Source organism: Oncorhynchus clarkii, chromosome 31 (genome assembly GCF_045791955.1).
Source record: "Oncorhynchus clarkii lewisi isolate Uvic-CL-2024 chromosome 31, UVic_Ocla_1.0, whole genome shotgun sequence".
Classification (NCBI taxonomy): domain Eukaryota; kingdom Metazoa; phylum Chordata; class Actinopteri; order Salmoniformes; family Salmonidae; genus Oncorhynchus; species Oncorhynchus clarkii.
This window is the reverse complement of record NC_092177.1, coordinates 39,556,868-39,701,046: the sequence shown is the minus strand read 5'-3', so window position 1 is coordinate 39,701,046 and position 144,179 is coordinate 39,556,868. Positions and strand designations below refer to the sequence as shown.

General features: G+C 41.2%; 2 protein-coding genes and 8 non-coding genes across 15 annotated transcripts in view; 1 reads left to right on the top strand and 9 right to left on the bottom strand.

Moving 5' to 3' along the window:
* Window positions 1–29,737: 29,737 nt before the first annotated feature.
* On the bottom strand, window positions 29,738–91,657 carry LOC139390781 (BTB/POZ domain-containing protein KCTD8-like). 2 transcript variants are annotated; one of them, XM_071138150.1, is made up of 3 exons: window positions 90,835–91,657; window positions 30,134–30,301; window positions 29,738–30,094 (listed from the first exon to the last, which is right to left on the bottom strand). In XM_071138150.1, the coding sequence occupies exons 1-3, from the start codon at window positions 91,655–91,657 to the stop codon at window positions 29,802–29,804; spliced, it is 1,284 nt and encodes a 427-aa protein (XP_070994251.1). In that variant the 3' UTR covers window positions 29,738–29,801. The 2 variants fall into 2 exon arrangements, with proteins under 2 accessions (XP_070994251.1, XP_070994250.1); XM_071138149.1 differs by having other exon boundaries at window positions 29,738–30,301.
* Window positions 91,658–120,296: 28,639 nt separating this feature from the next.
* trnac-gca (transfer RNA cysteine (anticodon GCA)) lies at window positions 120,297–120,368 on the bottom strand. Its single transcript has one exon. It is a non-coding gene; the product is annotated as a tRNA-Cys (tRNA).
* Window positions 120,369–121,706: 1,338 nt separating this feature from the next.
* On the bottom strand, window positions 121,707–121,778 carry trnac-gca (transfer RNA cysteine (anticodon GCA)). Its single transcript has one exon. It is a non-coding gene; the product is annotated as a tRNA-Cys (tRNA).
* A 1,975-nt stretch (window positions 121,779–123,753) lies between these two features.
* On the bottom strand, window positions 123,754–123,825 carry trnac-gca (transfer RNA cysteine (anticodon GCA)). The gene has a single exon. It is a non-coding gene; the product is annotated as a tRNA-Cys (tRNA).
* A 784-nt stretch (window positions 123,826–124,609) lies between these two features.
* trnac-gca (transfer RNA cysteine (anticodon GCA)) lies at window positions 124,610–124,681 on the bottom strand. The gene has a single exon. It is a non-coding gene; the product is annotated as a tRNA-Cys (tRNA).
* A 1,796-nt stretch (window positions 124,682–126,477) lies between these two features.
* On the bottom strand, window positions 126,478–126,549 carry trnac-gca (transfer RNA cysteine (anticodon GCA)). The gene has a single exon. It is a non-coding gene; the product is annotated as a tRNA-Cys (tRNA).
* A 302-nt stretch (window positions 126,550–126,851) lies between these two features.
* trnac-gca (transfer RNA cysteine (anticodon GCA)) lies at window positions 126,852–126,923 on the bottom strand. The gene has a single exon. It is a non-coding gene; the product is annotated as a tRNA-Cys (tRNA).
* A 1,066-nt stretch (window positions 126,924–127,989) lies between these two features.
* Window positions 127,990–128,061, bottom strand: trnac-gca (transfer RNA cysteine (anticodon GCA)). Its single transcript has one exon. It is a non-coding gene; the product is annotated as a tRNA-Cys (tRNA).
* Window positions 128,062–134,765: 6,704 nt separating this feature from the next.
* On the bottom strand, window positions 134,766–134,837 carry trnac-gca (transfer RNA cysteine (anticodon GCA)). Its single transcript has one exon. It is a non-coding gene; the product is annotated as a tRNA-Cys (tRNA).
* Window positions 134,838–142,183: 7,346 nt separating this feature from the next.
* Window positions 142,184–144,179, top strand: part of LOC139390520 (LIM and calponin homology domains-containing protein 1-like) — a 153,139-nt gene continuing 151,143 nt past the window's right edge. For 3 of the 5 annotated variants that reach the window (XM_071137681.1, XM_071137680.1, XM_071137679.1), the window contains exon 1: window positions 142,203–142,453. In XM_071137681.1, coding sequence (XP_070993782.1) covers window positions 142,352–142,453 — 102 coding nt within the window. In that variant the 5' untranslated portion in view covers window positions 142,203–142,351. Of the gene's footprint in view, window positions 142,454–144,179 lie in introns of all 5 variants that reach the window. The other 2 variants (XM_071137684.1, XM_071137685.1) reach the window with 1 other exon arrangement.

Genomic DNA, 144,179 nt, shown 5'->3' with positions numbered 1-144,179 from the left:
CTAACTACGGCACCCCGAAGGCTCTAATTTCTTCGATAGGAAATAAGACAATAATCGGAAATGTACAGTAAAAGCGTACACAATCTAAGTAAAATAACACTACCATATTAAGTAGCAGCTTAAGTATTAACATTTGCTTTCATGGCAACCAATGTTATACACTTAACCTTTTAGACAATATAAACACCCGAAGCGTAAAAAAGACTGATGAAAAAACGAACACAGATTGAATTCTTCCATTAGACCTTCTCCCACACATCCCTCACTGTATCTCCTCAGAAGATGAATTCAATTTCCAAACCTGCGTTATCGCCATTGACTCCCATCAGAGACATAATCAATGACTGACGGGTCCTTAAATCAGTCGTTACACGATGACAGATGCAACCTGCCAAAAGAAATGACCACATTTCCACACCAACGTCTCCCCAGTGAGTTATGGCCATCAAGCCGTCATTCTTCATCATCATCGCATTGATACGCTCAGATAAACACAGCCTTCCTGTTTTCGGTTTCCCTCTAGTTTCCTTCTTCTTAATGATCCTAGGAGGATATTGAGGTTGAGGAGAGATGGGGAGAAATTCTCAGGGACAGATTATGTCAAACCCACCATAGCAATGTGTTTAGAAGTAAGTGTGTTAACAGAAAGTGGAGGGAAAATAAAAAAAAATAAAAAAATGTACAGAGGGAGCATCAAATTTGTGGGGTGTTTTGGTACAGCAGTTCATAGTGTGCTGGGTTATAAGACTGGGTGGCAGGTAGCCTAGCGGTTAAGAGCGTTGGGCCAGTAACTGAGAAGTTTCTGGTTTGAATCCTTCAGGTGAAAAATCTGCCAATGTGCCCTGGAGCAAGGCACTTTACCCTAGTTGTTCTGGATAAGAGTGTCTGCTACTGTAAATGACTGAAATGTAAACATCTGCTTAGGTAGCAACAGTAACAGCATGCTACTTTGTAAAGACTGCAGTGTAGGTTGGAGTCAATTACATTGCGCTCTCATATGGTACTTTGACCAGTGCACTGTCACTTAAGGGGGAAATAAATAGCTAACCCAATGGAAGTGAATATCCTGTAATCTGCAACACTGTTTTTATGGTCGAATGGGCCACTCTTGTTGGCAGATTATCAGGCAGATTTGTCGACAGCGCACCTCGGGAACACCGCTGAGTCATTTGGGCCACGGCCTGATGGATGCACCCGTGTACTGAAGTCCAACTTCCTCTACTTCTCACCACTGATCTCTTCTGCCTGTCATGCAGATTGATACTTGTTTGTTGGTCTTTGCTCTTAAATGATTCCTGGAGTTTGAGAATTTAAACAACATAATATGTGACTAGGCAATACTGAGCAATTGTATTTTAAGGTAGACTTTTTCTTGCATACCACTCAAAAAATAATCAAGAGACAGTGTTTCAGAAAGAGCTTTCAATGTGTCAAATTGATTCATCATATCCAACAAATTCTTACTCAAAACAAAGGTCTGCCAATGTAAATCGGCAGGACGTGAATACCAAACAGGGAATGGGGTTGGATTGTCAAAACGTTGGGTCGCTGAATGCTCACAACTCGCCATACTGCTCGGATGCCTTGCTGCTATGACGAGTGGTTTGTGGTGAAGACAACAAAACCGCAACGATTTTAAAAAAGACGTTAAAGATTACGACATTATCACACATTCTTTACATGTCCCGGATGTTCTAATGTCATCTCCCTTTGTTCTAACTGTCTTGTACACTTTGCTAGTTCTTCAATTAAAAAAAAGTTTTTTTTGTTTTCCCAAAATGGAACCCATTGTAATACTACTGTATTTACAGTATGTTGTCTTTTGGTGAGCAGACATATGTAAGAGCTGTCTGTAACTGAAGTGTATGTAACGGGTTAAATATGTATGTGATAACACAAGGCGCTCTGGATTTCATGAGTAGGCTTGGCAATCAGGGTGACAGCAGCCCTCACTCGACATTGCTTTAATTCCTCCTAGTCTTCTGGGGGAAGCTGCTTCCTGGAATTATTTGCAGTGAGGATTTAGCATTGGCACAACAGACAGACTTTTATGGAAGCTTTGGTGGATAGAATTGAGATCTAATACGGTCTCTTTTGTAGAGTTCATTGTAGACCATTGTAGAGACCATTTGTCATAAACGTCATAAGCAATCAAATGGTAATCTGTGGTAAACATTTTACATAACATTAATTCCTAACAAAAATAGATGGATCAATCAGCTCCCGATGGCGATATGAGAAAAAATAGATTGCTTTGATCATATCAAATACGTACATCCAGCTGATTCCCTGCTCTTGACACATCTTGTCGTGCTAAGGGTAATCATTCCACAGTAATTACATGTGATTCTGCCATTGTAATGCTAAAACAACAATACCTATTACCGATAACCTTGTTATATGATCTAAATTAGCATATAGTATTGCAAGACAACAACAAATAAATGACATAACCCCAGGTTGTGAGAACACGTGTCTCAGACTGAGGGAAGAAGTTCCCTGTGACCTTTTCTGATAGGATTTGAATCATTATGGGTTAGACGATTTTGGTATTTTTATGAGAATTACCTTATTTCTATATTCTATATTTCATATTCCATTCACCCAGCTCAATGTAAGACCAATATGTTTAGGCTACTACATAATACTCAAATGTTCCCTATACCCATCATGAGGTTGCTACAACCTAGCCTTTAAATGAAAGTTTACAACGTAAGTGCACAGGTCAAGATACAAATTTAAGGTGACAGTAATCAAGGTGACAGTCAGTGACACATTCAATACCGCCTTGCATACACTTGCATGCATCTAGCTGATCTAGGGTGTAATCATTAGTTCAACATTTGCAAACTAGTTTATATTTGACAAATTCAGGTACCTTTATCCCCATTTTGTTCGTTCCATTTACTACAGTTTAAGAAATGTTTTTCAACAGAATCTGCGAAATAAACCCCTGATCACCCGCATACACAGTTCACTTTCATAGCAGCCACATACAAACAGCATGATCACTCTGCTAGTTTTATAATTCCTTCTCCTTCCCTTCAATTGTGGACTTCAGTGCACAAGACAACAGCTGTCTATGGACAGGCAAAAAAAGCTTTCCAGCCTCCTGAGTGGTGCAGCGGTCTAAGGTGAGACGTCACTACAGACCCGGGTTCGATCCCGGGCTGTGTCACAACCAACCGGGAGACCCATGAGACGGCGCATAATTACCCCAGCGTCGTCCAGGTTAGTGGAGGGTTTGGTCGGCCAGCATGTCCTTGTCCCATCGCGCTCTAGTGACTTCTGTGGCGGGCTGGGCTGGGCGCATGCATGCTGACACGGTCGCCAGTTGTACGGTGTTGCCTCCAACACATTGGTGTGGCTGGCTTCCGGGTTAAGTGAGCAGTGTGTCAAGAAGCAGTGCAGTTTGACAGTTCGTACGGGAGTTGCAGCGATGGGACAAGACTGGAACTACCAATTGGATATCATGAAATTAGGGAGAAAAAATTGCAAAAGAAGAAATAGTAAAGAAAAAATACATCTAACTTTCAAAGCCAAACCTTTATGTAATAACCGCTACACATAGCCTACATCATTGTCACCATATTAGCTAACGTCTTAGTCAACATAGCTACTAGAACTAACACGTAAGTAAACAGGCTACTATCATGCAGTACAGTGTACAGTAGGTAGTTTAGCAGTTACAACGGCGGGCCCTGGTGGCAATAAATGAATTAAAGCTTACCTTTACTTGGAAGAGTTCCAGTGTTAGATAGCCATAGCCATCTAGCTCACATTACATCCCTCTCTGTTTGAGCTAGCTAAGTAAATGAATGTGAAAGTAAGAAAAAAATACAACCAAATATATCTATGTCTCTCTCGCTTATCCTTAATTTTTTAAGAAATGAATTTGTTCAACTATTGTCTTTCTTTGAGTCAACTACTCACTACATTTTGTGCACTGCAGTGCTAGCTAGCTGTAGCTTATGCTTTCAGTACTAGATTAATTATCTGATCCTTTGATTGGGTGGACATGTCAGTTGTCCACCCAATCAAAGGATCAGATAATTAATCTACACTGAACCAAATATAAAAGCAACATGCAACAATTTCAAAGATTTGACTGAGTTACAGCTCATATAAGGAAATCAGTTAATTGAAAAAAATGCATTAGGCCCTAGTCTATGGATTTCACATTACTGTAAATACAGATACAGTGGGGCAAAAAAGTATTTAGTCAGCCACCAATTGTGCAAGTTCTCCCACTTAAAAAGATGAGAAAGGCCTGTAATTTTCATCATAGGTACATTTCAACTATGACAGACAAAATGAGAAAAAAAATCCAGAAAATTACATTGTAGGATTTTTTATGAATTTATTTGCAAATGATGGTGAAGATGAAACTATTTGTGAAATTATGTAATGTGATTTTAAACTGTTTAATGAAGGAAACTCCAATTCCCTTTGTCATTTGCCCGCCCCATAAGCACAGACATTGATCTGGCGTCATGGGACAGCCCCTTTCTACTTTTGTAACGGTTTTCTTTAGGTGAAGGAGAGTCGGACCAAAACGCAGCGTGGTGGTTATTCATGTTCTTTAATTAATAAAGACACTATACATGAAATAAACTACAAAAACAAGAAAAGTGCAAACCTAAAACAGTCCTATCTGGTGCAAACACAGAGACAGGAACAATCACCCACCAACACACAGTGAAACCCAGGCTACCTAAATATGGTTCCCAATCAGAGACAATGACTAACACCTGCCTCTGATTGAGAACCATATCAGGCCAAACATAGAAATAGACAAACCAGACACACAACATAGAATGCCCACCCAGCTCACATCCTGACCAACACTAAAACAAAGGAAAACACACACAAACGATGGTCAGAACGTGACAACTTTGTCACGAATATAACCCCCACCGGGAGGAATTCCCTGCAGACCAGTACCTCATCACAGAGGGAGTTAAGGTTTGAGTAGATCTTTTAACCATACCACGTGGTTAAACTCTTAGACTATTGATCCGACAGAATAAGAGCTACTCTTCGATACTAATTACTAGTCTGCAGCTAGAATTTATGTACCCGTGAATGCGAGGACCGACAACCGATGAAACATCTATTCTATAACAACATTGCTGAATGTTACCCTGAACTATTCATTCTAACCATGGCAGAGAGGGAGAGGGTGGACAAACTCTCCAACAGAAACAACCTTTCCAACAGAGATCACGACGACACACTGAGCGTAAATATATATATTGATTGCAATTATTCCCGAATGAGTGAGCGTTCATGTGCAAAGGATTAGCATTTCAATTGTTAGAATTATCAAGTGTGTAGTGATTCATTTGCATAATTCCCGCCTTTCTCAGTCTACACCCACTTCCCTTTTTGTCTACCAAGCCGCCATTCCGGTTTAGCCCACTAGGGCACATCCCCTATCATTTCCTTGTAACCATATCTACTTTGTGTGTGCATTTCTGTGATTATTTAGTTAGTTAGTAAATAAATGATTGAGACACTTGATGTATGGATGATTCATAGTGAAGACGGGGTTCGTGCAGACAACCAGCAATTTACGACGTTTGGAATGAGACTAATTAATTAGAAGACTAATTCATCAGATATTAAAATATCTGAAAAGTTGTATAAGGAAAATTATAACTTTGTAATCTGAATATTTTCCTTGGTGCCCCGACTTCCTAGTTAATTACATTTACATGATTAGAATAATCACATAATAATTACAGTGAATTGATTTGATAAACTAACAGTCTTCAGTTTAATGAGGCCATAGACATGACACTGTTCACAACGTTGACATCAGCAAAATGCTCGCCCACACGATGCCATACATGCTTTCTGCAATCTGCCTGGTACAGTTGAAACTGCGATTAATCAGTGAAGGGCACACTTCACCAGAGTGCATGTGGCCATCGAAGATGAGCATTTTCCCACCGGAGTCGCTTACGACGCCGAACTGCAGTCAAGACAAGACCCTGGTGAGGACGACGAGCATGCAGATGAGCTTCCCTGAGACTGTTTCTGAGAGTTTGTGCAGAAATTCTTCGGCTGTGCAAACCCACAGATTCATCAGTGGTCTCGATCTTGCAGGGGAAGAAGCCGGATGTGGAGGTCCTGGGCTGTCATGGTTACAGGTGGTGAGGCTGTTTGGACGTACTGCCAGATTCTCTAAAATTACATTGGAGGTGACTTATGGTAGAGAAATGAACATTAAATTCTCTGGCAACAGCTCTGGTGCATATTCCTGCAGTCAGCATGCCAATTGCACGCTCCCTCAAAACTTGAGACATCTGTGGCATTGTGTTTTATGTGACAAAACTGCAGATTTTAGAGTGACCTTTTATTTTCCCCAGGACAAGGTGCACCTGTGTAATGAGCATGCTGTTTAATCAGCATCTTGATATGCCTCACCTTTCAGGTGGATGGATTATCTTGGCAAAAAGAAAAGCTCACTAACAGGGATGTAAACACATTTGTGCACAACATTTGAACTAAATAATATTTTTGTTGTATGGAACATTTCTGGGATCATTTTTTCTGCTCACGAAAATGGGACCAACACTTTACATGTTGCGTTTTAGATATCCGTTCAAAGTATTACTGAAAGGATAAGCTACACTGCAAAGCATAACATGTGTGAGTAGTTGACTCAATGAGAGAGAAAGACAGCTGAACAGTTCTTCCAAAATGAAGAAGCGAGAGAGAGAGATTGAGAGCGAGCTATATTTTGTAGTATATACAGTACCAGTCAAAAGTTTGGACACACCTACTCATTCAAGGGTTTTTCTTTATTTTTATTATCTCTGCAGAATGCTGTGGTAGCCATGCTGGTTAAGTGTGCCTTGAATTCTAAATAGATCACTGACAGTGTCACCAGCAAAGCAGCCCCACACCTCCTCCATGCTTCACTGTGGAAACAACACGTGCGGAGATCATCCGCTCATCTACTCTGCGTCTCACCAAGACATGGCGGTTGGAACCACAAATCTCGCATTTGGACTCATCAGACCAAAGGACAGAATTCCACCGGTGGAATGTCCATTGCTCGTGTTTCTTGGCCCAAGCAAGTCTCTTCTTCTTATTGGTGTCCTTTTAGTAGTGGTTTCTTTGCAGCAGTCCTGATTCACGCAGTCTCCTCTGAAAAATGTATCTTGATGTGTCTGTTACTTGAACTCTGTGAATAATTTATTTGGCCTGCAATCTGAGGTGCAGTTAACTCTAATGAACTTATCCTCTGCAGCAGAGGTAACTCTGGGTCTTCCTTTCCTGTTGCGGTCCTCGTGAGAGCCAGTTTCATCATAGCGCTTGATGTTTTTTGCGACTGCAATTGAAGAAACTTTCAAAGTTCTTGAAATGTTCCGGATTTTAACTGGCCTTCATGTATTTCCCTTTGGTTATTTGAGCTGTTTTTGTCATAATATGGACTTGGTCTTTTTTCCAAATAGGGATATCTTCTGAATACCACCCCTACTTTGTCACAACACAACTGACTGGCTCAAATGCATTTAAAAGGAAATAAATTCCACAATTAAACTTTTGACAAGGCACACCTGTTAATTGAAATGCAGAGAATGCCAAAAGTGTGCAAAGCTGTCATCAAGGCAAAGGGTGGCTACTTTGAAGAATCTCACATAATATATTTTGATTTGTTTAACACTTTTTTGGTTATTTCATTGTTTTGATGTCTTCACTGTTATTCTATAATATAGTAAAAATGAAGAAAAACCTTGGAATGAGTAGGTGTGTCCAAACTTTGACCACTACTGTATATTTTTCACTTTCACTCACTTAGCTAGTGTCAAATGCAGCTAGCCAGTTAAGCCTACTCAAACAACCAGCTCAAGACAAAGGGCTGCTCTGTTAGCAAACGGGCTATGGCTGTCCAACATGGGAACTCTTCCAAGTCAATGTAAGCTTTTGGTATTATACATTTATTGTCACCGGGGCCCGCTGGTATAACTGCTAAACTGATTGTTGCTACACTGTACTGCATGATTGCAACGGTGTTAGTTCTAGTAGCATTATTGACTATGACTGGTATTGATATGAAGGTTTGGCTTGGAACGTTTTTCTTTTGCCTGGTCACAGACAGCTGATGTGTTGTGTACTGATGTCCATAAGCTAAGGGAAAAAGTGAGAAGAGGACAGCGTGTGTACATAGATGCGAGAAGGAATGATATTTACAACGAGCCGTTTGTATGTGTCTGGTAAGCAAGTGAACTGTGTTTGCGTGTGATCAGGGGTGTGTTCATTCTGCCAATTTATGTTTTAAAACCTTTCTTAAACGGAAGCAAACAGAATGAAACGGGGATAAATGCACCTGAGTTATCCAATATAAACTCACATTTGCAACTGTTGGACTAATGATCACACCCTCGATCAGCTAAATGCAGGCAGGAGTTTGCAAATGCAGTATTGAATGTGTCAATGTCTGTCACCTTGATTACAAAAAATGATCTCCGCCTGTGCACAAACGTTGTAAACTTTCATTCAAAGGCTAGGTTGTAGCAACCTCATGATGGGTACAGGGAAAAATGGAGTATCATGTAGAAGCACAAACCGATCGATGTTACATTGGGCTGGTTGAGTGGAATATGAATGACAGTCATCCAATATGCTGTAATAGAAAAAAGGCCATGCTCATATATTTTTTTTTATCGTGCTCCCTTATCATAAATGGCACAGACAGCCGCTGTTATGCATGTGGATGTGCATTGGTGTAGCACCTTAGCATGTAGGCCGAAATATGGGGATGTGCCTAGGTGCACAATTACTTACTTTATATGAAAATACAATACAAAATTCACAGGGAATTCTGTTACGTTCCTGTGTTGCTGTGGGTTTTGTGAAGTATTTTGTAGCCGGTCCTGCGGAGGTATGTTTTTGTCACAAGGACTGTGTTTTGATTATTCAAATTGTTCACGTTACGTTAGTATTATTCTGTTTTTGTTCCCAGGGGGGAAGGGGAAGACACCTTTTGGAGTGCTTATGCAAGAGGCCTGCGGGCATACATAACCCGTAGTATTCACTGTCTATGCACACTAGGTAAGACCTGGGCGGACCACCCCCTGTATTTTGGTTAGTGCACCAGGTGGTGCTAGGTAAGTTGTGAGTAGGTAGGTACGGTAGGAGAGGGGCTCTTTAACTTTAACTTTCTTTTCTTTGGTTCCGTCCAGCCCCTTTTCCCCAAATTACCGTGTGAAGGTATACATTCCCTGTTAATGGTAATATTCTCTGCCTCTGTCATCCTTACCCGCACCTGCAGTCCCATACCTCTTTCACTCCACGGGGAGTTGGGTGTAGCAGGGTGTTGCGTTCCCTCCTCCAAGAGGCGTGCGTAACAAGCTCAGACAATGGAAACACTAAGGGAAGTCCCGCAGGCCAAACAGAACCACACTGAGGAATTAGTTGTGACCATGTAGCATCTGCAGAGATGTAGTGTCTGTGGAGACTTTTTCGCACAGTTTGTCGTCATCTAGTGCAATCCAGATGGCTTCTCTAAAAATACCAAAAGCTATATCATAGGGAAGTGAAAACAAACCCCTAGAATGGATGTCTTGAGGCCACCTCGCGAGCCAAATCATAGCTCTCAGACGGTTGGTTTATACCAAGTGATTGGGAGTGTCTCTTTCGTCCGGTGTCTAGATAGTAGTGAGTCAGTTTGGAGCAATGGTGATTTGCGGGAACAGCTCTATTACTCTGGCTTCCCCTCTCCCACTGTGCTAATCAAGCGGAGAGTGTGCTTGGCTGCATGGTGCTCAATTAGGCCTAGAGGCGCACACAAGAACAGGGTGCTGTGTCCCCGCTAATGGTACTCCTCTTGTGGTGACGGTTCAAGGGCATAGGCTGCATATTTTACCCCCAAGTCAAGCCCCAAGACCCCAACTGTATCTTTCATCACATTGACACAACATAACAACACTGCAATGCTAAATGGTCAGGTTTGAGGTTTCAGGAATGCTATTATTATTATGCTGTAAACAAACTTTCCTGATGTGGAAAACGAGCTCTAATCAGTTTCTTCCTAAAACTTTTGTAATGCCAAATGTCAAGCAATTCTCAACAAAATGTAAAATTATATATAAATCTGAGCAGGTTATATGATGTACCGGCAGGATAGAACAGCGGCAACCAGAGGAAAAATAACTCTGGAATACCTATACTCCACACACAGAGATGCATACAAATCTAACCATAATTATATCCTGATTCCTGCTTACAAGCAAAAATTAAGGCAGGAAGCACCAGTGACTAGATCAATAAAAAAGTGGTCAGATGAAATAGATTCTAAGCTACAGGACTGTTTTGCTAGCACAGACTGGAATATGTTCTGGGATTCCTCCAATGGTATAGAGGAGTACACCACATCTGTCATTGGCTTCATCAATAAGTGCATCGATGACGTCGTCCCCACAGTGACCGTACATACCCCAACCAGAAACCATGGATTACAGGCAGCACCCGTAAAGGCTAGAGCTGCCACTTTCAAGGAGCGTGACTCTAAACCAGAAGCTTATAAGAAATCCCGCTATGCCGTCCGACGAACCATCAAACAGGCAAAGCATCAATACAGGACTGAGATTGAGTCGTACTACACCGGCTCTGAAACTCGTCGGATGTGGCAGGGCCTGCAAACCATTACAGACTACAAAGGGAAGCACAGCCAAGAGCTGCCCAGTGACACGAGCCTACCGCATGAGCTAAACTACTTATATGCTTGCTTCGAGGCAAATAACGCTGAAACATGCATGAGAGCACTAGCTGTACCGGAAGACAGAGTGATCACGCTCTCCAGAGCCGATGTGAGTAAGACCTTTAGACAGGTCAACATTCACAAGGCCGCAGAGCCAGACGGATTACCAGGACGTGTTCTGCGAGCATGTGCTGACCAACTAGCAAGTGTCTTCACTGACATTTTCAACCTCTCCCTGTCCGAGTCTGTAATACCAACATGTTTTAATAAGCAGACCACCATAATGCCTGTGCCCAAGAACACTAAGGTAACCTGCCTAAATGACTACCGATCAGTAGCACTCACGTCTGTAGCCATTGAAGTGCTTTGAACGGCTGGTCAGGGCTCACATCAACACCATCATCCCAGAAACCCTAGACCCACTCCAATTTGCATACTGCCCCAAAAGATCCACAGATGATGCAGTCTCTATTGCACTCCACACTGCCCTTTCCCACCTGGACAAAAGGAACACCTATGTGAGAATGTTATTCATTGACTACAGCTCAGCGTTCAACACCATAGTGACCTCAAAGCTCATCAATAAGCTAAGGACCCTGGGACTAAACACCTCCCTCTGCAACTGGATCCTGGACTTCCTAACGGGACGCCCCCAGGTGGTAAGGGTAGGTAACAACACATCCGCCACGCTGATCCTCAACACAGGGGCGCCTCAGGGGTGCGTGCTCAGCCCCCACCTCCCTGTATTCCCTGTTCACTCATGACTGCACGGCCAGGCACGACTCCCAACACCACCATTAAATTTGCCTATGACACAACAGTGGTAGGACTGATCACTAACAACACTGAGACAGCCTCAAGGTAGGAGGTCAGAGACCTGGCCATGTGGTGCCAGGGCAACAACCTCTCCCGCAATGTGATTAAGACAAAGGAGATGATTGTGGACTACAGGAAAAAGAGGACCGAGCCCGCCCCCATTCTCATCGACTGGGCTGTAGTGGAGCAGGTTGAGCGCTTCAAGTTTCTTGGTGTCCACATCACCAACAAACTAACATGGTCCAAGCACACCATGACAGTTGTGAAGCGGGCACGACAAAACCTATTCCCCCTCAGGAGACTGAAAAGATTTATCAATGGTCCTCAGATCCTCAAAAGATTTTACAGCTGCACCATCGAGAGCATCCTGATTGGTTGCATCATTGTCTGGTATGGCAACTGCTCAGCCTCCGAACGCAAGTTGGCACTACAGAGGGTAGTGCGAACGGCCCAGTACATCACTTGGGCCAAGCTTCCTGCCATTCAGGACCTCTGTACCGGGCGGTGTCAGAGGAAGGCCCTGGAAATTGTCAAAGACTCCAGTCACCCTAGTCATATTCTGTTCTCTCTGCTACCACACAGCAAGTGGTACCGGAGTGCCAAGTCTAGGTCCAAGAGGCTTCTAAACGGCTTATACCCCCAAGCCATAAGACTCCTGAACATCTAGTCAAATGGCTACCTAGACTATTCACATTCCCCCCCCCACACCACTTCTACTCTCTGTCGTCATCTATGCCTAGTCACATTAATTTACTCTACCAACATGTACATACTACCTCAATTAACCGGTGCCCCCGCACATTGACTCTGTACTGGCACCCCCCTGTATATATTATTTAATTTTTTACTGCTGCTCTTTAATTACTTGTTACTTTTATCTCTTATTCTTATCCATATTTTTTTTAACTGCACTGTTGGTTAGGGGCTCATAAGTAATCATTTCACTGTAAGGTCTACTACACCTGTTGTATTCGGCGCATGTGACTAATATAATTTGACTTGAAATCCACTCAAACATGCAAAGGATCAGCTTAAACCTTTAACATTTGTTTCAGGGCTACAACATGCTCTGTTTTTCCTTTGGCTTTACCTTTATGTGGACAACACATCTCACATTTTGGACATGTATGCCAACTCTTTGCTCAATTTGCTGTCATATCATAAACGAATCTGCAAAAACAACTCAATGCAGAAAAGGGCTGTTCACGATCTTGAATAATGATGTGCAGCCCATAAAATACGATGCGGATTAAGATTTTGAGGGAAGAGGGAACGTCCTTTCAATAAACTGCAGTGAGAAGGATAACATTCTCTGACAAGCCTTAATCAAATCTGTAATGCACAAGACATGTCTTTTATTGCAAGCTGTAAAACCTGCCCTAGTGTAATTTGATTTTCAAACTCGAGACGAAAAACAAAATACTTTCATTTTGCGATTTGCATCTTCAACATTTTTTTTATTGTGGATGCTTCAGCTAATTGATTGCACCTGCTGTGTCTAAAGAGAGACCGTATTAGAAGTCATTTGAAGGAATCATCTTCAACACATTATATTCAAACCAAGAGTAAATTATCCTGAAAAGTAAAAATGTTGCATATATTTTATGCTGGTTTCAGATTTTGAAAGGCCATTTTGCTTGTGTATGGACTCCAAATTCATCCGAAAACCACGTATACACCTGTAATACATTTTACTGTTTAAAAAAACCTCTAAATGTTACTCTACTCTGGTGTCCGTTTCTGTCCAAGTTGATTCAGCACTAGTGCTGTCCAATGAATGTCAACTGAGTTCATACATGTATGAAAATGGAATTATGCTATACAGTTTTGTCTCTCTATTGGATATGAAAAATACTATATCGTGTTGATCTATTCTAGATTATTAATCTATGTTAAAAATAAGTAGTGGCCTTCCAAAGTGTTGTACCACTAAAGGTAACACTAAAGGTTGGGTCTGCTGCTCAGTACTTGGAAGGGAGAAGGGAGACTGCTGGGGGAAGGACAGGTGGTGTTTGGGCCAAAGTTGGGCACTCATCCCATGGGTCTATGAAGACCACATTACCTTGGGGTAGTAGCTATAGGAACAACTCACTCTAAATTCTCGATGTGATATTATTTAATCAAGGCTATGACTTTCTATGGTCTAATAAATAAATCCCCTGGCATTTATCGCAAGAGTAGTCGTGACCGGGAGACCCATGAGGCGATGCACAATTGGTCCAGCGTCGTCCGAGTTTGGCGGAGGGTTTGGCCGGCTGGGATGTCCTTATCCTTATTCCCCCAGCAGTCTCCCGTGCTGTAGCGACTCCTGTGGCGGGCTAGGCGCATGCACACCGACACGGTCACCAGGTTTATGGTATTTCCTCCGAGACTAAATGTTTGTTTGTGGCTGGGTATAATTTGTATGTATAAAATGTATAATAGTAATATTTGCCAATTCTCGGCAGTCATTCATTTTGATTCCGGGTTGAGTCCGACACCCGATTCCGGGCCGATTCAATTAGTTCCGGCCCCCCGGAAGAGGGCCTCTTCCTCATTCCAATTAAGTATGATCAAGTATACTCACAGCTTGCTCGTGCATTCTGAACTGCTGTAAACCCAGAGGTCTGACCAGCACGCTTCGGCTCCGACCATAACGACTTTGTGCTGGGCAATCACTTTGTATGAATGGAAACTAATGTTGGTGTAGCCTATAGTTATTATTTAACCAATCCAAAGGATGCTGCCTACCTGTCTCCAAAGCACCTACCTTAGTAGGTAACAATTTTCCAGTATGTTACTGACATTTTGGATGATTTCGAAGGCAGCATCCCTTGATAACGCATTGACATTGCACCAAGCGCAATATGTTTGTAGCCACATTGTAGCCACTGTAGCAGCGTGAGCAGCAAGCGCTAGCAATTTAGTGGACAACTATCCTAAAATGGACATATCTGACATGATTAACAAGTAACATTTTCCTCAGTACCTGTAATTAATGAAGTGGACACCGACCAGAATAATTATCCTACAGTATAATAGGGTCCTCCTCTCGCATATTGCTCGGTCTGCTGATCCATCGTTGTGGACAGGACAGGTAAGATTGCATGCACGATATCGAACAGGCTACAATTTTTTTGAGATGGCTAAATAAGCTATTTTACTCACTGTTTACGAATGATTAATAGCCAGAATAGTGGTGTTTCACTCTGAAGCTAATATTGCATTAGAGCTGCTTTTTTCTTCTAATGCGTGGGCTTTCATTCGGATTAATTCATACAACCATCGCACCTGTGGTGACACTGATGTTCAAGATAACATGGTTTTATATTAGTTGATAACTCATATTGAAAGGTGAAATGATGCAATCTAACTAGATTAGAAGGCCGAGGCGACTTCATCCTAATGTAAACTAAATGCATTGGATACAAAACAAATACTGGCATGTGATAAAGGATAACATGTCCAATTTAATTATGTAAGTGCAATTATATAAACTTTGTTTGCTCTGTTGCTGACTATTCAGACAAGTGTAAAGTGCTGAGAAACATCAATCATTTACCATTATATTTGGAAAGATTTATCAATTAATCAAATGTATTTATAAAGCTCTTTTTACATCAGTAGATGTCACAAAGTGCTTATACATAAACCCAGCCTAAAACCCCCAAACAGCAAGCAATACAGTGTCACGCCCTGGTCTAAGTATTTTGTGTTTTTCTTCATGTATTGGGTCAGGCCAGGGTGTGGCATCGGGTTTTTGTATTGTGGTGTGTTTTGTCTTGGGGTTTTGGTGTGTATGTATTGGGATTGTAGCTAGTGGGGTTATCTAGCAAAGTCTATGGCTGTCTGGAGTGGTTCTCAATCAGAGGCAGGTGTTTATCGTTGTCTCTGATTGGGAACCATATTTAGGCAGCCATATTCTTTGAGTTTGTCGTGGGTGATTGTCCTGAGTATCTTGATGTCCTTGTTTGATGTTAGTTGACACAAGTATAGGCTGTTTTCGGTTTTCGTTTAGTTAATTTTTTTTTGTAGTGTTTGTGTTTAGTCGTGTTTACGTTTGTTTAAATAAACATGGATCGCAATCGACACGCTGCAGTTTGGTCCGACTCTCCTTCACTATATGAAAACCGTTACATACAGATGTAGAAGCACGGTGGCGATGAAAAACTCCCTAGAAAGGCAGGAACCTAGGAAGAAACCCAGAGAGGAACCAGGCTCTGAGGGGTGGCCAGTCCTCTTCGGGCTGTGCCTGGTGGAGATTATATTAGTACAAGGCCATTGAGGCCAGATCATTCGTCAAGATCTTCAAACATTCACAGATTATGATTATTTGACATGCAGGACAAATAATAATCACAGCGGTTGTAGAGAGTGCAACAGGTCAGCACCTCGGGAGTTCATGTCAGTTGGCTTTTCATAGCCGAGCATTCAGAGGTTGAGACAGCAGGTGCTGTAGAGAGGGAGAGGGAGAGAGAGAGTCAAAAACAGCAGGTCTGGGACAAGGTAGCACGTCCGGTGAACAAGTCAGGGTTCCATAGCCACAGGCAAAATAGCTGAAACTAGATCAGCAGCACGACCAGGTGGACTGGGGATGGGGACAGCCAGGAGTCATCAGGCCAGGTAGTCCTGAGATATGGTCATAGGGCTCAGGTCCTCGGAGAGAGTAAAGAGAGAGAGAGATGGGAGAGTTAGAGGGAGCATACAAAGCATTAAGTACACAAAGGACACCAGATGAGACCAGATGAGACAGGAGAATTTCACCAGATAGGACAGACTGACACTAGCTCCCCGGCACATAGAACATTGCAGCATAAATGTTGGAGGCTGGTACAGGGAGGGTCAAGGGACACTGTGGCCACATCCAACGATACCTCCAGACAAGGCAAACCAGGCAGGATATAACCCCACCCACAGCCTGTCGAGTGTAGAGGCAGAGAATCCCAGTGCAGACAACAAGGGCGGTTCGTCACTCCAGTGCCTTGCCGTTCACCTTCGCATCCCTGGGCCAGACTACACTCAATCATAGGACCTAATGGAGCGGCAGGTAGCCTAGTGGTTAGAGCGTTGGCCCAGTAACTGAAAGGTTGCTAGATCGAACCCCCGAGCTGACATGGTAAAAATCAGTTGTTCTGCCCCTGAACAAGGCAGTTGCAAATAAAAATGTCTTCTTATTAACTGACTTGCCTAGTTAAATAAAGGTTAAATAAAAAAAATACAGATGAGTCTTCAGTATAGACTTAAAGGTCAAAACTGAGTGTGCGTCTCTTGTGTGGATAGGCAGACAATTGCGTAACAATGGAGCTCTATAGGAGAAAGCCCTGCCTCCAGGTGTTTCCTTAGAAATGAAACGGACAATAAGGAGGCCTGCATCTTGTGACCGTAGTGAACTTGTAGGTATGTATGGCATGACCAAATTGGAGAGAGAGGTTGGAGCAAGTCCATGGAATGCTATCAGGGGTTATCAGTAAAACCTTTAAATCAGCCATAGCCTTAACAGGAAGTCAGAGGCTATCACTGGAGTAATATGATATGCATTTTTGGTTCTAGTCAAGATTCTAGCAGCCGTATTTAGCAGTACCTGAAGTTTATTTTGTGCTCTCCGGGTAAAGAATTGCAGTAGTCTAATCTAGAAGTGACAAAAGCATGGATTAGCTTTCCTGAATAATTTTCTGACAATGTTTCAGATTTTTTTGTAATATTATGAAGATTAAAATAAAGCTGTACTTGAAACATTGATGTTTCTCAAAAGAGAGATCAGGGTCCAGCGTAACGGTCCCTCAGTTTTATTTGAGACGACTGTACAACCGTCATGATGAATTGTCAGATCAAACAGCAGATCCCTTTTGTTTCTTGGGACCTTGAACTAGCATATCTGTTTTGTCTGAGTTTAAAAGTAAAACATTTGTCGCCATCCACTTCCTTATGTCTGCAGTAAAAGTTGACATTGTGTTTCCGAATGACATCAGCAAGAGGAAGAATATATAGTGAACCTTGAGGGACACTGAAACTTGATTTGTCAGAGGGCAAACAATCCACAGAGACAAACTGATTTCTGTCTGACAAGATCTAAACCAGGCAAGAACTTGTCCATGAAGGCCAATTAGAGTTTCCAATCTCTCAAAAAAAATGTGGTGATCGATGGTGTCAAAAGCGGCACTAAGGTCTTGGAGCACGAGGACAGATGCAGAGTCTGGTCTGATGTCATTAAAAGGAAATTTACCAATTTCACGAGTGCAGTCTCAGTACTATGATGGGTCTAAAACCAGACTGGAGCGTTATACATTATTTGTCTTCAGGAAGGGAGGGAGTTGCTGTTCAACAGTTTTTTTATTTAGAGGAATGGGAGATTAAATTATAGGCCGATAAATCAAGTTTTGGATTTTTCAGGAGATGTTTTATTACTGCCACTTTTAGTGCGTTTGGTACACATCTGAAGGATAGGGATACTTTTATTATGTTCAACATAGGAGGGCCAAGCACAGGAAGTAGCTTTTTCAGTAGTTGAGTTGGAATAGGGTCTAGTAGGCAGCTGGAAGTTTCAGAGGCCATGACTATTTTCGTGAATGTGTTGAGAGATACAGGATTTAAAAACTTTAGTGTCTCCATTGACCCTAGGTCCTGGCAGATTTGTGCAGACTCAGGACAACTGAGCTTTAGAGAAATATGCATATTCATAGTGGAGTCCATAATTTGCTTTGTAATGTTCATGATCTTTTCGTCGAAGAAGTTCAAAATTTAATGACAGCTGAAGTGAAGGCCATCCTCACCTGGAGAATGCTGCTTTTTAGTTAGCTTTGCGACAATCCAACATTTATTTTTTAGACTATTTTTATTATCCTCAGTCAGGTTGGAAAAGTAGTCTGATCAACTAGCAGTGAGGGCTTTTTCACTGCAGCATTTCCATTCCAATTTTCTGCAAGCTTGCTTCAGGGCTCAGGTATTTGCTGTATACCAGGGAGCTCATTTCTTGTGACAAATGTTTTTTATTTTTTAGAGATGTGACTGTGTCCGAGGTATTACGCAAGGTTAAGTTTAGGTCCTCGGTTAGGTGGTTAATTAACAGATTTTTGTACTCTGACATCCTTGGGTAGGTGGAGGAAGTCTGAAAGGGCATCTGGGAATCTTTGTGTTGTCCGAGAATTTATAGTGCGATTTTTAATAATCCTTGATTGGGGTCTGATCAGATTATTTGTTGCAATTGCAAATTTAATTAAATGGTGGTCCAATAGTCCAGGATTATGAGGAAAAACATTTAGATCCACAATATTTATTACACTGTACACAATGTGTAGGTCCAGAGACATGCTGGACAAAACCCACTGAGTTGATGATGGCTCTGAAAGCCTTTTGTAGTGGGACTGTCACCAGAAATGTGAATATTATCAGCCATGACTACGAGGTCCGAGGAATTCAGAGAACGCAGTGAGGAATGCTGTATATGGCCCAGGAGGCCTGTAAACAGTATCTATAAAATAGTGATTGAGTAGGATGCAAAGATTTCATGACTACAAGCTCAAAAGACAAATACGCAGTCATTTTTTACAAAATCAAATTACATTTGCTGTCGTAAATGTTAGCAACGCCTCTGCGGGGGGAAATGGTCACTAATGTAACCAGGAGGAGAGGCCTCATTTAACTAACACAGTAAACTCATAAGGCTTGAGCCATGTTTCAGTCAGGCCAATCACATCAAGGTTATGATCAGTGATTACTTAATTGACTATGACTGCCTTGGAAGTGAGGGATTTGCTAAGGCAAACACCGCCATGTTTAGTTTTGCCCAACCTAGATTGAGGCACAGACACTGCTTCAATGGGGATAGCTGAGCTAACTACACTGACTGTGCTAGTGGCAGATGGCAGGCTGGTAACAGCCTAATGCCTTGCCTGCACCCTATCTCATTGTGGAGCTAGATGAGTTAGAGCCCTGTCTATGTTGATAGATAAGATGAGAGCACCTCTCCAGCTTGGATGGAGTCCGTCACGCCTCAGCAGGAGAGGCTTGTTCCTGTTTGTAGGGGAGTCCCAGAAAGAGGGGCAGTTATCTACAAATTCTATCTTTTTGGGAGGGGCAGAAAACTGTTTTCAACCAGTGATTGAGTTGTACGAGTCTGCTGTAAAGTTTCATCACTCTCCCTAACTGGACAATTATTAAGAGACAATTATTCAATGCCAGCACATCTTTCTTGCTAAGTTACAAGCTGAAGTTATGTTGCACTTGGTGACCTCTGACTGTTTCGCTTTTAACATCGTTGGTGCCGACGTGGGTAACAATATACCATATATCCCATACCATCTATACTCCGCAGTTTTAGCTTCAGCCAGAACCATCTTCAGATTAACCTTTATGTCGGTTGCCCTGCCCACTGGTAAACAATGTATGATCGCTGGATAATTATTTTTAAGTCTAATATTGCGGATAATGGAATCGCCAATGACAAGGGTTTTTCAATTTGTCAGATCTAATGGTGTGAGGCTCAGGCTGTGACCACAACTCGTTGCTTTGTGGGGAAACCATCACAACATTTATATGATTTCACAATGTTAAATGCAGGGTTCTTTGTTTTGTCACCCTACCATTGCAGGCCAAACATATATACAAAAACATTATTTTAACCATAATAATAATTAGCACAGCCAGACAGAACACTACACGGGCAAAACGCCTAGAGAAATTCTGAGATTTATGTGTGCTGGTTGTTCAAAATTCGCTATAAATGCTGGACGTTGTGCTTCACTATGAGCAGACGAAAAACACAGGAAGTCAACATTTCTATATTTTACCAGTGAAATGAAAATGCGCTCGTTCTAGCATGTGGTTTGGATAATGTTGACGTTTATGACAAAAACGTGACTATATGCCATGGCAGAGCCAGGGTGAAATTCCCCTTTAATCATATGTCCTTGATGATCTTTATGGCCTTCCTTGACATCGGAGCAGTTCCTCCCACCCTTGTGGGGCCCCAGTGTTGAGGATCAGCGGAGTGGAGATGTTGTTGCCTACCCTCACCACCTGGGGGAGAGCCTTACGGTTGTGGGTGGAGCAGTTGCTCCCACCCTTGTGGGGCCCCAGTGTTGAGGATCAGCGGAGTGGAGATGTTGTTGCCTACCCTCACCACCTGGGCCCGTCAGGAAGTCCAGTACTCAGTTGCACAGGGCGGGGTCGAGACCCAGGGTCTCGAGCTTGATGACGAGCTTGGCGGTAAGCAAATTGGGGCGGCAGGGTAGCCTAGTGGTTAGAGCGTTGGACTAGTAACCGGAAGGTTGCAAGTTCAAACCCCTGAGCTGACATGGTACAAATCTGTCGTTCTGCCCCTGAACAGGCAGTTAACCCACTGTTCCTAGGCCGTCATTGAAAATAAGAATTTGTTCTTAACTGACTTGCCTAGTTAAATAAAGGTAAAATAAATAAATAAAAATTGGAGTGGGTCTAGGCTGTCAGGTAGGGTCGAGGTGATATGGTCCTTGACTAGTCTCTCAAAGCACTTCATGATGGCGGAAGTGAGTGCTACGGGGCGGTAGTCGTTTAGCTCAGCTTTCTTAGCTTTCTTGGGAACAGGAACAATGGTGGCCCTCTTGAAGCATGTGGGAACAACAGACTGGGATAGGGATTGATTGAATATGTCCGTAAACACACCAGCCAGCTGGTCTGCGCATGCTCTGAGGGCGCGGCTGGGGATGCCGTCTGGGCCTGCAGCCTTGCGAGGGTTAACACGTTTAAATGTTTTCCTCAAGTCGGCTGCAGTGAGGGAGAGTCCGCATTTGTACCACTAGACAGGTTTCCATTGACCCAGGTTTATTTGACAAAAGCAATGTCCTAAATAAAGTAATAATTGCGATGTGTAAAGGAAACAGCAGATATAGGAGATATTTTCTGTAGATTGGTAGCATTTGTTTCCATTCGACGGGTGGATTTTTCTCTTGTCTAACAACTGATTATGGAAATAAATTACACAATTACACAACTGCAGCCCACAATTCGGGGCATCCCTGCATGTGGGCATTTGTAGGAAGCCCCCCCAGCCCCGAGCATCCTATTGGTTCCTGCATGAACGCCCCCCCTCGGGAACCCCCTTGGTTCCTGCATCTTCATGCTTGTGTGACACTTTCGAATGTGGGTCAAAAGGGAAATACATTTTTTACTGGAGTTTAGACAGTGTCCTTCACTCCCGCATGCCCTCACCATCATTAACAGAACTGCGGGAAAACATGCCCGACAGATGGGGGGGTGAACGACACTCTAATGCTCTCCCCTGCCTCACACTAGCACAGCAGGCTGGGGCAACACCCCTCCCAAAAGAACCTGTTGTGCACCAGAGAAAACTGTGGCTGACAGGCGGGGGCAAAGTACACTGTCTGCCGGTCGTACCCTGTACTAACTAGCTTGATAGTTAGCGTCACCGCCTGTTAGCTAGCTTATTAGTTAACACAAGGTTTCGCCCCTGTCTGCTGTGTACCGGAGTACTCCTTGGACTAGCTGGCTAGCACACTGTGTCCTTCAACCAATAGAAGTATAAAGAAGGGTTCCTGCAAATGCATTAATGCCCACATGCTGGAACGGTTCCATTGGCACCCTTCTCAAATGATGATGACCTTATAATTTCGAAGGTACATGCGATCTCATCATGGAAATATAAAGCTCCACTCCACATTTCATACAAAATGCCTACTGCTTGCAAAATAATGTTCTTCATCTATAAAAATAATCTTTCATTGCAGGACAAGGATCGCCCTGACTTTCAAGGATGCCTGAATTGCTATGCCTTTCTGGTTGGCTGGCAAGTTTCACCATCCAATTAGTAGTGCAATGGTGCAAGTTTCACCATCCAATTAGTAGTGCAATAGTGCAAGTTTCACCATGGCACGGACCGTGGAGATACGTTGGCACATGAGAATTATTAGTATACAGTGTATGGCAAACAGTCAGTTATTACATTCTATCCATGCTGGCTTTCGCGGACTACCTGAGACATGAAACAGATGGTGGGAGGGCATATAGACTGTCGCCGATTTAATAACGCAATTGGCAATTGTCACATCTATTTTCTATGCAAACTTTCTACATTTTTACAAAACAAATCACAGGAAAAGTTCACGGAAACATAGCTTCTGTATCATTGTACCCCTCGGGAGACTGAAAAGATTTGTCATGGGTTCCTAGATCCTCAAAAAGTTCCACAGCTGCACCTTGGTATGGCAACTGCTCAGCATCTGACCACAAGGCGCTACAGAGGGTAGTGCGTATGGCCTAGCACAACACTGGGGCCTAGCTTCCTGCCATCCAGGACCTAAACAGCAGAGGGAGCACCACCCTATCCACATCGACGAGACAGTAGTGGAGAGGGTAGAAAGTTTTAAGATCCTCTGCGTACATATCACGGACAAACTGAAATGGACAGACAGCGTGGTGAAGAAGGTGCAGCAATGCCTCTTCAACCTCAGGAGGCTGAAGAAATTCAGCTTGTCACCAAAAACACTCTCAAACTTTTACAGATGCACAATCGAGAGCATCCTGTCGGGCTGTATCACCGCCTGATACGGCAACTGCTCCGCCCATAATCGTAAGGCTCTCCAGAGGGTAGTGAGGTCTGCACAATGCATCACCAGGGGCAAACTACCTGCCCTCCAGGACACCTACACCACCCGATGTCACAGGAAGGCCAAAAAGATCATCAAGGACAACAACCATCCAAGCCACTGCCTGTTCACCACGTTATCATCCAGAAGGTGAGGTCAGTACAGGTGCATCAAAGCAGGGACCGAGAGACTGAAAAACAGCTTCTATCTCAAGGCCATCAGACTGTTAAACAGCCACCACTAACATCGAGTGGCTGCTGCCAACATACTGACTCAACTCCAGCCACTGGAAAAATTGATGTAATAAATGTATCACTAGCCACTTTAAACAATGCCACTTTTATATGCTTACATACCCCACATTACTCATCTCATATGTATATACTGTACTCTATACCATCCACTGCATCTTGCCTATGCCGTTCTATACCATCACTCATTCATATATGTTTTTATGTACATATTCTTATTCATTCCTTTACACTTGTGTGTTTTTAAGGTAATTGTTGTGAAATTGTTAAGTTAGATTACTCGTTGGATATTACTGCACAAGCATTTCTCTACACTCGCATTAACATCTGCTAACCATGTGTATGTGACAAATAACATTTGATTTGATTTATATACTAGGCGGTGTCAGAGGAACGCCCCCAAAAAACCATAAGACTGCTGAACAATTAATCAAATGGCCACCCGGACTATTTGCATTAACACCCCACCCGACCCTTTCATTTTACACTGCTGCTACTCGCTTTTTATTATCTATGCAAAGTCACTTTACCCCTACATACATGTACAAATGACCTCCGCTGACCTGTACCCCCGAGCATTGACTCGGTACCGGGAACCCCTATATGTAGCCTCTGTATTGTTACTTTGAGTTGATTTAAAATAAAAAAAAGTTTAGTTAGTAAATATTTTCTTAACTCTATTTCTTGAACTGCATTGTTGGTTAAGGGCTTGCAAGTAAGCATTTAACTGTAAGGTCTACAACTGTTTTTTGACATGTGACCAAAAAAATGCTCTTAGGATGGGATATGGCCTTGGTTGATGAAGTCATGTATTTCAAGTGGCGACTGAGGTAAAACCTTCAGGTTTCTGAAGATCAGCTCATTTTCCTGTGCTTTTTTAAATATGCATCAAAAATCGATCCATTTTAATGTACTGCAGTCTCATTTGGCAGGTGCACGAACCCTCTTTGATGTCCACACTCAGAGGCCAAGTCAAACGAGATATGAACATTTTAATTTCCTTGTAGTTCCAATGTTGTTCCAAATCTTTTTGATCTTTTTTTTCAGTAGGTTGGCTGAGCTAATGGTACAGAAGAATCACTCCAAACTAAATGAGGAAAGATCTATCGGTTTGGGTTAGGGTTTTACATTATGGTTTGTTGTCACCATCATGTCCATACAGTATTGATGACATTATGCCCCAAGGCAGACTTCCGATCGTCCAACAGATTTTTTTGTGACTGATCCATGTGAAAAGTCCAACATCAGCTTGTGAAGGAGGGAGCTGCACGAGTCATTTTCAATGACACCCGATATGGCATGTCTGGTCCAGTGCATTCAAAAATGGGATTTTCCTGTGTTTTATAAATATTTCCACATTGAGGTTGGAATAATAATGTGCAATGGTGAAAATTATGAAAATGCCCTTATAGTGTAAAAGATGTTTGAAAAGACCACCTGAAATTTCAGCCTGTTTTGGTGGGAGGGAGTTATGGCCTTCGATGGTGACATCACCATGTGGTAAATTAGTTAATGGCCAATAAGAAAGAGTTGCAAAACCCCTCGCAACTCAAACCACTGACAGTTCTAGCAAAATTATTGCGTGAGAAATTGGTTTTTGCTAAGAAGCTATTTGTTTCTTATTTTTGACCATTTTCATTGACAACAATCACAGTAAGGTACTTAATTTTTACCCAGAAATGATTTGATGATGAGATAAAAACGGCTGCATTGGTACTTTACTTAAACAATTCCATCCTCAAAATATGGAAAGATGTTTCTGCCCTCAGGCTAAGATTTAATAAGGAAAACGGTGTTTATGAAAGTGTTTACATAATGTAGTTGAATTAAGAGAAACTCAACTGCATATTATTAATAAAAAAGGACTTATTAATGTAAAAGTTCAGAGTGCTGGAAGAGAGACTGCTGGTGCATGTAGACAACATTACAAAAAACATGTAAGGTCCAAATCCTCATTAAGCCCTTCGGGGTGTGGAGTTTTTAATGAGGAATTGGAGGGCTTAATAAGGAATTGGACATTGTTGCATGTTTCTTGTAATGTTGTCTACAGGCACCAGCAGTCCCTTCACAGCCCTGATGAGCCCGAAACATGTGCTCCATTTTTGTTTTATAGCACCTTGCACTTTCTGTATTTTTTTTGAGCATGGATTGAATTAATGTCACGTCCTGACCATAGAAAGCCTGTCTTTTCTATGGTAGAGTCGGTCAGGTTTTTTTTTGTCTAGTTTATTATTTCTACGTGGGGTTCTGGGTTTAATTTTCTATGTTGGTGTTTGTGTATGATTCCCAATTAGAGGCAGCTGGTAATCGTTGTCTCTAATTGGGGATCATACTTAAGTTGTATTTTTTCCACCTGTGGGTTATGGAATGTTGTTTATGTTTAGTTGCCTGTTAGCACTGCATTGTCGCCATGGTTCGTTTATTGTTTTTGTTTTTTTCTAAGTTTCACTCTCTAATAAATAATGTGGAACTCTACGTACGCTGCGACTTGGTCCGTCTATACTAACGATCGTGATAATTAACTACATTATTTTTGCATCTTGGCTTCCTTGGGGTATTCCTTTTCATGGTTTTGAGTGTGAGTACCTTTTGAACTCCACATACATATATTTTCTCCTACGCACCAGCCACCTTCCATTCTAGCCTGACCCATATTCTGGCTTTTATTGTAGTTAATTACCACGTTTCTGTCCTGATCTAGGTTGAATATTTGAAGAATGAAAACTACAACTTCCAATCAGTCCAGCGTCCCACATAGTTCTTGACTAAGTTTTTCTCCTGCATGATTTGATTTCTCTCTAGAGAAACGGCACATTGAGCTCCCCCCAAAAACGAGTCAATTAGTTTAATAACTCCCTAATAACCCCCCCCCCCTCTCCCCCAAAACCATAGAGGGCACATGTGGGAAATTTTTCCAAAAGCACCGGTCAGACATTTCAGAGGGCTTCTCGGTCTTGTCAAATGGTCAATCCTCTATTTACAGATCTAATTCCTTAAATAAATTCCCAGTGAGAACTAGATTTTCAAAAAGCAGAATGATACATTTCACTGGGACTTGCGCATGGCCTTGGCAGTCCCACACAGCAATTTTCTCTCTGTGGTTAAATAATAACTGTTGTGTTAGTTTACATGGACTTCAGAATGTAAAATTCTTGCCTATGCATACATCAACCAGCACTATCTGCCCCAGAGTGGGTGGCTGTCATTATGTTTGGAGAGTCCATCCACTTTCCTGCATTACCATGGAAACAATGCTAACAATGCCAGCAAATCTTCATCTTTTATTTTCCGTTCGAATATATTCAACTGGGGCCTCTTACCGACCTCTTGTAGATGAGCCCTGATTGCAAGAGATGGATCAAGGCTGTTTTTATTGGAAATCATGCCACATTACTGGTTTTTGAGCGAATCAGACAGTTTCAGTTTTGCTTCAACTATCAGTGAAATAATCAATTATCTAAAAACATTGTTCACATTTCCATTTTCTGACATGTTTTGTCCCTGGCAGAGAAGAGAACTTCACCTGCTAAATGTTGTTGTGATACACAGCAATTTCATTTGAGACTAACTGCATGATCATTTCAGCACCATGGATCGAGACAATTTAGACAAGCAGGGTTAAACTCAGTGAAGCATGTTTTAAGAGTCTCTGATGCTCATTTTCTTCTCATTCAAAGAGCAAACGCAAAGCAGTCAAAGTGTTCATGTAATTTGCCACCACATTTTCCATCTGTCAAAGCAATTTGGTGAGTTGCGTTTTCTTCAATTTACTAAACTTGGGTTTGTTTTTGCTATGTGCTCATGGTAAGGGATTCGTAATTGGGTTGTACACTATGTCTGAAAAATGTGTTGAAGGTGTGTTGAAATCTTGTAGTTCCTCTAGTTAATAACATATTTTATTGAATGCATTAAATGTCTTTAAAACAAAACATCTCACCTTGAAAATGTGCTGTACACTACCAAAAAAACTGGCGTATACTGGCCACCTGATATAATACACAGATCTTAATGTACCTCTGCAGAGCAAAAATAGATAGCCTTGACAATGTGCATTGCCTCAAAACAGAGCATCAAGGCATGTTAACCTCCGTTATAATTGAAAAACTCCTGATCTCCAATTCAGATCTTTGGGGGAAGTAGGAAACTCATGAAAATGGCCAGCAGCTTTTTCCTCGTTAAGCGGCAACAAACAGAGACTTACAAAAACAGTCTTCCATTGCTGAATAATCACATTTTTTCAGTGATTTTCATAAAAGTTATTGGGTGAGCAACAGAAAAACGGCTTGGGGTTAACACTGCAGCAACGGCTCTGTCTTTAGCACACCACATTTACTGTGGTTCTCTACCAACACTTCCAAAAACCTGTGCTGCTCCAACCATTGTTTTTGATTGGATGACTTTCCCCAAGGTTCAAATCCTGATGTAAAATATGACTAAACCAGCCTCTATCTAGTCATTGTAAGACAATTGTCTTCCCCTTTTCTTAGCCCAGCACCGAGAGATTTATACATAAAAAGCTGGTTTCCCAGACACTGATTAAGCCTGGTCCTGGACTAAAAAGTGTCATAACATGATATATTTTATTGTAGAATAGAAAAGTAGCAATAAATGTCATTACGCACATATTGACCATGGACAACAACAGTAAACACAAAGGACGTCCATGGTAGATACTGAATGGACATCTTCCCCTCTTTCCACTATGTGGATTTACAAACTTCTTAAACAATTCACATGTTGAACACTTAATTATCTACAGAGAGAATAATGTACTTTCAGTCTTTAGCGGTATACAGTTTATCTATGTTTTCTTATTTGTTAACAGTCATCTGCATTCACAACAATTTCAATCCACTGACACTGAATGTGTCATATAATGGAAATATCCACTCAGTTACCAGTTTATTAGGTACACCCGTCTAGTACGGGTATAAAAAAAAAAAGCCAGACTACGGTTTGCAGCTGCACATAGGGTGGCAGGGTAGCCTAGTGGTTAGAGTGTTGGATTAGTAACCGAAAGGTTGCAAGTTCAAATCCCCGAGCTGACAAGGTACACATCTATCCTTCTGCCCCTGAACAGGCAGTTAACCCACTCTTCCTAGCCTGTCGTTGAAAATAAGAATTTGTTCCTAACTGACTTGCCTAGTTTAAATTAAGGTTAAAAAAATAGGGATCATGCTTTTTGGAGAAATGTCCTCTGGTCTGATGAAACAAAAATACAACTGTTTGGCCATAATGACCATCATTATGTTAGGAGGTAAAAGGGAGAGGCTTGAAAGCCGAAGAACACCATCCCAACCGTGAAGCACGGGGGTGGCAGCATCATATTGTGGGGGTGCTTTGCTGCAGGAGGGACTGGTGCACTTCACAAAATAGATGGCATTGTGAGGATGAAAAATTGTGTGGTTATGTTGAAGCAAAATATCAAGACATCAGTCAGGAAGTTAAAGCTTGGTCAAAAATGGGTCTTCCAAATGGACAATGACCCCAAGCATACTTCCAAAGTTGTGGCAAAATGGCTTAAGGACAACAAAGTCAAGGTATTGGAGTGGCTATCACAAAGCCCTGACCTCAATCCTATAGAAAATTTGTGGGCAGAACTGAAAAAGCGTGTGCGGGGAAGGAGTTCTACAAACCTGACTCAGTTACACCAGCTCTGTCAGGAGGAATGGGCCAAAATTCACCCAATTTACTGTGGGAAGCTTGTGGAAGGCTACCCGAAACGTTTGACCCAAGTTAACCAATTGAAAGGCAATGCTACCAAATACTAATTGAGTGTATGTAAACTTCTGACCCACTGGGAATGTGATGAAAGAAATAAAAGCTGAAATTAATCATTCACTCTACTATTATTCTGACATTTCACATTCTTAAAATAAAGTGGTGATCCTAACTGACCTAAGACAGAGAATTCTTACTTGGAGTACATGTCAGGAATTGTGAAAAACTGAGTTTAAATGTATTTGGCTAAGGTGTATGTAAACTTCTGACTTCAACTGTATTTTGCCCATTCTAACAGTCAGTCGAACAGTAACTGAATGCCTCTTTGCATGTCTGCATGCTTTATATAGCATGCCACAGCCACCTGACTCGCTGTCTGTAGGAGCGAACCATTTTTGTGAACGGGGTGGTGTACCTAATAAACTGGACAAATGTACAGTAGTCATATACTGTTCACATAGGCATATTGTTTCAAACGTAATCTCCAATGCAATCTAGAACTGAAGAGACAACATACCGGTAAAGGGGAGTTCTGCTGTGCTTCTTTTAACATGTGCCCCAGAAATGCATGTGCTTACTAACCTTGTGCCTCCCCTCACAAAAACAGTTTGTTGATCATCCTTTTAACTTCATTTGAACTGGAAGACATTTTAGAATGAATCATAGCACTTAAAACCAGCCAAATGGAGGGAATCCAAATTAAATGACTACTGCTTGTGGCATGGTGATAGAAAAGGGTCCCTATAGACCGTACTTTTGGAGTAGTTCGGACTGCCACTGCCGCTTGCGCTCGGGGAAAGCCTGTGGGATTTTGATGTTGTTAAAGTCCTGTATGCACTGCTTCATCTCTTCCTCTGCGCTGGGTCTCTCCGTGTTCTTCTTCCTGCTCAGGCCGCCCTCACGCCCCATCAGCGACTGGAAGAGCTCGCTGTTGCGTCGCTTATCTGGCAGCTGCATCCACTGCACTGACGAGCCCTTCTTGGAGGGCCGCCCAAGGGTGAGGGTGCTGGGCTGCCGAGAGACAGACTGGAGGGCTCCGCAGGGGGCCATGGATCCCCCGCCGCCTCCCCCACCCAAGTTGGGGCCGTCCTGGGGCGAGGTGGCCTCAGAGTGGGTCTCGGAGCTGGAGGTGGAGAGTTCGTTGAGGGAGGTGCCGCTCTCGCTGCCCTTGTCGGTGCCCAGTTTGTCCTTCTGGCGCTCCTCACAGTCCTGCTTGGGGGAGATGATCTTCGATGCCGGCCCTGCCAAACACACAGCAGAGAGACAAGGTCAGTCACATGTTGAGACAACTGGAGTAAAGAGCACCTGTGTATGTCATGCTGCCATTTCCCCCAAATTTCTCCTTCAGTGCCGTAGCCGTTCCACTTATGTTCTGTTAGAGTACAAGCACACCTAATTCATCTTGGTGATTAGTTGAGCAGTTGAGTCAGTTGTGCTAGGTACTCGCTCGCGCTCTCACTCTCTCTCTCTCTCTCTCTGGTTACAGTAAGAAGGCTAACGCATCTCAACACCCAGCATAAAATCCTTGTCAGTGGCTAGGTTTCCATTCAATTGGCTACAGATTTTCGTGTAGATATTCTGAAATTTGCATAAAAACAATATTCACATGTTTACAAATAACTCATTTTGATTCAAGTGAAATGGGGCCTTTTTGCAGCATTAGTATTTTGTGATATTCCACAGCTCAGGGTTTTTGTAGAATGAGTTTGGCTGAATCTGACCCCTGGTTTTATAGCATCAGAACTAGAGGCATCATTTCTATTATGTCGATTCTACAATATGCCCATAACATTTAATTGAAATATGAATCAAAAAATGCTTCTACACCCCCCTACCCACTGCAGAATAAACAAAAACGCATAAATAATCTACATTCACAATAGCTGATATGGCTTGTGTTCAAATGTCAGCCAGCCCTGGGTTTCTGGTGGGCCGCTGCAAGCCCGTATTAGCAAACACATGCAGGCTGTAAATCAGTGATGCACCTCAAAGGCATTGTACTTCAAGGCTTCCACTTTGGTTCACTATCTCACTAATAGCAACAGTAGCCAAGACCCCAAGGACGCCAAACATCATTCACAATGACTGCCTCCACCACGGAAACCAATTACATATGTAGATCCTAGATTACTCTTCCCACAATGCAGTTCCTTTGTGTGGACAGAGATGTTTCTACCTCTGGGATTTACAGTAGTGATAGAGACAGATCTCGTTATATCTGACACACACGCTCGTGCGCACACATGCTGTATCTCTATCCCCCCCCAGCAATTTTTTTTATGTTGAATCGAATCAGTGCCAGGTTCCATTTTTCCGTCTTTCTCTACACTCAGTGGCACGAATGGAAGAAAAAAATTATGCAATAGACTGCAGAGGGTCAGTAGAAATCAAACCAATTTAGAACGTTCCCTGGGCCTTTAAAATTGAGAATGTTCTGTCCGACTGTCTCCCATTTGATTTGAAAATAGAGCATGAATAACTTGCTACTCTCAATGCTTAGACAACTAAAGTCAAGCTAATAGAGGGACTTTAGAGTTAGGGAGCCAGTACATCAGAGGAGAAAATGTGACTCCATTAGATAAATAGCATATCATACAAGGAGTAAGGCCCTACCATTGAGTTCTTTCTTTTTTTTCATCTTGTTTGACAAAGGCACGTCATATGTGGCTCCCTATTCTCTGTATACAGTAGTGCACTACCTTTGACTAGGGTCCGTAGGGAAAGTGTGCCATCCAAGGATTACTAACTCACCGAGACAGTTGGCATTCAACAATGTGTCACGCCCTGACCTTAGATTCTCTGTTATTCTATATATTTTGGTTAGGTCAGGGTGTGACTAGGGTGGGTACTCTAGTTGTTGTATGTCTAGGGTTTCTGTCATCTAGGGGTTTTGTATGTCTATGATAGCCTGGTATGGTTCCCAATCATAGACAGCTGTTTGTCGTTGTCTCTGATTGGGGATCATGTTTAGGTAGCCATTTTCCCCATTGTTAGTTGTGAGATCTTGTCTATGTTTGGTTGCCTGTCAGCACTAGTTTGTATAGCTTCACGTTTCATTTGGTTGTTTGTTGTTTTTGTTCATTCATTAAAAAGAGAATGTACTCATACCACGCTGTGCCTTGGTCTGATCCTTATGACAAACGTGACACAATGTGCTTTTGTGTGGGATGGTTCTTGGCACCCTATCTCAATAAGTCTTAGGGACGCGACTCAATCGAAACCACATTGCAGTATTAAAAGAATAGTGTCAACATAGCTTTATCAGCAGAGTCAAATGAAATTACAGAATGGTTTGGGTGACTATAATTAATAGCAGGTAGACTACACAGGTAGATTCTTTCCAGTTTTCAGAATAAGAACGTGTGCATGGGCAGTAGTGTTAGTGGATAGTGGCTATTTTGAAAGTGTTCACTTGTGTATTTTTTTTAATATGTGATTGTTTTACATACTGGCTACTGTCATGACTTTACTTTCATTCATCTTTTTTACCTTCATTTAACTAGGCAAGTCAGTTAAGAACAAATTCTTATTTTCAATGACAGCCTAGGAGCAGTGGGTTAACTGCCTGTTTGGGGCAGAACAACAGATTTGTACCATGTCAGCACAGGGATTTGAACTTGCAACCTTCTGGTTCCTACTCCAACACTTTAACCACTAGTCTACCCTGCCGCCCTTATCTAATGACTGTTATTTATTTAGTCAACTAACTATGTTTAATTGTTACCTGATTAAATTAATCATGTAACAATTAACTCATTAGGATTGGGGGGCAGCACGAGAGCCGTTATTTAAAGAGTTACCATCTCCTGAATTAAAGACTAAAGGTCTTTACCTATCACATCCATAAAACAGTCAACATATTAATTATAACCTCGTATCATATCATTTTGAACAGTCGTAACCTCCTGCATCTGCAAAAAACCCAGCCTTCCTTGATGCAGTACTACACAAATTGGTGTAATTATTTATTTACTAAATAACTACAGTAAATGGTAACACAGGTAATGCATAAAAAACAGGCCCTAGCGGACTGACAATATGGTGGCTTATTACAAAGGAGATGAAGAGAGAGAGATGGAGAGAGGGGCAGAGACATAATACTATGGTACATTTAGAAACTACTCTCACAGTAATCATATACTTTGCACACAAACTGCCGCCCATTTGGAGTAAGAAATCATGAATGTAATTACAGTGGCTTTCGAAAGAATTTACCGCCTTGGGATTTTTCCTATTTTGTTGCCTTTACAACCTGGATTTTAAAATACACTGCTCAAAAAAATAAATGGAACACTAAAATAACACATCCTAGATCTGAATGAATGAAATATTCTTATTAAATATTTTTTTCTTTACATAGGTGAATGTGCTGACAATGAAATCACACACAAATTATCCATGGAAATTCAATTTATCAACCCATGGAGGTCTGGATTTGGAGTGACACACAAAATTAAAGTGGAAAACCACACTACAGGCTGATCCAACTTTGATGTAATGTCCTTCAAACAAGTCAAAATGAGGCTCAGTAGTGTGTGTGGCCTCCACGTGCCTGTATGACCTCCCTACAACGCCTGGGCATGCTCCTGATGAGGTGGCGGATGGTCTCCTAAAGGATCTCCTCCCAGACCTGGACTAAAGCATCCGCCAACTCCTGGACAGTCTGTGGTGCAACGTGGCGTTGGTGGATGGAGCGAGACATAATGTCCCAGATGTGCTCAATTGGATTCAGGTCTGGGGAACGGGCAGGCCAGTCCATAGCATCAATGCCTTCCTCTTGCAGGAACTGCTGACACACTCCAGCCACATGAGGTCTAGCACTGTCTTGCATTAGGAGGAACCCAGGGCCAACCACACCAGCATATGGTCTCACAAGGGGTCTGAGGATCTCATCTCGGTACCTAATGGCAGTCAGGCTATCTCTGGTGAGCACATGGAGGGCTCTGCGGCCGCCCAAAGAAATGCCACCCCACACCATGACTGACCCACCGCCAAACCGGTCATGCTGGAGGATGTTGCAGGCAGCAGAACGTTCTCCACAGCGTCTCCAGACTCTGTCACGTCCTCAGTGTGAACCTGCTTTCATCTGTGAAGAGCACAGGGCGCCAGCAAATTTGCCAATCTTAGTGTTCTCTGGCAAATGCCAAACGTCCTGCACTGTGTTGGGCTGTAAGCACAACCCCCACCTGTGGACGTCGGGCCCTCATACCACCCTCATGAAGTCTGTTTCTGACCGTTTGAGCAGACACATGCACATTTGTGGCCTGCTGGAGGTCATTTTGCAGGGCTCTGGCAGTGCTCCTCCTGCTCCTCCTTGCACAAAGGCGGAGGTAGCGGTCCTGCTGCTGGGTTGTTGCCCTCCTACGACCCCCTCCACGTCTCCTGATGTACTGGCCTGTCTCCTGGTAGCGTCTCCATGCTTTGGACACTATGCTGACAGACACAGCAAACCTTCTTGCCACAGCTCGCATTGATATGCCATCCTGGATTAGCTGCACTACCTGAGCCACTTGTGTGGGTTGTAGACTCCGTCTTATGCTACCACCAGAGTGAAAGCACCGCCAGCATACAAAAGTGACCAAAACATCAGCCAGGAAGCATAGGAACTGAGAAGTGGTCTGTGGTCACCACCTGCAGAACCACTCCTTTATTGGGGTTGTCTTGCTAATTGCCTATAATTTCCACCTGTTGTCTATTCCATTTGCACAACAGCATGTGAAATTTATTGTCAATCAGTGTTGCTTCCTAAGTGGACAGTTTGATTTCACAGAAGTGTGATTGACTTGGAGTTACATTGTGTTGTTTAAGTGTTCCCTTTATTTTTTTGAGCAGTGTAGATATTTTGTATCATTTGATTACCACAACATGCCTACCACTTTGAAGATGCTAAATATTTTTTATTGTGAGACAAACAAGAAATATGACAAAAAACTGAACTTGAGCGTGCATAACTATTCACCCCCAAAGTCAATACTTTGTAGAGCCACCTTCTGCAGCAATTACAGCTGCAAGTCTCTTGAGGTATGTCTCTATAAGCTTGGCACATCAAGCCACTAGGATTTTAGCCCATTCTTCAAGGCAGAACTGCTCCAGCTCCAAGTTGGATGGGTTCCGTTGGTGTACAGCAATCTTTAAGGCATACCACAGATTCTCAATTGGATTGAGGTCTGAGCATTGACTAGGCCATTCCAAGACATTTAAATGTTTCCCCTTAAACCCCTCGAGTGTTGCTTTAACAGTATGCTTAGGGTCATTGTCCTGCTGGAAGGTGAACATCCGTCCCAGTCTCAAATCTCGAAGACTGAAATAGGATTCCCTCAAGAATTTCCCTGTATTTAATGCCATCCGTCATTCCTTCAACTCTGACCAGTTTCCCAGTCCCTACCGAAGAAAAACATCCCCACAGAATGATGCTACCACCACCATGCTTCACTGTGGGGATGGTGTTCTCAGGGTAATGAGAGGCGTTGGGTTTGTGCCAGACATAGCGTTGTCTTGATGGCCAAAAAGCACATTTTAGTCTCATCTGACCAGAGTACCTTCTTCCATATGTTTGGGGAGTCTCCCACATGCCTTTTGGCGAACACCAAACGTGTTTGATTATTTTCTTTAAGGAATGGCATTTTTCTGGCCACTTTTCCATAAAGCCCAGCTCTGTGGAGGGTACGGCTTAAAGTGGTCCTATGGACAGACACTCCAATTTCCACTGTGGAGCTTTGCAGCTCCTTCGGGGTTATCTTTATTCTCTTTTATCCTCTCTGATTAATGCCCTCCTTGCCTGGTCCGTGAGATTGGGTGGGCGGCCCTCTCTTGGCAGCTTTGTTGTTGTGCCTCATTCTTTCCATTTTATAATAATGGATTTAATGGTGCTCCTTGGGATATTCCAAGTTTCAGATATTTTTTATAACCCAACCCTGACCTGTACTTCTCCACAACTTAGCCCCTGGCCAGTTTGGAGAGCACCCTGGTCTTCATAGTGCCGCTTGCTTGGTGGTGCCCCTCGCTTAGTGGGGTTGCAGACACTTGGGCCTTTCAGAACAGGTGTACATATACTGAGATAATGACAGATCATGTGAAACTTTGATTGCACACAGGTGGACTTTATTTAACTAATTATGTGACTTCTGAAGGTAATTGGTTACACCAGATCTTATTTAGGAGCTTCATAGCAAAGGAGGTGAATACATATGCATGCACCACTTTTCAGTTTTAAATTATTTTACAATTTTTTGAAGCAAGTTATTTTTTTCATTTCACTTCACCAATTTGGACTATTTTGTGTATGTCCATTGCATAAAATCCAAATAAAAATCAATTTATGTTACAAGTTGTAATGCAACAAAATAGTAAAAATGCCAAAGGGGATGAAGACTTTTGCAAGGCACTGTATGTGTAAATGCCTTGGGTATCTCTGTCAGAACCAAGCCTTCTTGGAAAGGGGTTTGGTTGGCCCTTTCCGCGGCACACTTGTAATACTCTGATTGTCCAAAAGGGGTCCCCACCCATCTCTTCTACTGTTGCTCTCAACTGCCTTCGCCTGGCAACCGGCAATCCGTCGTGTAGTCCTGAAAAGAACTACAGAAGACACTCCGCTTCCACTCGCTCTGGAAGATGATTCTTTGAAAATAGGCTAGCCAGTTGTATCGATAGCTCTCAGTGGGGCGATGAGAGTAGTAGAATACGATGGTTTGAAGATTAGTTGAATGGTTCCATAAACTGATCCCACTCATAGGGGTGTCCATTGAAAGTTGACTAGCAACAACAACTGGGACCTAAAACACCCCCACCATGAGCACCCAATAAATTTGCCCAAGAAGAGTCAAACAAAAGAAAAACCCACACCAAACATAAAAAACAGGAAGAAATACAAAAAGTGAAGAATAACAACAAAAAAAGAGAGATGATCAGATAAAGGATTGTTTGTCTAGAACTCAAATAGGGAGCGCTAACTAAAGGTGTTAACGCTCCACATCTCTCAAGACAACTGCAGCACTGGGCCAGCCACTCTTAAATATCACCTGGGCCAGCACAGGTGAAACACCTTCCAACTAACGAGATGACGCCAATTGACAAACGAGGTGATACCTAACGTCCAACCTCAAAATATAAATGGAAAAATCTAAGCCTGTAACATCTTCCCCCTTAAGACACCAAATATATGTGCCGTTAAAATAAATTGTGAGCCATCCTCAGTAACTCGTCGAAGCGTAACTGGATCATCAATTTGAGATACACTGGCCCAATTGCCTTGCCCAGAAGTGGCACGAGAATGCAATTTCCTCATTAGAACACCATCTCTGTCTAAGTATACCCCACAAACTTCATCAAACTCTTCCTCCGGACGTATCTCAGCAGAAAGGGGAGATGAAAACATCTTTACTCTGTTCAGAAATCAGCTGCTTCCTAGACATCGAAGTGTCAACTGTAGGAACTCACTTCCTTCAGTGGTCCTACAAACTCACTCACCTTTGGGGTTTTCAAAGGAAAAGTCAATTCAGGAGATTTACTAACATCAGGATCACCCATAAACGTCTCAGACAGATCGACCATTGTGGGATCGCTGACATGTTCCTCAACACTAGACTTTCTCCCGGCAACTTTCTTGGACATAGCATGTAACGGCACACATTGGGAACACTCTAGGGTACTTTTCTGATAACCCATCAAGTTCCTCTACTCAGGGTTCCTTACAAACTACAGGATTTGGCACGACCTTCCCCCCAGCCAAATCATTTTCCAAAATAAATGGGCCCCTTCATTGGTAGGCTAGGATTCACTCCAACGACAAAGGAACCAGAAACAAGATCAGACTTGAGTTCCACATTATAAAAAGGAACTTCCATGCAACCCATCTCCACGCCTTGTACTAACACACTGTAACCAGTTGCTGAAGTGTCTCAGACAAAGTTGATACAAAATCTTGTGTAGGCTCCCACAAGAAGAAAATGATTTTTTTCGGTCTCATTTTTCTGTTTCAACTTAGGACACAGAGACAATGTATCCTTTCTCAAGGTAATAATAACAAACTGGCATATACAAAAAACTGTTCTGTCGATCTTTCTTTGGGGACTGTAGAAAAGGAACGAAACCTTTTGGAGGTGACGTCTCTGAATTGCTTTTATGCGTAGGGATAACTACTGTGTGCATTGTTTGTGAAGGTAGTTTTATGTGCCAACACACACTCATCTGCCAGAGCTGCTGCTTTTTCAAGAGTGAGATCCTTGTGCTCATAAATGTAGGTAGAAACCCTTTCGTGAAGGCAATTTTTTAACTTCTCGAGAATTACGAGTGTCTTTTAAATCCTCAACGTCGTTGACCTTTTGAGAACCACACCACCGATCAGAAAGACACGCTTGTTCCCTTGCAATCTCAGCACGGCTTTTGGATTCTATCTTTTGTAATTTACGGAACTGTTGTCCGTACGCCTCTGGGACCAACTCGTAAGCCCGAAGGATAGCAGCTTTCCAAGTGTCATAATCTGAACTCTGGCCAAGAGAAAGCAGCGGTCACTTTGTTTTCCCCACAATAACATTTTGGAGGAGCAGTCACACGGCAATTTTAGGGATGTGGCAGTCCACTCAAACAGAGTAAAATATACACTATACAGTGCCTTGCGAAAGTATTCGGCCCCCTTGAACTTTGCGACCTTTTGCCACATTTCAGGCTTCAAACATAAAGATATAAAACTGTATTTTTTTGTGAAGAATCAACAACAAGTGGGACACAATCATGAAGTGGGACGACATTTATTGGATATTTCTAACTTTTTTAACAATCAAAAACTGAAAAATTGGGCGTGCAAAATTATTCAGCCCCTTTACTTTCAGTGCAGCAAACTCTCTCCAGAAGTTCAGTGAGGATCTCTGAATGATCCAATGTTGACCTAAATGACTAATGATGATAAATACAATCCACCTGTGTGTAATCAAGTCTCCGTATAAATGCACCTGCACTGTGATAGTCTCAGAGGTCCGTTAAAAGCGCAGAGAGCATCATGAAGAACAAGGAACACACCAGGCAGGTCCGAGATACTGTTGTGAAGAAGTTTAAAGCCGGATTTGGATACAAAAAGATTTCCCAAGCTTTAAACATCCCAAGGAGCACTGTGCAAGCGATAATATTGAAATGGAAGGAGTATCAGACCACTGCAAATCTACCAAGACCTGGCCGTCCCTCTAAACTTTCAGCTCATACAAGGAGAAGACTGATCAGAGATGCAGCCAAGAGGCCCATGATCACTCTGGATGAACTGCAGAGATCTACAGCTGAGGTGGGAGACTCTGTCCATAGGACAACAATCAGTCGTATATTGCACAAATCTGGCCTTTATGGAAGAGTGGCAAGAAGAAAGCCATTTCTTAAAGATATCCATAAAAAGTGTTGTTTAAAGTTTGCCACAAGCCAGACACACCAAACATGTGGAAGAAGGTGCTCTGGTCAGATGAAACCAAAATTGAACTTTTTGGCAACAATGCAAAACGTTATGTTTGGCATAAAAAAACACAGCTGAACACACCATCCCCACTGTCAAACATGGTGGTGGCAGCATCATGGTTTGGGCCTGATTTTCTTCAGCAGGGACAGGGAAGATGGTTAAAATTGATGAGAAGATGGATGGAGCCAAATACAGGACCATTCTGGAAGAAAACCTGATGGAGTCTGCAAAAGACCTGAGACTGGGACGGAGATTTGTCTTCCAACAAGACAATGATCCAAAACATAAAGCAAAATCTACAATGGAATGGTTCAAAAATAGACATATCCAGGTGTTAGAATGGCCAAGTCAAAGTCCAGACCTGAATCCAATCGAGAATCTGTGGAAAGAACTGAAAGCTGCTGTTCACAAATGCTCTCCATCCAACCTCACTGAGCTTGAGCTGTTTTGCAAGGAGGAATGGGAAAAAATGTCAGTCTCTCGATGTGCAAAACTGATAGAGACATACCCCAAGCGACTTACAGCTGTAATCGCAGCAAAAGGTGGCGCTACAAAGTATTAACTTAAGGGGGCTGAATAATTTTGCACGCCCAATTTTTCCGTTTTTGATTTGTTAAAAAAGTTAGAAATATCCAATAAATGTCGTTCCACTTCATGATTGTGTCCCACTTGTTGTTGATTCTTCACAAAAAAATACAGTTTTATATCTTTATGTTTGAAGCCTGAAATGTGGCAAAAGGTCGCAAAGTTCAAGGGGGCCGAATACTTTCGCAAGGCACTGTATATGTGACCCGATTTTGTGAAGCTAGGCATATGCCGCAAGTCACGACTTCACAGGGTCGTTTGAATGTTAAAAAAAAATGTTTTAATCAAAATGCGTTTTTGGGGCGAAATGCCTTCTCAAACAAATTTCATGTGCCTTAACAACAAACTTGTATGCCATCTGTAAATTTGAATAAAATTGTTAAATTACAAGCCATTTTGCTTAAGCCACAGAAAAAGTTGGCAACCTTCCCCCTAGCCATGATTGACTGAGATAATGAGTGGGCTGGACATGAGGAGAGAGGATTGGTCTGTCATATTGAAGGCTGCTGTTTATTTGAGCTGGTAAGTCTGTGTTGGTAATCCTGTCGAACGCGGCTTTAAAAAAATTGTATTGTGTAGTGGAGCTGCATAAGTGTTGTTCTCCACTTTCTGGAGGACCGAGTTTTGAAATCAGTGGAATTAGAGTATGATAGCTAAAGAGATGGAGAAAACACATGTCTCCGCATTACATCTGTTAGCAAGCTAGCTAATGTTAGCTGGCTGGCTCCCTAGCTGACGTTATTATTTGTTTCCCAGAGCCATTTGCAATTCTAGTTAGAGTATGTTAGACATTGTTGGCACTTTGTTCATTGTTGGCACTTTGTTCATTGTTGTTTAACTAGCTAACTTTAGCTGGCTGGCTCGTTAGCTAACATTACGTGAAGTGTGTACACCACCTGTTGAATATTGCCGGTGTCAGTAAGCAACAGTAAACACAAGAGCGAAACGAGATGGGTGATGCTTAAGAGGGTGTGAACGATGCTCGAATGGGTGTAGACAAAGAAGAGCTCTTCACTAGATACCAAAACATTCAAAGGCAATTTTATCAAAAGTGAGTTTACAAGTTGATCAACTTTCATAGCAGAATTACTTTCCCATTGTTCCTCAAATGCAGTGTATGATATACCATATTGTAGTGCTGAGTCTCTACTTTTATCCAACGTAAAAAACACAATTTCACATTTTGCTACATAAGACCGAATCCAGGTGGTGAGTCGCATACACAAAAGTATGTGGACACTCCTTCAAATGAGTTGATTTGGCTATTTCAGCCAAAACCGTTTTAAAACAGGTGTATAAAATCAAGCACACAGACATGCAATCTCCATAGACAAACATTAGCAGTAGCCTTACTGAAGAGCTCAGTGACTTTCAACCTAGCACCGTCATAGGATGCCACCTTTCCAACAAGTCAGTTCGTCAAATTTCTGCCATGATAGAGCTGCCTCGGTCAACTGTAAGTGCTCTTAGTGGTAGACCACACAAGCTCACATCGCCTGTCCTCGATTGCAACACTCCCTACAGAGTTTCAAACTGCATCAGCATAAGAACTGTTCTTCGAGAGTTTTACGAAATAGGTTTCCATGGCCTAGCAGCCGCACACAAGCCAAAGGTCACCATGCGCAATGCCAAGCATTGGCTGGAGAGGTGTACATTTTGCCGCCATTGGACTCTGGAGCAGTGGAAACGCGTTCTCTGGAGTGATGAATCACGCTTCAAATCAAATTTTATTGGTCACATACACATGATTAGCAGATGTTAATGCGAGTGTAGCGGAATGCTTGTGCTTCTAGTTCCGACCATGCAGTAATATCTAACAAGTAATCTAACAATTTCACAACAACTACCTTTTACACACAAGTGTAAAGGAATGAATAAGAATATGCACATATACATATATGGATGAGCGATGGCCGAACGGCATAGGCAAGATGCAGTAGATTGTATAGAGTACAGTATATACATATGAGATGAGTAATGTAGGGTATGTAAACATTATATAAAGTGGCATTGTTTAAAGTGACTAGTGATACATTTACAGTGCCTTGCGAAAGTATTCGGCCCCCTTGAACTTTGCGACCTTTTGCCACATTTCAGGCTTCAAACATAAAGATATAAAAATGTATTTTTTTGTGAAGAATCAACAACAAATGGGACACAATCATGAAGTGGAATGACATTTATTGGAAACTGAAAAATTGGGTGTGCAAAATTATTGCCGTACCAGGCGGTAATACAGCCCGACAGGATGCTCTCGATTGTGCATCTGAAAAAGTTTGAGTGTTTTTGGTGACAAGCCAGATTTCTTCAGCCTCCTGATGGTTGAGGAGGCGCTGTTTGTCTGTGATGTGTACCCCGAGGAACTTAAACTTTCCACCTTCTCCACTACTGTCCCGTCGATGTGGATAGGGGGGTGTTCCCTCTGCTTTTTCCTGAAGTCCACGGTCATCTCCTTTGTTTTGTTGATGTTGAGTGTGAGGTTATTTTCCTGACACCACACTCCAAGGGCCCTCACCTCCTCCCGGTAGGCCGTCTCGTCGTTGTTGGTAACCAAGCCTACCACTGTAGTGTCGTCTGCAAACTTGATGTTTGAGTTTGAGGCGTGCGTGGTCACGCAGTCATGGGTGAACGGGGAGTACAGGAGAGGTCTGAGAACTCACCCTTGTGGGGCCCCAGTGTTGAGGATCAGCGGGGTGGAATGTTATTTCCTACCCTCACCACCTGGGGGCATCCCGTCAAAGTCCAGGACCCATGTGCACAGGGCGGGGTCGAGACCCAGAGTCTCGAGCTTAATGATGAGTTTGGAGGGTACTATGGTGTTAAATGTGGAGCTGTAGTCGATGAACAGCATTCTTACATAGGTATTTCTCTTGTCCAGATGGGTTAGGGCAGTGAGCAGTGTGATTGCGATTGTGTCGTCTGTGGGGGGGGGCGGTAAGCCATCTGACATTCCGAAGAACTAATCTGGGTTTGGCGGATGCCAGGAGAACGCTACCTGCCCGAATGGATTGTGCCATCTATATTGGTCTGGGGCTGTTTATCCTGGTTCGGGCTAGGCCCCTTAGTTCCAATGAAGGGAAATCTTAACGATACAGCATAGAACATTCTAGATTATTTCGTGCTTCCAACTTTGTGGCAACAGTTTGCGGAAGGCCCTTTCCTGTTTTAGCATGGGTAAAAAAAAGCAGACATTGAATATCCCTTTGAGCATGGTGAAGTTATTAATTACACTGTGGATGGTCTATTAATTCATCCAGTCACTACAAAGATACAGGTGTCCTTCCTAAGTCAGTTGCCCGAGAGGAAGTAAACCGCTCAGGGATTTCACCATGAGAACAATGGTGACTTTAAAACAGGTACAGAGTAGTGAGTAGTGGCAGTGAGAAAACTGAGGATGGATCAACAACATTGTAGTTACTCAATACTAACCTAAATGACAGAGTGTAAGGAAGAAAGCTTGTACAAAATAAAATAATTTCAAAGCATGCATCCTGTTTTAATAAGGCACTAAAGTAAAACTGCAATAAAAGATGTGGCAAACAAATTAACTTTGTCCTAAATACAAAGTGTTATGTTCTGGGAAAATCCAACCCAACACATCACAGAGTACAACGCACCATATTTTCAAGTATGGTGGTGACTGCATCATGTTATGGGTATGCTTGTCATCGGCAAAGATTAGGGAGGTTTTTTTTTTAATAAAAAGAAACGGAATAGAGCTAAGCTTAGGCCAAATCCTAAAGGAATATCTTGTTCGGTTTGCTTTCCAACAGACACAGGGAGACATTCAGGAGTTGCTTACCAAGACATTGATTGTTCCTGACTGGCCTAGTTACAGTTTTGACTTAAATTGTCTTCAAAATCTATGGCAAGACTCTAAAATGGCTGTCTAGCATGGATCAACAACCAACTTGACAGAGCTTGAAGAATTTTAAAAAGAATAATGTACAAGTGTTATACAATCCAGTTGTGCAAAGCTCCTAGACTTACCCAGAAAGATTCAAAGAGAGACTCACTAATGTTAGACATTTTTCTTCCACTTTGACATAAGAGTATGTTGTGTAGATCATTGAGAGAAAAAATAACAATTAAATCAATTTTAATCCCAACTTGTAACACAACAAAATGTGGGAAATGGCAACGGGTGTGAATACTTTCTGAAGGCACTGCACATGATAATTACAAGTATATCCTATGTAACTACATTGTTCTTATATGACAATTGATTCGGTCTAGCCATTGAGCCACCTCAAAACATAGAAATAAACAAATAGAAAATCAAACCAAATGTTAATTGTCACATTCACTGAATACAGCAAGTGTAGACCTTACCATGAAATGCTTACTTACAAGCCCTTAACCAACAATGCAGTTCAAGAAATAGAGTTAAGAAAAGATTTACTAAATAAACTCAAGTAAAAAATGTAATTACATATTAACAAGGCTATATACAGGAGGGTGCTGGTACCAATGTGTGGGGGTACAGGTTGGTCGAGGTAATTTGTACATGTAGGTAGGGGTAAAGTGACTATGCATAGATAATAAACAGTGAGTAGGTGGACCCCATTTGATGAACTGTTCAGCATTCTTATAGCTTGGGGGTAGAAGCTGTTAAGAAGCCTTTTGGAACTGCTGTGCGGTAGCAGAGAGAACAGTCTGATTTGGGTGACTTGAGTCTTTGATAATTTTTTGGGCCTTCCTCTTACACCGCCTAGTATATAGGTCCTGAATGGCAGGAAGCTTGGCCCCAGTGATGTACTGGGCCGTACGCACTACCCTCTGTAGCGCCTGTCGTGGAAATTGTAGTTACATGTCAGATTTTGGTTTGAGTTATTAACATGGTAATTCACATGTGTCTAAAATGTGCGATTACAAAACAGTTATATAGTGGAAAAAGAAAATGTGTCATAACATCAGTAATTACACATGTGGAATAACCTTCAGCAAGTGGATGTGTAATTACACATTCCTTGTTCCAATTGTGTAATAACTTATAGGGCTTAAACCTTATTACCAAGTAGTTACATACTAACACATGTAACTACTATGTTGTTACTACAGTTATTGTGTAGTTACATAGTAATAGTGGCAACTTAATGTAAAGCGTTATCGAATCACATATTTGAACTTAAATTGTTCACATCCAAGGACAAGCTGGTGATCTACTATTGAACTGAGTCAAATCTCAACCCTCCCTATAAAGGATCTAGTTCCCTAAAACCACTCTCCCATATAATTCCCTGCTGAGTCTTCATGTTTCAGATCGATTCTCTGGGAGAGTCTTTCTCAGGGCTGCACGATCATCACTGTCCCTAGGGACAGTAGGGAAAGGCTACTCAGGTGGGGTCGGTTAGTGCTGAATTAGGACCACTGATGCCACCGCCCTTCTCCGGTGACATTGGGACTATAATCAGGTTTCCATCCAAACTTTGTATGCGAGTAAAGTGCAGCTGAATTCGGAAGTTTACATAAACTAGTTTTAATGACTCCAATCTAAGTGTTTCAACCACTCCACAAATGTCTTGTTAACAAACTATAGTTTTGGCAAGTCGGTTAGGACATCTACTTTGTGCATGACACAAATAATTTTTCCAACAATTGTTTACAGACAGATTATTTCACTTATCATTCACTGTATCACAAATCCAGTGGGTCAGACGTTTACATACACTAAGTTGACTGTGCCTTAAAACAGCTTGGAAAATTCCAGAAAATTATGTCATGGCTTTAGAAGCTTCTGATAGGCTAATTGACATAATTTGAGTCAATTGGAGGTGTACCTGTGGATGTATTTCAAGGCCTACCTTCAAACTCAGTTAAGCTTTGCTTGACGTCATGGGAAAATCAAAAGAAATCAGCCACGACCTCAGAAAAACATTTGCAGACCTCCAAAAGTCTGGTTCATCCTTGGGAGCAATTTCCAGATCCCTGAAGTTACCACGTTCATCTGTACAAACAATAGTATGGAAGTATAAACACCATGGGACCACGCAGCAGTCATACCGCTCAGGAAGGAGATGTGTTCTGTCTCCTAGAGGTGAACGTACTTTGGTGCGAAAAGTGCAAATTAATCCCAGAACAACAGCAAAGGATCTTGTGAAGATGCTGGAGGAAACAGGCACAAAAGTATCTATATCCACAGTAAAAACGAGTCCTATATCGACATAACCTGAAAGGCCGCTCAACAAGGAAGAAGCCACTGCTCAAAAACCTCCATAAAAAAAGCCAGACTACGGTTTGCACATGGGGACAAAGATTGTACTTTTTGGAGAAATGTCCTCTGGTCTGATGAAACAAAAATAGAACTGTTTGGCCATAATGACCATAGTTATGTTTGGAGGAAAAAAGGGGAGGCTTGTAAGCCGAAGAACACCATACCAACCGTGAAGAACGGGTGTGGCAGCATCATGTTGTGGGGGTGCTTTGCTGCACGAGGGACTGGTGCACTTCATAAAATAGATGGCATCATGATGATGAAAATTGTGGATATATTGAAGCAACATCTCTAGACATCAGAGAAGTTAAAGCTTGGTCGCAAATCGGTCTTCCAAATGGACAATGACGCCAAGCATACTTGCAAAATGGCTTAAGGACAACAAAGTCAAGGTATTGGAGTGGCCATCACAAAGCCCTGACCTCAATCCTACAGAAAATCTGTGGGCAGAACTGAAAAAGCATGTGCGAGCAAGGAGGCCGACAAACCTGACTCAGTTACATCAGCTCTGTCAGGATGAATGGGCCAAAATTCACCCAACTTATTGTGGGAAGCTTGTGGAAGGTTACCCGAAACGTTTCACCCAAGTTAAACAATTTAAAGGCAATGCAACCAATTACTAATTGAGTGTATGTAAACTTCTGTTCCACTGGGAATGTGATGAAAGAAATAAAAGCTGAAATAAATCATTCTCTCTACTATTATTCTGACATTTCACATTCTTAAAATAAAGTGGTGATGCTAACTCACCTAAGAAAGGGCATTTTTTACTAGGAATAGATGTCTGGAATTTTGAAGGTGTATGTAAACTTCCGACTTCAACTGTACATGTCGGATAAGAAAAAAATCACGACTGGCCTGATGAAACAGCAAATTTTCCAAAAGCTGGCAAAACATGCTAGACAAGGTGGGATCTTTGTCCGTCTGTGAAATTAATTGTGAGAAATGGCGATGGAAATGTTCTTAAGCAAAAAATATGAATATAATAACCAGCATATCGAAGTCAACTTGGAGTCAAACAATGACATGTTGTGTGGTCCTCTCACTATGACTTGTTGGGAAAGAAGGCAGTTTATTAGGCTACAGATTAAATATGTGATGATGAACTTCACAAGGTAATTGATACTCCTTTCCAGTAAATATTGCGGGTCTTATTCTGGAGACTTTATGATCGATGTTTGGCTGCCTTTTGACAAATAAAAAGAATCGTCATCTTTTGTCCATAATCTAATCATCAAGGCTATCCTACCCGCACTGTATCTGTGAGCTGTTGGCTAGAGAGCCTGTGCCAAGACCAGAGTGGACACATTTGGAATATACTGTAACGCAACATTTGTTTTTTACACAACCATTAGTGGAGTTGAAAATGCAATGGAAACTCATTTAACTTGTGTTCTTTATTCGGTACATGGGAATTTAATTGCAAAAGTTATTTATGTGCACTATGTCATCATAGTAGTGTGTAGTCTCTCTCTTTCCCTCGCTCTCTGCCTCTCTCTCTCCAACCACAGAACAACAGTTTAGGTTACCTATATTTTGCCTGTTTTTGATGATGGAAAGAAACAATGTTCTCAGGGAAATCTTTTATTTGTAAAATATTTGTTATTTGGATCCCCATTAGCTTTTACAGAAGCAGCAGCTACTTTTCCTGTGGTCCACAAAAAAAACATGACAATTAACCAAACACTGATAGACAAGGAAAGTCACACAAATGTCAAATACAACAATATACATACAATACAACAAAAAAATATAAACAATACAACTAAAGCATGATGTGTTAGTGTGTATATGCATGCGTGTGTCCCCTCCCAGCTCACGCCATTACATGAGTTGAATTTAAGGTCATTTTGCTTCAGTAATTGAAGATTGAAGGGAGTTCCATGCGATCATGGCTCAGTATAAAAAACTCTGCTTTGCCGTGAATTCATTTTGGACTTGGGGACTGTGAAGATACCCGTGGTGGGTATCTGAGCTGAATGTTATTTGATTATGCAGACAATCTAGTTTCTCATAAAAACCAGAAGAGAAGTGGATAATCTCTCATCAACCCCTTAACTGGGAAAGACTGGCATGCATGTTCTTTACCTTAGTTCTGTATCGACAGTTAAGGGCAAGGCATGCTGCTCTGTTTTGAGCCAGCTGCAGCTTCGCTAGGTCTTTCTTTGCAAAACGTGACCATATTACCAGACAGTAATCAAGATGGAAAAAGACCAGAGCCTGAACAACTAGTACAGTTGATTTGTGTCAAAAACAGACAGACCACTTCCCATCTTCACAACAACTTTGTCTGTAAATGATTTGACCATGATAATTTACCATCTAATGTTATACCTAGGAGTTTAGCTTCCTCAACCTGCTCAATGGTCACACCCTTTATGAACTCCAGTTGAGGTTTAGGTCTTACCGAATGTTTTGAACCCAATAGAAGTATTTTAGTTTTAGCTATATTTAAAGGGATACTTCAGGATTTTGGCAATTTACTTCCCCAGAGTTATATGAACTTGTGAAAACCATTTTTATGTCTGTGTCCAGTATAAAGAAAGTTGGAAGTAAATTCGTGAGCCAATGCTAACTAGCATTAGCACAGTCATTGAGCTAATGCTAGTTAGTGACTTCCTTCAAACTGAACGCAGAGATATAAAAAATGGCATCCTCAAGTTCATCTGACTCTAGGGAAGTATATAGATAAAGGGCCTCATTGCCAAAATCCTGAAGTATCCCTTTAAGACCAATGTATTATTAATCACCCATTCTGATACTGATTGCAACTCTTGATTTAGAATTTCAGTGAGCTCACTGGCTTTGGGTGCTGATGTATAGTGTGGAATCATCCACACACACAGTCATTCTAGCTTAGTTTCCCAGATGCCAGGATGATTAGAACAATAAGGGATTGTTCTAAACTCTTCCAGGCTATCTCTATCTCATCTCGGGTCACACACACCACATCTTGTCTATGGAATGCCGGCTTTAGGTGTTTATCACCAAGTCATTGTCAGCTCAAGCTATCGCTAGCAAAAACCATTTTCCTAGACCATACACCCAGTCTAACTGTAGAAAGCTAGAGTGAATACCATACAAACACAGCATTAGTAGGACAGAAATGGATTTTGTTCCTGTCATCATTTGTAAAAATAGAGAAGCCTAACGGCCCAAGGCAACTGCCCCGAGGGACACTGCCCTGTACATGTCTGATGTTAAAGAAGCTTCCATTGAAGAACATAACATTGCAAAGTGGGGTTGGAGAAGTACATCCAATACTTTCTCATATTGGAAATGTTTACGTGAAAGAGTAATACATCTGAATGAATAACAGGATATCATTAAGGCATGATTCCTTGGTTAAGAATCACTTGACACTTTAAAACACCTTTCAGACCAGCCTCAACAAATGGACCAGACTGCCCTCAGAGCCATATGGGTCGTTCCACCTCAAAAATGACAAAAAAATGCAAGAAAGTTTGAATTTGAAACAGTGGCCAGATAAACAAAACCAAAGCATGGGCTGCTGTCATAGCTGGGCCATAGATAGTTTACAGGGTTAGGAAAACTCAATTCAATTGTGTAAACTGTCCCTTTAACAATTTGTGGGGGGGGGGGGTTCTTTAATGTCCTTGAAAATAAATATCTGAACACTATGAAGTTGATATGCGTACACACGCACTCAATTACACGCTCGCTTACACATATGGACGCATACACACACACACACTTGATCTCTCTCTCTCTCTTTCTCTTCACTTATCTCCCTCTCTCTCCTCTCTCTCTCTATTGTTGATAACTTTTCTCTCATTTAATGTATTTTGTTTGTCTATCTTTTGTATGTCTTTGTCTACATGTTTGTCTATGTTTACAACAAGCAATGGGAAGATATCAGAACAGGGATGATGGGGATAATAACTTATTGTAAGGGATACAGTTGTACTGTAGTAAAGCAGTCTCTATAGAAATGTCATAATCATGTGAAATTTCAATTGAAATGGAATATCATGGTGATACAATGTGGATTACAATTATCATCCTGCATATTAAGGCTTCATGTGACACACATAGACACTCAACCATGCAAATTGTCTGGGTTATTATTTATTTAGACATTACATGTTATAGTCTTACTCTTATCCAGACATCACACCCACTCACTAAGTCACATCCAATATCATACACATCCACCTACTCAGATTTACTACACACATAATAGCTTGACAACATTTTCTAACATCTGTGGCACTGGCTCACAGGCAAACAGACAAGGGAATACAACAAATATTACTAGAATCTGTTTCTTGAATTCTAAACATCAGACATTTGAAATCTCAAATGTTTACCGTCATAATACCTCGTACATTTACAAGCACTAATTATGGTCAATTTAGACTGAGAATAGTATCTAGTTACGGTACGGGGTGAAATAAGTATAGCCAGTTGTAATTGTAATGGTTTAGCAGATTATAAAAAATATCAGTCTTTACATGGATTTGGTCTTATGTAGCAAAATGTAAAAAAAAAAAATAATTTACATTTGATAAATGACTCGGAGCTAGAAAAGGTTATCATACACTACAGTTGAGGAACAATGGGAAAGTAATTCTGCTTTGAAAGTTGATAAACTTGTAAACTCATTTTTGAGAAAAGGGCCTTGGAATATTTTGGTATGTGGTGAAGAGCTCTCCTTTGTCTACACCCATTCAGCATTGTTCACACCCTCTTAAGCTTTAGCCCCGCCCATCTCTTTAAGGATTCACATGTGAGGCCATGTGCTAAACAGTGAGTAGTGTAGGAAAGATTAAGACTAAAAGTGGTAGTAGCCTACAATAAGGAAACATTTCAGGTGAACAGAAAGTGTCCAGATGTAAAGATACCTCAACAGAAAATGACTGAAGTAAAAGTCACCCAGTAAAATACTACTTGAGTAAAAGTATTTGGTTTAAAAAAATACTTAAGTATCAAAAGTAAAAGTGTAAATAATTTCAAATTCCTTATACTAATCCAGATGAACAAAAACATTTTACAAATGTTTTTCATTGACGGATAGCCAGGGACGCTCAGACATTTACAAACGAAGCATGTGTTTAGTGAGATCAAATGCAGTAGGGATGACCAGGGATGTTCTCTTGATAAATTTGTGAATGGGACAATTTTCCTGTCAAAATGTAACGATTACTTTTGGGTGTCAGGGAAAATGTATGCAGTTAAAAGTACATTATTTTCTTTCAGAATGTAGTGAAGTAAAAGTTGCCAAAAATAGTATCAAAAGTAAGTCAAAATATTTTAATTCCTTAAACTAGACCCAATTGTTTTTATTTATTTGTATTGACGGATAGCCAGGGGCACACTCCAACACTCAGACATAACTTACAAACTAAGCATTTTTGTTTTGTGAGTCTGTGTCTTATGTCACAAAATCCTGTTACGGCCACACATGTCAGTATTCATTTTATATATCAGTTTTTGTCTTGCAAGTGGATGGGTCTCTAAAGAAGGTGTAAACGGTACAGCTTAATGGTTACTTGCATAGTAGCAATATCAAAAATAGATCATGTCAATATAAATCAAATATACAGTATGTACACGAACAATATCAATAACGATAGTGATAGATGAGGTAGTTATACGCATACAGTCAGGGGTAAAGTGGCTAAGCAGCAGGATAAAAAAATGTGTAGCAGCAACGTGTGTGTTAGGAGAGAGTAATCTGTTAGCTGATGACTGGTCCGTCTGACCCACGCATGATCAAGGAAATCTATATTCAGAGAGCCTGTTTCTATCCTGCCCTTGACTTTGGTGCAGGGCATGCGATGTCGATAGCCTCTTCGTCGCAAATCTCCCTGATCTTCTCAAAAAGATACGTTTTCCTAGCTGTTTCCAGTCCAGGTGGTGCTTGTACAGGCGGACCATCTATGGGAGGAAAGATGTCAGCGTTGCGCAGCAGCTGAAACCTGGTCCCGACTGAGTCCGAATGCTCCTTGGCGACAACAACACCAGGCTCCAAAGCATGGAAGCTGTAAAACTGGAAATATATATAAAAAAACAAGACATTTCAACACCAATTCATCTCTCAAGTTTAGATCAGATCAACAACCTCATACAATGCACTGAAAAGGATATTCACCTGAAGTGCTGGTACTGCTTGAACTGTGGCAGCGGCCTGAAGTACGGAGTCAGGTGTTGTTGCCAGCCATAGCTTTCCACCAGCACCGTACCATCCTCCCAGACTGTGGTGGAGTATGTGCATGGTCCGCCAGGCATAATACCAGAGCACAAACGTGTTCTTGTTTTGGCCACTGCAGTTATCACAATTCAGGTCCACACGTGTTTCCACAACTCCGTGGTTGGTGAAGAAATGGTGCATGTAGTTGATGACTGCGCTGCTGCCTTTGCTGGATGACATGCCTACATCAATCAAGTAGTTGACTTGTTGTGGTATTCCTTCACAGCAGACACCAAACAAGCCACACTTGCGAGGAGTTAAAAAGTAGATGGGACCTGGCTGCATAAGGTCAGAAGGATAGTGCACCTGCAAACAACAAAAGAACATTAAGATAAGTTAATGAAAAGAAAATGTAATGTAAAACGTGATATCATTTTGTAATGCATCGTTATCAGGTAAGTTTCACTTACCTACAAATGTGCAGAGCAGCAGCACTGCATACAGAAACATCGTCTTGGAAACTGGAAGTTAAAATGATATAACACACAGCCCGACTACACGTACCTCTGGAAAATACAGAAGTAATGTGAGATCAATAAAAGTAGTGTCAGTCATGTTCGTCAGTTAAATAAGAAAACGTGTTGTTTATGCTTTACATACCAAGTGTTCAATTCCTTGTAGAGACGCCACACTGCTGCTTTTGTCACATGGGATGGCAGCAGCTTTGCACCAAAGTGTTTGTGTCCTGTGTGGCGTCCTGGTAACACTATTGCATTATCATCTGTGTAGTTGTTAATGAGGTTTCACCACTCGCTGCAAGTCCTCATGCTTCAGTGTAAGCTGTGCTTGCTTGGGCCAGCTCTCTTTTTGATGGGAGGCATTAGACCATTCTCCTTGTATGACTGGTGGAGGTGAGTCAAAACAAATTCTATTTGTCACATGCATCAAATACAACAGTAAACCTTACAGTGAAATGCTTACTTACAAGCCCTTAACCAACAATGCAGATATTATGAAAATAACACAAAAAAAAGAAAATAGATAAAAGTAACAAGTAATTAAAGAGCAGCAGTAAAATAACAATAGCGAGGCTTTATACAGGGGGCACTGGTATTGAGGTAATATGTACATGTAGCTAGAGTTATTAAAGTGACTATGCAAAGATAATAACAGAGAGCAGTAGCAGCTTAGAAGGGGGGGGGGGCAATGCAAATAGTCTGGGTAGCCATTTGATTAGATGTTCAGGAGTCTGTTTAGAAGCCTCTTGGACCTAGCATTGGCGCTCCGGTACCGCTTGCCATGTGGCTGGAGTCTTTGACCATTTTTGCGGCCTTTCTCTGACACCGCCTGGTATAGAGAGGTCCTGGATGGCAGGAAGCTTGGCACCGGTGATGTACTGGGCCGTACAGTCTACCATCTGTAGTGCCTTGCTGTCGGAGGCCGAGCATTTGCCATACCAGGCAGTGATGCAACCCGTCAGGATAATCTCGATGGTGCAGCTGTAAAAACTTTTGAGAATCTGAGGACCCGTGCAAAATCTTTTCAGTTTCCTGAGGGGAATTAGGTTTTGTCATGCCCTCTTAATGACTGTCTTGGTGTGCTTGGACCATGTTCGTTTGTTGGTGATGTGGACGCCAATAAACTTGAAGCTCTCAACCTGCTCCACTACAGCCCCGTCGATGAGAATGGGGGCGTGCTCAGTCCACCTTTTCCTGTAGTCCACAATTCACTCCTTTGTCTTGATCACATTGAGGGAGATGTTGTTGTCCTTGCACCACACGGTCAGATCTCTGACCTCCCTATACGCTGTCTCTTGTGTCATCGGAAACTTGAAGTCATGCCTGGCCATGCAGTCATGAGTGAACAGGGAGAACAGGAGGGGACTGAACACGCACCCCTGAGTGGCCCCCGTGTTGAGGATCAGCGTGGCGGATGTGTTGGTACCTACCCTTACCACCTGGGGGCGGCCCGTCAGGAAGTCCAGGATCCAGTCGGAGTGGGACGTGTTTAGTCCCAGGGTCCTTAGCTTAGTGATGAGCTTTGAGGTCACTATGGTGTTGACTGCTGAGCTGTAGTCAATGAATAGTATTCTCACATAGGTGTTCCTTTTGTCCAGGTGTGAAAGGGCACTGTGGAGTGCAATAGAGTGAATCATTTGTGGATCTGTTGAGGCAGTATGCAACTTGAAGTGGGTCTAGTTTTTCTGGGATAATGGTGTTGATGTGAGTCATGACCAGCCTTTCAAAGCCCTTCATGGCTACAGACGTGAGTGCTATGTGTCGGCAGTCATTTAGGCAGGTTACCTTAGTGTTCTTGGGCACAGGGACTATTGTGGTCTGCTTGAAACATATTGGTATTACAGACTCGCACAGGGAGAGGTTGAAAATGTCAGTGAAGACGCTTGCCAGTTTGTCAGCGCATGCTGCATTAAAGTCACTGTCCACTAGGAGCGGGGGATTAGCATTTTCCTGTTTGCTTCAAGCAGCTCTGGATTAACGTTTTCCTGTTTGCTTATGGCGATATACAGCTCATTGAGTGTGATCTTAGTGCCAGCATCGTCTGTGGTGGTATGTAGACAGTTACGAAAAATACAGAAAAACTCTCTAGGTAGATGGTGTGGTCTACAGCTTATCATGAGATACTCTACCTCAGGCGAGCACAACCTCAAGATTTCCTTAGATATCGTGGACCAGCTGTTTACAAATATACATAGGCCGCCACCCCGTGTCTTACCAGAGGCTGCTGTTCTATCCGGCCGAGAGTGTATAACCTGCCAGCTGTATGTTATTAATGTCGTCGTTCAGTCACGATTCGGTGAAACATAAGATATAACAATTTTTATTGTCACATTGGTATGATATACGTGCTTTTAGTTTGGCCCATTTATTTTCCAGTGAACGTTGGCCAACAGTACGGATGGCTGTCACGCCCTGACCATAGAGAGCCTTTTTATTCTCTATTTTGGTGAGGTCGGGGTGTGACTAGGGTGGGTAATCTAGGTTGTTTTATTTCTATGTTGGCCTGTTATGGTTCCCAATCAGAGGCAGCTGTTAATCGTTGTCTCTGATTGGGGATCATATTTAGGCAGTCATTTCCCCACTGTGTTTTGTGGGATCTTGTTTTGAGTTAGTGCATGTGGCACCTTTGATGTCACGGTTCGTTGTTTGTATCTTTTTGTTTGGAAGTTTCGCGTAAATAAATATGTGGAACTTTAATCACGCTGCGCCTTGGTCCGTCTCTTCCACTCAACCGTGACAGAAGATCCCACCAACAAAGGACCAAGCAGTGTCAACATGAGGTGAGGAGGTTTTGGACTTGGGAGAGGATGCGAAACCCTTCCTTGGCGGCAGACTGAAGGAAAAAAGGAGGACCGCGACGACTCCAGGGTTCGCACCCACAGAAAGCCAAAGGACAACCTTTAATCACGCTGCGCCTTTGTCACGGTTGTGTGGAGAGACGGACCATGGCAATGTCAGATTAGCCACTCGTCGCCTGATTCTCACAAGGCACCCCAATCTCCTTCCGCAAAATCTCTTTCTTTCTCCTGCGAATGACGGGGATGAGGGCCTGTCCGGGTGTTTGGAGTATATCCTTCCCGTCTGACTCATTAAAGAAAAACGATTCGTCCAATTCAAGGTGAGTAATCGCTGTTCTGGTGTCCAGAAGCACTTTTCAGTCATAAGAGATGGTAGCAGCCACATTTTATACAAAATAATTGACAAACAACGCAAAAAAAATAAGAAAATAGCACGATTGGTTAATAAGAGCCAATAAAACGTCAGCCATCCTCTCCGGCGCCATCATACATGTCAGACGTGTTAGCCAGGCGTGTTCTATTGATGCTGAAAGACAAATTCCAGGTACAATTATTTGCCATTATTATACAATAGACAGCCGTAATCACCGTCAGACACACCTGCCTAACTTGATGGGTCATGTAATCATCTGGCGAAGTGGAGTCTTTGGTTTAGACATGCTAACTAAACAATTAACCATAATCAATAGAGTACTAGCATTACAAACCGATTGTCATAGCTAGCTAAAGTTAACCAAATAAGTATCATTAGGCTATAACTGGTCATGCAAAATGGCATTCTGAGAACATTACTACACACAGACCATAAATGTAATGTTAGTTAGCGAGCCAGCCATCTAACATCAGCTAGCTAGCTAACAGTCAGCTTTAACTTAGTATTTTCTTTATACATGGAGCTAGCTAGCTACCTAAACCATGAACAATAATCCCCAGTCCATAGAGTACTAGTAATACAAACCGATTGTCATAGCTAGCTAACGTTAACCAAATAGGTTAAATGGTAGCAAGTTAGCTAGCTAACATTAGGCTATAACTAGCAATGCGAAATGGCATTCTGAGATAACATTACTACACACAGATCATAAACGTAATGTAAGCTAGCGAGCCAGCCATCTAATGTCAGCTAGCTAGCTAACACTATGCTTTGATTTGCAATGAAAACTATTTTCTGACAAAATGAGAAACTTATAGTATCTGAAACTGTAGCTAGACTCTTACCCTTCTACATGGATGAGTGCTTCACGGCAGACTGCAACCCCTTTCATTAAATAAGATGTCCTGTGTCGTTTCCATTGCTTGGCCAGTTGTTGTGTCAAGTCACTCTACTTCACATTGATCGTGTACAATGCCATAAGAATCTTTAGCCCCCACCCAAACTCTGATCATTTCACTCACCCTAGCAGAGCTGGTTAGGTTGTTTTCATGTCATCCAGAGTGTTGGTGATTGTAACTGTGCTCCTCGCAACAATTTAATGATGCTTTTTTTGCCAATGTTTACTGACACCGGCCATATTCAACCGGTGTTGAGCGTTCATAAATTCACAAGTTATTCTGCACTCTGGCACACAGACGAGAGCTTTCTGAAACAGAAATGGATATTTGCATAGTCAAGTCTTTTGTTAAGTTTTAAGATGCGATTCATTTAAAAAAAAGCTGCGTTAGACAGAATTACCTAGTGACCAGCTCAAACAGACAGAAGAGTGCTATATGGCAGACCAATCCAAACTCTGCTTTGCTTTATCTTGACCAGGTCGCAGTTGTAAATGAGAACTTGTTCTCAACTGGCCTACCTGGTTAAATAAAGGTAAAATAAAATAAAAATCATTAAGTTTGCCGACAACACAACGGTGGTAGGCCTGATCACCGACAACGATGAGACAGCCTATAGGGAGGAGGTCAGATACATGGCAGTGTGGTGCCAGAATAACAACCTCTCCCTCAACATGATCAGGACAAAGGAGATAATTGTAGACTACAGGAAAAGGAGGACCGAGCACGCCCCCAGTCTCACAGTAAAAGTGGTGAAGGGCCGTAGTGAACGCTTAATTTGGGAAGTCCCTTCACATCTGGATCCGGGTGCTTTAAAAACATTTTTTAAATGTTTCTCCCCAATTTCGTGGTATCCAATTGGTAGTAGTTACTGTCTTGTCCTACTGCTCTCCTAAGGAAACTGTCTCAGGAAGCCTTTCAAAGGGAGAGATACAGAATCATTGATAAACCTGTAAAAAAAACTTGGTAGTGGATATTCCATCAATCCTAGATGAAAGAAAAAATAAAATCGGGTTTACTTCATCTTGGGCAGTTAGGCTTAATAAACCCATGCATATACAGAATTATACTTCAGACACATCAGATGATACGGTGTCCCGTAAAGCTGATTAGGGCACCTTCTAAAGTAAACAACTCTCTTCTAATCTTAATCTTTTTGACCTGTTTCATTGATACACAATTCTGTACAAACTGTCCCTAATTCCCCCACTGTGTCTCCCACAGCTTTGCACATCCAAGTACAGAGCACTTTATCAAGAATGGAAAAAGATTATATTCACATTCATCACATGCACCTACGTACATTAGCATTGTAGCATGACAAATGTAGTGTAGCGAATGCAGGGGATAGCTTGACTGGGTTTCATATATATATATATATATATATATTCATTCATTCATTCATTCATTCATTACCAGTCAAAAGTTTGGACACACCTACTCTTTCTACATTGTGGAATAATAGTGAAGACCTCAACACTCTGAAATAATACATATGGAATCATGTAACCAAAAAAGTGTTAAACAAATAAAAATATATTTGAGATTTTTCAAAGTTGCTTTGCACACTCTTGAAAGTCTCTCAACCAGCTGCATGAGGTAGTCACCTGCAATGCATTTCAATGAACAGGTGTGCCTTGTTAAAAGTTCACTTGTGAAATTTCTTTCCTTGCCAGTGCGCCATATTACGTCAAGAACAGCTCAAATAAGCAAAGTGAAATGACAGTCCATCATTACTTTAAGACATGAAAGTCAGTCAATGCGGAGAATTTCAAGAACTTTCAAGTGCAGTCGCAAAAACCATCAAGCGCTATGATGAAACTGGCTCTCATGAGGTAGTGTATATTATGATAAATAGATTTGAAATTGTGTCTCATTATGGTAAATGGTGAAATAAGTATAGCCAGTTAATTGTAATGGCTTAGCAGATAATAGAAAAACAATACTTACAGTGCCTTGCGAAAGTATTCGGCCCCCTTGAACTTTGCGACCTTTTGCCACATTTCAGGCTTCAAACATAAAGATATAAAACTGTATTTTTTTGTGAAGAATCAACAACAAGTGGGACACAATCATGAAGTGGAACGACATTTATTGGATATTTCAAACTTTTTTAACAAATCAAAAACTGAAAGATTGGGCATGCAAAATTATTCAGCCCCTTTACTTTCAGTGCAGCAAACTCTCTCCAGAAGTTCAGTGAGGATCTCTGAATGATCCAATGTTGACCTAAATGACTAATGATGATAAATACAATCCACCTGTGTGTAATCAAGTCTCCGTATAAATGCACCTGCACTGTGATAGTCTCAGAGGTCCGTTAAAAGCGCAGAGAGCATCATGAAGAACAAGGAACACACCAGGCAGGTCCGAGATACTGTTGTGAAGAAGTTTAAAGCCGGATTTGGATACAAAAAGATTTCCCAAGCTTTAAACATCCCAAGGAGCACTGTGCAAGCGATAATATTGAAATGGAAGGAGTATCAGACCACTGCAAATCTACCAAGACCTGGCGGTCCCTCTAAACTTTCAGCTCATACAAGGAGAAGACTGATCAGAGATGCAGCCAAGAGGCCCATGATCACTCTGGATGAACTGCAGAGATCTATAGCTGAGGTGGGAGACTCTGTCCATAGGACAACAATCAGTCGTATATTGCACAAATCTGGCCTTTATGGAAGAGTGGCAAGAAGAAAGCCATTTCTTAAAGATATCCATAAAAAGTGTTGTTTAAAGTTTGCCACAGGCCACCTGGGAGACACACCAAACATGTGGAAGAAGGTGCTCTGGTCAGATGAAACCAAAATTGAACTTTTTGGCAACAATGCAAAACGTTATGTTTGGTGTAAAAGCAACACAGCTGAACACACCATCCCCACTGTCAAACATGGTGGTGGCAGCATCATCGTTTGGGCCTGCTTTTCTTCAGCAGGGACAGGGAAGATGGTTAAAATTGATGGGAAGATGGATGGAGCCAAATACAGGACCATTCTGGAAGAAAACCTGATGGAGTCTGCAAAAGACCTGAGACTGGGACGGAGATTTGTCTTCCAACAAGACAATGATCCAAAACATAAAGCAAAATCTGTGGAAAGAACTGAAAACTGCTGTTCACAAATGCTCTCCATCCAACCTCACTGAGCTCGAGCTGTTTTGCAAGGAGGAATGGGAAAAAATTTCAGTCTCTCGATGTGCAAAACTGATAGAGACATACCCCAAGCGACTTACAGCTTTAATCGCAGCAAAAGGTGGCGCTACAAAGTATTAACTTAAGGGGGCTGAATAATTTTGCACGCCCAATTTTTCCGTTTTTGATTTGTTAAAAAAGTTTGAAATATCCAATAAATGTCATTCCACTTCATGATTGTGTCCCATTTGTTGTTGATTCTTCACAAAAAAATACAGTTTTATATCTTTATGTTTGACGCCTGAAATGTGGCAAAAGGTCGCAAAGTTCAAGGGGGCCGAATACTTTCGCAAGGCACTGTACCTGTCTCAAAGAGATGGAATATAATATCTATTGTTTACAGGAAATTCAAAAGGGGTGATGATATTAATTAACAGTAATTTTGATCCGAATGTGGAAATTGTCCAAACAGATCTGCAAGGTAGATGGATGATTTTAAATATGTTATTGGACCATAAACATATGGCTCATTAACCTTTACAGACCAAATAATGATGATCCACGCTTTGAAAATATATATAATAAATGATCAACCCTGCAAGCAATATAATAAAATAAAATAAATAAATGATTATGGTGGGAGATTATAATATGGTTTTAAATACCTCAATGGACTGTAAAGGAAGTCACACTACAAGCAATCATCCTCATGATCTTAAGGAAATCATTAATGTCATGGATATATTGGAACTAGTGGATATATGGAGGTTTAAATATCCTGACTTAGTGAGATATACATGGTGCAGGAATAATCAATCTAGTCGACTTCTTTCTTATGTCATTCTCGTCGGCACCAAAAGTTTTTAAAAAGTGTTGATAAGGGATAGAATGCGGTCGGACCATCAGATAATTGGCATATACTTTACTCTTACTGAATTTCCACGTGGGCGGGGATATTGGAAATGTAAACAAAGCCTATTGGATGATAACTTGTTTTCACTAGTACAGAGGAATTTATAACTGAATTTTTGCGACATAACATTAGGTACCGCAAATCCCCTTATTGTATGGGACACTTAAATGTGCCTTTAGAGGCCATGCAATTCAGTACTCATCTCTAAAATAAAAGCAATTTAGGTCAAAAGACCATACTAACAAAGGAAATAGATGGACTAAAAGGCTCAGAATAAGTTAGATGAAAAACAAAAAGACATGGATGAATTTATTCAAGAAAGATGAAGTGTAACAAACTGGATGGAATGGTAGATTATCAGACACAACCAGGTCTGATTTCTTTATTACTGAAACAGGATACAAGTGGTAAATATAAAGGTCCAGTCCATTTAAATAAATAAAAATCGAGGCCCCTAACACTTCAGTGTTGTGATGCAAAATGTATCGCTCATAGAATTTAAAAAAGGTATTGTCATTCTAATCAGACCAGTTTTTTTTTACATGGATGATACATTGGAGATAATATAAGGCAAGTACTGGAAACAATAGGACACTATGAAACATCTGGGAAAATCAGGCCTACTGACTTTGAAAAAAACTTTTGATAAATTACGACTGGAGTTTATCTATAAATGCCTGGAACATTTTAATTGGAGAATCTCTTATGCATGTGTTTTAATTAGTACATTGTTTTTTTACTCCTTATCTTTGACCGTCGGGGTGGGGGGGAGTAGATCAGCTTTAATATTGCAGATACATTGTAGCTTCCATCAATGTAATTGTCTGCATCACTTCCAATCCCCCATATATTTTTTTCTCTGAACAGGGGAAAAAAATATCACACATTTCACTGACAATACATTACATAGGATGAAGAAACAATATTCCGAGCCACAGCTCCATACTACTTGTCAGATATAGAGAACTGATGCTGTATACTCGTTGTTGAGATGGGATTGACGTGGGATGTCCGTGGATGGCTTTTGACCACTTCAGTTTTGTTTAAATTGGATATTAGGTACCATCATTATTTAATATTAGATGAATCCTATAACTTAAAATGGCCAATTTGTGTGCAATCAATTAGTTTACTTTCTCAAAAATCGAATTATACAGTTGAAGTCGGAAGTTTACATATACTTAGGTTGGAGTCATTAAAACTCAACCACTCCACAAAAATCTTATTAACAAACTATAGTTTTGGCAAGTCAGTTAGGACATCAACTTTGTGCATGACACAAGTATTTTTTCCAACAATTGTTTACAGACAGATTATTTCACTTATAATTCACTGTATCACAATTCCAGTGGGTAAAAAGTTAGAGCCTTTAAACTAGAGCCTTTAAACAGGAAAACTAGAGCCTTTAAACAGGAAATTCCAGAAAATGATATCATGGCTTTAGAAGCTTCTGATAGGCTAATTGACATAATTTGAGTCAATTGGAGGTGTACCTATGGATGTATTTAAAGGCCTACCTTCAAACTCAGTGCCTTTTTGCTTGACATCATGGGAAATTCAAAAGAAATCAGCCCAAAAATTGTAGACCTCCACAAGTCTGGTTCATCGTTGGGAGCAATTTCAAAACGCCTGAAGGTACCACGTTCATCTGTATAAACAATAGTACGCAAGTTTAAACACCATGGGACCACGAAGCCATCATACCGCTCAGGAAGAAGACGCGTTCTGTCTCCTAGAGATGAACGTACCTTGGTGCGAAAAGTGCAAATCAACCCCAGAACAACAGCAAAGGACCTTGTGAAGATGCTGGAGGAAACGGGTACAAAACTATCTATACCCACAGTCCTATATCGACATAACCTGAAAGGCCGCTCTGCACGGAAGAAGCCACTGCTCCAAAACCGCCATAAAAAAAGCCAGACTACGGTTTGCAACTGCACATGAGTACAAAGCCTGTACTTTTTGGAGAAATGTCTTCTGGTCTGATGAAACAAAAATTGAATTATTTTGCCATAATGACCATCGTTATGTTTGAAGAAAAAAAGGGGAAGAACACCATCCCAACCGTGAAGTACGGAGATGGCAGCATCATGTTGTGGGGGTGCTTTGCTGCAGGAGGGACTGGTGCACTTCACAAAACAAATGGCATCATCAGGAGGAAAATTATGTGGATATATTGAAGCAACATCTCAAGACATCAATCAGGAAGTTATAGCTTGGTCGCAAATGGGTCTTCCAAATAGACAATGACTCCAAGCATACTTTGAAAGTTGTGGCAAAATGGCTTAAGGACAACAAAGTACCAAATACTAATTCAGTGTATGTAAACTTCTGACCCACTGGGAATGTGTTTGAAAGAGATAAAAGCTGAAATAAATCATTATCTCTACTATTATTCTGACATTTCACATTCTTAAAATAAAGTGGTGATCCTAACTGACCTAAGACAGAGAATTCTTACTTGGAGTACATGTCAGGAATTGTGAAAAACTGAGTAAGTGTATTTGGCTAAGGCGTATGTAAACTTCTGACGTCAGCTATATTTTGCCAATTCTAACTTTCAGTCGAACAGTAACTGAATGCCTCTTTGCATGTCTGCATGCTTTATATAGCATGCCACAGCCACCTGACTCGCTGTCTGTGGGAGCGAACCATTTTTGTATATATATATATATATGGTGTTTAAACTTGCGTACTATATATATATATATAAATAAGAAGAAAAATGGGTAGAAGTAAAAAAATATATATGGGTAGAAGTCGAGAGCCTTGCGTCCTTCTAAACACAACCCAACCAAGGCGCACTGCTTCTTGACACAATGCCCACTTTACCCGGAAGCCAGCCGCACCATTGTGTCAGAGGAAACACCGTGCACCTGGCGACCGTGTCAGCGTGCACTGCGCCCGGCCCGCCACAGGAGGCGCTAGTATGCGATGGGACAAGGACATCCCTGCCGGCCAAAACCTCCCCCAACCTGGATGACGCTGGGCCAATTGTGCGCCGCCCCATGGGTCTCCCGGTCGCGGCCGGCTGCAACAGAGCCTGGACTCGAACCCAGAATCTCTAGTGGCACAGCTAGCACTGTGATGCAGTGCCTAAGACCACTGCACCACTTGGGAGGACCAAATTAGATATTTCAACAAAATTGTGTTTCCGGAATGCTTATCTTATCTGTTTTGGTTGTCATGGCTTGATGAAATTACATGGAACGACCCATACACGAATTAGACTTTACGTATTCCTGAGTACTGCCAAGAAGTATGATACCTACGAATGGTCTAGTTACTTGGTACAGAAATTAAAGTAGGGGTGATGAGTAATCCGTGACAGTCCAGCAATCAAAGGTTGCATTTGAGTAGCTAACCCTTCCTCTAACTCTTATTCTAAACTTAACCCAATTCACCTAACCTGCTACATAAATACAGCTTTCATTTGTCATTTTACTTCTCCTAACCTTTATCTTTAGTTCCTCTACGACGCACATTTTTCCCATATTTCTCCTTTGTTATGTGCAACAAGCAACCTGGTCTCAGATAAAGATGTGCAACACTATACGTCCTCCAGGATGTATGATAATTACGTCATTCCATTTGTATGTTATTGTATGACCAGGTAAGACATATGGTATGATACGTACTCTACTTCGTATCCTATTGGAAAAGCGCTATTCCATTCATAATGTAACCTAGCATAACACATCATACTAAATGGGGTTTTAACAGATTTACATACAGAATAATATGAATTGCCCGAGACCACGTTGAATGGACACCACATAAAAAAAGTGAGATATGCGAGAAAGCACACCAACGGCTAAGGAAGACATCTATTATCTAATCAAGTGTTGAAAAAAATATTATATAAGTGCTCCCGATAACGCTTCACTGGGTGCTCATCCAATAAATGAAGGCAAATTACAGTACATCTAGCTGTGCGCTAAGGATGAAAGGTGCAATTATGTTGAAAAGACATGGTGAATCTTAATAAGGTTGGAAAGCTCCGCCGAATACTCGCAGAACAAAACATGTACACCTGACCTGAGATGTTAATAAAAAAAAAACATATGTCAAGCACACTGATCTCAAAAATGAAAAGCAGATAACTGTAATGCAATTCCCTATTCGACATCCATTGGGGATGGAGTGCATGGTTTGAAAGCAATATGGTGGATAAGGTATCAGGGTAATATTTGATAAGGGCAATCGTTGAAAAAAAAGACAAGAAATAGAAAGACTCATAGCAGGGATAAAGAACAGAAATGTAGAGATGGAATGCTGTTACAAATTGTCAGAATGATCACATTGTCAGAACGATCATTCAGTCCAGGTTACTAATGAATGTAATAGAGGTGAAGGATCAGAATGAAAAGCAGAGGCCTCATAAAGTAATGATTTATAAAGATGGTCAGACTGAAAAAGATGGCGCGGGCGTTGACCTTTTGTCAAGGGAAAAGGGATTAGAGAAAAGAGTTGAATGTGATACCAATCTATAATTGAAATGCAAGTCTCCCTATCTCGCAGCGGCTGAGTTGGGGAAAGAAAAGGAGTGCATGGAATAAAAAATAAAAATATGTGCCGATGATGCCCAAGGGGAAATGGCTTTAGCATATACAGAGGGAGAGCAGCAGCAAGACCCAGCCTTAAGCCACAAAAATGCAGGTTGTTTCTATGCTTCAGCACCATAGACATTCTACTGAATACATGTACTGTACATCAGTGGAGACTGGTGTTTTGAGGAAGAGGGCGATTATCATTCGTTCTCCTACTATGTGAGAATTTGAATTTAACTTGCAGTACATTCTCCGCTGGGTGTTTTTCAGACAGGTTTGTGGCTATTGCCACCTGTAATCTGTAAGTCAGTGTGCACATTTACTCTGTAGTAGAAATGGCTATCGAAACAAGTTAAAAACATCCTGCTAGTGAACATCCAATTACAATGAAAGCACTAATCTGTTCATACTCAGGCTCACAACCTGTGTGGTGGTGGGAGTCTGGGAGAGCAGATGGCCTGACAAAACGATGTCCTAGAAATAATGCACATGGAAACGGTGGAAACATATTGTGTTCACTCATGCTTTCATCTGCTAATCGGGTGCATGGAACATTCCCATCTGTGTCCATTTTCATGGTCCGGTAGAGTCCACAATGACTGCTTGGTCATGACTACTTACATTCCTGGTGTCTATCTGGATTTTATTAGACAGGCAAAGTGGCTACCGCCACTATCTTTCAGGCATGTTATCAGACAGCTTTCTGCCTAATTAATTAGACTTAGGCAGATAAAGACCACCATAGTCAGCTGGCATTTGCTTGATAAGAATCCCCACCGCAATTGTACTTACTAAAAAAAAGTTACGTTTTTTCCGAGCAAAATGGCAGCCCTGACACTTGTTTTGCTATGCAGCTGAGGGATTGTGCTATTGAGTAGATTACTATGTAGCCTACCAAACTGCACCATATATGTCCTTAAGTTGTAAACAAGAAGGGATAGTTGTATGGCTATCGTAGAGATTGTTTTGAAAAGTAACGGTACTGATGGAAATCTTTCTAACCGTAACCCGTAGAACGTTTGAATATGTTGGGGAAATATGTATACGTTTATGCATAGATCAACACATTATTGTAAAATACAGTGCATTCGGACAACTTTTTCCACATTTTGTTACATTACAGGCATATTCTAAAATGTATTAAATAGTGCCCCCCATTAAACTACACACAATACCACAAAATGACAAAGCAAAAACAGGTTTCGATATTTTGGAACATTTATAAAAAAATATATCACGTTTACGTTAGTATTCAGACCCTTTACTCAGTACTTTGTTGAAGCACCTTTGGCAGCGACTACAGTCTTGAGTCTTCTTGGGTATGACGCTACAAGCTTGGCACACCTGTATTTGGGGAGTTTCTCCCATTTCTTTTCTGCAGATCCTCTCAAGCTATGTCAGATTGGATGGGGAGCTTTGCTGCACAGCTATTTTCAGGTGTCTCCAGAGATGTTCGATGGGGTTCAAGCCCGGGCTCTGGCTGGGCCACTCAAGAACATCCCGAAACCACTCCTGCATTGTGTTAGAGTGAAAGGTGAACCTTTGCGCCAGTCTGAGGTCCTGAGTGCTCTGGAGCAGGTTTTCTTCAAGGATCTCTCTGTACTTTGCTCCGTTCATCTTTCTCAACTCTGGAACTCTGTCAAAATGACCATCGGGTTCTTGGTCACCTCCCTGACCAAGGCCCTTCTCCCACAATTAGTCAGTTTGGCCGGGCGGCCAGCTCTAGCAAAAGTCTTGGAGCGACTGTGTTCTTGGGGACCTTCAATGCTGCAGACATTTTTTGGTACCCTTCCCCAACTCTGTGCTTCAACACAATCCTGTCTCGTAGCTCTACGGATAATTCCTTCAACCTCATGGCTTGGTTTTTGCTCTGACATGCACTGTCAACTGTGGGACCTGATATAGACGGGTGTGTGCTTTTCAAAATCATGTCCAATCACAGGTGGACTCCAATCAAGTTGCAGAAACATCTCAAGGATGACCAAAGGAAATATGATGAACCTCAGCTCAATTTCGAGTCTCATAGCAAAGGGCCTGAATAATTATGTAAAAACAATTTTTTTGCTTTGTCATTATGGGGTATTGTGTGTAAATTGATTGAGGAAACCTTTTTATTCAATCAATTTTAGAATAAGGCTGTAACAAGAATTGGAAAAAGCGAAGGGGTCTGAATACTTTCCGAATGCACTGTATGTAGCAGCCCAGCAAATACACATATATAAAATTCTGTCTAGACTTCCTTCCACACTTTATCACTCCCTTTTTCAAATTAAGTCAACATTACGTGCAAAAGTACAGGGAAATGCCTTTCTCGCAAGCTCTAAAACCAACAATTAATTAATCAATTACAATTTAATACAATGAAAACACAAGGGAGAGCAAAAACACACAAATAAAAATACAAGTAAACAAGAGAAAGTAAACACACAATCCTGTTTCTTTCAAATACCATATCCCGGTATGTTCCATTGTAAATATGGCAATCTGCAGTGATACTGGAGTGAGAAGTAGATACAGTTGAAGTCGGAAGTTTACATACACTTAGTTTGGAGTCATTAAAACTTGATTTAAAACCACTCCACAAATGTCTTGTTCACAAACTAGAGTTTTGGCAAGTCGGTTAGGACATCTACTTTGTGCATGACACAAGTACTTTTTCCAACAATTGTTAACTGACAGATTATTTCACTTATAATTCCCTGTATCACAATTCCAGTGGGTCAGAAGTTTACATACACTAACTTGACTGTGCCTTTAAACAGCTTGGAAAATTCCAAGAAATTATGTCATAGCTTTAGAAGCTTCTGATAGGCTAATTGACATAATTTGAATCAATTGGAGGTGTACCTGTGGATGTATTTCAAAGCCTACCTTCAAACCCAGTGCCTCTTTGCTTGACATCATGGGAAAATCCAAATAAATCAGCCAAGACCTCAGAATTTTTTTTTGAACTCCACAAGTCTGGTTCATCAATGGAAGCAATTTCCAAACACCTGAAGGTACCACGTTCATCTGTACAAACAATAGTACGCAAGTATAAACACCGCGGGACCACGCAGCTGTCATACCGCTCAGGAAGGGAATGCATTCTGTCTCCTAGAGATGAAAGTACTTTGGTGCGAAAAGTGCAAATCAATCCCATAACAGAAAAGGACCTTGTGATGCTGGAGGAAACAGGTAGAAAAGTATCTATGTCCACAATAAAACAAGTCCTATATCGACATAACCTGAAAGTCCGCTCAACAAGGGAGAAACCACTGCTCCAAAACCGCCATATAAAGCCAGACTACAGTTTGCAACTGCACATGGGGACAAAGATCGTACTTTTTGGAGAAATGTCCTCTTGTCTGATGAAACAAATATATATAACCATTTTGCCATAATGACCACCGTAATGTTTGGAGGAAAATGGGGGAGGCTTGCAGGCCAAAGAACACCATCCCAACCGTGAAGCACGAGGGTGGCAGCATCATGTTGTGTGGGTGCTTTGCTGCAGGAGGAACTGGTGCACTTTAGAAAATAAATGGCATCAGGAGGAAGGGAAATTCTGTGGATATATTGAAGCAACATCCCAAGACATCAGTCAGCAAGTTAAAGCTTGGTCACAAATGGGTCTTCCAAATGGACAATGACCCCAAGCATACTTCCAAAGTTGTGGGAAAATGGCTTAAGGACAACAAAGTCAAGGTATTGGAGTGGCCATAACAAAGCCCTGATCTCAATCCTATAGAAAATGTGTGGGCAGAACTGAAAAAGCATGTGCGAGCAAGGAGGCCTACAAACCTGACTCCAGCTCTGTCAGGAGGAATGGGCTAAAATTCACCCAATTTATTGTGGGAAGCTTATGGAAGGCTACCTGAAACGTTTGACCCAAGTTAAACAATTTCAAGGAAATGCTACCAAATACTAATTGAGTGTATGTAAACTTCTGACCCACTGGGAATGTGACAAATGAAATAAAAGCTGAAATACTACTATTATTACTACTATTATTCTGACATTTCACATTCTTAAAATAAAGTGGAGATCCTAACTGACCTAAAACAGGGAATTTTTACCAGGATTAAATGTCAGGAATTGTGAAAAACTGAGTTTAAATGTATTTGGCCAAGGTGTATCTAAACCTCAGACTTCAACTGTATGTAAATGGGTAAATTGCCATAGGCATCAGGGTACATGATAATCAGAGTAGCAGCAGCGTATATGATTATTATATGTGAGTGGATGTGTGTAGAGTCAGTTTAAATGTATGTGCATATGTTTGTGTGAGCAAATTATGCAATGAGTGTTTGTGTGATGGCGTGTCAGTGTGTATGAGTGTGTAGGGCCCTGTGAGAGTGCATAGAGACAAAGTTCATAAAAGAATACAAAATAAAATAAAAATCTGCAGTATTTCAGCATTGAATGTCGCCACATAAATCATCTTTGCTCTGTCATGCCGTTCGTTTGTTGTTTTTGTTGGCACTTCGCTTGACAGAAAAGAGAACTTTCTAAATGAAATCTGCATGCAAAATCGTATTATGCCAGGACAGTCCTCGGTTGCTCTCTGGTCATTTATAACCAACTGGGGGCATGTTTAAGACGATGAGGCCATATATTGACATTTCCGTTTTTACCATGGTCTTAAAGTCCAAAATCATGTCAGACACTTTTAGACCCACAAAGTAGTCTGTTCTCATGAGGATTCCACATCCCACGCCATCAATTGTGTAGACGCAGCTATGTGCCCAAAATGAGTGAAAAGGGATGAGCGCTGAATACGATAAGCACAATATCATTTCCATATCTTTTCCATCCGTTCCGGGGATGTGGCATATAGCTGAATCTACATGACAGATGGCCTGGGACGTGTACTCCTCAACATAAGACCAGAGGTCTGAATACCTCTGGTTTTGGAGCGTAATGTCCCTTTGACTGACAATGCATCAGGGAATTGTGTTGTTCTTCTTGTTGGAACTTTTGCTAGCAGTAGCTTCAGGACTATGAATAGCTTCAAAAAAAAAATGAAGTAACAAGAATTCTAACCACCCAAACAGTAGACTGAAGACATATCAATGACCAAATGTCAGACGTTAATATAGCTTAAGGTAGGCCTAATGCACAGTACAGATTTGAGAACTGTTCGCAGTGTGCGGTATATGTGGGGCTTTAGATAAGAATGGGCTGTAATAGGGACCGACTAGGGGTTTTGACTCCCTATGTGTCCCTGGCAAAGAGGATTAACTCCATAGAAGTAATTGAACAAGTGTGTGTGTGTGTGTGTGTGTGTGTGTGTGTCGAGCGAGCATGCGTGTTCGGTCTCTGTGGAATACCAGCTACTGTATGAAAAAAAACTTAACACACTCAGCCAGCAAGAGCCTTTGGGTTTTATCTAAGAGTACAACATGTCAAGAATAAGTCTGCATTATGCTGGAATATGGAACATTTTTATATATTGCACACTCCTTGTTTGCAAAGTTTCACATATGTATTCAAGCTTATTGCCAACTTTTCTGTCTATTGACCTTCAGACCAAAGACATTGGCAATCAATGTATTTGGTCTGAGAAACAGTGTGAACCTGCTGAACCATAACAGCATGTATAATGCATGGTAAGGTGCTGCAGTTTGGTTTAGGGATAAAGGTTAAAAGTGTATAATACAGATGAGGGATGGAAAACTCAGTTTTGGAAAAAGCTTTCTTGAATGCTTTTAAAATGTGGCCAATGCAGAACTTTACGGTTTAAGATTCTGGCTGTTTTTCTACTTACCCAGAGTCAGATTAACTCATGGATTTTTATGTCTCTGCATGCAGTGTGAAGTAAGCAGAATAGGCTGGTGGGAGGCGCTATAGGAGGATGGGCTCATTGTTATGGTTGGAATGGAACTAATGGAAAGGTATGAAACATATGGAAACCACATGTTTGACGGATTAATTCCTTTCCAGACTTTACAATGGCCCGTCCTCCTACCGAGCTCCACCGGAAGGAAGTTGGAGGTAGTTTCACAAGCCAATGTCAACTAGCGTTAGCACAATGACTGGAAGTCTACAGGTACAGTAGCGTAAGCTAGCAGCTTAATAGCCAGAATCTCACAGTATCCTTGTAACATGGTGAGGATGGACCCAGGTGCAGAGAAGAGACCAGACGAGGAATCAGCGGATAAGAATAAACACAACTTTATTGAGTGCCTCCCGGGTGGCGCAGTGGTCTAAGGCTGTGCCACCAGAGACTCTGGGTTCGTGCCCAGGCTCTGTCGCAGCCGGCCGCGACCGGGAGGTCCATGGGGCGACGCACAATGACCGGTTGGGATATCTTTGGCGAATCCTGTGGCGCAGTGCACGCTGACCAGGTCGCTAGGTGTACGGTGTTTCCTCCGACACATTGGTGTGGCAGGCTTCCGGGTTGGATGCAGAAAAGTCAATAAAAACAATATGGGGATGAGGTAGGTAGATTGGATGGGCTATTTACAGATGGGTTAGTTGCTCGGATAGCTGATGTTTAAAGTTAGTGAGAGAAATATAAGTCTCCAGCTTCAGAGATTTTTGCAATTCGTTCCAGTTATTGGCAGCAGAGAACTGGAAGGAAAAGCGGCCAAAGCAGGTGTTGGCTTTGGGGATGACCAGTGAGATATACCTGATGGAGCGTGTGCTACGGGTGGGGTGTTGATGTCTTAGACATGATAGTCTCTCTTGTATTTTTTTGAATATTCATAACATGCAAACAATGTGCCTGCACTTGTAAAACATTTGTTTTATTTTAATATACTGTAATATACCATTATGTTGCCTACGTGCCTGTGACATTTCCTTGTAATAACATATGAAAAGTGTATCAACTCATATTTTGAACAACAGAATAGCAGCTCTATGCTTTACTGCATTCAACAGGAGACAAATCCGCTTTGTTATCGCAGTGATGCTCTATCATTGCTCCGGAATGAAGGCTTGATTCCCTCATAAATATCAATGCAATGCCCTGTTGCAGAGTGGTCAATGAATTACGCAAGGCCCTAGCGGAACCACACAGGTGGATCAGTTTCGGGTTTCAGCTTCAGCTTCAGAGGTGTGTGTACAGCAATGCCAACTTTTCCACCATACAGGAAGAAAAGTTCAGATAACCCAACAGCCTCCTCAACCTCGTAAACCAGTCAAGCGTTTGTCAGCAGCAGCCGTAGCCTCAAACTCCTCAGGTGTCACTCAACACTTTTGCTTCATCACCCTATCCATTACTGTAAGATACAGTATATAGATGTCAGATATGATGACCCCCCCTCTCCCACGGAGTGTTCTCACATACATCTTAGGTTGGCATCTTGTTTTTCCTTCAAAATACACCTCCCATGGAAGCATTTTTAAATGACACCTCAGAGCTCTCTCTGCCACACCTTGGCATGATACAGGATTGTGAATGTAGCCGAGACTGATTGGTCAAGGTTCTATTAAAAGTATTTTACTCCATCTAAAAAATAATCTAACTGTAGTTTATGTTGTGGATGTCATTGATCTTGACCTATATTGATGAAAGGGAAACCAACCAATATCTTGGTAGTGTATTGATATAATGGAAAGATTTACAGTGCTTATTCAATCCTTGTCTCACAAAGAACAGACAACAGTTCAGTACAGTGTTAGAGAATGTTCCAGTGGTAATAGCTGAGGCTATAGGTCATCCTTTAGACAAGAACTACAGAAAGAAGGCAAACATTGAACCATTTGTGTCTGCCTAGAAAAATCACTCACATGCTGGATCATTTTTAAAAACTTTTTATAGTACTGAAAACTACAAACTGATATCGTTATCAGAACCCAAGTTATGAGCTTTTACTTTAGTCAAAAAGTAAAAAGAGAGAACAAGCATTCCATGATTCTATTCGGTTTCATTTGAATTCCATTGAGAGGCATGAAAGAAAAACACTCAAGTTTGATTATTTCAAAAGAGATTGTCACTATATTTAAAACAGCAACTGCTTGTGTTGTTTGCATTAAATAATCATTACTATATCTAATTATTACACTGACCAATAACATATAAATATATTTGAATTAGAGCAAAAATTATTTACATTTCAGGGCGATAATGAAAAGTAAACAACAAATCATTAGAACTTAACACTTTCACAATATATACACACAACACTGGATGGCATGACAGATAGCACAATGAGTCTGACAAGAATGATATACTGCTTTGTCAAGACAAGGCCCAAATCCCCATCATCAGCATGAAGAAATGATGGAGGAAAAGGGGGAGGAGGGCGGGGTGCCTTGTAAAAACTTGCTGACAAGAAGGTAGGCATGTCGCCTCGTGGTTAGACTGTTTGGCCAGTAACCGAAAGGTTGCTGGATGGAATCCCTGAGCTGATAAGGTAAAAATATGTTGTTCTGCCCCTGAACACCGTTCCTCGGTAGGCTGTCATTGTAAATAGGAATTTGTTCCTAACTGACTTGACTGGTAAAATAATCATTAAAAATAACACCATTACCCTCTGTATTATTGTCCAATGTGCAATCATTGGAAAACAAACTCTACGATTAAGACTATCCTACCAACAGGAGACATGACAGATAATATAGAGAAGGCTGGTTTCTCTGTAATTCGGTAGGACAGAGCAGCTCTGTCTGGTAAGATGACAGGCGGGGGTGTGTGTCTATTTGTCAATAACTGCTGGTGCGCAATGTCTAATATTAAAGAAGTTTCGAGGTATTACTCGCCTGAGGTAGAATAACTCATGATAAGCTGTAGACCACACTATCTACCAAGATTTCTCATCTATATTATTTGTAGCCATCTATTTACCACCACAAACCGATGCTGGCACTAAGACAGTACTCAACGAGTTGTATAAAGCCATAAGCAAACAAGAAAATGCTCATCCAGAAGAGGCGCTCCTAGTGGCCGGCGACTTTAATGCAGGCAAACTTAAATCTGTTTTACCTCATTTCTACCAGCATGTCACATGTGCAACCAGAAGAAAAAAACCTCTAGACCACCCTCGTCCTCCATTTGGCAAATCTGACCATAATTCTATCCTCCTGATTCCTGCTTACAAGCAAGAACTAAAGCAAGAAGCACCAGTGACTCACTCAATACGAAAGTGGTCAGATGACGCAGATGCTACGCTACAGGACTGTTTTGCAAGCACAGACCGGAATATGTTATGCGATTCATCCAGTGGCCTTGAGGAGTATACCACCTCATTCACCGGCTTCATAAATAAGTGCATCGACAACGTCGTCCCCATAGTGACCGTACCAGACGCCATGGATTACAGGCAATATCCGCAATGAGCTAAAGACCAGAGCTGGCACTTTCAAGGAGAGGCTCACTAATCTGGACGCTTAAAAGAAATCCCGCTCTGCCCTCAGACAAACCATCAAACAGGCAAAGCATCAATACAGGACTAAGATTGAATCCTACTACACCGGCTCAACGCTCATCGGATGTGACAAGGTTTGAAAACTATTACGGACTACAAAAGGGAAAAAAAAGCCATGAGCTGCACAATTACATGAGCCTACCAGACGAGCTAAATGCCTTTAATGCTCGCTTCCAGGCAAGCAACAATGAAGAATGCATGAGAGCTTCAGCTGTTCAGGATGATTGTGTGATCACGCTCTCCGTAGCTGATGTCAGCAAGACCTTCACAAAGCCGTGGGCCAGATGGATTACCAGGACGTCTACTCAAAGCATGCGCTGACCAACTTGCATTTGTCTTCACTGACATTTTCAACCTCTCCCTGACCAAATCTGTAATACATACAGTTGAAGTCGGAAGGTTACATACGCCTTAGCAAAGTACATTTAAACTCAGTTTTTCACAATTCCTGACATTTAATCCTAGTAAAAAATCCCTGTTTTAGGTCAGTTAGCATCACCACTTTATTTTAAAAATGTGAAATGTCAGAATAACAGTAGAGAGAATTATTTATTTCAGCTTTATTACTTTCATCACATTCCCAGTGTGTCAGATGTTTGCATACACTCAATTACTATTTGGTTACATTGTCTTTTAAATTGTTTAACTTGGGTCAAACGTTTCGGGTAGCCTTCCACAAGCTTCCTACAATAAGTTGTGTGAATTTTTGCCCATTCCTCCTGACCGAGCTTGTGAACTGAGTCAGGTTTGTAGGCCTCCTTGCTCACACACACCTTTTCAGTTATAGTTATAGGATTGAGGTCAGGGCTTTGTGATGGCCACTCCAATACTTTGATTTTGTTGTCTTAAGCCAATTTGCCATAACTTTGGAAGTATGCTTGGGGTCATTTGTCCATTTGGAAGACCCATTTGCGACCAAGCTTTAACTTCCTGACTGATGTCTTGAGACGTTGATTCAATATATCCACATAATTTTCCTTCCTCCTGCCATCTATTTTTGTGAAGTGCACCAGTCCCTCCTGCAGCAAAGCACCACCACAAGATGCTGCCACCCCCGTGCTTCACGGTTGGGATGGTGTTCTTCGGCTTGCAAGCCTCCCCCTTTTTCCTCCAAACATAACGATGGTCATTATGGCCAAACAGTTCTATTTTTGTTTCATCAGACCAGAGGACATTTCTCTAAAAAGTACGATTTTTGTCCCCATGTGCAGTTGCAAACCGTAGTCTGGCTTTGGAGGTTTTGGAGCAGTGTATTCTTACTTGCCTTTCAGGTTATGTCTATGTAGGATTCGTTTTACTGTGGATATAGATACTTTTGTACCTGTTTCTTCCAGCATCTTCACAAGGTCCTTTGTTGTTGTTCTGAGATTGATTGGCACTTTTCACACTAAAGTACGTTCATCTCTAAGAGAAAGAACACATCTCCTTCCTGAGCGGTATGACGGCTGTGTGGTCCCATGGTGTTTATATTTATAATTTTATAATTTATAATTTATGTTTATAATTTTCCAAGCTGTTTTAAGGCACAGTCAACTTAGTGTATGTAAACCTCTGATCCACTGGAATTGTAATACAGTGAATTATAAGTGAAATAATCTGTCTGCAAACAATTTTTGGAAAAATGACTTGTGTCATGCACAAAGTAGATGTTCTAAATGACTTGCTGAAACTAGAGTTTGTTAACAAGACATTTGTGGAGTGTTTGAAAAATTAGTTTTAATGACTCCAACGTAAGTGTATGTAAACTTCAACTGTATATGTTTCAAACAGACCACCATAGTCCCTGTAACCAAGAAAGCTTAGGTAACCTGCCTAAATGATTACAGCCCCGTAGCACTCATGTCGGTAGCAATGAAGTGCTTTGAAAGGTGTGTCATAGCTCACATAAACACAAACATCCCGGAAACCTTAGACCCACTCCAATTTGGATACTGCCCCAACAGATCCACAGATGACGCAATCTCAATCGCACTCCACACTTTCCCACCTGGACAAAAGGAACGCCTTTGTGAGAATGATGTTCATTGTCTACAACTCAGCGTTTAACACCATACTGCCCACAAAGCTCACCACTGAGTGATGAAAATAAATTTGTGATAAGTGATAAGACTGCTCTAGGACTAAACACCTCCCTCTGCAACTGGATCCTGGACTTCCTGACGGGGCACCCCAGGTCGTAAGGGTAGGCAACAACACATCTGCCACGCTGATCCTCAACACTGGGGCCCCTCAGGGGTGCGTGCTCAGTCCCCTCCTGTACTCCCTGTTCACCCACGACTGCGTGGCCAAGCACGACTCCAACACCATCATTAAGTTTGCTGGCGACACAGCAGTGGTAGGCCTGATCACCGACAACGATTAGACAGCCTATAGGGAGGTCAGAGATCTGGCAGTGTGGTGCCAGGACAACAATCTCTCCCTTAATGTGATCAAGACAAAGGAGCTGATTGTGGACTATAGGAAAAGGAGGGCCAAACAGGCCCCCATTAACATTGACGGTGCTGTAGTGGAGCAGTCGAGAGTTTCAAGTTCCTTGGTGTCCACATCCCCAACAAACTATCATGGTCCAAACACACCAAGACAGTTGTGAAGAGGTCACGACAACACCAATTCCCCCTCAGGAGATTTGGCATGGGTCCCCAGATCTTCAAAAAGTTATACAGCTGCACCATCAAGAGCATCCTGACCGGTTGCATCACTGCCTGGTATGGCAACTGCTTGGCATTCGACCGTAAGGCGCTGCAGATGGTATTGCCAGTATATCACTTGAGCCAAGCCTTCTGACATCCAGGACCTATATAGTAGGCGGTGTCAGAGAAACGCCCCAAAAATTGACAAAGACTCCAGTCACTCAAGTCATAGGCTGTTCACTCAGCTACCTCACGGCAAGCGGTACCGGAGCGCTAACAGCGTCTAACCCCAAGCTATAAGACTGCTCTAAAATTAATCAAATGGCCACCCGGACTATTTACATTGACCCCCCCCCCCCCCCTTAATTTTTACACTGCTGCTACTCGCTGTTTATTATCTATGCATAGTCATTTTACAAATTACCTCGACTAACCTGTACCCCTGCACATTGACTCAGTACCGGTACCCCCTGTATATAGCCTTGTTATTGTTATGTAATTTTCTTGTGTTCATTTTTTTACTTTAGTTTATTTAGTAAATATTTTCTTGAACTGCATTGTTGGTTAAGGGCTTGTAAGTGAGCATTTCACGGTATTCGGAGCGTGTGACAAATAAAATGTGATTTGATGTCCTAAAAAAACTTCAGACACCTTTCATTCGTTAGGGGAAAGGAGGGAACCTAGTCAGTTGTCCAACTGAATGCATTCAACGGAAATGTGTCTTTCGCATTTAACCCAACCCCTCTGAATCAGAGAGGTGTGGGGGGCTGCCTTAATCGACATCTACGGTGCCCGGGGAACAGTGGGTTAACTGCCTTGCTCAGGGGCAGAACGACATATATTTATTTACCTTGTCAGCTCAGGGATTCAATCCAGCAACTTTCCGGTTACGACCCAACGCTCTAACCACTGGGCTACCTGCTGCCCCCTTTCAGTCCCCTGGCATTGCACATAGGCCTAATGTGTCCAAAGTTTTCTGTCACGTCCTGACCATAGAAAACCTGTATTTTCTATGGTAGAGTAGGTCAGGGCGTGACTAGGGGTTTTTGTTCTAGTTTGTATTTTCTATGTGGGGTTCTAGGTTTGATATTCTATGTTGGTGATATGTATGATTCCAATTAGAGGCAGCTGGTTATCGTTGTCTCTAATTGGGGATCATACTTAAGTAGCATTTTTTCCACCTGTGGGTTATGGGATATTGTTTATGTTTAGTGTGTTTGAGCACTACGTAGTCACGGGTCTTTGTAAGTTTTGTTATTTTGTTTTCAGTTTCACTTATTCATTAAAAGATGTGGAACTATACTCACGCTGCACCTTGGTCTGCTCATTTAGAAGAACGTGACATTTTCACAGAAGCTTCATGGACAATAATAATGTCCAATGTAAAGAATGTCTGACTGTTTTGCTGCTTCTGATATTTTAATAAAACATTGTTTATAGGCTACTGTGGGTCTCCGCTGGCAAAATCGACCATAACTAATTACATTACTGCTAAGACCAGGTTTTGGTGAGCAAATTGGCATTTTTAAGGACACATCTCAAATATTTACACCCCTCCCACCAACGTTCAAGCGAGCTGATATCCAACCCAAATAGCAGAGAGCTGGCTTTGCCAAAGAGCGAGCATTTGACATTAGTGCCGCCTTAACGGCAGCAGAAAATAGAGCCCCTAGTTTCATTGGAAGAGGAATGATTGATCGAAAACTGCCTGAGGGCAGATAGATGGGGTTTTGGTGGGGTGTATCTAGGGGTGAGGTGTGTCTGGGGAATAGGGAATGATTTGTGGAGGGGGGGGACTGCTCCAATCTAAACAGATTGGAGCATTCTAATCAATACAAATAAATACTGAGAAAGAGGGGAGTGTGTGTACGTGTTTGTGCGTACATGGTGTGCCTGTGTGGATGTAGGCTATGTGTGCTTGTGTATCAATGTGTATGTGTGTCTGAATGTGTGTTTGTATACCTGCAAAGACTTCAGGGGACTGAAAGGTGTTCATGAAGGAAATGCCCAGTCTATGTTATGACTGTCTACAGTTCCAGACATTTTGCTCCCTGACTTGTTGCCAGACCCCTGTCTCACCTCCCCCAGTCACGTTTCCCTGCTGCTAATGAAGAACTCTTGGCTTGGTCCCATTGGATGTGAAGGCTTTGACGGATTGGGGAGGCTTGACGGGGTGAGAGCAGGCACACAGGGGCAGGGGGCAGCGAGGTCGACAGGGCCTGTCGGCCGGCTTTAGTGTGATGTGTTGCTGCCCCGTGGGAGCTGGCTGCCTAGTTATCTTTTGTCAGGTTGAAGAACACGTCCAAGGGGCCTGGGAAGGAGGAAGATTATATATTTTTGCTTGTCAGTGGCAACTCCATTGAAGAAAAGTTATTTTTTTTGTGAGGTGTGAATATCAGCCATTGCTTTTTGAAAAAAGTAAGTGTATAATTATTATAGATTTTTTTTAAATCATCAAACATAAGACCAAAATTGAAAAAGCAAGCTCTGCTACCTCAAGGACATTGAATGTTGTCCATTGCCCTAGAATGTGAGCACTGATAAACGTGATGTGGCCTACAATAAGCATTCAGATATCGGCGCCGTTCATTGTTGGAAATGTCACAGGAAGGCCAAAAAGATCATCAAGGACAACAATCACCTGAGCCACTGCCTGTTCACCACGCTATCATCCAGAACGCGAGGTCAGTACAGGTGCATCAAAGCTAGGACAGAGAGACTGAAATATAGCTTCTATTTCAAGGAAATAAGACTGTTAAATAGCTATAAGTAGCACATTAGAGGCTGGTTTCTATATACATTGTCTTGAAATCACTGCCCACTTTAATAAATGGAACACTAGTCACTTTAGTAATGTTTACATATCTTGCATTTCTCATCTCATATGTTTATACTGTATTCTATACTATTCTATGTAGTCTATGCTGCTCTGACATTGCTTGTCCATATATTTATATATTGTTAATTCCATTTGTTTACTTACATTTGTGTGTGTGTTAGGTATATGTTATGCAATTATTTGATATTACTTCTTATATTAGATCTTACAGCACTGCCGGAGCTAGAAACACAAGCATTTCGCTACACCCGCAATAACATCTGCTAAACATGTGTATGTGACAAATAACATTTGAAATGATTTGAATTGGGGATTTGATTAGGGGCGTGAAGTTGGGATACATAACACTAAGAAAAATCCCTACCCGAAAACTGTTTTCTTTTGTTATTCACCCACAAAATTAAAATCACAATGCAGTTATCACAAAACATTAGTTTCCGTGTCAAGCCTATAGCCTAACTAGATATTAGGCTAACGGTCTGGGAAATGTTGTAAAATGTGATAAAACCAGAGAGGCATGCAAGTCAAGAAATTACGAGATACAGATTACCAAGAAATGTTTTCTGCCTGCCTGCCTGCCCCCCTCCTCTCTCTCCCTCAATCTGGCTCGCCTCCGCTTTGCTAATGATGCTAGTGTGTGTTCAGCCTTCGGTCTGTTGCGTGCAGAATATCCTAGCCAATTCATTGATGATAGGCCCTGCTTTACTGAATTCGCAAGACATTGCAAGCCAAGAAATGGCAAGATACAGCATTCCATTGCGAGTTACAGCTTTTGATAGGCCTACAGTGATTCTTCCTTTTAAAGGTTTTGAGTTTATGACGTGACCATTTGCGGTAGATGGTGTCAGATTGTGGTAAATTGCGCCATTCTGGCAACAATAGCTGACTCTTAAATAACATGCCATATAAATCTTGCAGCACTCAGCAAGCTGTGCTGCAGTGCGCCACAACTTTCAAAGGAAGAACCACTGTAGTGCACTGTTCTGACTGTCTGCCTGATGCCGACCTGCCCACCTGCCCCACTCTCTCTCCATGCCGTGCTCTATATGAAGGATGCAAGTGTTTTTGTTCTCAGAAGTATGGCAACTAATCTCCTCCATCAAAAAGAATAGTCGATTCCAAGAGTCGATTCCCCAACAGTCGATTCCATGAGTCGATTCCCCAAAAGTCGATCTCCAAAAGTCGATTCCAAGAGAAATCAAATGTTGACACTCAGAAATGGTAGTCGACACCTGGAGTAACTATGGCTTATTTATTGCCTTACCTCCCTGATTTTACTACATTTGCACACACTGTACATAGATTGTTCTATTGGGTTATTGACTGTAACTTTGTTTATCCCATGTGTGTTGTTTGTGTCGCACTGCTTTGCTTTATCTTGGCCAGGTCGCAGTTGTAAATGAGAACTTGTTCTCAACTGGCCCACCTGGTTAAATAAAGGTGAAATAAAAAATAATTTTAAAAGTCTACTCTCCACCACTACTTCATCTTCCTTAAGTTTGGAAAACCCTTTAGTTTATTGTAATGTCAAAATATATGATTACTGAAGGCAAATACTGATGTTCATTTCCATTTTTTTTTTTTTTTACATGTTAGCTAGCTAGCATGCCCAATGCAATATGGAACTTCCATTTGTTGGCCCACTCAAGATAGCATTGTACGGATCAATTAAATCAGATTGGTTTACACACAAAATTATTAGTTAGCTAGCTAGTAACGCAGTACTGTAAAGCTGTAATTTACAATCAGCGATGTAGTTATGAACACAAGTGGTCCAAAAAGTAATGGAGCTATGTTTTGTCCATTCATAACGAGGTTCACATTTTATTGCCTATGTCATTTGCGTGCCTTTATGGTGGTTAATAATTACTTTGCCAAAGTGTTTATATAAACACTATTTCAGAAATTTCAGCAGTTCAGATTTTTAGATTTTTGGTAGCAAGCAATCGATATCCTATGGTAAACTTGTTGAAAGCGAGTGGCAGTTTGGGTCATTTTTGGTCCTTTTTGAGCCCCATCCCATTTCTTGCTACGCCCTGCCACTCGCCTTCACTCCCCTCCAAAGATGTAAAAGGATTGTAAAGGTGTAGATTAAATGTCTACCAATCCACTGCTTGTACATCTTTGAGGGTTGTGTGAACGAGTGCACAGGCAAGAAAGGGTGCGAATTTAGCCTGAGGACTCAAACTAAATTCTTCCGTTACTCTGTCGTTCGCTGCATACTTTAGTCTGAGACTGCCAGCATTGAAGTCGTTTGTGGGGCAGTGTATAAAACAAAGTCATCGGCGATTGGATTGTCTCCAGCCAAGCAGAGTATCAAAGCCAATGACACATTTTCAAACTGCTGCTTTACCCGCATGTATTCTAGCTCAACCCATTGGTTTTTGGACCAATCAGACGCCCTGAATTTGTTAGCATCCGGTGAAGGGTCAGGAGGTACTCAGATCCAGACTCAGAGTATGGTTACATGTACACAATTATGTGATTATTGTGGATAGCCAGATTAATATAATAGTTCAATTAAAATGTTTACATGCTTTGCAAGAAGAAAGATTTCCCTGACAATCCTGTTTACATGGACACATCTGAAATCAGGCTACCTGATGGCACTCTGATAAATGCAGAAGATCGGCAGTCAAATAAACATTCTACCACAGCAACCATGTCATTTTGGGGAAGCATTTTTGATTCTGAATTCGGACATAGAACGTTTGTATGTGAAAACTACTTCTAAAAGGGATACATTCAGTTGTTCCGAACTCACTTCTCGTGCACAAAGGAGGGAGTAATGCTCAGCTGGTGCTAGCATACGTGTAGATCAACTACACAGCTGGAATATTGCTCAGAAAACACGTGTTTTAATCGGCGTATGCTTACTTCGATTGACCTTACATCGATTAATAGTAAGGGGTTTAAATTTGTATGTTTACATGCACAGTAATAATTTGATATTAAACTGATTACGGTCATGTAAACACCTTACTTTGCTTATCTTATATGCATGAGGTCATAATCGAAGTAAGCATATGCCGATTAAAGGTTAGGTTTTAAAATAACTATTATATTAACCTGACTAGCCACAATAATCGCATTATTGTGTGCATGTAACCGTGCTCAATGACTATTGCATTATCTGCCTACTGACATAATCAGTTTAATATCGAATTACTACTGTGCATTTAAACATACTTAAATGAGGGAGTTATTTTATGCTGGCCTGGGTTGAACCTGGCAAACGCCTGTCTTGTCATCACCGAAAGCGGAGAGGGAGGAGCGCCCTTCTCAAATCGAATCGTAATCTACGCCCGCTTGGTCATTTTGGCAACAAGGCAGCATAGTGCATCCTCCAGAAACACGCATCTCTTTTCCATAAAAATAAATGTTTGCATTTTCGTTTTCATTATATAATATATTATCAATGGTAGGCTATACCTTGGTTTTTGAGAACGTGCCTCACACATACAATTTACAGGAGCCTCGTATTTTTTGTTTGAGGAGAAGTGTGATGCGTAAAAGCCTATACTCGTAGAAGCCATAGACAATGTTGACTGTCAATGTTGACATATTGAACATACACTGGATGTTTTGTAATGTTTACAGATGCAAGGTTTACAGGCACAAACATAGCATTTTTCTTGTTCCATGTCCATTTGAGCAATGTGCGTCACATCCGGATAGGCTACGCTTTCATTGTCCAAATCCATCCCATAGCCAACAATTTTTTACATTTATTTTACACTTATTTAACTAGGCAAGTCAGTTAAGAACACATTCTTATTTTCAATGACGGCCTAGGAACAGTGGGTTAACTGCCTTGTTCGGGGGCAGAACGACAGATTTTGTACCTTGGGGATTCAATCTTGCAACGTTTTGGTTACATCATCCAATGCTCGAACCACTAGGCTACGCTGCCGCCCCAGCTAAGACCAGCTTTTGGTTGGTCTAAATATCTCCACCATCTCATATTGAAATTGACACATTGGTGCATGGTTTTAAGGACGCACCTCAAATATTGCCACCGCTCCCATCTCAGTGCAAGCGAGCTCATATAAGACAGGTAAATTACCAATCCTGGCGCTAGGGTTTCAAAATAGAAGAAGAGCACCGGCTTTAACAGGTCAAAATTGCAAATGAGCATGTGATTTACAATTGAGAAGGTGTAACACCAGCCAGAAATAGAGCCCTAGTACTGTATGTTGTGTGTGATTGTCTTGTATTGTTTTTACTATGCCTCTATGACAAACAAATATCATCTCATCTTTCAGCAGCTAACAATGTTCCAACTGGCCATGGAGATGTCAGTAACTCGTTCCATTACCTGTTCCTGAAGCTGAATTTAAATTATTATCATTATTTTGGGCCTCATTTGTCACATCGACATACATTTTAGAACCGTGAAATACTTACTTACAAGCACTTAATTAACCAACAACGCAGTTCAAGAAATAGAGTTTAGAAAAAAATGCCGAGCAGTTGCCATATCAAGCGGTGATGCAACCGGTCAGGATGCTCTCCATGGTGCAGCATTAAACTTTGAGGATCTGGGGACACATGCCAAATCTTTTCAGTCTCCTGAGGGGGGAAATGGGTTGTCGTGCCCTCTTCACAACTGCCTTGGTGTGTTTGGACCATGATAGTTTGTTGGTGATGTGGACACCAAGGATCTTGAAACTCTCGACCGCTCCACTTCAGCGCCGTCGATGTTAATGAAGGCCTGTTGGGCCCTCCTTTTCCTATAGTCCCCGATCAGCTCCGTTGTCTTGCTCACAATGAGGGAGAGGTTGTTGTCCTGGCACCACACTGCCAGGTCTTTGACCTCCTCCCTATAGGCTGTCTCATTGTTGTCGTTGTCACTTAATAATGGTGTTGGAGTCGTGCTTGGCCACGCATGGCTGAACAGCGAGTACAAGAGGGGACTACACACGCACCCCTGAGGGGCCCCAGTGTTGAGGCAGATGTGCTGTTGCTAACCCATACCACCTGGGGCGGCCCGTCAGGATTTACAGGACCCAGTTGCAGAGAGAGGTTTAGTACCAGGGTCCTGATGAGTGATGAGCCTTGTGGGCACTATGGTGTTGGATGCTGAGCTGTAGTCAATAAACAGCATTCTCACATAGGTGTTCCTTTCATCCAGGTGGGAAAGGGCAGTGTGGAGTGCGATTGCGTTATCTGTGGATCTGTTGGGGCAGTATACAAATTGGAGTGGGTCTAGGGCTTCTCAAATGATAGTGTTGATGTGAGCCATGACCATCCTTTCAAAGCACTTCATGGCTACCGACGTGAGATAATCATTTAGGCAGGTTACCTTCGCTTTCTTGGCACAGGGATTATGGTGGTCTGTTTGAAACATGTACAGTAGGTATTACAGACTCGGTCAGGGAGAGGTTGAAAATGTCAGTGTACAGTAGACAAGCTTTGCATACACGTCCTGTTTAAAGGTCTTGCTCACATCTGCTACGGAGAGCGAAATCACAAATTAGTCTGGAACAGCTGGTGCTCTCATGCATGCCTGAGTGTTGCTTGCCTCGAAGCGAGCATAAAAGGCATTTATCTTGTCTAGTAGGCTCGCATCACTGGGCAGCCCGCGGCTGGGTCTCCCTTTGTAGTCTGCAATATTTTTCAAGCCCTGCCACATCCAACGAGCATCAGAGCAGAGGATTCCATCTTAGTCCTGTATTGATGCTTTACTTGTTTGATGGTTCGTCTGAGGGCATAACAGGATTTCCTACAAGCGTCCAGATTAGTGTCCCGCTCCTTGAAATTGGCAGCTTTAGCCTTTAGCTCAATGCGGATGTTCCCTGTAATCCATTGCTTCTCGTTAGGAAATGTGCGTATGGTCACTGCGGGGACGACGTCGCCGATGAAGCCGGTGACTGAGGTGGTATACTCCTCAATGCCATTGGATGAATCCCAGAACATTTTCCAGTCTGTGCTAGCAAAACAGTCCTGTAGCGTAGCATCCGCATCATCTGACCACTTCCGTATTGAGTGAGTCACTGGTACTTCCTGCTTTAGTTTTTGCTTGTAAGCAGGAATCAGGAGGATATAATTATGGACAGATTTGCCAAATGGAGGTTCAGGGAGAGTTTTGTGTGCATCCCTGGGTGTGGAGTAAAGGTGGTCTAGATTTTTTCCCTCCGGTTGCACATGTGACATGCTGGTAGAAATTTGGTATAATGGATTTAGTTTGCCTGCATTAAAGTCGCCGGCCACTAGGAGCGTCTCTTCTGGATGAGCATTTTCTTGTTTACTTATGGCCTTATACAGCTCGTTGAGTGCAGTCTTAGTGCCAGCATCGGATTGTGGTGGTAAATAGACGGCTACGAATAATATAAATGAGAACTCTCTTGGTAGATGGTGTGGTCTACAGCTTATTATGATGTATTCTCAGGTGAGCAATACCTCAAGTCTTCTTTAATATTAGATATTCGGCGCCAGCAGTATTTTACAAATAGACACACACACCCGTCCCTCGTCTTACCAGACGTGGCTGCTCTGTCCTGCCGATGCACGAAGAAGCCACCCAGCTCTATATCCGTGTCGTCGTTCAGCCACGTCTCGGTGAAACATAAGATAATACAGTCTTTAATGCCCCGTTGGTAGGATAGTCTTAATCATCCAGTTTGTTTTCCAATGATTGCACGTTGGCCAATAATATGGAGGGTAGTGATGGTTTTCCTCCTCATTGGCAGATTCTTACAAGGCACTCTTTTCTCTGTCTTTTCTTCACGTTGATGACAGGGATTTGGGCCTTGTCTTGACAAAGCAGTATGTCCTTTGCATCAAATTCATTAAAGGAAAAATCTTTGTCCAGTTCGAGGTGAGTAATCGCTGTTCTGATGTCCAGAAGCTCTTTTGGTCATAAGAGACAGTAGCAGCAACATTATGTACAACATGAGTTACAAACAATGTGAAAAAACAAAAAACAAAATACCACAGTTGGTTAGGAGCCCGTCATCAAGTTATTACAATAGACTTCTTATTGCTTTTCCTTTTTTATTTGGTAAACAAAATTGCAGCTTCCACTAGCCTATTAGACCTGTCAAAAAATGGGATGGCAGGCTAATGGAAGGCTAATCTTCTTATAACATTTGGGCAATGTCCAATTGTCCATGGCTTGAACACGCAGTACACTTTTGAAATACGAATGCAACATGTGTAGACGAATATTTCCATGTTGAAGCCAATACAAAAAACTAGATGGGCTACAAGTTTGTTATGACTAGGCCTATTCTATGGTTACTGTATACTATTTAATACACTTTGATCGTCAATGTATAGGTTAAACATTCATGCCTCCTGCCAATGAGCCCTTAGGCCTATGTGTGCATACACTGCCTTATGCTCATGCGATTTATGATATCATGCTTCTGACCTGATATTGTTTAAAAAAATGTTTTTCATTTAATTTGACTTAACTTATTAGAACGATTCACCAGTGGGTTTATGTTGAGAACATACATGGCTTGAATGCAATGCAATTTCATCCGCTATTTCTGGAGAAGTTCAAATATGACCTATAGGATGGCTCCATGATGTTTATAAAACATTACATTTGTGAGCAGTGTAACAGTGAGTGGACATTCCCCCTTTCTCTTTATATTGCATCTTTGTCCAGCTCCTGTTAAATGTTTGGATGTGCGTAAAACCCTCCATAGTCTAAGTTTCCTTGTCTGTATTATGTGCGGGGGAGCACGGGGAGCAATTAAGATATCTGTAACAGTATTCAAACAACCTATTTAAAACAAGTTTTCTGAATTTGATTATAAACATACACTGTCTTTTTAGGCCTTGATATTCAAAATCAAATCAAATTTTATTTGTCACATACACAGCAGATGTTATAGATATCCCTCTAGTGGTGTGGGGGCTGTGCTTTGGCAAAGTGGGTGGGGTTATATCCTTCCTGTTTGGCCCTGTCCGGGGGTATCATCAGATGGGGCCACAGTGTCTCCTGACCCCTCCTGTCTCAGCCTCCAGTATTTATGCTGCAGTAGTTTGTGTCGGGGGGCTAGGGTCAGTTTGTTATATCTGGAGTACTTCTCCTGTCTTATCCGGTGTCCTGTGTGAATTTAAGTATGCTCTCTCTAATTCCCTCTTTCTATCTTCCTTTCTCTCACTCGGAGGACCTGAGCCCTAGGACCATGCCTCAGGACTACCTGGCATGATGACTCCTTGCTGTCCCTAGTCCATCTGGCCGTGCTGCTGCTCCAGTTTCAGCTGTTCTGCCTGCGGCTATGGAATCCTGACCTGTTCACCGGACTTGCTACCTGTCCCAGACCTGCTGTTTTCAACTCTCTAGAGACAGCAGGAGTGGTAGAGATACTCTTAATGATCGGCTATGAAAAGCCAACTGACATTTACTCCTGAGGTGCTGACTTGCTGCACCCTCGACAACTACTGTGATTATTATTATTTGACCATGCTGGTCATTTATGACCCTTTGAACATCTTGGCCATGTTCTGTTATAATCTCCACCCGGCACAGCCAGAAGAGGACTGGCCACCCCTCATAGCCTGGTTCCTCTCTAGGTTTCTTCCTAGGTTTTGGCCTTTTTAGGGAGTTTTTCCTAGCCACCGTGCTTCTACACCTGCATTGCTTGCTGTTTGGGGTTTTAGGCTGGGTTTCTGTACAGCAATTTGAGATATCAGCTGATGTACGAAGGGCTGTATGAATACATTTGATTTGATATTGTGCGGGTGTAGCAAAATGCATGTGTAATACCTAACAATACACACAATCTAAAGTAAGGGAATGGAATTAAGAATAAAACATATTTGGATGAGCAATGTCAGAGTGACAGACTAAGATACAGTAGAATAGGATATAATACAGTATATACATATGAGAATAGTAATGCAAAATAAGTAAACATTATTAAAGTAACTAGTGTTTCATTATTAAAGTTGCCAGTGATTTCAAGTGTATGTATATAGGCAGTAGCCTCTAATGTGCTAGTGATTGCTGTTTTTCAGTCTCTCTGTCCCAGCTTTGATGCACCTGTACTGACCTCGCCTTCTGGATGATAGCGGGGTGAACAGGCAGTGGTGGTTGTTGTCCTTGATGATCTATGTGATGGTTTTAGGTGCCAAACCAAATTTCTTCAGCCTCCTGAGTTTGAAGAGGCACTGTTGCGCCTTCTTCACCACACTGTCTGTGTGGGTTGACCATTTCAGTTTGTCAGTGATGTGTACGCCAAGGAGCTCGAAGCTTTCCACCTTCTCCACTGCTGTCCCGTTGATGTGGATAGTGGGGTGCTCCCTCTGCTGTTTCCTTAAGTCCACGATCAGCTCCCTAGTTTTGTTGACGTTGGGTGAGAGGTTATTTTCCTGGCACCACACTCCCAGGGACACTCCATTCACCTCCTCCCTAGTGAATTTAATATTGCTTATTGATTATGTTAGGCATGTCCAAACTGCAATTTACAGTGGACCTAGCCCAGATGAGGCTGGTGGAAGGAGCAATAGGAGGACAGGCTGATTGTAATGGCTGGAATGGAATTAATGTTTAATGTAAACATGGCTTACATATGTTTGATTTGTTTCATACCGTTTCATTTATTCCATTCCAGCCTTTACATTGAGCCTGTCCTCCTATAGCTCCTCCCACCAGCCTCCTCTGGCCTAGCCTCTATATCAGTGTGAATGCTATTGCCTATGTTTATTAATGTATTTCCATATTGAGCAATGCAATTACAATAATGTGTCTGCAAATATGCTCAACATATTTAGCAAATATGGGGCAGGCAATTCAACGAACTAGGCTTCAACATATTGGAGTTGATGACAATGCAATACATAAAAGACCGTAAATACACAACTTGAAGCAACCACATTTTTAGCCATGATGCATGTTCTGATTGGCCAGTGAGGTATCAAGGCTTGAAACACCCACAACCTGTTTATTAATCAAAATCCAGGCCTCTCACGCCACCCTCAGCTATTGCACCCATAATTCTGGTTGTGAAAATAGCAAAAATATTTCTGACACTTGCCCGAACGTATAGCCTACCGCCAGCGCTAAGACTTTGTTAAAATAGAGCCCTATATGTAACTGTCATACACACCTTTCTCTCTAATCTATTCTCATATTTACTAGATCTATTGTGATTTTGGAAAACATGTCAAAAACAGATTAGAGGAACAGGGAGGATGTTCTAAAGGAAAGTGAAGAAGCTGGTAATGATTACTTTGAACCACGTAGAGGAAAATGTATTCTTTACCTTTAAAAGCCTGTACCATCCAAGTTCAAATAGATAGGCAAATAATCCATTCAATCATTTTACTCGTGAAGCGAAAAACAATACCAAAACCTGACAAAACATGTTGGACCCACTTTTCCAAAATGTATGCTAGTGAATGCGTGAGAAGTCATTTTGCACTTACTGAAGAAGATGTACTCTGTGTAGCTGCTCCAGAGTTTGTCATCCCTATACTGGTTGACAAAAGCGGCTGTTCCCGTGGAATTACAAGCCACCATTGTAAAGCCCGCCTCAGAAAGCCGGTCAAATGCCTGCTCCAAGTAGGTGAACTTGAGGTAAAACCTTGACGTGTACTTCTCCGGCGGTCGATCTGGGTCCCGGCTCTCGTTCAGTGTTTCCCCAAACACCTCTTTGGCCAGGGCGATGCGTCCACACACCATGATCCTGGCCACGCGTCGAAACTTGGCGTCGGCTTGATTGTCCCGCACCGTGGTGTAGGATCCCCTGTAGCCGATGGTGATGAACCCTGACCTCTTGTCCGAGGAAGTCAAGGTACGACCTGTGGGGTACTCACTGCTTTGTGAGCTCTCCTCAATATCGCTGTGGCAGCCTTCATCATTCATGGAGCCCTGCTTGGAACCCACCCGGGGCCCCAGGAGGCGCAGCAGTTCGCCCAGCTGGAAGTGCTCGGCTTCCCTCTGCAGGCGCTCACGCTCAGGGAAGTGGTCGGGCAGCACCAGCTGGCGGTCTCGCAGGAAGTCCAGCACGTAGCGGAACAGGAAGCCATCGCGGTCGATAAAGAAGCGCCCGCGGCTGTCCCTTGGCAGCTCCCGTGGCGGGCACCGGGTGAACATGGCGTGCAGGGTGGTGTCGGGCACGCTGACCAGGGTAGAGCGCTTCGTGACATACACCTGGCCACCCACGTTGAGCTCCACTACCTCCGGGTAGGGCAACGGGGCCGGGCCAGACACCTCGCTGATGGGCAGAATGGTCTCCTTCATGGCCATGGTCCTGTAGTTCTACCAGGGTATAGAGAGAAATCAAACAACTTCCAAACCCAATAAGGTCCTCTTAGATCCTCTCAAACAAGTGGAGCAAAATATCTCAGTAAGGAGCGGTCTCAATAGAATCAATAGAGGTCACCAAGGAGTTCACAGCATAGCAGGTGCTGAAGTTTGAAAGAGGCAGAGGACTACATCCCTGCTGTTAAAGGAAGGAGGAAGAGAGCGAGGGAGAGCGAGAAAGAGAGAAAATATGGAGACAGAGAAGTGTCCTGTCACCTCACTAATGGAGAGTGCAAATGCGAAGAGAGAGCGATAGAGCAGGAGAAGAAAAAAAACACTGAGTGACTCCCGGATGACATCATCCTCTGAATAAAAGGGGAGGTGCTGCATTTACAGCCTTTTAAAGAGGAAGTACTGCTACAATATTACCCAACTTCATCTCCTTTTAAAGTCTGAAGATGACCTGGTAATGAAAATGACATAAACAACATAAACAGACACATATTTTCAGACGTTAACCAATCCCAGCATTTTTTAATGTTGCTTCCGTAATGTCGACAGTAAAAATGTGACATATGTCACAGTCTGTTTATATGCTTCACATGTCTTTTTAACAAATGCTATAATATATTACACAACCATATTTCCTACACAATATGTATTTTTGGTTGATTGGAAATGCAACAATACTGTAGCAGTGGCAAATATCCAACACATTTCTATGGTTCAACATATGGGTTCAAATCAGAAGCCCACAGTGCCATCTGTTGGAATGCTGCAAAACATTTAAACATGATCTTAACATGTTCTATGTCCAATAAACTCAAACATCGTTGAGGTCTTGTTTTTTGCCTAACAAATAACACGTTGAAATGTTGAACAAAATGGGTCAATTATCATTTATATTGATGAGGAGACGATCTCAATGTGAACTATTAGACAACAGCGACGCCCAAAATAAATGATGAGATGTAGAACTATGTAAAACACCTAAATCACTAGGAAATGTTTCTGCCTCTCTGTAAAGATATTCTGTAGTTATGTACATGTCTGTTCAAAGATGATCCAATTATTCCCCAAGCATATACTGATTCAATTCATTAGCACAACCGAAAATTCTACAATACCTTTTCTATATGATTATATCTGACACCAATGTAACAAAACGATACCACAGTTCAGCATAGAGGCTCACAGGTCATTGAACACAATGAAACGTTACAAGGCCATTAATCAAAGTCAGACTTTCCTCCATCTAATTGAACAGAGAGCGTCATATTCGAATATGCTTACTGCTTGAAAATGTCTTAATTAATCTCCTCTTATGACCCACGATGCTTTGCACCCACAGCTCTGGGTCACAGCCAACATGCTGACTCAGCAGAAACTATGGTTGCTTTCCAATGCTCAGACGTTGCATGCATCAAACAATGATTGCGTGCCACGTCATGGACTGTGTCATTGACTGATCGATTGCAATAACACATGATGTGGTTAGCTGATACTTAAAATACCTTTCCAGGCGTTGAAAGATCTGGCATGAGTTAGCAACGCCTGGGCAAAGGAACGTTCCCTATGACAAGTTCTGTGAACTTTAACCTCTCACTACTAGCCATTTGTTTTTATAAGAAACTCTACATATATTTCAAATATGTGGACAAAAATCATATTTAAGTGTTTCTCTAAACCATACACAAAGGCAAGAATATCAGAGAGCTGATATTATATAGAGAAACATGAGATCTCACCACATTCCAAAAATGATGAGTTTAAACGGTTTGTTTTAAAGGGGGCACAGGGACTTGAACATGAGCTCTCAAGATCCAGAGCCAAATGCTCTACCACTGAGCGATTCCCCCTCTTAGTAACATATTGAAAGGAGAGACATATGGTCTAATAAAGAACATTTTAGTTTGAGAAAAAAAACACCCATTAAGGACACTCCCTATCTCAAACTATAGTTAAGAACTATTGATTTAAAGGGGGCACCAGGATTCAAACTTCAGACCTCTTGAGCTACAGTCAAATGCTCTACCACTGAGATATATCCCCTCTCTTTGGTTGTTTAACATGGGGTCAACATAGGTCTCCAAATGCAGTTATGAAAGACAATGAGCTAAGTAGACCAGACCCAGCTGCTATTGCATTGGTGTCTATGGGAGACACCACATGCTACATACAGTATTTATGTCTCTTAAAGCTGCAATATGTAAATTTTTGGGCGACCCAACCCAAAAACTGTGTGTTATAGATCTGTCATTCTCATTGAAAGCAAGTCTAAGAAGCGGTAGATATGTTCTATGTGAGCTATTTCTATGCTTCCAGTTCATACGTTTGGTTTTTGCATATTTTACTTTCAGTTTTGTACACCATCTTTAAACACCTTAAAATACAATATATTAGAATTTTAGCAACCAGAAAATGGCAGAGCGATTTCTACGTGTTGTGTCTTTAATTTGTTGTGGTTTTAAAAGGTTTGTATTAGGGATGTTAATGCTAACGGTTAATTGGTTAGCAGCCGAAAATACATTGGATCAGTCATGCTTACTGGTCTACAAGTTCTTTTTTTTTTTTTTTACAAGTTCATTTTTTGCATAGTTTTGTCTAATTAAATTGATGCATGTGTATTTTTATTAGTTTATCACATGTGCTACAGGGCCTAGTAGGCAATGTGTGGAATAATATCACCTGTCGGACAGCGAGAGCTGCAGCTACAGGAATACAAAAAATGACCCGCGCTACAGAAGGCTATATCGGTCCACTAATACAGAACTAGTAAAGGCCCAGTGCTCTACTTTTGTGAATTTTTGCATTTTCTATTATTATTAGTGTTTTTATAAATCACAACATTTTTTACTCTAATTTTTCAGGTGGTGTTTCAGCAACCTACTTCCCACGGCTATGGTCAGTAGCTATCATTCTAAATGCTGTGGTCATTGAATAAACTAGCTATGGGTTGAACATATCTTGTTATTGTTGCCCATGGTGGAATCATATCTAACCAGCTGGCACCTGAAGCCTATGTGACATGTTTATGGGCCCGTGAGCTGCCGAGTCTAGTCGCAGTCTAGCTAACATTAGCTAGCTATCGTTGTTAGCTGAGCTTTTTTGAGATTGAGATCATACATCTGTAGCTACCCATATCTTCTGGTACGTATCTTTCATATCAACGAAAAAAACAAATCTAAAGGTTAAATTACTATACACCTTGATAGGGTTAGGGTTAGTGTTCCCACACGGCCATATCTCCATTTTACAGAGCTTGTTTACGGAAGTCATAGGTGGCCACCTGTGTTAATTATATATCTGGCGTGCACCGAACACCTGTGTGTAAGCGTAACTGGGGAGGAGGTGTAGTTCATCAACTGGAGGCACACACAGCTATTGATCTGTGCAAAACTGCTATAGTTGTCACACCCTGAACTGTTTCACCTGTCCCTGTGATTGTCTCCACCCCCTCTAGATGTCACTTATTTTCCCAAGTGTATTTATCCTTGTGTTTCCTGTCTCTCTGTGCCAGTTCGTCTTGTATATTTTTCCAAGTCACCCAGTGGTTTTCCGGTTCTCCTGCTTTTCTCCTTTTTCTCATCCTCCTGGTTTTGACCCTGGTCTGTTTCTGGACTCTGTACCCGCCTGCCTGACCTTTCTGCCTGCCTTGACCACGAGCCTGTCTGCCACCCTGTACCTCCTGGACTCTGATCTAGTTTTGACCTTTTGCTTGTCCACGACCATTCTCTTGCCTACTCCTTTTGGATTAATAAGCATTGTCAGACTCCAACCATCTGCCTTCTGTGTCTGCATCTGGGTCTCGTCTTGTGTCATGATAATAGTAAGTGTCAGTGAAGACACTTGTTATCCTGGCACCACACTGCCAGGTCTCTGACCTCCTCCCTATAGGCTGTCTCGTTGTTGGTGATCAGGCCTACCACTGTTGTGACGTTGGCAAACTTCATGATGGTGTTGGAAAACTTCATGATGGTGTTAGAATCGTGCTTGGCCTGCAGTCATGGGTGAACAGGGAGTACAGGAGGGAACTAAGCACGCACCCATGAGGGGCCCCCGTGTTGAGGATCAGCATAGCAGATGTGTCATTACCTACCCTTACCACCTGTGGGTGGCCCGTCAGGAAGTCCAGGATCCAGTTGCAGAGGGAGGTGTTTAGTCCCAGGGTCCTTAGCTTAGTGATGAGCTTTAAGGGCACTATGGTGTTGAATGCGGAGCTGTTGTCAATGAATAACATTCTCACGTAGGTGTTCCTTTTGTCCAAGTGGGAAAGGGCAATGTGGAGTGCAATAGAGATTGCATGATCTGTTGGGGCGGAATGCAAATTGGAGTTGGTCTAGAGTTTCTGGGATAATGGTGTTGTGAGCCATGATCAGCCTTTCAAAGCACTTCATGGCTACAGACGTAAGTGCTACGGGTCGGTAGTCAAGGTAGGCAGGTTACCTTGGTGTTCTTGGGCACAGGGACTATGGTGGTCTGCTTGAAATGTTGGTATTACAGATTCGGTCAGGCACAGGTTGAAAATGTCGGTGAAGACACTTACTTGCCAGTTAGTCAGTGCATGCTGAGAGTACACTTCCTGGTAATCCGTCTGTCCCTGCTGCCTTGTGAATGTTGACCTGCGGAGAGTGTGATCACACAATCATTCAGAACAGCTGATGCTCTAATGCATGCTTCAGTGTTGCTTGCCTCAACGCGAGCATACAAAATAAATTACAAATAATGCAAAAAATAACACACAATAGCAAAATTGGTTAGGAGCCCTAAAAATGGCAGCCATCTCCTCCGGCACCATTAACATTATTCACCTAACCTTTGTTGTTTTACTTCTAACCTTTGTCATTAGTTCCTCTATCCGCCAACATAAATTCTTCCCTTGATTCTAATTGTTGCTATGGTGCAATAAGCAACCTGGTCTCACATAAAATCATGAAATACTATACGTCCTCCGAGATGTTTGATAAATTAGTTCATCCAATTCGTGTACTATTGTACGACCGGGTAAGACGTTTCTATACGTCCTCCCATTCGTATGATATTGTTCGACTGCTATTCCATTCATAATGTAACATATCATACACTCTGTAACATATCATATACTCTGTCACATATAATCTGTCACAGAATAATGTGAATTGCACTAACACCACGTTGAATGGACACCACATTAAAAAAGTGAGACGTGAGAAAGCACACCAACAGCTAAGGTAGACATATATGATCTAATCAAGCGTTGAATTTTTTTTTTATATAGTGCACCCGATAACGCTTCATTGGGTGCACATCCAAGAAATGGAGACAAATTACAGTACATCTAGCTGTGCGCTAAGGATGAAAGGTGCAACTATGTTGAAAAGACACGGTGAATCTTTACACAAAGGTTTGAAAGCTCAGCTGAATATGTACTGTACAACAGATTTTTGATGTGTCAAGCAAATAGTACACTCAAAAATGAAAAGCAAGATAATTGTAATGCAATTCCCGATTTCAACATTCTGTTTGACATTTGGGCTGAAGTGCATGGTTTTACATAAATAATGTATCTGTGTAATGACATGTGATAAGGGTAATTGTTGAAAGAAAGAGATATGACAATGGAAATTGGAGATAATAGGCTTCCAATACAGGAATAAAGAACACAAATGTAGAGATGTAATGCTGTTACAAATTGTCAGAATGATCACATTGTCAGAATGATCACATTGTCAGAATGATCACATTGTCAGAATGATCACATTGTCAGAATGATCACATTGTCAGAATGATCATTCAGTCCAGGTTACTAATGAATGTAATAGAGGTGAAGGATCAGAATGAAAAGCAGAGGCCTCATAAAGTAATGATTTATAAAGATGGTCAGACTGAAAAAGATGGCGCGGGCTTTGACCTTTTGTCAAGGGAAAAGGGATTAAAGAAAATAGTTGAATGTGATACCAATCTATAATTGGAATGCAAGTCTCCCTATCTCGCAGCAGCTGAAAGAAAATAAGTGGATGGAATAAAAAAAGAAAAACGATGAAGATTCTCAATGTGTCGATGATGCCCATGGGGAAATGGCTTTAGCTTATACAGAGGGAGAGCCACAAAAAAAAAATGTTTCTATGCTTCAGCACTATAGACATTGTATAGAATACATGTACAGTTCCAGTCAACAGTTTGGACACACCTACTCATTGAAGGGTTTTTCTTATTTTTTTTACTATTTTCTATATTGTAGAATAATATTAATAATAATCAAAACTATGAAATAACACGTGGAATCATGTAGTGACCAAAAAAGGTTCATGTTCTAAAAACGTGTCTAGAACATTAATGGTGTATATTCTGAGAACATGGTGACCACCTTCTACATAGGTTCTGTTTGACTTTAAGGGAATTTTCTCCTATCTTTAACACCAAAACATGCTAAAAAAAAAAGGTTCTCAGAAAGGTTTTTGCTAACATAGATAGACTGTTCCCTTAACTAATGGAAAAGTTGACACTCAAACATTAGAGGAATGTTGCGGGTAAATGTTTTCTCTCCCTAGAATTGTTATCTAGGAACATAAGCATTTCACTGCATCTGCTAGAGCATCTGCTAAACTGTGTATGTGACCAGTAAATGGTGATGTTATTTGTTTGGACACACCTACTCATTCAAGGGTTTTTCTTTCTTTTTTACTATGTTCTACACGGGTAGAAGACATCAACAGTATATATACACTATGAAGTATCGCATATGGAATCATTTAGTAAACAAAAAGGTGTTAAACAAATCAAAATATATTTTATATTTGAGATTATTGAAAGTAGCCACCCTTTGCCTTGATGACAGCTTTGCACACTCTTGACATTCTCTCAACCAGCTTCATGAGGAAGTCACCTGAAATGAATTTCAATTAACAGTGTTAAAAGTTCATTTGTGGAATTCATTTGCAAATAAATTCATAAAAAATCCTACAATGTGATTTTCTGCATTTTTTTTCTCATTTTGTCTGTCATATTTCAAATGTACCTATGATGAAAATTACAGGCCTCTCTCATCTTTTTCAGTGGGAGAACTTGCACAATTGGTGGCCGACTAAGTACTTTTTTTGCCCCCCTGTACATCAAACCCTGGTTGCCATGTTCTCAGAATGTAAGATATTAATGTTCTAGACATGTTTCATGGGAAAGTTGCAATAACATTTCCATGTATCAGTTGTTAGGATGTCACCTGATGATCCCAAAGAAACATTCTCCAAAAAAAGTGCATTGTTATTACACATCAGACCTTGTTACTGGTCTTACTAGCTCTTTTTGTCTTAGGGATACTCACACAGTACTTTCAACATAGTGTTTTCAACATACATACTTGACAGAGATGATTACATTCTGCATGTTTATTTATACTGTAATTATTATTTAGTTTAAGTTGGATGTATTATGTATTTAAACGTGTGCATGCATGTGAGTGTGTGTGTGAGAGTTAGGCTATATGGAGGTATACTGAGCAGTTTGGTTCATCAGGCCGACACCCAGTCTTTGCTTGAAGTTATTGAGGGATGATGATGTTTTGGCAATGTGAAGATAAGAATTCCAGAGTATGGTACCTCTGTATCTGATAGAGAATTGACTATGTGAGGTGCGGCAGTGGGGAGGGTGAAGGTTATCACAGTGTCTGGTGTTATGTAGATGGATTTCAGAATGAACCTGGAATAATCCATTGAAGGGTTTATTGTTGGGGTTCATTCCTTGTTCCTGGTAAATCATTGGCTCATTGGTGAAATTAGCTTTCTGACAATATCTTTCATTAAATCATTCAAAAACCTTTATTGATGCAATTGCAGACAGAAGTTCACAACAGGAACATGGCAGACACAACAGGAACATGGCAGACACAACGGGAACATGGCAGACACAACAGGAACATGGCAGACACAACAGGAACATGGCACGCATGTTTCCGAGTAAGTTCTGCAAAATAGAAACAACTGTTGTTGTTTTATTATTCCTACAGTCATATATCTTAGTGATGTCACTGTCTCCGTTATTACCTCCTACTCATGAGACCAAAACCATGCCTACACAGCTATGTAAGCAAGAGTTTTAGTGTTATCTAAAATAGCAGTAAATGTCCACTCCCCAAGTTGATTTATAGTGGAATGTCTGACTAGTCTCTTATCTCTTACACTCTTCTGCAGGGTTCTGTCTCAGTCACAGAGTTTCTTTATAAGAGGCAGAGATTAGAAAAGACTGTGGAACAATATTAAACCTTTAAAATGAATATATATATTGTTCATCTGTATTCAAGACCCTATAAATGTAAGTAGGGGTCTTATAACCCCTCCCCTTCTATTAATAATTTGTTGAAATGTGAAATTAATGTACGAGAATATAACACAATATATCTGGTAAAAGATAATACATTTTTTGTACCATCATCTTTGTAATGTAAGAGAAAGGACATAATGTATTATTCCAGTCCAGCTGCAATTTAGATTTTGGCCACTATATGGCAACAGTGTATGTGCAAAGTTTTAGACTGATCCAATGAATCATTGCATTTCTGTTCAAAATGTTGTATCAAGACTTCCCAAATATGCCTAATTTGTTTATTAATAACTTTTCATGTTAAAAACTGTGCACTCTCCTCAAACAATAGCATGCTGTTCTTTCACTGTAATAGCTACTGTAAATTGGACAGTGTAGTTAGATTAACAAGAATTTACATTTTCTGCCCATATCAAATATGTCTATGTCCTGGGAAATGTTATTGTTACTTACAACCTCATGCTAATCGCATTAGCCTACGTTAGCTCAACCGTCCTGTGGAAGGGACACCGATCACAAATTAAACAAAGGTGCAGATGGAGCCAGGTAATTAGAGGAGGTGGCTGTGTAGGTATGAGGCATATATACTTGCACAGACAATATTACATTAAATGAGATATGGGTAAATGAAGCTATAGTATAGAGTTAAGAATCAAGCCTGAGGAACCAAACCACTAATCTTTCTGATGATACCAACACTTTGCTGCAGACAAATTGAATATGATCTTTCCAGGATACCTTTTCATCAATTACAACTCAGAGGAATTTAGTGGATGTGACTTTTTTTTCTTACTCGTGAATACAACAAAGTAGGATTTTTTTTTAATATTTAAAAGAAATTCATGTTAGCAGGTAATATTAACTAAATATGCAGGTTGAAAAATATATTCTTGTGTATTGATTTTCAGAAAGGTGTTTATGGTTAGGTACACATTGGTGCAGCGACAGTGCTTTTTTCGCGAATAGGCTTGTTAAATCATCCGTTTTGTGAAGTAGGCTGTGATTCAATGATAAATTAACAGGCACCGCATTGATTATTTGCAACGCAGGACAAGCTAGATAAACTAGTAATATCATCAACCATGTGTAGTTAACTAGTGATTATACTAAGATTGATTGTTTTATTCAAGATAAGTTTAATGCTAGCTAGCACCTTACCTTGGCTCCTTGCTGCACTCTCATAACAGGTAGTCAGCCTGCCATGCAGTCTCCTTATGGAGTGCAATGTAATCGGCCATAATCGGTGTCCAAAAATTCCTATCACCGATTGTTATGAAAACTTGAAATCGACCATTCCGATTAATCGGTCAACCTCTATTATGTATATTATTAGTTGTGTTTTGATTTCTGTTTGGTCCCCAGGAAGAGTAGCCTGCTGCCTGGGCAGCAGCTAATTGAGGATCCTAATAAATACGACTAATACTATTGTATTTTTGTATTATTAAATTGAATATTATCAGTGGAAGGAGAAACCCTGTCTATTCTGCAAACATACACAGAACATGGTTGCATTGTTCTCAGAATATAAGATATTAATGTTCTAGACATGTTTCATGGGAACGTTGCAAAAACATTTGTATAATTATAGATCACCTCTTTTACTATTGCCGTGCCAATCAAGGCCCTGTTTGGTAAACCACTGATCCATGCATATCTCTTTGTCTGTTAGCAAGGTAATGGATACTCTCACACACAGTGCTTTTAAGATAGTATTTTCAAGTAAAGACAGTAAAACCAGTAAAATTCAGATAAAAAATGTGTTTAATTTAGGAAATATTTTCCCAAGTACTCCCAAAAATAGAAAATAGATATGATGTCATGTCTCAATGTAATCAAGGTATGAAATTATTATTATTGTCAAAAACAATCTCTTTTTAGGATTAGTTGTGGTCAATTTGAAATGTGTCATGACGTTGGCCTGGGGGTAAGTTTATGACCTTCATAAATACCTCTTACCCCCTTTTTCCTCTCTCTACCCTACTGATGTGAAATTTGAAAACCCCTTGGTTAACATAGAGATTCTGGGAACATCAGAAGGTGGGGGGAAATTAACTATATTCTGGTCTTCCGACCAATTGAACATATGCAGTGGTACTTAATGAATATGATGTCAGTTCGGTTGTCATCTGAGACATTCTCATCAATGATAAGATGACATAAACTCTACAGTGGAAAGTCTGCACATTGTAGTTATCAGAATCACATGGAATTGTTGTTCAATTTAAATGTTTGAATGAGAGATTTGGGTTTTCATAAGGTTAGGGCTCTGCTCAATCAGTGGCCTGCCCCTGTGAAGGGACATGGGTTATAAAACTTTTCAAACACGCCCTCCTCTCCCTTCCTATATAAAGCCTTGGCGACAATATATCCTCCTGTTCCAAGTAAGTGAGGTCTGCAGCCTCTGCGTTAAAAGGACTAACATGTCAACTACAGAATTAAGCTAACCTCAGCGTGAGCTTTGGTTGTGAATGGTATGAACTTTGAACTCTTATTCACTACAGAAGTGATACCTCCTAGCCGTTGAGTTAGCAACAGCAGCTGCAACCGCGGGCTAGGAAAGAACAGACAGAGTATCCCGTCTACCACCCAACAACATTACTAAAATGTATCCAATTGACCACCAGAGACATTCTTCAAAGGACAAAGGACTCGGTTTGGCAACACGGCCTTCCATCTACCACCAACCTACCGAAGCGCAGCTCAGAGTAAATATTTATTGCATTTTCCCTTTCCAAATGGCCGGTAATTTAGAATGCGTAAGATACTGTATTTACGATAGCACAGCTTCTCCCTTTGTCCCTCAGTCTTCCCACTCTTTCACTCAAACCCAGCCCCTTTTCTTTTGTGTAACCAGCTGTAATATCTGTTCCCTCCCCTAGGGACGTTTTCTTTATGACGTAATTTGTAATCAAGGTATGATTCATTCTTTGTATATGTAATTCTGTGATTAGTTAGGTATTTTGCATTGTTGATTCAACTTGTTAGCCAGGGTTCGTGAAGATAACCAAGAATTTACAACTTTCAGATGAGAATGAATTAAGGTGCCGATTAATATTGACTGCTATTGATGTAAAATATTGATAGGTCTTTAAGAGTTTATTCAGAAGATAACAGCTCTATAAATACTATTTTGTGGTGCCCCGACTCTCTAGTTAATTACATTTACATGATTAGCTCAATCAGGTAATATTAATTACGGAGAAAGGATTTTATAGAATAGCATGTCATATCACTTAATCCGGCATAGCCAAAGACACGACACGTGCACAAATCATTAGGATAATGTTCCACCCCCCGACCATCTACTCCGAAAAATACTGTCCCGAAGCTGAATCTAGCTGCCTATACCTGAAGTATATCATTAATTTAAAAGTTCAAAGGGCATGTACAACGGCAGATTGCCCTTTTCAAATCAAATCAAATCAAATGTTATTGGTCACATACACATGTTTAGCAGATGTTATTGCGAGTGTAGCGAAATGCTTACGCTTCTAGATCCGACAGTGCAGCAGTGTCTAACATTCTATTGTGATTTCTGTGATTTGTCCCAAGTGATTCTGTTGCAATCTGTCTGTTTTTCCACATTAAAACTTGGAGATTGAACTCTGTGCTGTGTATTGTTTTGGTATAACTGGGGCATTATCATTGCTTAAATGGCACATGTGAGAAAGTACAGACATGCTACTGTAAATATACACATTTTGTTATATTCTGAGATATTGGCAACCATGTTCTGGGTATGTTTCTATCAGAAGCAACACTACCGCCTGAGCCATGTATTCAGCAACAAACTAGGAATGTTAAAGATAGAAATGCAATGACGAGAGCTGATGTGATTCCTAATCAGAGACATGTTTTTTCTCCATGGTACAGGTGGTGTGGATTTCAAAAAGATGATAGATAACATGTTCTCTTTGAGATGCTCAGCTATCTAGAATTCTACTGATTCCCATCTTTCAATGAGGAACTCATTTTAAATCAGATCAAATAAATGTGTTGGCATTGACATACAGTATATTGCTAAGAATGTGAGAGTAGGTGACTCCCCAAGTGGGCCTTGAACCCTAGTCACGAGCACCATTGACGAACACCCTAACCACTGTCCCAAAAAGGGATGTCTATATGGCATGTGTTTATTTGGCTAGTATAGTTAGTCCCTGTCCAGCATTAGACAACTATACAGAAAGACCTTAAATTGTGGAAATAAGTAAATCAAATCTCATATAGCGCAAATGAACAGCAAACATGCTTTCAAAAAACAAATAAAGCAACACTTCACGGTAAAACGCCTCTCCCCCATGTGGCCTACTTTTTGTGTATGTACTGAGATGTACTGTATGTGTAACTGATAGATGCACACACACACACATTAATGTTTTCAAATGTATGTAAATTGTAAAGTATTTTGTCTATAAAATGTTTTTCGCTATGTGCCGGACCCCAGTAACACTAGCTGCCGGACGCCAGTAAAACTAGCTACTGTATATTGGAAGTGTTGCAGACAGATTGATGTAAGCTACAATATTAAGCAACATTTCAAGACATCAGTCAGGAAGTTAATGCTTGGTCACAAATGAGTCTTCCAAATGGACAATGACCCCAAGCATACTTCCAAGTTGTGGCAAAATGGCTTAAGGACAACAAAGTAAAGGTATTGGAGTGGCCATCACAAAGCCCTGACCTCAATCCTATAGGAAATTTGTGAGCAGAACTGATAAAGCATGTGCGAGCAAGGAGGCCTACAAACCTGACTCAGTTACACCAGCTCTGTCAGGAGGAATGGGCCAGAATTCACCCAACTTATTGTGGGAAGCTTGTGGAAGGCTACCCGAAACGTTTGCCATAACAATTGAAAGGCAATGCTACCAAATACCAATTGAGTGTATGTAAATGTCTGACCCACTGGGAATGTGATGAAAGAAATTAAAGATGAAATAAATAGCTCTCTACTATTATTCTGACATTTCACATATTAAAATAAATGGCGATCCTAACTGACCTAAAACAGTGAATCTTTACTTGGATTAAATGTCAGAAATTGTGAAAAACTGAGTTGAAATGTATTTGGCTAATGTTTATGTAAACTTCCGACTTCAGCTGTAATACAATACATAATACAATGCAAAATACAATACAAAATACCTGAAAATGTCTGTGTGTGTCTTCACAGTCCCCGTCGTGCCGTAAGGTGTTTTTTTAATCTGATTTTATTGCTAGCTTGAGTTACCTGGGGTGGCAGAGAGTTCCATGTTAATTTCCCAAATATTTCAATATAACAGGCAGGAGTGAGTACACAATCTTTTAATTTTATTTTTGTATTGGGTGTATCTACCAACGGCCTGTATATGTCCGGAACGATACATCCACTGTTTTGTTATTTTTGTTTCACTCTGCCTGCAAACACGCTGGATGATTCAGAATCCATTGAGGAGCTTGAACAATTCATTGACGAGAGATAGTTAAGAATTCAAAGAAACAAATCACTGGTTTCGGAGGATTCAAGCACTGTTAAGGACAACAAACCCAATCAACAAAACAAACCAAAGCCAAGTTGGCCAAGCGGTATCATCGATTTGCATTGCATTATGTTAGTAATCAATTCAACCGGTACTGTGTGTGTTTATGTATTTCAGTGTGATTATTTAGCTAGTCAGTAAATACATAATTAAGCCAATTTGTGTAAGCTGAGTCATCATGTAGACTAGGGTTCTTGACGATTTATAGAATATTATGACGTTCAGAATGAGACTGATATGAGGTAATAATGATTAATGGATGACTGGTATGATAACGATATATTCTGATATATTCTTCAGTTAATTCAGGAAACGGTAACTCATTAACCAAACTTTTCCCATGGTGCCCCAATATTGCTAATGAGTTCATCGTCACGTAATAATTAAACACAGTTAATTTATTTAATAAAATAACATTTGTCATATTAATGATAGTCACGTCATGACACTATCATGGTAATCTCAAATAACTTATCTATGTAAAAAAACTGCATGCATGATCATAATAATTGGGAGTCAGGTGAACTACTGTTCTGTGATTTGAGGACATGCATCAGCATGTTAAATTAGGAGGCTGCATATTGCACATAACAAAGCAGTAAGGATTGTTTTTAAGGTGGAGATATGGTTCTTCTGTTGTAGTCATGCTCAATTCTCTTGGTTGGTCATCAATCAACAGGATAATAAAAATAATGTGGTTATTTTATTTCACAATGTACACCATTTCAAACGGCCAAACTCCATTCACAACAGATTTCAGTTGGTAAGAGACAGACATTCAGTAAATACTAGGAATAGATTGTCCACCATCTATGTGTTATCCAGACAGAAAAGAGAAATAGGCTAAATAATATTTCGATTCAGGGAAATAACGACATTGAAAAATGTATCTGAGCAAACCAGAACCCTTTAAATATATAAATTCATACAGTACTTTAGAACCATTTAAATATAATAAATTGTAAGGTTGTGTTGGACTATGGTAGATTAAGGAATCAATCTGTCTTTTCAGACTGTTAGAGCATTTATCTGGTCAATATGTCAGTGCATTATGTCTGTTTGTAACATTGGGTTATATGTGAAAATGTGATTCTATTATGAATTGTATTTTAAGTAGGGCTAGGCGTCCCGTCCGGCGAAATTGGATGTAAAATGTAATTAAACTAAAATATTTCATATGGAATGAAGACTGATTTCGAACTCTGACTCCAAGTACCAAAACTCAACAACAACAAAAATTGTTTGGGAAGAAACAAGCCTGAAACCTTGAACAAAGACAGTTGACATCTAGTGGAAGCCACAGGAATTGCAATCTGGGAGCTGGAATTGCATATAACCCATAGCTTTCCATTGTAAGAGCATGGGCTCTTAAAAAAAATGACTGGTTAATTTTTCGTTGGATTTTCACCTACCATATCAATTGTGTTATAGTCTCATACAGTATTTGAACATTTCTACAAACTTCAAAATGTTTTCTATCCAATGGTACCAATTATATGCATATCCTGGCTTCTGGGCCTGAGTAACAGGCAGTTTACTTTGAGCACATCAGTCAGACAGGAAGTGGAGAAAAATAGACCCTTGCCTGAAGAAGTTGTTTAAGGACTCTTGAAAGATTAGTCCAAATGAGGACTAAAAGAGATCCTAATGAAATGAAATGAAACCTTCAACACAACACCTCGCACAAAGACCAATTGTGATGCAGGCAATCGCTCCTCAACTTTGAGCCAGGATCGATTGACATGCCTGTTATTGACATTCACACTCCATTTGCATCTAAGTGCAATATGTGCTGCTCTTTTCTGGACCAACTGCAATTTGCCTATGTCATTATTTGCCACATAATTTGGCTGTGGTCCAGGTGGGACCAAACTAAGGCCTGCAGGACCTGTCTGGTTGACTCAAGAAAGCAGAGTAGCGCCTTCTGATGGACGGACCTCTTCCAGTTTTTTTATGGAGTCTATATGTGTTTCAGAGTCTATATGTTTTGAACATGACAGCTTGCTATCTAGGGTTATACCCAGCAGTTTAGTCTCCGACTTGCTCAATCACCACATTATGCAATAATGGATCTAGATGAGGTTTAGGGCTGAGCGAGTGACTTGTCCCAAAAACGATGCTTTTTCGTTTTTTAGATATTTAGCACTGGCCTATGGCTAGTTATCCATTCTAAAACTGACAAGAGCTGTATGTTAAGGGTGTCAGTTATTTATTTGACTGTCGTTGCTGATGTGTGTACTGTTGAGTCATCAGCGTACATAGACACGCAGGCTTTAAAAGGTTGCCAAATGAAATGTTAATGCCGAGTGCCAGGCCTCTGTTCATTTAGAGACATCAGTAGCAGGCCCATCTGACAGTCTGGACTTCATCACATCATCTTGCAAGTCTCTAGGTGCTGGCTCCATAGATGCATCAGTGAACACATGCCCATATAGTCACTGTTCTATTACCAATGGCAGTTAGGATCGGTGATATCTGACAAACATTTACTATGTTGAAGTTTGAATAGGTTCCAGACTAAACCTACCTAATTTGGGTCTCCCCATCGATGACGTTGGTGAGCAGGCATAAGGTGAGGCTGGTGGTAATGGCTTTTCCAACGCCCCTGGCCCCTCATCAAAGACATTGCAACCAATATAATGTTATACACTGTATAAGGGGAACACAACCATCGCATCGCTGCAGATTTTGTTTTTGATACTGTCCATATGTAGTTTGTTTTTGATACTGTCCATATGTAGTTTGTTTTTGATACTGTCCATATGTAGTTTGTTTTTGATACTGTCCATATGTAGTTTGTTTTTGATACTGTCCATATGTAGTTTGTTTTTGATACTGTCCATATGTAGTTTGTTTTTGATACTGTCCATATGTAGTTTGTTTTTGATACTGTCCATATGTAGTTTGTTTTTGATACTGTCCATATGTAGTTTGTTTTTGATACTGTCCATATGTAGTTTGTTTTTGATACTGTCCATATGTAGTTTGTTTTTGATACTGTCCATATGTAGTTTGTTTTTGATACTGTCCATATGTAGTTTGTTTTTGATACTGTCCATATGTAGTTTGTTTTTGGTCGCAGGTTCAGGAATGACTGAATTGCAACATTTACCTGAAACTAACTCTGCAAATAGCACTGCTGGATGATTTAAAAAATCAAGAGCGATCCTATAATAGAATAATACTCTTAGCAAAATCTTTAATCTACAGTCAGCAGAAACTACGGGAATAGAACGTTTCAGAACTTTTGTGAAATATCACAGCAACTTTGAAAAATATAGGGCTAATAGAAATCAAAACTTGGTGGTCTTCAGAGATAGATGGGAGGGGTTGAGGATAGCTGAAGGATGGGACTAAAGACAAACAAAATATAACTATTCTAAAATATACTGTGTCTGCAAAATGTATATAGTATGTATAAGCTGGAAGTAGAAGCCAAAGTGTTATTGTCCATTAGTTTACTCCAATTAGGGGAGGGGTGGTAGCATTAGGGGAATATAATAACAGAAAATATATATATTTTTAAAATACTTATATTTTATATATACAGTAACAGTAACACGTTTGGACACACCTGCTCATTCAAAGGTTTTTCTTTATTTTTTAAAACTATTTTCTACATTGTAGAATAATGATGAAGACATCAAAACAATGAACAACAGATATGGAATCATGTAGTAACCAAAAAAGTGTTAGATTCTTCAAAGTGTCCACCCTTTGCCTTGATGACAGCTTTGCACACTCTTGGCATTCTCTCAACCAGCTTCATGAGGTAGTCACCAGGACTGCATTTCATTTAACAGGTGTTAAAAGTTCATTTCCTTCTTTATGCGTTTGAGCCAATCAAGTGAAGGCTCCCCTGAGCCGTCCCGACTACGATCTGGAGGCGAGGCAGGAAATGGAAAACTGGGGGCTCATCCAGGATTTATCTTGCCTGCATCGGTGAGTTTTTCACAGTCTACCAGAATGTCAAAGAGAAATCAACGTAAAAGAATCAATAACAAATATTGTACTTCGGCTAATGAAGATAATCATCATTGTCCAAGTAGTGGCTGACGTTCTAGCTAAAGTTGTGAAATGGCAACTACACACAGGAAACCTGTTGTTACGAGAAATAATTTGCCTGAGAATTCGATGTGCTACTCAAAACCATTCATGTCGCTAACTACAGTGAATGAAGACATGCAATGACGAATCTCATTTGCCAAAGGGATTAAATCAATTTGATGTTCAAATACTAACAGGTCAATTTGATGGTTCGGTTTTGACAGCGCTTTGAGAGCTGTGCTAGAGCCAATCACTGGTCAGAACGGACAATGTCAGCCCAGCTGAGATTCTGTTTAGTGGGCGCTGCAGGGCCTGTGGTTCACAAGAACCCTAGGTCTTCCCATTGGGACTACTCGCGCATAGTGGGGCAGATGGACTCGGCAGCATGCAGCTGCCATTGGCATTGAGTGATCAAACCAGGTGAATCACTGCGTGTATTGAGAGATTGCATTCATGAGAAGGTGTCCATTGTGTATGCAGATTGCTCTGAGGGAGAACAGGACTCCATCAGTGTGGAGGTCTTCACTAGCGCCATGGGAGACGCTGGAATTGTGCAGAAGCTACTGGGGAAGCGTCCACGCACATTGGCACGAGCCTATGAGGTTGCCCACAGGTACGAAACCACCAAGCAAGCAGCTAACAGTGTTACTCAACTAAAGCAGTCTGGTGTGCGAACTACAGAGCGGAGATCCAGAGCAGCTACCTCACGGGAATGCATCGACCACAGCGACGATGAAGGCGAGAGTTGGACGTCACCATCTGTCGAGCGGAGTCAGAAACCTCCAATGTCCAGCTTCAAGCCACACAAACCAAGCAAAAATACAAATTGGAACGAAATCAGATGCCACAACTGCCAAAGCATTGGACACATGAAACAGGGCTGTCCCTAACCAAGGACGCCAGTTAAGCCACGGGCAGTCCCCGAATCGCCCAATTCCACCGAAAACTTAAACACACCTGCTGTTCTCCGTGTCAAGGGCACAGGTCCCGAAATAAGTATCCACCTACTAATGTATGACATGTGTTCTATTGGAAATGTCCTGCCTTGGCGCTGTTACCACGCCATTCATTCAGACGTTAAACCTCCACTCCAGCTATTGACTGTGCAGTCTCCGCAGGGCAATAGTCCTGTAAATGTCAAAGTCTTTGGAGAAGTTCACCTCCCCATTCAGGTTGATACCCACACAGACAGTGTTAACTTCATCGTTGCAGATGTGGTAGAGAACACCAAAGCCATCCTCGGTCATCCATTCCTGGAGCAGTCACAGGCACGCCTTGATTTCGGCAGCAAGAGGATTGTGCTGTTTGATGAACAGGTGTCCTACTTCAATCCGAAGAACAGTCCCAACCTTAATCCAAACTCAACCTTAATTTACTTGTTGTGTCGCACTGAGGTTCCAAACTCTGTTTTAGAAGAGATTAACTTTATAACCAAAGTTATACTATTTACACTTTGTAGTCAATTTTGACACTAGAATAAATGTTTTGGACTCATCGACGCTTATACCGATGCCACATAGGCCATTTTCAAAGGTATTAGTTGCTTTTTAGGGGCAGTCGCAGTAAGACAAATGCAATCTATACAAATATCCACCGGATGAATTTACTCAAAATATATTAAGAATGATACACTACATATCCAAAAGTATGTGGACATCCCTTCAAATGTGTGATTCGGCTATTTCAGCCACATCCATTGCTGACAGGTGTATAAAATCGTGCACACAGCCATGCAATCTCCATAGACAAACATTGGCAGTACATTGGCCTTACTGAAGAGCTCAGTGACTTTCAACGCGGCACAACAATAGGATGCCACCCATCCAACAAGTCAGTTTATCAAATTTCTGCCCTGCTAGAGCTGCCGGTCATCTGTAAGTTCTGTTATTGTGAAGTCCAAGCGTCTAGGAGCAACAACAGCTCAGCCACGAAGTGGTAGGCCACATAAGCTCACAGAACAAGGCCGCCGAGTGCTGAAGTGTGTAGCGCGTAAAAATGGTCTGTCCTCGGTTGCAACACTCACTACCGAGTTTCAAACTGCCTCTGGATCAACAGCACAAGAACTGTTCGTCAGAAGCTTCATGAAATGGTTTTCCAAGGCCAAGCACCCGCACACAAGCCTAAGATCACCATGCACAATGCAGAGCGTCGGCTGGAGTGGTGTAAAGCTTGCCACCATTGGACTCTGGAGCAGTGGAAACGTGTTCTCTGGAGTGATGAATCACGCTTCACCATCTGGCAGTCTGATGGACAAATCTGGGTTTGGCGGAAGCCAGGAGAATGCTACTTTCCCGAATGCATAATGCCAACTGTAAAGTTTGGTGGAACTTGGTCTGGGGCTGTTTTTTATGGTTTGGGCTAGGTCCCTTACTTCCAGTGAAGCAATTCTGTGCTTCCAACTTTGTGGCAACAGTCTGGGGAAGGCCTTTTCCTGTTTGAGCATGATAATGCCCCCATGCACAAAGTGAGGTCCATACAGAAATGGTTTCTTGAGATCGGTGTGGAAGAACTTGACTGGCCTTGACCTCAACCTCATCGAACACCTATGGGATGAATTGGAACGCCGACTGCGAGCCAGGCCTAATCGCCCAACGTCATTGCCCAACCCCACTAATGCTCTTGTGGCTGAATGGGAGCAAGTCCTTGCATGTTCCAACATCTAGTGGAAAGCCTTCACAGAAGAGTGGAGGCTGTTATATCAGCAAAGGGGGACCAACTTCATAAAAAAAATACCCATGATTTTGGAAAGAGATATTCGACGAGCAGGTGTCCACATATTTTTAGTCATGTAGTGTATGAAGAGTGGTACTCATTGATGTTTTGTGTTGGATTTGCCCCAAACATAACACTTTGTATTCAGGACATAAAGTTAATTTCTTCGTCACATTTTTTGCAGTTTTACTTTAGTGCCTTATTGCAAACAGGATGCATGTTTTGGAATATTTGTATTCTGTACAGGCTTCCTTATTTTCAATCTTCAATCTGTCATTTAGGGTAGTACTTTGGAGTACCTACAATGTTGTTAATCAATCCTCAGTTTTCTCCTATCACAGCCTATCACAGTGTAACTGTTTTAAAGTCACCGTTGTCATCATGGTGAAATCCATGAGCAGTTTCCTTTCTCTCAGGCAACTGAGTTAGGAAGTGTAGTGTATTAGTGGTGCAATTCAACCCTGGCACGATGCACAGATGTAGGCTATTCTTGGGTATGTAATGGTTGGGTTTGGGACCAGAAATAAAGTCTAGGTCAATGATTCCCATGATTCTGAGTCAAGTCAATATATTACAACTGGTGACGAGAATATGGAAATCAAAAAATATACCTTTTCTACTCAATATGCTGGGTGAGTGCAGGAAAAGTGAATTTGTAAAGGGACTTTCATGAAAACCTAGCCTTGCCGTTTATCTAACAGAGCTAACTAGGAAGCAAGTGCACTAGCTAGCAAAAGAAGCTAAGAACAATGGCACTGAGCTTACCTTCTCTCCCGCCATTTGATGTGCATTCCGACCCAGCCAGTGTTGGTTTGCGATGGGCAAAATGGATTAATAGTTTCCAACTGTTCATCACTGATTCGGGAGCCAAAGATGCAGCACAAAAAACAAGCTCTTTTATTGCACTTGGAAGGTTCGGCTGTGCAGGATATACTCACAAAGTTAGACGACATTGGGGAAGACAAGTACTATGAAATCAGGTTGACAAAGTTTAACGAGTACGTCACTCCACAAAAAACACATCACCTACAAGAGACATTTGTTTAGGCAAGCTGAACAAGCGCAAGGGGGAATCAGTGGACACGTTTGTGAGCAGAATTAAACAGTTGGCTGATTCATGTGATTATGGAGATTTCAAAAAACGATTTCATACGGGACCAAGCATTTGGAGGCTGTTGACCAGCATGCGGCTGGTGAACAAAAAACAACCCAGATGGGACTGTCACAAAATTGAAAAAAAAAATATATATATATTTTCTTCATCCAACCTGTCAAATGCTTCAGATGTGGTCAGGAGGGCCCTACTGGACGGCCATGTTCCATCACACACGGTGGCAAAGATGGACACTTCTCCAAAATGTGCAGAAAGACAAAGACAAAAACTAAATGTAAATCAAGCCATAAACACACCTGCTATACAAAATGACAAAACTGACATTGGCAATGATGAATGTGTTCACACTTACCAGAAGTACTGATGACGCTGAAATACAATTATTAGACAATGACCAGCCAGTTAAAAATGACTCTGGGGCTAGCTGTAATATCGTGGGCACAGCAACATTCAGTCATTTGCAGACCCGCCGCAATACGCAATTGAAACCAACATTCAAGAGACTTCACCCATATGGTTCAATACAACCATTAGCAGGCATGTTCACTGCCAACAGTACAGCAGTTGTTAGTTCTGAGTCAGTCACTACAGACATTCTAGTCATGAAAGATGCACAGATGGCTGTACTGGGAATGAAATCAGCAGTTGTTCTTGACGTTTTGTACATAGGGCCAAAGTCACACATAAACTCAGTCCAAGCTGATGACACCAATACATTCAAAGATGCACTGCAGGTGGAATACAAAGACTGTTTCACAGGGCTGGGAAAACTTCCATCCATCCAGTTAGGAATGAAAGTAGATGAGACTGTCACACCTGTTGCATAGCCATTAAGCAGAATTCCATTCAGTGTCAGGAAGCTAGTTGAAGAGAAGACAAACAAGCTAGAGGATACGGATGTTAATGAGAACGTGAACAGACCTACACCATGGGTGTCACCATTAGTTGTAGTGCACAAGAAAACCGGTGACATCAGGGTGTTGAGATGCGTAGAGCAAAGGAAGCTGTTCTGCGGGCAGGACACCCCATCCCCACCATCGACGAGATCCTGGAGGACATGTCGGGAGCCGTGGTCTTCTCAAAACTGGACCTAAAGTGGGGATATCATCAGATCGAACTGAAACCTGAGGCTCATTCCTTGAACACATGAGTGACTCACACAGGTTTGATATGTCTGTGCTCTAGACAAGGCATCGAGGGGGTCCACAACGAAGGGGTCCACAACATCTCTGATGATATCATTGCGTGTTTGGGAAGAACACACAAGAACACAACAAAAAACTACACCAAGTCCTGAGATGACTGCAGGAGAGGGGGCTCACCCTCAACAGTGACCATTTTGAATTCCAACTGACGGAGATGGAGTTCATGGGCCATGTTCTCTCGAAAAACGGCATCGGAGCAGCACAGTCAAAGGTGGAAGTGGTGCAGAACACACGTAGACCGACAAATGCTGCTGAAGTAAGGAGTTTCTTAGGACTAGTGAACTACTATGGAAGATTCATCCCTAATCTGACGACCACACAACCTCTGAGAAGACTCACAAAAGCATCATGCAAATGGAAATGTGGAGATGAGCGAGACTCATCATTCAACTCGCTGAGGAATGCGCTGGCCAGTTCACACAACATGGACTACTTAAATCAAGATTCATAGACACACGTGATTGTGGATGTTAGTCCAGTGGGGCTCGGGGTTATCTTGAGTCGGAAGGAAAAAGATGATTCACACAGGCCACAGTGTACTACGCTAGCCGTACTCTCACAGATGTAGGGCGACGCTATTCTCAAACTGAAAGAGAGGCACTAGCCATAGTCAGGTCGGAGAGACGTTTCAAATTAAATCAAACTTTACTTGTCACATGCACCGAATTCAACAAGTGTAGACCTTACCGTGAAATGTTTACTTACAAGCCCTTAACCAACAATGCAGTTCAAGAATAGTTAAGAAAATATTTACCAAATAAACTAAAGTAAAAAATAATAAAAAGTAACACAATAAAATAACAACAATGAGGCTATACACGGGGGTACCGGTACTGAGTCATTGTGCGGGGATACATGTTAGTTGGGGTGATTTGTACATGTCGGTAGGGGTGAAGTGACTATGCATAGATAACCTCTCTGGGGTAGGGGGCAGTATTTTGAAGTTTGGATGACAAACATGCCCAAAGTAAACTGCCCAGAAGCTAGGATATGTATATTGTAGTATTGGGTAGAAAACACTCTAAAGTTCATAAACTGTTAAAATAATGTCTGTGAGTATAACAGAACTGATTTGGCAGGCAAAACCCAGAGGACAATCCAACCAGGAATGTTTTTTTTTAGGTCATTGGACTTTCCAAGCCTAGTGATTAGGACCCAGATTGCAGTTCCTATGGCTTCCACTAGATGTCAACAGTCTTTAGAAATTGTTTAATGTTTTTTTGTTGTTGAAAAATTAAGAAGTATTCGTATTCTTTCTAAGTGTCACTCAGAAGGCCTCTAGTCTTTTGGTGTGCATGAATGAGTGCGCGCCCCACGCTGTTTTTCTCCGGTATTGTTAACAGTTTATTCCGTCTTAAATTTGATTGATTATTAACATATTAGGGTACCTGAGGTTGGATTAAAAACGTTGTTTGAAATGTTTGGACCAAGTTTACAGGTAACTTTTTAGAATCCCTTGTAGGCATGTTGGGCGAGTTGGAACAGGTGTATTTTTGGGATATAAAGCAGGACTTTATTGAACAAAACGACCATTCATTGTGTAACTGGGACGTTTGGGATTGCAAAAAGATGAAGATCTTCAGAGGTAAGGGATTTATTTTAACACTATTTCTGACGTTCGTGTTGCATCTGCTTGGTTGGAAAATGTTTGACATGCTCCGGTGAGGGCGCACACTTGGTTATATCTCCTGTAATGAATATACTATTTTCCATCTTAAATTTGAATGTTTATTTACATATTAGGGTAACTGAGGTTGGATTAGGAATGTTGTTTGACATGTTTGGACCAAGTTTATTGGTAACGTTTGGGATATATTTTGTATGCATTTTGAACGAGGGGAAACAGGTGGATTATTGAATGAAGCACGCCAAATAAACTTAATTTTTTGGGGATATAAATATGGACTTTATCGAACAAAGGACCATTTGTTATGTAACTGGGAACCTTGTGATTGCAAGCAGATGAAGATCCTCAAAGGTAAGGGATTTATTTTATCACTATTTCTGACTTTTGCGATGCATCTGTTTAGTTGGAAAATGTTTTTAATGCTTATGCGGGGCTCTGTCCTCAGATAATCGCATGGTATGCTTTCGCCATAAAGCCTTTTTCAAATCTGACAAAGCAGCTGGATTAACAAGAAGTTAAGCTTCTAAATGATGTAAGACACTTGTATCTTCATGAATGTTTAATATTACGAATTTAGTTTTTTTGAAATTCACGCTCTGCAATTTCACCGGATGTTACCGTCCCACCTGCCCGTAAGAAGATAATGAACAATGAGTAGCAGCAGTGTACAAAACAAATGGGGTGGGTGTCAATGTAAATAGTCTGGTGGCCATTTGATTAATTGTTCAGCAGCCTTTTGGTCCTAGACTTGGCGCCCCGGTACCGCTTGCCGTGCGGTAGCAGAAAAAACAGTCTATGACTTGGGTGACTGGATTTTCTGACAATTTTATGGGCTTTCCTCTGACACCGCCTGGTATAGAGGTCCTGGATGTCAGGAAGCTTGGCCCTCTTAAGGTCAGATGCCGAGCAGTTGCCATACCAGGTGGTGATGCAACCGGTCATGATGCTCTCGATGGTGCAGCTGTAGAACTTTTTGAGGATCTGGGGACCCATGCCAAATATTTTCAGTCTCCAGTCTTCATGTGTTTGACAAATGACAAAGGATTTGTAATGGTAACTGACCACAAGAGACAATTTTATTCTCCAAAATCCAAACGACCAGCGAAGATCGAAAGATGGGCACTGAGAATGTAGCCTTACAGATTGAAGGTTGTAAACGAGCCTGGGCCTCAGAATTCACCCGACTCACTGTCACGGTTGACACTGAACCTTCCAGCGTCTCCACACTACTAGGACGTATAGTGGCAAAATGACAAACTCTGTTATGCACATCATTTATATAAACCTTAAACTTGTACATTTCTACTGTTTGTTTCTTTCATGTAAGAAGAGGCGCTCTTGTTTCTGAGTAACTCAGTCACGTGGTCAAAAACAAAGGGCCGTCTGAGAGTGACCAGTTTTTTTGGTCCATCCTGTTCTTTTCCTATCTTTCAAGAGCACAGTTGTGTGAAGATATGAAGAGAACAGTGGCTAGCTTGTGCAGCAGCGACAATTGTATCAGCAGAAAGGAGTAACAAAACTGTCGTTTGTACGCTATGCTCCCACCATGATCTCACACACCTGCTAAACTGCCACATAGACCAAAGAGGTTGTGTTTTCCTATAAAGGGTGAGACCCGACTCTTGTTCGTTGGGCTCTTGACTTTTGCACCTGTTGTGCGATTGTTAACCAGGTCCATTTTGGGCAAATCTTATAATAAGTTGTTTTGAAGAATCTGCAGTCTCTCTCTTCCTTTCTGGTTAGAATTTCCACGTCAGATGACGACACTGTGCCATGTGCATTCAGCACACGAGAGATGGAAGAAACGTCAGCAAAAGGACCCAATTCTAGCTACTCTAGAACAAACATACACCAACAAACATCAGACAGTGTGGCTGGAGTACATGCGACACTGCACACCGACGTGTTCAGGAATAACTCTCTGTTGTTGGACAGATAATTCTACAAGGCAATTGCATTCCACTAGCAGCTCAGAAACAAACATTGATGTTAGCACATGAAGGGAATCAGGGGATATTAAAAATAAAATAGAGACTGCCCGCAAAAGTACTGCTCATGACGTCCTTTCCACCGTGTCAAGTCAATTGCACACTACCAAAGCAGATCCCTAAAGTCAGAATAGAGCTTCCAGCTAAACCATGGCAGATCCTAGCCATTGACATGTGTGGGCCGGGGTCTGACACCGCCACATCACTCCATACTGGTCGCAGACCAATGGCAAAGTTCAAAGGCAGAACACGTCAAAGCAACCCGCTCTGCTCAATCAGAAGGGAAGGCACACAGAACTACGGGCGTTTCTCATGGCCTGCAGGAGTACACCGCATTCAGATGCAGGCCGCAGTCCAGCTGAACTGTTGAGCTGTCACCCCGACATGCAGCCAGGACCTGAACCGACAGACCTAGGAGAGCAACTAAAAGCACAATCCAGCAAGGTGACATGGTTCTGCTACAGACACCAAAGCGGAACAAGTTGTCAACTACCTTCGAACCAGGGCCATACGTTGTCATGGACAGGAAGGAGAACTCTGTTAACACTGCATAGACAAGTGCCTGCACCTGTCGAGGCCGTTCAGCCAAAGCCTCGACCCAGGGGACTCAGACAACAAAGCAGTGCATCTGAAGGACTATGTTAGATAGGCATGTTGCCATAATGGATCAGAATAATCTCTGACACATTCTGATTGGCAGGGCCGTCTACCCCTAGCCATCACCTGAAAAGTTCCCGGCAAGAGTTCTTGTCGAATGAACGTTGTCAACAAAAAGTATTTCCAGCAATGTAACCAGTGTCATGGCTGATTGTTTAAAGCAAGCAACAGTAAACATTACAGTATGTTGTTGTTGGAAAATATTTGAAGAGATGTGTCATAATAATAGCGAGTCAAACAGCTAAGAAGAGGAGGGGTGTGGACTATTAGCGGCACCTAGTGGAGCAATAACAGCAGGGGCATGATGAGGAAACGTGATGCACAGATGTTGGTTGTTCTTGGATATGCAGTTGGTTGGGTTTGGGACATGGAATAAAGTACAGGTTAGTAAATCCCTTGATTCTGAGTCAAGTCAATACATAACTTGAAGCACGCCTGTATCATTGTAGTGACTGGGTGTATTGATACACCATCCAAAGTGTCATTCATATTTTCACCATGCTCAAAGGGATATTCGATGTCTGCTTTTGAATTTTTATTTTTTTTACCCATGTACCAATAGGTGCCATTCTTTGCGAGACATTGGAGATCCTCCCTGGTGTTTGTGGTTGAATCTGTTTTGAAATACACTGCTCGACTGAGGAACCTAACCGATAATTGTATGTTTTGGGTCCAGAGATCAGGTAGTCCCTCAAAACTCATGTTAAACACTATTATCGCACACAGAGTGAGTCCGTGCAACTTATTACGTTACTCCTGAACTGATGTAGGCTTGCCAAAACAAAGAGGTTGAACACTTATTGACTCAAGACATTTCAACTTTTCCTTTTTTTTTTCTACAAAACATCATTCCACTTTGACAATCATGGGATATTGTGTTTAGGCCCGTGACACAACATCTCAATGCGATCCATTTTAAATCCATGCTGTAACAACTTTCTGAAAAAGTCAAGGGGATGTGAGTACTTTCTGAAGGCATAGCATCTAATGGAGAGACATACTGACTAATAGGGGACATTTTAGGTGGAGCGGAGGCAACAAAGGACACTTCCTCGGTCAAAATACAGTCATCAAGACCTCTTGATTTGCGGTCTCATGCTTTACCGATGAGCTCCAACCCCTTCTGTTAGACAATGTTTTCTCTCAGCCAGACAGTTCCTAACAATGGACATTTTAGATGAAGAGTTAAATCACCTAATAACGATTTGATCCTGAGAAATTGTTTAATAAGGGACATTTCAGGTGACGATCGACATAACATAATCAAGAACACTCTCTCTTTGAAAACATACCCATAAAGTATTTGATTTCAAGTTGACAAAATATGTTGAACCAGAGACCTCTTGATCTGAAGTCCATTGCACTTCTATCTCTGTTATGAACTCTCTGACCGAGAGAAAAAACATCAAATGTGGGACATTTTAGATTGAGTAACATAATCTAAAAAGGACTATTCCTACCCTCATGAATCACATGACCCAAAGGGGAACCAGGATTTGAACCTAGGACCTCTTGATCTGCAGTCAAATGCTCTACCACTGAGCTATACCCCCTCTGCTTAAAACTTTCTAAAGGTGGAAAAATTGTCTATTAAGGGACATTTCAGCTGGAGATCTTCATATCCGGATAAAGTACACTTTCTCATTGAAAAGATACCCATAAAATATTTGATTTCAAGTTGACAACAGGATTTGAACCAGAGACCTATTGATCTGAAGTCCATTGCACTTCCACCTCTGTTATGAACTCTTTGACTGAGAGAAAAATCATCCAATGAAGGACACTTTAGATTGAGTAACATAATCTAAAAAGGACTATTCCTACCCTCAAGATACACATCAAAAGTACATGATTCAAGGGGGCACCAGGATTTGAACCTGGGACCTCTTGATCTGCAGTCTTTTCCACTTCCACCTCTGTTAGGAACTGTTCAACTGAGAGAAAAAACATCTAATGAGGGACACTTTCGATTGAATAACATAACCAAAAAAAGAGCACTCCCTCTCTCAAGATAGACTTAGAAAGTACTTGATATAAGGGGGTGCCAGAATTTGATGCTGAGATATTGTCTAAAAAGGGGACATTTCAGATGGTGATCTACATAACCTAATCAAAAACAATCTCTCATTGAAAACATACCCATAAAGTATTTGATTTCAAGTTGACAACAGGATTTGAAACTGAGACCTCTTGATCTGAAGTATATTGCACTTCCACCTCTGGTAGGAACTGTCTGACTGAGAGAACAACCATTTAATGAGGGACATTATAGATTGAGTAACATATCCTAAAAAAGAGCACTCTCTCTCTAAAGATACACTTAGAAAGTACTTGATTTCAAGGAGGTGCCAGGATTTGATGCTGAGAAATTGTTTATTGTCTATTGCATTTCCATCTCTGTTATGAACTCTCTGACTGAGAGAAAAACCATCTACTTGAGGGACATTTTAGATTGAGTAACATAATCTAAAAAGGACAACTCCTACCCTCAAGATACACACCGAAAGTACATGATCGACAGGGGCACCAGAATTAGAATTTGGGACCTCTTGATCTGCAGTCAAATGCTCTACCACTGAGCTATACCCCTCTACTTAAAACTTTCTAAAGGTGGAAAAATTGTCTAATAAGGGACATGTCAGCTGGAGATCTTCATATCCGGATGTAGTACACTCTCTCATTGAAAACATACCCATAAAGTTTTTGATTTCAAGTTGACAACAGGATTTGAACCAGAGACCTCTTGATCTGAAGTCCATCGCACTTCCACCTCTGTTATGAACTCTCTGACTGAGAGAAAAACCATCTATTGAGGGACATTTTAGATTGAGTAACATAATCTAAAAAGGACTATTCCTACCCTCATGATACACATCGAAAGTACATGACCCAAGGGGCACCAGGATCTGAACCTGGGACCTCTTGATCTGCAGTCAAATGCTCTACCACTGAGCTATACCCCCTCTGCTTCAAACTATCTAAAGGTTGAAAAATGTTCTAATAAGGGACATTTCAGCTGGAGATCGACATAACCTTATAAAGGACACTCTCTCTTTGAAAACATACCCATAAAGTATATGATCTGATCTTTGATCTTGATCTGCAGTCTTTTCCACTTCCACCTCTGTTAGGAACTGTTCAACTGAGAGAAAAACCATCTACTGAGGGACATTTTAGATTGAGTAACATAATCTAAAAATGAATATTCCTACCCTCATGATACACATCAAAAGTACATGATTCAAGGGGGCACCAGGATTTGAACCTGAGACCTCTTGATCTGCAGTCTTTTCCACTTCCACCTCTGTTAGGAACTGTTCAACTGAGAGAAAAAACATCTAATGAGGGACACTTTCGATTGAATAACATAACCAAAAAAGGAGCACTCCCTCTCTCAAGATACACTTAGAAAGTACTTGATTTAAGGGGGTGCCAGGATTTGATCCTGAGGTATTGTCTAAAAAGGGGACATTTCAGATGGTAATCTACATAACCTAATCAAAAACAATCTCTCATTGAAAACATACCCATAAAGTATTTGATTTCAAGTTGACAAAAGGAGTTGAAACTGAGACCTCTTGATCTGAAGTATATTGCACTTCCACCTCTGGTAGGAACTGTCTGACTGAGAGAACAACCATTTAATGAGGGACATTATAGATTGAGTAACATATCCTAAAAAGGAGCACTCTCTCTCTCTCAAGATACACTTAGAAAGTACTTGATTTCAAGGAGGTGCCAGGATTTGATGCTGAGAAATTGTTTATTGTCTATTGCATTTCCATCTCTGTTATGAACTCTCTGACTGAGAGAAAAACCATCTACTTGAGGGACATTTTAGATTGAGTAACGTAATCTAAAAAGGACAACTCCTACCCTCAAGATACACACCGAAAGTACATGACCCAAGGGGGCACCAGGATTTGATCCTGAGATATTGTCTAAAAAGGGGACATTTCAGATGGTGATCTACATAACCTAATCAACAACAATCTCTCATTGAAAACATACCCATAAAGTATTTGATTTCAAGTTGACAAAATATGTTGAACCAGAGACCTCTTGATCTGAAGTCCATTGCACTTCCATCTCTGTTATGAAATCTCTGACCGAGAGAAAAAACATCAAATGTGGGACATTTTAGATTGAGTAACATAATCTAAAAAGGACTATTCCTACCCTCATGATACACATCAAAAGTACATGATTCAAGGGGGGACCAGGATTTGAACCTTAGACCTACTGATCTGCAGTCTTTTCCACTTCCACCTCTGTTGGGAACTGTTCAACTGAGAGAAAAACCATCTAATGAGGGACATTTTAGATTGAGTAACGTAATCTAAAAAGGACAACTCCTACCCTCAAGATACACACCAAAAGTACATGATCGACAGGGGCACCAGGATTTGGGACCTCTTGATCTGCAGTCAAATGCTCTACCACTGAGCTATACCCCTCTGCTTAAAACTTTCTAAAGGTGGAAAAATTGTCTATTAAGGGACATTTCAGCTGGAGATCTTCATATCCGGATAAAGTACACTTTCTCATTGAAAAGATACCCATAAAGTATTTGATTTCAAGTTGACAACAGGATTTGAAACTGAGACCTCTTGATCTGAAGTATATTGCACTTCCACCTCTGGTAGGAACTGTCTGACTGAGAGAACAACCATTTAATGAGGGACATTATAGATTGAGTAACATATCCTAAAAAAGAGCACTCTCTCTCTAAAGATACACTTAGAAAGTACTTGATTTCAAGGAGGTGCCAGGATTTGATGCTGAGAAATTGTTTATTGTCTATTGCATTTCCATCTCTGTTATGAACTCTCTGACTGAGAGAAAAACCATCTACTTGAGGGACATTTTAGATTGAGTAACATAATCTAAAAAGGACAACTCCTACCCTCAAGATACACACCGAAAGTACATGATCGACAGGGGCACCAGAATTTGAATTTGGGACCTCTTGATCTGCAGTCAAATGCTCTACCACTGAGCTATACCCCTCTACTTAAAACTTTCTAAAGGTGGAAAAATTGTCTAATAAGGGACATGTCAGCTGGAGATCTTCATATCCGGATGTAGTACACTCTCTCATTGAAAAGATACCCATAAAGTATTTGATTTCAAGTTGACAACAGGATTTGAACCAGAGACCTCTTGATCTGAAGTCTATTGCACTTCCACCTCTGTTATGAACTCTCTGACTGAGAGAAAAAACATCTAATGAGGGACATTTTAGATTGAGTAACATAATCTAAAAAGGACTATTCCTACCCTCAAGATACACATCAAAAGTACATGACCCAAGGGGGCACCAGGATTTGAACCTGGGACCTTTTGATCTGCAGTCTTTTACACTTCCACCTCTGTTAGGAATTGTTCAACTGAGTGAAAAAGCATCTAATGAGGGACACTTTCAATTGAATAACATAAACAAAAAAGGAGCACTCCCTCTCTCAAGATACACTTTGAAAGTACTTGATTTAAGGGGGCGCCAGGATTTGATCCTGAGAAATTGTCTAAAAAGGGGACATTTCAGATGGCGATCTACATAACCTAATCAAAAACAATCTCTCATTGAAAACATACCCATAAAGTTTTTGATTTCAAGTTGACAACAGGATTTGAACCAGAGACCTCTTGATCTGAAGTCCATCGCACTTCCACCTCTGTTATGAACTCTCTGACTGAGAGAAAAACCATCTATTGAGGGACATTTTAGATTGAGTAACATAATCTAAAAAGGACTATTCCTACCCTCATGATACACATCGAAAGTACATGACCCAAGGGGCACCAGGATCTGAACCTGGGACCTCTTGATCTGCAGTCAAATGCTCTACCACTGAGCTATACCCCCTCTGCTTCAAACTATCTAAAGGTTGAAAAATGTTCTAATAAGGGACATTTCAGCTGGAGATCGACATAACCTAATAAAGTACACTCTCTCTTTGAAAACATACCCATAAAGTATATGATCTGATCTTTGATCTTGATCTGCAGTCTTTTCCACTTCCACCTCTGTTAGGAACTGTTCAACTGAGAGAAAAACCATCTACTGAGGGACATTTTAGATTGAGTAACATAATCTAAAAATGAATATTCCTACCCTCATGATACACATCAAAAGTACATGATTCAAGGGGGCACCAGGATTTGAACCTGAGACCTCTTGATCTGCAGTCTTTTCCACTTCCACCTCTGTTAGGAACTGTTCAACTGAGAGAAAAAACATCTAATGAGGGACACTTTCGATTGAATAACATAACCAAAAAAGGAGCACTCCCTCTCTCAAGATACACTTAGAAAGTACTTGATTTAAGGGGGTGCCAGGATTTGATCCTGAGATATTGTCTAAAAAGGGGACATTTCAGATGGTAATCTACATAACCTAATCAAAAACAATCTCTCATTGAAAACATACCCATAAAGTATTTGATTTCAAGTTGACAAAAGGAGTTGAAACTGAGACCTCTTGATCTGAAGTATATTGCACTTCCACCTCTGGTAGGAACTGTCTGACTGAGAGAACAACCATTTAATGAGGGACATTATAGATTGAGTAACATATCCTAAAAAGGAGCACTCTCTCTCTCTCAAGATACACTTAGAAAGTACTTGATTTCAAGGAGGTGCCAGGATTTGATGCTGAGAAATTGTTTATTGTCTATTTCATTTCCATCTCTGTTATGAACTCTCTGACTGAGAGAAAAACCATCTACTTGAGGGACATTTTAGATTGAGTAACGTAATCTAAAAAGGACAACTCCTACCCTCAAGATACACACCGAAAGTACATGACCCAAGGGGGCACCAGGATTTGATCCTGAGATATTGTCTAAAAAGGGGACATTTCAGATGGTGATCTACATAACCTAATCAACAACAATCTCTCATTGAAAACATACCCATAAAGTATTTGATTTCAAGTTGACAAAATATGTTGAACCAGAGACCTCTTGATCTGAAGTCCATTGCACTTCCATCTCTGTTATGAAATCTCTGACCGAGAGAAAAAACATCAAATGTGGGACATTTTAGATTGAGTAACATAATCTAAAAAGGACTATTCCTACCCTCATGATACACATCAAAAGTACATGATTCAAGGGGGGACCAGGATTTGAACCTTAGACCTACTGATCTGCAGTCTTTTCCACTTCCACCTCTGTTGGGAACTGTTCAACTGAGAGAAAAACCATCTAATGAGGGACATTTTAGATTGAGTAACGTAATCTAAAAAGGACAACTCCTACCCTCAAGATACACACCAAAAGTACATGATCGACAGGGGCACCAGGATTTGGGACCTCTTGATCTGCAGTCAAATGCTCTACCACTGAGCTATACCCCTCTGCTTAAAACTTTCTAAAGGTGGAAAAATTGTCTATTAAGGGACATTTCAGCTGGAGATCTTCATATCCGGATAAAGTACACTTTCTCATTGAAAAGATACCCATAAAGTATTTGATTTCAAGTTGACAACAGAATTTGAACCAGAGACCTCTTGATCTGAAGTCCATTGCACTTCCACCTCTGTTATGAACTCTTTGACTGAGAGAAAAAACATCTAATGTGGGACATTTTAGATTGAGTAACATAATCTAAAAAGCACTATTCCTACCCTCATGATACACATCAAAAGTACATGACCCAAAGGGGCACCAGGATCTGAACCTGGGACCTCTTGATCTGCAGTCAGATGCTCTACCACTGAGCTATACCCCTCTGCTTAAAACTTTCTAAAGGTGGAAAAATTGTCTATTAAGGGACATTTCAGCTGGAGATCTTCATATCCGGATAAAGTACACTTTCTCATTGAAAAGATACCCATAAAGTATTTGATTTCAAGTTGACAACAGAATTTGAACCAGAGACCTCTTGATCTGAAGTCCATTGCACTTCCACCTCTGTTATGAACTCTTTGACTGAGAGAAAAAACATCTAATGTGGGACATTTTAGATTGAGTAACATAATCTAAAAAGCACTATTCCTACCCTCATGATACACATCAAAAGTACATGACCCAAAGGGGCACCAGGATCTGAACCTGGGACCTCTTGATCTGCAGTCAGATGCTCTACCACTGAGCTATACCCCCTCTGCTTAAAACTATCTAAAGGTTGAAAATTTGTCTAATAAGGGACATTTCAGCTGGAGATCGACATAACCTAATAAAGTACACTCTCTCTTTGAAAACATACCCATAAAGTATTTGATCTGATCTTTGATCTTGATCTGCAGTCTTTTCCACTTCCACCTCTGTTAGGAACTGTTCAACTGAGAGAAAAAACATCTAATGAGGGACACTTTCGATTGAATAACATAACCAAAAAAAGAGCACTCCCTCTCTCAAGATAGACTTAGAAAGTACTTGATATAAGGGGGTGCCAGAATTTGATGCTGAGATATTGTCTAAAAAGGGGACATTTCAGATGGTGATCTACATAACCTAATCAAAAACAATCTCTCATTGAAAACATACCCATAAAGTATTTGATTTCAAGTTGACAACAGGATTTGAACCAGAGACCTCTTGATCTGAAGTCTATTGCACTTCCACCTATGTTATGAACTCTCTGACTGAGAGAAAAAACATCTAATGAGGGACATTTTAGATTGAGTAACATAATCTAAAAAGGACTATTCCTACCCTCAAGATACACATCAAAAGTACATGACCCAAGGGGGCACCAGGATTTGAACCTGGGACCTCTTGATCTGCAGTCTTTTACACTTCCACCTCTGTTAGGAATTGTTCAACTGAGTGAAAAACCATCTAATGAGGGACACTTTCGATTGAATAACATAACCAAAAAAGGAGCACTCCCTCTCTCAAGATACACTTTGAAAGTACTTGATTTAAGGGGGCGCCAGGATTTGATCCTGAGAAATTGTCTAAAAAGGGGACATTTCAGATGGCGATCTACATAACCTAATCAAAAACAATCTCTCATTGAAAACATACCCATAAAGTTTTTGATTTCAAGTTGACAACAGGATTTGAACCAGAGACCTCTTGATCTGAAGTCCATCGCACTTCCACCTCTGTTATGAACTCTCTGACTGAGAGAAAAACCATCTATTGAGGGACATTTTAGATTGAGTAACATAATCTAAAAAGGACTATTCCTACCCTCATGATATACATCGAAAGTACATGACCCAAGGGGCACCAGGATCTGAACCTGGGACCTCTTGATCTGCAGTCAAATGCTCTACCACTGAGCTATACCCCCTCTGCTTAAAACTATCTAAAGGTTGAAAAATGTTCTAATAAGGGACATTTCAGCTGGAGATCGACATAACCTAATAAAGTACACTCTCTCTTTGAAAACATACCCATAAAGTATATGATCTGATCTTTGATCTTGATCTGCAGTCTTTTCCACTTCCACCTCTGTTAGGAACTGTTCAACTGAGAGAAAAACCATCTACTGAGGGACATTTTAGATTGAGTAACATAATCTAAAAATGACTATTCCTACCCTCATGATACACATCAAAAGTACATGATTCAAGGGGGCACCAGGATTTGAACCTGAGACCTCTTGATCTGCAGTCTTTTCCACTTCCACCTCTGTTAGGAACTGTTCAACTGAAAGAAAAAACATCTAATGAGGGACACTTTCGATTGAATAACATAACCAAAAAAGGAGCACTCCCTCTCTCAAGATACACTTAGAAAGTACTTGATTTAAGGGGGTGCCAGGATTTGATCCTGAGATATTGTCTAAAAAGGGGACATTTCAGATGGTGATCTACATAACCTAATCAAAAACAATCTCTCATTGAAAACATACCCATAAAGTATTTGATTTCAAGTTGACAAAAGGAGTTGAAACTGAGACCTCTTGATCTGAAGTATATTGCACTTCCACCTCTGTTATGAACTGTCTGACTGAGAGAACAACCATTTAATGAGGGACATTATAGATTGAGTAACATATCCTAAAAAGGAGCACTCTCTCTCTCTCAAGATACACTTAGAAAGTACTTGATTTCAGGGAGGTGCCAGGATTTGATGCTGAGAAATTGTTTATTGTCTATTGCAATTCCATCTCTGTTATGAACTCTCTGACTGAGAGAAAAACCATATTCTTGAGGGACATTTTAGATTGAGTAACGTAATCTAAAAAGGACAACTCCTACCCTCAAGATACACACCGAAAGTACATGACCCAAGGGGGCACCAGGATTTGATCCTGAGATATTGTCTAAAAAGGGGACATTTCAGATGGTGATCTACATAACCTAATCAAAAACAATCTCTCATTGAAAACATACCCATAAAGTATTTGATTTCAAGTTGACAAAATATGTTGAACCAGAGACCTCTTGATCTGAAGTCCATTGCACTTCCATCTCTGTTATGAAATCTCTGACCGAGAGAAAAAACATCAAATGTGGGACATTTTAGATTGAGTAACATAATCTAAAAAGGACTATTCCTACCCTCATGATACACATCAAAAGTACATGATTCAAGGGGGGACCAGGATTTGAACCTTAGACCTCCTGATCTGCAGTCTTGTCCACCTCCACCTCTGTTGGGAACTGTTCAACTGAGAGAAAAACCATCTAATGAGGGACACTTTCGATTGAATAACATAACCAAAAAAGGAGCACTCAAGGAGCACTATCAAGATACACTTAGAAAGTATTTGATTTAAGGGGGTGCCAGAATTTGATCCTGAGATATTGTCTAAAAAGGGGACATTTTAATTTTTATTTATTTTTTATTTCACCTTTATTTAACCAGGTAGGCAAGTTGAGAACAAGTTCTCATTTACAATTGCGACCTGGCCAAGATAAAGCAAAGCAGTTCGACACATACAACGACACAGAGTTACACATGGAGTAAAACAAACATACAGTCAATAATACAGTATAAACAAGTCTATATACGATGTGAGCAAATGAGGTGAGATAAGGGAGGTAAAGGCAAAAAGGCCATGGTGGCAAAGTAGATACAATATAGCAAGTAAAACACTGGAATGGTAGATTTGCAATGGGAGAATGTGCAAAGTAGAAATAAAAATAATGGGGGTGCAAAGGAGCAAAATAAATAAATACATTAAATACAGCAGGGAAAGAGGTAGTTGTTTGGGCTAAATTATAGGTGGGCTATGTACAGGTGCAGTAATCTGTGAGCTGCTCTGACAGTTGGTGCTTAAAGCTAGTGAGGGAGATAAGTGTTTCCAGTTTCAGAGATTTTTGTAGTTTGTTCCAGTCATTGGCAGCAGAGAACTGGAAGGAGAGGCGGCCAAAGAAAGAATTGGTTTTGGGGGTGACTAGAGAGATATACCTGCTGGAGCGTGTGCTACAGGTGGGAGATGCAATGGTGACCAGCGAGCTGAGATAAGGGGGGACTTTACCTAGCAGGGTCTTGTAGATGACATGGAGCCAGTGGGTTTGGCGACGAGTATGAAGCGAGGGCCAGCCAACGAGAGCGTACAGGTCGCAATGATGGGTAGTATATGGGGCTTTGGTGACAAAACGGATTGCACTGTGATAGACTGCATCCAATTTGTTGAGTAGGGTATTGGAGGCTATTTTGTAAATGACATCGCCAAAGTCGAGGATTGGTAGGATGGTCAGTTTTACAAGGGTATGTTTGGCAGCATGAGTGAAGGATGCTTTGTTGCGAAATAGGAAGCCAATTCTAGATTTAACTTTGGATTGGAGATGTTTGATATGGGTCTGGAAGGAGAGTTTACAGTCTAACCAGACACCTAAGTATTTGTAGTTGTCCACGTATTCTAAGTCAGAGCCGTCCAGAGTAGTAATGTTGGACAGGCGGGTAGGTACAGGTAGCGATCGGTTGAAGAGCATGCATTTAGTTTTACTTGTATTTAAGAGCAATTGGAGGCCACGGAAGGAGAGTTGTATGGCATTGAAGCTTGCCTGGAGGGTTGTTAACACAGTGTCCAAAGAAGGGCCAGAAGTATACAGAATGGTGTCGTCTGCGTAGAGGTGGATCAGAGACTCACCAGCAGCAAGAGCGACCTCATTGATGTATACAGAGAAGAGAGTCGGTCCAAGAATTGAACCCTGTGGCACCCCCATAGAGACTGCCAGAGGTCCGGACAGCAGACCCTCCGATTTGACACACTGAACTCTATCAGAGAAGTAGTTGGTGAACCAGGCGAGGCAATCATTTGAGAAACCAAGGCTGTCGAGTCTGCCGATGAGGATGTGGTGATTGACAGAGTCGAAAGCCTTGGCCAGATCAATGAATACGGCTGCACAGTAATGTTTCTTATCGATGGCGGTTAAGATATCATTTAGGACCTTGAGCGTGGCTGAGGTGCACCCATGACCAGATCTGAAACCAGATTGCATAGCAGAGAAGGTATGGTGAGATTCGAAATGGTCGGTAATCTGTTTGTTGACTTGGCTTTCGAAGACCTTAGAAAGGCATGGTAGGATAGATATAGGTCTGTAGCAGTTTGGGTCAAGAGTTTCCCCCCGTTTGAAGAGGGGGATGACCGCAGCTGCTTTCCAATCTTTGTGAATCTCAGACGACACGAAAGAGAGGTTGAACAGGCTAGTAATAGGGGTGGCAACAATTTTGGCAGATAATTTTAGAAAGAAAGGGTCCAGATTGTCTAGCCCGGCTGATTTGTAGGGGTCCAGATTTTGCAGCTCATTTAGAACATCAGCTGAGCAGATTTGGGAGAAGGAGAAATGGTGAAGGCTTGGGCGAGTTGTTGTGGGGGGTGCAGTGCTGTTGACCGGGGTAGGAGTAGCCAGGTGGAAAGCATGGCCAGCCGTAGAAAAATGCTTATTGAAATTCTCAATTATGGTGGATTTATCAGTGTTGACAGTGCTTCCTATCTTCAGTGCAGTGGGCAGCTGGGAGGAGGGGTTCTTATTCTCCATGGACTTTACAGTGTCCCAGAACCTTTTTGAGTTAGTGTTGCAGGAAGCAAATTTCTGCTTGAAAAAGCTAGCCTTGGCTTTTCTAACTGCCTGTGTATAATGGTTTCTAGCTTCCCTGAACAGCTGCATATCACGGGGGCTGTTCGATGCTAATGCAGAACGCCATAGGATGTTTTTTTGTTGGTTAAGGGCAGTCAGGTCTGGGGAGAACCAAGGGCTATATCTATTCCTGGTTCTAAATTTCTTGAATGGGGCATGTTTATTTAAGATGGTTAGGAAGGCATTTAAAAAAAATATCCAGGCATCCTCTACTGACGGGATGAGATCAAATATCCTTCCAGGATACCCCGGCCAGGTCGATTAGAAAGGCCTGCTCGCTGAAGTGTTTCAGGGAGCGTTTTACAGTGATGAGTGGAGGTCGTTTGACCGCTGACCCATTACGGATGCAGGCAATGAGGCAGTGATCGCTGAGATCTTGGTTGAAAACAGCAGAGGTGTATTTAGAGGGCAAGTTGGTTAGGATGATATCTATGAGGGTGCCCGTGTTTAAGGCTTTGGGGAGGTACCTGGTAGGTTCATTGATAATTTGTGTGAGGTTGAGGGCATCAAGTTTAGATTGTAGGATGGCTGGGGTGTTAAGCATGTTCCAGTTTAGGTCGCCTAGCAGCACAAGCTCTGAAGATAGATGGGGGGCAATCAGTTCACATATGGTGTCCAGAGCACAGCTGGGGGCAGAGGGTGGTCTATAGCAGGCGGCAACGGTGAGAGACTTGTTTTTAGAGAGGTAGATTTTTAAAAGTAGAAGTTCAAATTGTTTGGGTACAGACCTGGATAGTAGGACAGAACTCTGCAGGCTATCTTTGCAGTTGATTGCAACACCGCCCCCTTTGGCAGTTCTATCTTGTCTGAAAATGTTGTAGTTTGGAATTAAAATGTCTGAATTTTTGGTGGTCTTCCTAAGCCAGGATTCAGACACAGCTAGAACATCCGGGTTGGCAGAGTGTGCTAAAGCAGTGAATAGAACAAACTTAGGGAGGAGGCTTCTAATGTTAACATGCATGAAACCAAGGCTATTACGGTTACAGAAGTCGTCAAAAGAGAGCGCCTGGGGAACAGGAGTGGAGCTAGGCACTGCAGGGCCTGGATTCACCTCTACATCGCCAGATGAACAGAGTAGGAGTAGAATAAGGGTGCGGCTAAAAGCAATAAGAATTGGTCGTTTAGAACGTCTGGAACAGAGAGTAAAAGGAGGTTTCTGGGGCCGATAAAATAGCATCAAGGTATAATGTACAGACAAAGGTAAGGTAGGATGTGAATACAGTGGAGGTAAACCTAGGTATTGAGTGATGAAGAGAGAGATATTGTCTCTAGAAACATCATTGAAACCAGGAGATGTCATTGCATGTGTGGGTGGTGGAACTAATAGGTTGGATAAGGTATAATGAGCAGGACTAGAGGCTCTACAGTGAAATAAGCCAATAAACACTAACCAGAACAGCAATGGACAAGGCATATTGACATGAAGGAGAGGCATGCTCAGTCGAGTGATCAAAAGGGTCCAGTGAGTGGAGAGGTTGGTTGGGGGTCACGGCGATTTAGACAGCTAAATCGGTAGCAAGCTAGCATAGGAGCAAGCTAGCATAAGATGGAGGTCTGTTATTAGCCAACTCTTGCGTTCCGTCAGTAGATTAGTGGGTTTCCGTGTGGTAGAGGGGATGAATCCAAATCACACAACAACAGCAAAAATAAAAACAATAGATATAGTTATAGAGGCCCAACAAGAAAAATAAATAAATAAATAAAAATAAAATAAAAATTGTCCGATTGTCTATTCAGATAGCAGCCGATAACATAGCCAACGGCTAGCAGGCCGCAGATGGGCGCCCAGGCAACGTTGCGCCGGAGGAGCCAGCCGGACAGTTCCCTCGAGTAGACAACGTCGGCAGTCTAGCCGTGAAGGCCCGGTGGGTCTCCGCGTAGGCAGCAAAACGGGTCCGGATAGGTGACTGCAGCCCAGGAGTGATTGATGGAACTCTTCAGCTGGCTAGCTCCGGAACAATTGATGTTAGCTCCGGAATCGACGAAAGCCGATAGTCACACGGATAGCAGCTAGCTAGCTGCGAGATCCAGGCATGGACGTCCAGAGCCAGCGGCCGAAATCCAGGGACATGGAGAGAAAAATTGGTCCGATATGTTCCGCTCCGAGCCGCGCTGCGCTGCACCGCGCCATACAAAACTGGCGATAGATTCTCGAGCCAAAGGACAGCCGATGACCACAGTGGTCAGCTGAGTACCAACGATTAGCCAGTAAATAAGCTAACTAGCTTCTGAAATAGCCCCTGAACCAGCTTCAGAGTAGCTTCTGGACCAGCTTCTGGCTAGCTCCCGGCTAGCTTCTGGCTAATTTCTGGCTAGCCTCTCGGAGGATCACAGAACTGAGGTAAATAATACTTTTTTATATAAATATAAATTGGTGAAGCGGATTGCAGGAGAGTGTTCTGAAGATGAGTTTTTGGAAAATTAAAAATGTATGTGAAAAAAAAGTTGTAAATATATATATATACGGGACACGACAGGACGAGGACAAAAATATGTCTGAACTGCTATGCCATCTTGGGAGACCAATTCAGATGGTGATCTACATAACCTAATCAAAAACAATCTCTCATTGAAAACATACCCATAAAGTATTTGATTTCAAGTTGACAAAAGGAGTTGAAACTGAGACCTCTTGATCTGAAGTATATTGCACTTCCACCTCTGGTAGGAACTGTCTGACTGAGAGAACAACCATTTAATGAGGGACATTATAGATTGAGTAACATATCCTAAAAAGGAGCACTCTCTCTCTCAAGATACACTTAGAAAGTACTTGATTTCAAGGAGGCACCAGGATTTGATGCTGAGAAATTGTTAATTGTCTATTGCACTTCCATCTCTGTTATGAACTCTTTGACTGAGAGAAAAAATATCGAATGAGGGACATTTTAGATTGAGTAACGTAATCTAAGAAGGACTACTCATACCCTTAAGATACACACCGAAAGTACATGATTCAAGGGAACACCAGGATTTGAACCTGGGACCTCTTGATCTGCAGTCAAATGCTCTACCACTGAGCTTTCCCCCCTCTGCCTGAAACTACCTAAAGGAGGAAAAATGGTCTAATAAGGGACATTTCAGCTGGAGATCGACATAACCTAATAAAGTACACTCTCTCTTTGAAAACATACCCATAAAGTATTTGAACCTGAGACCTCTTGATCTGAAGTCTATTGCACTCTTTGACTGAGAGAAAAAACTTCTAATTAGGGATACTTTATATTGAGTAACATAATCTAAAAAGTAGCGCTCTCTCTCTCAAGATACACTTCGAATGTACTTGATTTCAAGGGGGAGCCAGGATTTGATCCTGAGAAATTGTCTAATAAGGGACATTTCAGATGGCGATCTACATAACATCATCAAGAACACTCTCTCTTTTAAAACATATCCATAAAGTATTTGATTACAAGTTGACAAAAGGATTTGAACATGAGACCTCTTGATCTGAAGTGTAATGCATCACCCATTCCTTTTTGAACTGTTCTACAACTGTTCTATACCACCTCTGTTAAAGACCGTCTGAAGTGGGATAAATGGTCTAACAACGACACTTTAGATGGCGAATTTCTATTGCATAATTAAGAACTCTTCCTCTTGGAAAACACACCTATAATGTATTGGATTTCAAGGGGATAGAAGGAATTGCACCTGAGACCTTTTGATCTGAAGTGTAACACTCTCCTCACTCTGTTTGGAACTGTTTGACTGAGAGAAAGAACATCTCAAGAGGGACATTTTAGATTGAGTAACTTCTCCCGAAAAAGGAGCACAACCTCTCTCAAGATACACTTATACCCTGACTAGACAGCTCGTGTGCGAGCTTTACAATTTTTTTTTTAGGAAATCCATATTATTCAATTATTGCACCCACACTGTTCGTGCCCGCCAATGAGCGTCTGCGTTGCCAAGGGCTAAAATAGAAGTCAGTTCTATTTCTGACGCAGATCTCGCCGCATGTTTTGCCGCTCCCATCTCCTCATTGGTTTATAGAAGCAGGTACCCTTGTCCCATCTCCTCATTGGTTATACCCACTTGGGAGACTGAAAGAAGAACGAGGTCGGTGGCAGTAATGCACCTAATTTATAAAAGTTGCCAATCGCAATATAAAGTCCAGAGAAGAAAAAGCCTGGAAGGAGGAGAGATGACTAGAAATGATTCGGTTTACCGTTTAATGTGTGGATTAATTGTCGGAGTAGAGGACCTTGTGCATTTCAGGTAAAATAACAACTCAATGTTTATATCCCAGGACAAATTAGCTAGCAACAGCAAGCTGGCTAAATAGGACAAGTTAGCTAGCAAGTGCAAGCTAGGTTGCTAAATTGCCATAAATGTTAAATGCTTTTCGACCTGTCCCCAAATGAATGTAATTGGTTCAGAGTATGTTTTGATATTTTAACCTGCATGTCGTGATTGCGTTTGGTGTGAGGGGGGATACATATTTATGCACAATGGCAGCCAGTTTGGGTTCCGTTTTAGAAAGTTCTTGATTTGAACCTTGGACCTCCTGATCTGCAGACAAATGCTCTACCACTGAGATATACCCCTTCTGCTAGAAAGTTTCTAAAGGCAGAAAAATAGTCTAATAAGGGACATTTTAAATGGAGTTATGTTGGCTGATAAAAAAAAGTGACCCTCTATGAAAACACAACTATAATGCATTGGATTTCAAGTGGATAGAAGGACTTGAACCTGGGACCTCTTGATCTGCAGTCAAATGCTCTACCACTGAGATTTACCCCCTCTGCTAGAAACTGTCTAAAGGTGGAAAAATAATCAATTAAGAGACATTTTAGATGGAGATCTACATAACGTAATAAAGAACACTCTCTCTATGAAAACAAACCCATAACGTATTTGATTTCAAAGGGACAAATGGATTTGAACCTGAGACCGCTTGATCTGAATTGTAACGCACCCTCTGCTTGGAACTGTCTGACAGAGACAAAAAAATCTAATAACAGACATTTTAGATATTGCCAAATAAATGAACTGTTAATAAAGACCTCTCCCTCTATGAAAACTCATCTATAATGTATTTGATATCAAGGGGATAGAAGGATTTGAACCTGAGATCTCTTGATCTGATGTGTAACGCACTTCCCCCTTTGTTAGAAACTGAGAGATAAAAACAGCAGAGACAAAAAACAGCTAATAAGGGAAAACCCCATGAAATGGACAAAAATGAATGGCAACATATTGGCATTGGACGAAACACATACACAATCGCAAATACCACTCAAATGGACGGCAGTTCATCCAAACCATATGGCAAGTGACATATGGCAAATGCCAAGTGTCACTCTACCGTAGATTTTCATATTGCAAATGGTCACAAAGTCAAGTCTCAAGGGTCAAATTTTGAAGAAAAAAAAAAAGAAAAAAAATTCAAGAAAAAGTGCTTTCTGGAACGTTATTTTTTATTTTTTTTGTCAATTATACCGTATGAACATACCTTTCTCTTATTTTATTGAGTTTGTCCATAAGGCCTATGTTTTGTGATTAAGAGTAACAGCACCTAATAAAGAACACTCCCTCTCTCAAATCACACTTATAAAGCATTTAATTTCAAGTTGGCAAGTTGGAATCTGGGACCTCTTGATTTGTAGTCAAATCCTCTATCACTGAGCTGTACCCCATCTGCCAGGAACTGGAGAGAATTACCGTCTAATAAGAGACATTTTAGATTAAGAGTAACAGCACCTAATAAGAAACACCCTCTCTCAAGATACACTTATAAAGCACATTACTTCAGGCGGGCTGCAGGATTTGAACTTGGAGTGCAAAAGGGTGCACTAGGATTTGAGTTATGACAGAGAAAGTCAAAAGTGTCTTTTCAAGCATCCTGTTGTTCAGTATTGTTCCACAAGAGGCCAGTAGACGGCTTGAAAATAAGTTATTTAGCCATTTTGCCACTAGGCCAATTCCTTCTATTGACAAACTATTGAGTATAAAATACCTTGACTACCCAAAGTAATATTGGTTGAATAATATGGTGTGTAATATGGTGTTTTTGTCAATGATGTGGGCGTGGTTATCTTTTTTATCCTTATTCACTGAATCTTTTGGTTACATTAGCAGAATCTAATGAGAATTTGTGATTCAACTAAAAAATGCATACCTAATCTGTAATTAATTGGTTATGGCCCAACACCACACCGTAATAAGATATTTTTCCCATTAATCATATCACAATCAACTTTTACCAGTTGAATGTGGACACAAATATACAATTGTTCTATATTACATTGTTTCTGAAATATTGTAAAGTAGGCAAATTAGTTAATCTATGTGCAAACCTGCATATCACGAAATAAAAATGTTCTGGACATTGGATGAAACCAATATATTTTGGTTTCATTTTGTTAAGACACCCCAGGTACGGATTTACACATAGCCAATTGTGGATAAATACTTTGAAATCTGTAAAATTCCAAAAAAGCTAGTAAAAAGCATATTTTGCAAATTTTGGGGGGAATAAATGTAATGTAACATTTTACGGGGACAATGTATCAACAATTCCTTGTGTATACATTTGGAGAATATGTCTAAGGATAACCACACAACATTTGTTGAATGCAGATGCTTCTGAGGCTACTTATACTAAGCTAACACATGGAATTGTTTTAAGATGGTCATACCATATCTCATTTAGCTATTTGATTTTGAGTTTTAGGACCCCTGTAGGTATAAAAAATGTATTGTATGTAAAAATGATTTGATAAAATATTGAATTTGGTCTTTACTATTGTAGCCCATAGAAACGCTTTTTTCTATTGTCTAGTTTTTCTACATCTAGGAGATATACGAAAGCTCTTCAACACTTACAGTGCCTTCCATAATTATTGTGTCAATTAATTTTCTACAATTATCTTGGCTCTATACTCCAAAAGTTTTGAAATCAAACAAGGACAAAGATGTTAAAGGGTAGATCGTCAAGCTTTAAATTGAGGGTATTTTCATCCATATTGGGTGAACCGTTTAGAAATTACAGCACTTTTTGTACACAGTCCTCCCATTTTAGGGTAGAAAAAGTATTGGGACAAATTCACTTATGTGTATTAAAGTAGTAAAAAGTTAAGTATTTGATCCCATATTCATAGCACACAATGACTACAATAATCTTGTGATTCTACAAAATTGTTGGATGCATTTGCTGTTTGCTTTGGTTGTGTTTCAGATTATTTTGTGCCCAGTAGAAATGAATAGTAAATATTGCATTGTGTCATTTTGGAGTCAGTTTTACAGTAAATAAGAATATAATATGTTTCTAAACACTTCTAATCATGGATGCCTCCATGATTACGGATAATCGTGAATTAACCGTGAATAGTGATTAGTGATAGTTACAGATGCACAAATATCATACCCCCAAGACATGCTAACATCTCACAAATACAATAACATGGGAGGTCAGCATTTTTGGGGGGGGTGTATAATATTTGTGCGGCTGTAACTTGATGTGGTCATTGCATGTTATGAATATGGGACCAAATACTTAACCTTTTACTACTTGAATACACATATAAGTAACTTTTTCCAAATACTTTTGCTCACCTAAAATGAAGGGACTATGTACAAAAAGTGCTGCAATATCTAAACAGTGCACCCAATATGGATGAAAATACCCTCAAATTAAAGGTAACAGTCTGCAGTTTAACCTCAGTCAGTCAATGTTTGATTTCAAATCCCACATTTTGGAGTATCGAGTCAATAGAATAAAAAATGGTGCGCACTGTATTTACCCCCCTTTTTTTTCGGCACCAAACTACTTCCATAAATAGTTTTTCCAGGTACCAGGTTACCTTCAGACGAGAACATTGTGGGGTCATATTAATTTTGTAGGCTAAACCATTTGAACACTACAGACAGAGGTTCGCACATGGACGTTACCGACTTCAGACGAGTCTTGTGTGTTTTGTAGGCCAAACCATTCGAACACAGGACACCACAGACGTTTTCGTGAGATTTTTGGGATGTCTCGTGGTCTGACAAACAGCTCTGTAACTCTGCCACTTTCCACCACACATACGGAAGGCCGACATGGGCGGATCCAGTGGATTAAGACGCATCCCATACCGACAGGCCTGTCTCTATCTTAAACAGACTGATTTTTGGGATGTCTCGTGGTCTGACAAACAGCTCTGTAACTCTGCCACTTTCCACCACACATACGGAAGGCCGACATGGGCGGATGCAGTGGTCTAAGACGCATCCCATACCGACAGGCCTGTCTCTATCTTAGACAGACACATTTTTGAAGGGGATGTTGAAGGGGGTGCATCAATTTCATCCCCCTATTTAAAAGTGGTTACAATTCATGACATTCTGATGACGGTAGTATGATATTCAAACGAAAATATACATTATCATCAACTTTTTTTAAACGTTTGTGCCCAGTGGGTGTTTTTTTTTTCAAGGTGTAACTTCATTACATCCAGCTGTTTTTATCTACATAAGACAGTTCAACGGAAATGTACCGTTGCAGGCAATTGTCGCGTCTAATTTCTATGCAACTTTTTAAATGTTGACAAAAAATATCACTGGACAAGTTCATGGAAACAGAGCTACTGGTGCGATTCATATTGTGGTGTGAGCAAGTTGATTCGTTCCCAGTGTCGTGAATTCATTGATGCTAAGGGAAGCCATGCTTCCCCAAAAAATTGACCAAGAAACAAACATACAAAATAAATCATCTTTCATCGCTCTGTATTTCATCAATAAAAAGGCTGAATGTAACCTCGCCGGAGAAAGCATCAGAACGAATGAAACAGCGCCCCTGTGTCTCAGTATGTGTAGCCCATCTATCTGATGCCGTCTAGTCAAAAAGAGTTTAACATTGCCTTGAATGCAAGGGAAGCCAGTGAGCATTTGACCTCCCATGATGAAAAACGATATAAAATAATAACTAATCAGCGTTGAGCTAAACTTAGTGAGCTCAGCTGTAAATGGTCCTGGCACGCCGAAAAAAGGGTCAAGGGAAGCCAGTTTGGATTTGGCTTCACACCAATCACATCACATCAGAAGCCAAATGTCATTGACAGAAAGGAACAATATTGTTGCATCTCATTTTGTCGTTGTCCGGTGGCTAGCTTGCGATTACCTAAATTAATCATGGACGGAGATAGGGATTTAGACTTGTGGTTTTACTTAATTCTCTGTACTGGCCAATGATTATAACAGCGATTCTGATCCAACCAAAAATTCATACATTGTGCCCCTGGCCTGAGAGGATGGAAGTTCAACATGTAGCTAGATGTAGTAGGTTAATGTTAACTAGCTGGCCTGGCACATTTTTGAAAATGAAAAGAAGTTAGGCTAGCGATCAAGCATTTTAGCCAGGTACGTTAGGACAACAAAAACTAAAAGTGTGTACTGTACGACAGTCATAGACCGTTTAGGCAACATGAAAGAGGAGGATGGCATTGGCGTTTCTCTGCAAGTAGGGTGAGGTAACATGTTTTTTCTACTTGCACGCAACACACACACACACAGAGAAATCAGAACCATGGACAGCCACATCATATTTATTTTACGTTCAATGGACTAAATAGTTTTTGATATCTTTTAGTTGTCACTGTATTAGACTAAGCATAGGTGATTAGATGATGTTGAAGCGTTGAAGTTGAAATGGTGCTGGAGTAGTGGAGGCAGCGCAACAGGTGCAGACTAAAAGTGGAATGCTTACTTACGGGCCCTTCCCAACAAGGGAAAGCCGCCATTGTAAATAAGAATTTGTTCTTAACTGACTTGCCTAGTTAAATAAAATAAAAAAATGTTTTTTAAATAATAGAAAAGTAATAACACGAGGAATAAATACACAATGAGTAAAGATAACGTGGCTATATAGACAGGGTACCAGTACCGAGTCTATATGCGGAGGTACTATGTAATTGAGGTAGATATGTACATGAAGGTAGGGATAAAGTGAATAGGCAACAGGATAGATAGTAAACTGCAGCAGCAGTGTATGTGATGAGAGTCAAAAGAGTTGTCAATGGGTCTGGATAGCTATTGGTTATTTAACTATTTAATCAACTATTTATCAGTCTTATGGCTTGGGGGGTAGAAGCTGTGCCCCTGCCGAATCTTTTCAGCCTTCTGTGAGGGAAGAGGTGTTTATTTTTCGTGTTTAGCTCACATAAAACAATAAACAATTATGCATTAAGATGTCTGTATAGAATAAACGTAACAAAAACAGATGTAGACATTAATAAATGCATTTCTATAGCTTCCAAAATAGTATTTTTTACAACGGTGTGGAAGTGCCAAGATGGAGGCACGGTGACTTCATCCCAGCGCCCCCATCAGTTATCTAGTGTACATATAAATCATTGGTAGCTGCAAGTGCATTGCCGCGGGTTTGCAGCATACAACCGAAAGAGCACTGAAGGAGAGGGAGACTACCTAAACAGCAAGTCAAGACAAAAAAAACGGCATTATCTGGTTTTCACGGTCAGGTGCTGAGGCTGAAGCCTGGTGATTTCCCCGTTTTGTTCAAGCTTTTTTGTTCATATATTTTAACACTGAGCAGCTTTGCAAATGGCAAGTCCCGCTGCAGATATAGGACAACCACACCAGCGACACCTCCTCTCCGAATCGGCCTCCGAGCCCGCGTTTCTAGAAGCGCAGAAATGGATTGAGGTGAGTCACTGTCCTTATCAAACTCTTACGGTTACGTTATTGCATTGCATAATGCGTTTTAGAGACTTGTAATTTGGCTAAAAGTCCCTTCCCGTTATCATACTATCATTTCACAAAGGCACGGGTAAACCAGGCTAACCGGGTTTATTGCCTAGTCACCTGTTGAAAAAGTGACGCAAATTCGACATCCCACTTGCCTTGCGAACAGTAGCCTCTGCTGTGGAGCGTGTTTGGTCGAAAACAATGAATGCATCATGTGGAATGGCTTTTTGGGTCATTGCGAGCTTGGCGGACAGTAATCGCACAAACTGTTTTTTGTTCGGTGAGAATTTAAAGCATGGCATTCACTGGCCGCATTATGGTGTCTCATTGTTCTATTCAACACAGTTTTTGGTTGTTGTGATGTGAACAAAGCTTGGTAAACTACGCCTATGTTAAATACTTTTGAGGCATTCGTTTTTATACTGGACACTTACTGTATGTTTAATTACTTACTGTACTTACTGAATTACCCACCCACCCACCCAATCTCTCTCTCTCTCTCTCTCTCTCTCTCTCGCTCTCTCTCACACACACACACGCACACACGCACACACACACGCGCACACACACATCGTATCACCTTGTCTCACAGGAAAGGACTAGGCCTACTGCCAATCTTTTGTAATAAATCAATTGCTTTCACCTTCATATGAGCCTCTTTTCAACAGACATTTACTTCATCAGAAGATTTACATTCCAAATGTATGGATTTGAGCTTACTTCATGGCACCATTATCATTACAATCACTATACCCTAGAGGGGCCAAATTGTATGGTAACCTACTTTCTCATTTGACTGAGAATGGGTCACACAGTTGAATGAGAGGAGGGCATAAACAACAGTTGGGTAGGTTGTTGTTCTCTGTCCCCACAAGGGGACTGCTCTCATTACCCACACACACCTGCTGTCTGTCACTGGGTTTCCTTGAGGGGCTTGAGAGTTAATGCAGGTCATTGGAAGCAAATAAAAGCCAAACGTACTGATATCAGGTGAATGACGAAGGTTTCATTTTTCTGTTTCATTTCTCAGCCATGAGTTATATTTCTTAGCCATGTTTGTGTAGCTGAGTGTTAGGCCTTGGGTTAGCTCTCACAGTAACACTTTACATTACGGTATACTTGCAGGCACACAATCCCAACCTATGTTCTATGACTGTTTACTACAGATTTATAAACTTGATATAAACTAATATGCTAATGAACAGGCCTATAGTTATAACATAATTGTCCTTTTAAGCATGCCTTAATGTAAAGTGTCAGCCCTCTGATTGAAGCCTACCAATTTTACATTTTGCCTATCCAGACCCCTTTCCCCTTTTCCACATTTCATCACGCTACAGCCTTACTCCACAATTTATTCAATTATATATTTTTTCCTCATCAATCGACACACAATATCCCAAAATGTCAAAGCGAAAACAGGTTTTAATAAAAACAGAAATACCTTATTTACGTAAGTATTCAGACACTTTGCTATGAGATTCAAAATTGAGCTCAGGTGCATCCTGTTTCCATTGATCACACTTGATATGTTTCTACAACTTGATTGGAGTCCACCTGTGGTACATTTAATTGATAGGACATGATTTGTAAAGACACACCTGTCTATATAAGTTCCCACAGTTGACAGTGCATGTCAGAGTAAAAACCAAGTCATGAGGTCGAAGGAATTGTCCGTAGAGCT

Excerpts from the sequence above, each read along its gene's own strand:
- LOC139390781 (XM_071138149.1), bottom strand. The coding sequence starts at position 91,657 with ATGGCCATGAAGGAGACCATTCTGCCCATCAGCGAGGTGTCTGGCCCG. Across the intron at positions 30,302-90,834 it reads CACAGAGTACATCTTCTTCA|GGCCGGCATCGAAGATCATC; the intron begins GTAAGTGCAAAA and ends TGTGTTTGGCAG.